Below are 123,238 nucleotides of genomic sequence, written 5' to 3' on the forward strand. Positions count from 1 at the left end.
TTTCCCTTGGATGAATTCCTAGAAGAGGATTTTAGTTTTTGAAGACAAGCTGTTTTGTTTTGAAAAGGTTTTGTTTAAAATGGTGTTGGGAAGATTGGACAGCCACATGCAGAAAAATGAAACTGACCATTTCCTTACATCACACACAAAAATAGACTCAAAATGGATGAGGGACCTCAGTGTGAAAAAGGAATCCATCAAAATCCTTGAGGAGAACACAGGCAGCAACCTCTTCGACCTCAGCCGCAGCAACATCTTCCTAGGAACATTGCCAAAGACAAGGGAAGCAAGGGCAAAAATGAACTATTGGGACTTCATCAAGATCAAAAGCTTTTGCACAGCAAAGGAAACAGTCAACAAAACCAAAAGACAACTGACAGAATGGGAGAAGATATTTGCAAATGACATATCCGATAAAGGGCTAATATCCAAAATCTATAAAGAGCTTATCAAACTCAACACCCAAAGAACAAATAATCCAATCAAGAAATAGGCAGAGGGGGGCGCCTGGGTGGCTCAGTGGGTTGGGCCTCTGCCTTTGGCTCAGGTCATGGTCTCAGGGTCTCAGGGTCCTGGGATCAAGCCCCGCATCGGGCTCTCCGCTCGGCAGGGAGCCTGCTTCCCCCCCCCCTCTCTGCCTGTCTCTCTGCCTACTTGTGATCTCTCTGTCAAATAAAAAATAATAATAATAATAATAAATTAAAAAAAGAAATTGAAATGGGCAGAGGACATGAACAGACATTTCTGCAAAGAAGACGTCCAAATGGCCAACAGACACATGAAGAAGTGTTCCACATCACTCAGCATCTGGGAAATACAAATAAAAACCACAGTGAAATACCACCTCATGCCAGTCAGAATGGCTAAAATTAACAAGTCAGGAAATGACAGATGCTGGCAACAATGCGGAGAAGGGGGTACACTCCTACACTATTGGTGGGAATGCAAGCTGGTGCAGCCACTCTGGAAAACAGCATGGAGGTTCCTCAAAAAGTTGAAAATAGAGCTACCCTATGACCCAGCAATTGTACTACTGGGTATTTACCCTAAAGATACAAATGTAGTGATCTGAAGGGGCACATGCACCCAAATGTTTATAGTAGCAATGTCCACAACAGCCAAACTATAGAAAGAACCTAGATGTCCATCAACAGATGAATGGATAAAGAAAATGTGGTGTATATATATACAATGGAATACTATGCTGCCATCAAAAGAAATGAAATCGTGCCATTTGCGACAACGTGGATGGAACTAGAGGGTATTATGCTTAGCGAAATAAGTCAGTCAGAGAAAGACAACTATCATAAGATCTCCCTGATATGAGGAAGTGGAGATGCAGTGTGGGGGGTTTGGGGGTGGATAGGAAAAGAATAAATGAAACAAGATGGGATCGGGAGGGAGACAAACCATAAGAGACTCTTAATCTCACAAAACAAACTGAGGGCTGCAGGAGGGAGGGGGGTAGGGAGAGGGTGGTGGGGTTATGGACTTGGGTGGGGTATGTGCTATGGTGAGTGCTGTGAAGTGTGTAAACCTGGTGATTCACAGACCTGTACCCCTGGGGCTAATAATACATTATATGTTTATAAAAAAATATAAAAATATGTTAAAAAAAAAAGGTTTTGTTTATTTTAGACAGAGAGGGAGTCAAGCGAGCTTTGATTACAGTGGAATTGACCATACCAGTATGTGCCAAAAACTCAACAAATGTTAGTTGTCATTCCTTTTGTGGTTTTAAAAAAGGTTTTAGCCATTTTTAGGCTATAAAGCAAAAATTCTATAAAGACTCATTTATTCAGCCATCCATTTGACAAACGTTTATTGAGAATCTGCTGGGGCCTGGGCACTGTGCTGGACGTGGAGTCCTGAGGGAAGGGGGTATATGGTGCTGAATGAGTCACCCCAGTAAACCTAAGGCGGCGGAAAGAACCAACAACTCAGGCAAGTCTCGGGAGCAGAAATACAGATGGCCTTTTGTTCTAGGCTATCTTTTCAGGGGTATTTATATGGTGAAGAGCCTTGAGAGGTAGAGATAGCGTCTCTCTCTCTCTGGGACAGAAGCAGATCTGGTTGCTGTCCAATGTAATAAAGATAATGTTTACCTCTGGGGGCAGGGTGGGTAGGTTTGCAGGTAGCCTCTTAAAAAGATCAGAGTTTCCTAAGATCAGCATTTCTCAGCAGGGACACAAGCCTACTGTGTCACAGAACCCATTTGTACCTGCCTCTTTTTTGCCTTTCTGGGACTTAGGGGTCAAGAGAAGCCAATGTGAACATGAAGTTCATGCTATCTGGTGTGTCTGGGGTAGTAAAGTCCTTTGTCTCTGACCCCGGAGTCTCCTGTCCTCTGCCAGAATCCATGACCCTGGGGTGGGCCCTTCACAGTTCTTGACATCAGGTAGGTTTAGCTTTTCAGCTCAGTGAATGGATTGTGGCGTGACGGTTGCTCACGACAGTCCAGGAGAGAAGCAAGAGGAAAGACAAAGCTGGGACTCTGGGCACCTGGGGGTCTCAGGCAGTAACCAAGCAGGAGGGCAGGTAAGGAAGCAGAGTTTTGTCTGGGGAATAGAAAAGGCTTCAGCCAAACCTGAGGCACTGTGAGGACCAGCCAGGGAGAGTGGGAGACGGAAGAGCTGCCGCAGGGAGAAGCAAGTTCGGGCAGGAATCCCTGAGACAACATGAAGGCTGGCCTCCTCCCAACAAGCAGGTGGAGGCTTTCTGGGGGCCTCATCAGAGCTTTCTGAGGTGGGTGGGAGGTGGGCACAAAACCAGAAAAAAAGGACCTGAACGTTTGAAGCATCTTTGGGCACCAGAGAGAAGCCAGAAGTCTCTGGCCAAAGCTATTCCTGCAGAAAGCCCCTTCCCAAGATGAGGACTTTCACATTCTGGCTCCTACCTACCTTCTCTCTCTCACTCCCCTCCATGGACTCAAAGTCCTCCATCCTGGGTAGGAAACAGAGAAACCCACCCCTACAGAACCTCTAAACACAAGCACCCCTTTGAACAAAGCACCCCCACCAACCTCCCAGCACAGCAAGACGGGTGCTGTTGCTTCTTACAAGGCAGGCCCTTGGGAGGCTCCGTCGGCCCCTCGGGCTCTTCTCAGCAATTTCCTCTTTCCTGGGGCTCCTCTACCCCAGGCAGTTATTCTGGATTCCAACCAGGTACCTACAGATACAGAAGGAACTGGGGTGAATCAGCCACTGGTACTTCTCGCATTGCTCATGGGGCCTCGAAGGTTGGCGACATTAAGCCACTAACAAGCTGAGGAAGAGGCTGGTTTATTCTTAACGTTTCCTCCACCTGCACACCAGTGTTGCAATCCCCAGGGGCTGGACTCCCCATCTGCCTCAATCAGAATGCCCATCCTCCTGTGTCCCAGACACCCTGGCCACAGCAGCCCTTTCCTGGCCTTGACCAGTCTGGCCTTGAACGGAGGCCTCAATGGGAGTTGTAAATTTGCTCCGTGTGCCCCTCCTGAGCCTCCCGTTTTCTTCTTGCCTTCCTCACGCCCTGTATTCAGATGAATACATAACATACCCTGAGAATGGTACAAGAAGTCAGTTTTTGTTTTTTGCTTTTTTTAAAAAAAGATTTTATTTATTTATTTGACAGATAGAGATCACAAGTAGGCAGAGAGGCAGGCAGAGAGAGAGGGGGAAGCAGGCTCCCTGCAGAGCAGAGAAGCCCGATGCGGGGCTCGATCCCAGGACCCTGGGATCATGACCTGAGCTGAAGGCAGAGGCTTTAACCCACTGAGCCACCCAGGCGCCCCAAAAGCCCCTGTTCTTTCCCCTGGAGCACTTACTCAGTCTTCTGGGGCTTGACCATAGTCCCTCTCACATCCCCCTTCCTTGGAAGGAAAGCCAGCTTATGACCCCTCTTGCAGGTTCGCCCCCCGGGACCTGGGATCTCACTGGCTAACACAGTCTCTAGACCCCAGAACCTCATGCTCATCTCAGAGCAAACCTCATCTTACAGTACTGCACCCCCACCTGCGACATGGGACACAGGCTTAGTGATCACTATCCTCCTGCCTCCTCCCCTCACCTGAGCCCCAGCTGTCCAGGACTCCAAGAAGTGTGGGCAGCAAATGAGGGTTGGGGGGAGACAACATTCTAGGCGCACCTGAAGAAGTAATGTCAAGAGGGCAGATCAAGGTGAGAAGTCACTTTTTTTCCCATGAAGGGAGAGTCTGGGATTGTGTGAGGAAAAGGGGGAAATGCTTAGGCTGTTCCCCACCCTTGGGGAGCAGGGAGGCGTCTGGTGTCGGGGGTGGGGAGTTGGCTGCCATACCAACTATGGGATTCCCCAGAGGACAGGATAAGTTTCATTTATGTTTTTTACTGTCCTCTCTCTCTCCCCTTGTCTACCCTTACTCTCCTCTCCGGATTGAGAAGGAAACCAGAAGTCTGAGGCCTTCACTCAGCTTCACTCCACCTTTGAAAGAGTGGGTTGAAATCATGGAGCATAGGCAGGGGTGGTCAGCTCCAGCTGGGCCCTGCCCTTGTTGTCTCCACCACTTCTTTCCAGCCCTCCTGGGCAGTGGGGGGTGGGCTCAGAACAGCCATAAGGAGGCAATGTTGGGAGCTCCTGGGTCTGCTGCCTGCCCAGCCTCCTACTCCTGGGAAGTTTGATCAAGGGATCAAGTACGAACATTTCCTTTGGTCACCCAGACTGGCTTGCTAGTTCAGCGGTGACAGAGGCAAGTGTTTGGGACTTCCAGAACCAGCGCAGGGTGATGGGGCCCACCTGCTCGGCCTCCCTGTAGAGGTCCTTCATTGTGATGACCCATACATTTACCCTCCCCAAACCTTCTTCAGAGGTTATGCTGGATTCCTTGTAAAATTCATGTCACCAAGAATCTCACTGTGACCTTATCTGGAGATTGACTTTTTTTTTTTTAAGATTTTATTTATTTATTTTTGTGAGAGAGAGAAGGTACACGAGCATGGGGGAGGGGCTGAGGAAGAAGCAGACTCCCCACTGAGCGGGGAACCCAACATGGGGCTCCATCCCAGGACCCTAGGATCACAACCTGAGCCAAAAGGAGATGCTCAGCAGAATGAGCCGCCTAGGCAGCCCTGGAGATGGTGTCTTCGCAGATATAATGAGTTACGATAAATGGAGAACATACTGGCTAAGCGTGGGCACTACTATTGCGGTGACTCATGTCCTTACAAGAAGAACGAACAGACGCAGACACATAGAAGTGAAGACAGTTGTATGAGGGGAGAAGCTGCCAGCCAAGGAAAACCAGAGCTGCCAGTGACCACCAGTTAGAAGAGGCAAGGAGAATCCCCTGGAGACTTTGGAAAAGCATGTTCCTATCAGTGCCTTGACTGAGGACTTCTGGCTTTCAGAACTGTGAGAGAATACACTCCTGTCGCTTTCAGGTACCCAGTCTGTCGTGCCTTGTTATGGGACTCCTAGGAAACTGATACTCAGATGCTCTCGGATTGCTGTCCGTGAGCTTCCTCCATTGCCCCACGAACCCCCGGAGCTCAGGGCCATGAACCCAGAGGGCCTGTCACTACACACCCCTCTGCCCACATCTAGATCTTTCTAGACTGTGGCCCTGTGAAGGCAGGCGCTATGGTCTGTTCATCCCAGCATCCCCCGTGTCAGACACAGTGCCTGGCACACAGGCTCACAGATTAACTCAGCTGCCGGAGTGCCAGGCTAATGGTCCATTGAAGTTCTGTTGCCTCCATTGTACACTGGGGAGCGGGGCTTGCTGGGGGTTCCCTGGCCCTGCTCCCCTTAGCTCCCCTTGGCCTTCCCTGCCAGCTGGTTCCTTTCTTTAGGGGAGCACTGGCCTCATTCAGCTAGAATTTTTGCAGGACCATTCCCACCTTCTTCTGCTCTAACTCCTTGGCTTAGTACCAACCTCCCTCCCCCCAACACCAACACACATTTCTCTTTCCAATTCATCCTGAATCACTTTCTCTAGACTATTTTCCTGGGCTATGTATCAAGCCTCAGGTATTCAAATGAGAAGACTGGTAATCGGTCATGGATCATGGCTGGGAAACCACCCACGAAGGCATCCTTAAGGGACTCTACCTGTTCCTCAACCCATCTGTAGTCCTTAATCCACCTGTCATTCTAAGCTTACCAGAGTATTTGTCTTGTTTTGTTGGTTTCACCTCTACCATTAGACTGGTAGCATTAGAGACTTCATGTACCCCAAGTGTCTAAGAATACACCCCACATCCTGTAGGCACAGCTAATTAATGCTAATTGACTTCCTGCTCTAGAAGGAAGGTCAGAGCAGTCTAGAAAAACACACAAGGCCTGATTCTAGCTTAAGGAAATGAGTTTAAATATGCAAGGAGCTTTAGGTACAAGACTCTCAACTCTTCATTACTTGTAGTAAGGACGACTGTAAATAACCGTGTCCAACATAATTAAACAAGATATAGCAGTCTAGTCAATGAAATTTTATGAAAACTATATGAATGAAGTGTTCACAGTGACAGGAAGAAATACTTGGGTTTAAAGTTACACGGTAGGGGCGCCTGGGTGGCTCAGTTGGTTAAGTATCTGCCTTTGGTTCAGGTCATGATCCCAGGGTCCTGGGATCGAGCCCCATGTCAGGTTCCCTGCTTAGCGGGAAGCCTGCTTCTTCCTCTCCCTCCTCCCCTGCTTGTGGTCCCTCTCTCTCTGTCAAATAAATAAATAAAATCTTTAAAGTTATACGGCAAATTCAGAATCCGAATTTTATCTATGACAGGATAGGTTAAAACTATGTATATGAGCTATTCATGGGGAAGAGTCTAGAAAACTATCAATGTACGAGGTTTTTCTTGGTGGTGAATCATTGGTGATGGTTTTCTTTTCTCTCTACTTTAAAATATTTTCCATAGTTGCTATAATGGGCATGTATTACTTTTATAATGGGAAAAAAAACAACTAGAAAGCCTTATTTTAAAAGACTATTTTAGGCCTGGTCTGGACTCTGTCAGCACGTGGAGTTGGAGATGTCTGTTTGTTGGCTGTCCAGGCTGAGGGGATGGTCTGCCATCATTCAGTCACCATAATGACAACATGTACTGAGGGCTGTCTGTAAACCTGGGTTTACACTAAGGGCAGGGGTTCCAGTGAGGGGCCAGGAATATTTGAGAACAACAGAATAAACATGGCAGGCAGGACAGCAATGCAGAATGAACCCTGGAGACATGGGGCCAATGCCCATATCTGCTGTCCACTGACTCCGTGAACTCAGACCCTCTCTCTGGGCTTGCACCTCTTCCCTGGTAGAACGGGGAGTGTGACTACACGATTGCCAAGTTCTCTTCCAGTTCCAAAGTTATGTTGCGTTTTCTTTCTCTTTCAGGATTTAGAAAGGGAAACCTAACCGTAGGACACAGAGAGCAAATTTGAGCCCCTGGGGGTGCGCGTTTGATTTAGCCCTGAGGCTAACTTCGTGGCCCCCGTTTCCTTCTCTTTAAATTTGAGTGAATGGGTAAATAGAGAATTCTGGGCCTCAAGTCAGTGCTTCCCTTCTGCCTCTTCGTACACACTTTGGATGGCTCCTCCTTCACCGGGACCCCAGGAAGGAAGGTGCTCTTTGGGTAAACATTATGCTCCCCTCTGCCTCAGAAGGAAAATGAGAAGGGAAGTGAGCTAATTGGTGTGAAAAGACTCGGCACTTTTAAAGACATGGGCTGAGAAACCCAATCTTGGGAGTATGATGGGGGCATTTATGGGTCCCAAGCCCCTGGACCCCCGCTTTCAAAGGGGTCTGGAAGCCAAAGCCTGGGAAGTAGAGTTTCCTTGTCATCACCTCGGTGACCTCCGTAGTGACCCAACACCCATTAGAGGAGTCCCGCAGGAGGGGTGGAAAGGGCTAGGACCTGCCCCACTGCATTGCTCAGAAGAACGTGAGGTAGGCTTGAAAGCTGGAACCTGCCCACTCGCCTCGCCCCGAGCAGCGGGGACAGCTGTCCTTTCTGAAAGGCATGTTTCCATGTCTGCCTGGGGGACTGAACAAACGGTTCGGCACTGAGTAAGCCCTGAGCCCGTGTTCGATCCCTTCTTTCACTCAGGAGGCAGGCCGCCCCAGGCTGGAGCTATAGCTTTGTGACTTCCTGTGTGCTCTGCGCCAGGTATGATCAGGGGCACGAACATTCTCCAGTTTCACCTGATCGCCCAACCTGGACCATGACTCAGTGATGACAGGAGGACGCACCTCTTCCTGAACCTGGGTCCCCACCCACGTGAGATAGGGGCTGATACCTACCTCACAGGGTAATGGGGTCATACACGGGGACTGACACTCTTTTTGTTCAGGACTTCATAAATCAGATTTAATAAATATCTGACTTTCTGCCCCATCTCAGTCCAGGTGCAATAAGTCTGATCAGAAGGAACTTTATTAGCAGCATGAGGGTCTATTAGGGCATGTATTATAAGGGTGTAAGCAATTTTAGCACCCCCCCCAAAAAAAACCTAGGACCTCCCATTCTGATTGGCTTAGAGAAATCTCCTTTTAGGATCTTGACTTCACTGCCCAGAACCCAAGCCAAGTCTGTATCTTCTTTCTTCCATGTGAAGATCTTATTCTTGCTCCAATTTACTTATACCCCAAATCCAGACTGAGGTCTCTAGGTGCCCCCGTAAAATATCAGCTTAAAGTTGGTTTCGACGGGGCACCTGGGTGGGTCAGTTGGTTAAGCATCTGCCTTCGGCTCAGGTCATGGTCCCCAGGTGCTGGGATCGAGCCCCGTATCAGGCTCTCTGCTCAATGGGGAGTCTGCTTCTCCCTCTGCCTCTAACCCTGGCTTGTGCTCTCCCTCTCAATCTCAAATAAATAAATAAAATCTTTAAAAAAAATAAATAAAAGTTAGTCTCAGGTTCCTCAGTGAGTAAACCCTATGGTCTACAGCCCAGGAGGTCTCCACCAGACAGGATGGAGAGACTCCACTCATTGCCTCCCCTCTTACCCACCCCTCTGTGTCCCCATCAGATGCCCTGGGAGGGGAGAAGGAAAGACAGACAGAGGCATCTGTTGCAGAGACAGTGCCAGAAAAAGAGCAGTTTGGGAAGGAGCCAGGCAGAAAGATTCTTTCTTGAGCTGAAACCAAGAGTCAGAGGCTAACCAGGAGGAGAACCGGAGGTAGCCAGGGTAAAAAATGAATGAGATGTGCACACACCAATGTCTAAAACCCTACGCGGACATAGCAAAGACCCTGGCATGCAGATAGATGGACCTGGAAATTCTCTTCCAAATTCCTCCTTGTCCCCCAGCTGCCCTCATTTGTTTATACCTTTAGGGATAATGTTAGGATGGAATAAAGAGCCAAGTACCTTTTCCATGTGTCCTAATATTTCTAAAGCACTTTAACATGTATGAGCTCACAACCTTTGAAGTGGGTGTACTTGACAAAGATTCTTGGCTTGATTAGATCTTAAGCTCCTGAACCTTCTAGGCCCATCTATGCACTTCCTTGTAAAATCCAGTTTTAGCAAGAACCCTGCTAATTCAGTTCAGCAAGGGTGCTCCTTCCTCAATATCCAATTCCCTCAATGTCTGGTCTGGTTCCTCATCCTCCGCTGCCCCCAGGAGATGTCTGACTGCCTGGCCCGTCTTCAGCAAGAGCCCAGTTAGGTTGGTTTATCCAGAACCCCACTTACCCCTGATGTTTTCTCTTCCCGGTTTTCCAACCACTGACCCCCTTCTGTGCCCTGCTCCTTGGCTGTAATTTCCCACTTGTCCATGCTGTATCTGGAGTTGAGCCTGGCTCTATCCTGAAGTTCTTACCCCTGCTCTAAGAGTCCTGAATAAAATCTGCTTTTACTGCTTTAACTACTGTCCAGCTCTCTATTTTCTTTGACATGTTACCCCTGTTTCACAGATGAGAAAAACATGATTCAGGAGGCCATGGTTTACCTTGGGTGGCAGAGCTGGGCTTCAAGCCCAGGCATCCTAATGCCCAGTGGAACCTTGGCCACCACATGGCCTCCAAAGAACATTCTGTGCCTCTGATCTTCCCTGCATCGGAAGGTGGGAGGTTATCTGGGAGGTCAGGTCAGTGATATGTCCAACTCTTACTTTGGTCTAACCTGTAATGATTTTTTCTACCCCGTAGATGGACAGTGTACTCCAGAGAGCATCACCAAACAAAACACTCAGCAAGTTAATGGGAAAACTTGTGGGCAAGACCTGGCCCAGAAAAGTGATGAAAAAGGCCAAGTTGGGCCCTGATGTTTACGAAAGTTCTCTTCAAAGCTATCCTCCTCCTAGTCTGTCTAGGTATTCTCTCCCTGAAATCCCCCTTTACCTTTATGAGTTTTCTGCTCCCAGGAGAGAATGGGATCAACTCATCCATACAGTGGTAGAAGACTGAGGGGGGAGACCAGGCTACTTTTCGGCAGTATCCAGGTCTGGCCTTTGTGCTCTGGCTGTAGGAATCTAGATTCAGCAGGCAAGAAACCAAAGGGGTGGTGAGGCCTTCATGGTCCTCTGAGGTGGCATTATGGCATTGGCCATCTGCTCCTCTTGGGATATGGCTCACTCTGCCTGGGGATGGGGACAGGCTCATTCTTCGTCTTGGCCTTTGCGGTGTCTGTGAGCCCGAGTTCCCTGCTTTGGGACCCATCACTCCATACATCCCCCACACTCAGGGAACCAGGTCCTGAGGAACCAGAAGCCCACGTTCATGCTGTGGCCATGGGTGGGGGAAGAACTCCACTGTTTTCTTTTGTGGAGCTACACCAAATATCTTCCCATCAGAACTGGGCTCAGCACACCCTGTCTGGGGTTCCTGCCCCTTCTTGGTGTGGACAAGTCCCAATAAATAAAAATGGGGTGACCTGAGTCCTAAGACATCCGGGAGAAGCTTACAGTTTCTTATGGGGTCACTATGACTTCTCCCCAGGTTCTACCCTCAACCCCACTACCCATCCCAGATCCCTGAAGCCTTGGGTTCTCTGGACTTTGGCTCTGTGCTCCCTTCTCTGGAAAGAAGACACCCACCGTTGAGGAGAGTCTACCATGTGCCTGGTGCTGAGCAGATATTCTGAGCCCAACACCCCTTTCCAAAAGTTGCACACAGGATCCTTCCTTCCTTTCTTCCTTTCCTCTCTCATCCTTCCTTCCTTCCCTCTCTCTCCCTCTCTTTCTTTCTTTCTTGATTTTATATATTTATTTATTTGAGAGAGAGAGAGAGAGAGAGAGCAAGTGTGGGGGAACCTAGGGGGAGGTAGAGAGAAAGGGAAAGAATCTCAAGCAGACTCTGTGCTGATCAGGCACAGGGTTCAAAGTGGGGCTTGATGTCAGACTTGATCTCATGACCTTGAGATCATAACCTGAGCTGAAACCCAGAGTCAGAGGCTAATTGTCAGAGGCACCTAGGTGCCCTATATACAGGGTATTTCTGACTCCTACCTCTCACCCCACTGTTCCCCCTTCTCCCTGTATTTCTTAGGGGCTTCTTAAATCTCACTCTTCTCCCATTCATGCATCCCCAAACCCCCTCCCTCTTGGTCCCTTTGTTCTCCATTCTCCCCTCCCCTGTCTCCTGAAACCACCCAGCTGCCTTCCACGGTGGCTGTCCAGAGCTCTGGCAGGACGGGGAAGCCCATGATTCCAGGCACAACAGTGAGCTGTGAATTATTTCTTTGGTTTGGGAATGAGTGGGCCATTCCCTGGCTTTTGACCCCCACATCCCCCTTCCACCCCTCCCCCTAACTGGCTCAGGCTGACCTCGGCAGAGCAATAGGTGTATCAGTATTTTCTTTTTTTTCCTGGTGGGGGAAAGAGGTGGAGATTGAGGAAAGAAAGGACGGGACAAGGATGATTGGCATGGCGCCCCGCCTTCTTTTGTCCTACTCCCTCGGTACTCTGGCCCCTCAGGGAAATACACCTGTCTCAGGCCAGCAGCCGGTGGGGACAAGTTCACCTCTCTTCCTTACACTGCAGCTTCTGTGCTGAGGAGCTTCCCCGGGGGAGCCTGAGGGACTCTTTCCGGAACCATGAGGGGGGCCCAATGGAGAAGGGTCCCCTGGGTGTTCCTGAGCTGCTTATGTTTCTGCCTCCTTTGGCCAATGATCCTGGGTAAGTGATGCACCTGGGACATGGAAAGGCTGAATTCAGGGAGCTGGGGCTGTCATGGAGAGAGGGTGAGAGAGATGGGGGGAAGGAAAGAGGGAGAGGGAGACAAGGAGGAAGGGAGAGGGACAAGAGAGAAGGGATGGGGCAAGGTGGGGGGAAGAGGGGGGAGAACACTAGAGAGAGAAGAGGAGACAGAGACAGTGCAAAGCAGAGAGGTGTGTAGGGGGCAGGAGTAGCCTGGTTTGGGGAAGCACATGGAGAGGAAACAGGGCTTTATTTTATGGGGAGAAAGAGACAGTCGGTGGAACTGTAGAAAGATGGAGAGAGAGTTGAGGAGAGAGGCTGATGGTTAAAACAGAAAAGCTGGGTGACAGGACCCGAGGGAAAACTGGCATAAAGATGCAGAGTCAGAGGAAAAGACAGGTGAGAAACAGATGCATCAAAGCAAGCGAGTGAGCGGGTGGGGGGTGGGGGATGGGGGAAGGGGAAAACCAGAGGAGACTCGAAGACCTGAAAGGTAGGGGCTGAGGAAGAGGACAGGCAGACTGGCTTAGAAACAGGAGAGGACCAGAGGGCACCCCAGGTGTCTGGCTATTGGCTTCTTGGCTCTGACCTGGGACTGAAAAGACTCCTCTTGGGCTAATGCCCTCAGGGCCAGGATCATAGGCCTGGTGTTGATCTTGGCCTTCTCCACACACCCCCACTTCCCTTCTCTGAATGGAACCGGTGTGGGGGGCGGAAGCAAGGTCTGTTGGGGAAGTCCGCTTGACATCCCGCAGTCCTCCGCCTTCCAAGCTGCCCCTCTCTGGCTCCAGGACCCGGTTTCATTCTGTGTTTCCATGTGTCTGTGTCTTCTGAGGGGATCTGGGGGCCAGGAAAGGATGAGGGGTCAGAATCCCAAACCAAAGAAATAATTCACAGCTCTTTCCCCTCTTTGACAGGCCTGGGGCAGCTTTCAGGCAAGGGATCATTTCTTGAGAGGAGGTCAGAAGGAATTTACTCTCTTAAGGTAGTAAGAGACCCAGAACTAGGAAGTGGAATGTTCTGCCTTCCTTGAAATGTGTAAAGGTTTGGCTAAGAGCAAATGAAACAACTACCATCTCCCCAGTGGTCCAACCCTCCCACTGCACACACCCCCTTCCCCTCCACCCAACCTACCCATCACATGGTAAGGAAACGGAGGCCAGAGGGAGCCTCCAGAGCCTCTGGTGGCCAGCCACTTAGGAGCAAAAGAGAGGGCTGTGGAAGAAGGAGTGTCTGTGGGAGTTATGACGGTGCAAATGGGGAGCAGGTGACTTGAATTTAGGGGACCCGGGGCCCAGTCTTGGCTTTGGCACTAACAGATCTGGTCACTATGTCCAGGTCCTGTTGTCTTCTCTCTCTCTCCAGGCCTTGGTTCCCCTATATAAAAAGTGGGGTGGTGGATGGCATGACCTCTGGATTCCCATGTTCTTAAGTTTTGTTATTCTGTGACATAAAGTCAACAGAAAAGGGTTCATTACCAACTCTGTCCTTCGCCCTGCCTTAGGGTTCTCTTGCTCAGGAGGAGTCAGGGAGTTGGTAGGAGAAGAGCCCAGAGGGCAAGAACTGGGGTGCGGGTGGCCAGGAAAAGCCATGGGGAGCCATGGGATATGAACAAGAGAAGGAACAAAGGACCATGAAGGTGAGGGCCTGGAAGAAGTACAGTGATGTCCTGGAGTGCTGGGGCCCGTGCACTGTTGAGGGGACAAGATGGAGACTGGCTTGGAAAGGAGGTGGGGGGGGTGGGAAGTGCTGCCCCCAGCATCTGACTGAGCATTTGGAGAACATGGAGGGAAAGAGAGTCTCACAGGACAGGTAGTTAACCCCCATCATGTGCCCCAGGGAGCTTCTGGGCGAGCAGAAACTGGTCGGTCCCACTCCCTTGGATCACTGAGGGTGACCCATCTGGCAGAATCTGGGGTCTGTTTCCATGCTTGCTGCAGGCACCCTCATCCAGGCAGAGCCCCTGCGCCGCTGGAGGGAAAGCCCTGGGGTTCCCATGAAGATGCTGCAGTGGTAAGGGCTTTCTTAGGGAAAGGCTCTGGCTGTCAAAAGTCAACGGGACAAAGGAAGGTGCACAGAGGTGGGCTGGACCGAGAGCCAATGGAAGTCAGAGGTATCCAGTGGCTTCAGGCAAGAATGACTCAGAAAGAAGCCTGGGACCCCTGATTCCACACCACATGGCAAGGAAACTGGGTCAAAATCAAACCCAGTCTCCAATCCTATCAGTGTCCCTGTAACTGAGGGACTGCTGCCTTGCCCAGGGCCACCACTGGGAGGTTACAGACTGCCACAAGTGCAGGCCAGAGGAGACCGCATCACAGAGGGCCCCATGGGGCTGGGTTTCCTGCTGTCCCTCTCTCAGAGAACCTCCAGTCTGTCTGGGGGAGGCCTACCCATCTTGCCACCAAGGCCACAGGGCATCTGCCCCCACCCTCACACTCCACCCCAGGAGACTGTCATTACGCTTGGAGACACCAAGGAGAGAGGCCCCGAACAAGAGGTCCTAATAAGAAAACAGGTCAAATTTACCTGGTGGCTCAGCCAAATGTACAGCAAAGAGCAGAAACTTCAAGTCAGAAAACCTTGAGTGAGTGTTGCCTCCTAGCCATCCCCAGGGACATGAGAAGAGTCCCTTTAGTTTGGTGTCTTTATTAGCAGAATGAGTTAAATGCCAAGCAACTATTTCATAGGGTTGTGGTGAGCATAAAATGACATCATCTCTGGTGTAAAGTAGAAGAACCATAAAATCTTGTTTGAGAGAAGGGACTGCTCCCTTTTAGAGCTGGGGAGATTGGGGGTGAGGAGGGTGAAGCCAGGAATGGAACGGACATCTCTACGGGCAAAGGTGTGTTCATTCATGCAGACATTCTCGAACCTCCAAAAGGCCACCCTTGTCCTTCCTGTGGGCTTGCAAGGGCTGGCTTGGCTTATTTAGAATGTGGCTTCTGGCCTGAGCTGCCCCTGAAGGCTGGCTCTGCTGTTGGGCAGCTCCCCCGCACCCCGCTAGAGCTGAGCCCATGGCTTCTCGGGGCGTTGCCCAGTGATCTCCTCCCCACCCCTGATTTCTGGGCTTGACTCTGGAGGCTGAGGCTGTCCTGGCAGTGTCTGACCAGAGAGTGATTTATGTCTTCGTGACCAGGAGAGGCCAAGAAGCAGTTGCATTTTTATGTGTTCCAACAAGTGCTTTTGCTGTCTATCCCCTGGTTTTGTGGCACTCCGAAATGCTGGCATCCTGAAATGCTTCAGATAGGTGCCTCCTGCTGCTCTTGGGGCCACTTCTTTGAAGGGCAAGATGGAAGACTTTATAGGCGTCTGTCCTCTTTCTTCCATATGTCCTCCTAGAACACTCGTCTCTGCTTCCACCGAGCTGAATTCATGGCAAGCAGACCCTTAGTTATCACTGTATACCTGTTCCCCAGCACAGCACTGAGATGTGGAGCCGAAACGAAGTCACCTTGTGCCCCAGGGAGCTTCTGGCACTTTGTAGAGGTCCAAATGCTCAGCATCTTCCTTGAGACCCTGAAGAGGCCCCAGGAACTGGGTGTGTGTGCTTGTGCCCGAGGCCTCCACCATCACGGCGCTGCTCCACTGGAGGGCGCTGGCTTCCGCTGCAGGCAGCTCGGTGTGCGGTTTTTTTTTTTTTTTTTTTTTTATTTGACAGAGAGAAATCACAAGTAGATGGAGAGGCAGGCAGAGAGAGAGAGGGAAGCAGGCTCCCTGCTGAGCAGAGAGCCCGATGCGGGACTCGATCCCAGGACTCTGAGATCATGACCTGAGCCGAAGGCAGCGGCTTAACCACTGAGCCACCCAGGCGCCCTCGGTGTGAGTTTTTAAGGTCTGCATAGACAATTACTCTCCTCGTAAATGCCCCCAATTACAATAGCAACTTGAGTCCCAAAAGGCCTGTTGGTGATGGGCTTTGAGCTTGGACTTCTTCATTCACTTTGTTGAACCTCTACTCATGCCAAGCCCTCTAGATACAAAGACGAATAAGTCGCGTGTGGTTCCTGCCTCCAAAGTTTTTAAAGGTCACACAGCCAGTAAGTAGGGCAGGTGGGACTACAGTCCAAATTTCCTGACTCCTCCTCGTTTCGTGGGTTTGCACTACATAATGAAACATTTTACAGAGGAATCTCCAGCCCAGCCCAGCCCACCACGAGGACAAACAGAAGCACTCACAACCCCTGCTGAGATATTCATTCGTTCGTTCATTTGTTCATCTGTTCATACATGGGCTAATTAGACAACTATTTAAGGAGTGCCTGACATTGTTCTAGGGCAGAACTGTGTGTACACTGTGAGAGATGGAACAGACAGGGCCCAACCTCCTGGAGCGAAGATCTAGTATGCAGAAAGAAAGAAAATAGTTACAGAAAAATTCCCAACCACAACTGTGGTATTAGTTGAACGAATGTTCTGATGAAAGCAAAGTAGGGAGACTTCATTTAGATTAGTTAAGTCCAGGAAGCCCTCTCTGACCAAGGGCTGCCCTCTGAGCTGAGACAAGAAGGCAGAGTATTAAGTCAGGGGATGCAGTGGTGGGAATGAGCACAAGCCAGGCAGGGGAAGACGGGCAGAGGCAGGAAAGAACTTGACTGGGAAGGACTTGAAAGAGGTAGGCCCGGTCTAGATCACACAGGGCCTGGTAAACTGTGGAATGGCTTATGGTTTTAAGGAACTAGAAGGGGCAGAGAGTGAGAGGTTTCAGGTAAAGGAGTGACATAGTCAGATTTGAATTTTGGAGTGATTCCTTGATACAGTGGAGGAAAATGGATTGGAAGTGGCCAAGGGTGAAATGGGAGACTGGTTAGCTTCTGGCTGTAGGAGTCCTGGAAGAAGACACTATGGCTGGCCCGACGGTAGCTGAGGAGATCAGAGAAGGGAACGGAAAAGTGAAAACAACAACAGGTTACAAGGGCAGCTGCCTTCACTGGGATCCCAGACGTTTGTAATGACCAAGATAATGGGCAGAACTAAGTGCCATTTATTGAACTGAAGTACTGAGCTAAGCACTTCATGCGCAGCACACGCACTGGTGTTACTGTTCTCTACCACCATCCCACTCTAGCTGCTAAGGACCTCGAAACTCAGAGAGGTCAAGTAACTTGTCCAACTCACACAGTGAATGTTGGTCACTTTGACTCTAGAACCCATGCTTTTAGCCACTCGGTGGCCATGTCAGATTCTGCTGTTCATTGTTCCTGTCAGGCTCAGAAAGGACCTAGTTAGGGGGGGGTCAGAAGCAACATGACTGTGAGGAATCACAGCTAAAACAACCAAGCAACCACTAAATCACAGTAGTGACTACAGTCTTGCTTTCTTGCTTCATATCTTTCTTCCCTAGTCAGAGACCAGCCAACTGTGTGCTGACGGAACTGAGGTATTGAAAAAGCCTCTTTCATAATTAGCTTCTTCAAACATCTCCTTCCTTTTCCTCATTAGTAAACGGAGCCACCTCCTTTAAGCTGATCTCAAACACTTAGGTAAGAAGCACTGTGAAAAAAAATTTAGACTGCCCTTCACAGTTGGCTCCAAGGCAAGAACTTTGTCTTTCTTTTCCAACTATACCCACTGAAGTCACAGCAGTTTGTGACTAGTGGATATGCCTATCCACTAGGTGTTTCTTCATCTTGCAGACTATCACAGGTCATTTGACTGAACCTCTTCAGCATTGGGGAGCAGCACCAACGTTACCCTGGTGAAAACCCCAGAAGCTCCAGAACCTAGTCAAGAAATGTCAAAATCCAGCTTCCACCACCTGTTCATAAGCTCCAACCTTCTTTTCCTCACCCCTTCCTCTCCTCAGAAGTTTGATCTCTAGCCTCCACCCTTTGGTTTTGGAACTCATCTCTCCCTGGCTCCCATCTGAGGCAGGCACACCCTCCTAGCCTATGGCTGCCTTCAGGAGTTTGGCTACCTTTTGCTGTAGTGGTCATCATACTTCCCAGGCAGCAGCCATTGAGTTGGCCTCCTCCTGGCCCCCAGGCCGCTGCAACAGTGACAGGAGAAACAGGTGCAACCTCACACTCTCTCCAAACCTCAGCTGAAGGAACCAAAGACCAAGGGATGGGGCCACATGTATTTGTTTATTCAACAGACATCCATGAAGAGATCCTTGTATGCCAGCCGCCATTCTAGGAGCTGAAGATATCTCAAGATCAGTAATCCCAAGGACATTCCAAGTTAGCAACTTTCCTCATCTTGAATTCTAAGAACAATGGAGGAAAAATACCCAATGGTCACAGTTCCTGTTTCCTCTAAGATGAAAGTAGAAACACAAACCATAGCTACCACCTCCATTGTTACCTGTCAGACCCTACAGCTGTGGCTCCAATAGCCATTGTAGCTATCATCTCACACCAAGAGAAGGTCCCTAAGGGGCATTTCTGGGAACTCGCCTGCTCCCAAACTCTGACCACTGAGGGGCGGCATCCTGAAATCACCCACAGCCCAGGAACAGCTCAGAAATCTCATTCCTTGGTCAAGAATTTCTGAGGGAATGGCAGTCTTCAATCCTGAGAAGCACCGACTCAGCTGTGTGTGAGCAACAGTTTCTATAACCTAGCTCTTCTTCTGTGAGAGGGGCTGAGGTAGCACCCAGAGCCCAGTTACCAACTATTAGGGTGAGAGCTGTGCCGATTCTGAGGCTGACACACACACAGATTGCCCTTAGCTCCCAAATAGGGAGGCAAGACAGGTTGTCCTGCCATCCGCTGCCAACTTCTATATAACTTCGAGGGCACCTGCTTCCCATCCATGAGTCCATTTTTTCTGCATGGCTATCTTCACAGGTGGGTGCTTCCTTAACTCTCTGCTGCCCCAGGCACAGCCTGGCAAAGAGCCCCACCAATCAGGAAATAGCATCAGAAAAGTAAAACTTTGTGGTGATTTGGCTCATGGGTTCCTCACCTCCAATTCCACGAATAACTCAAGACAAACAGACCAGGCACTAAGAATAAACCTCTGCCCACAATGCACACATGTAAGACGGAGGCTTTGTTTCTCCTCAAGGAGTGATTCACCAGCTGTGGGAATGTTATCTTCCCCCAGCATCACCACTGCGGCCACCACTCCTTCAACTGAGTCAACAATACACCCATCACCTCCTCATACCTGTGGAATCACCAGTGGGCTGCAAAAAAGAAACAATGCTTATCAACACCATCAACTTCTGTATCCTGTTGCCCTGAGAGGACCCATACAAGTGTTAGATACCGCCTAACAGATACAGTGTAGTAACTGCCTTGCTGAGTGCTCTCTCACTGCCATGGTAGCCAAGAAACCCATGGAGGGTTCTGGGACTCTGAAGGAGGAATGCCCCACCTCCTGGCCAGCCCTGGTGCCCTCACTAGCCCTTGATGGAAACTCCTCTGAGAAAACTTCTTTTAAGAAGTTTTCTTTTTTGTCACCCCAAAGAGTCAACTACCATTGTAACTCACTGGTATCATCACAGAAAAGGAGACACCAGGAAAATTGGCAGAAATAGCCTGGTATCACATCATTTGTCCCTGAAAATGTGCTGAACCGGGCTCAGAACACTCTGCTTGTGGCCGACTAAGAATTCAGGGAAGGTCAGTCTCCTTTTCTCCACCCTTCACTTCAGCTCTCCTGAGGAAGGACTGGAAGAGCCCAAACTGTGGAGAAGCCATGTCCTCCGTGACAGTCCCATAGCCAAGCAATACCTCACAGTTTTCAAGCCTTGATTCTTACTGTGAGCCCCCACCCTGTCACTTACAAGGCATGCGGGGTTGGGCAAGTTACTCAGCCTCTCCAAATCTCAGTTTCCTCTTCTGTGAAAAGGGGGCATTATTAATTAAAAGAAGCTATAAAGCCCTATACAAATACGCAGTATCAACATTTTTACTGTTTATAGAGTCAAAATGTATCTAGTGAGAGAAGTACAAAAGAAATCGCTATTCCCAGTTGCATTGACCAATTAACCACAAGTCAGCTGACATTCAAAAACTGAAAAAGGAGACAATGTGTGCAACAGAAACATCTTGGCAATGGGCATTCCTTACAGAAACTACTCTGCAGTACAGATAGACCTACGGACAAGACTACTGAACACTCTTCTCAACCACAGGCTCAGCCAGAACCAAATGGCCTCCCTCTAAGGACACATGTTTCAGGATCCTGATTTCCTTATCACAGTTGTAAGAGGATGACAGGAGCAATTCCAGTCACCCGTCTCCATGGCCCTGATAAGACAACTAGACCCATGCCCTTAGGATCCAAACAGCTGCCTTCCACAGAGGGCAATCCAGGCATTTTCTCAAAGATCCCTGCTAAGGAGATGATGAGACACTCTCCTTTGCAGTTCCAATAGCTAAAGATGAAGCCAGCAGTGGGTGGAGGCAGGGAGTAGGGCAACCAGGAGGAGCAGTTAGCGGCCGCTGTTCAGTATTGAGTAATGAGGCTCGTACAGCAAAGGGAACGAGAGACCATGATGGGAACAATAACTCGGAGGAATAATAGTTGGTGTCAAGCTGTGATGTCGGGGACAAGTAAAACAAAGGAATCGAAGAGGACTCAGGGGGCTTCTGTCCTGAGTACCTGGGGGGATCTGATGTTACAGTTAACATAGGAAGACAAAAGAAACAGTCTGAGGAAGTTTGGCTTGGACATGCTGCATTTGACAGGCCAGCCAGGTAATCACTGGAAAGGTGAGTCTGGATAAATGGGTGTGAAGCCAGGGTAGAATTATGGATTTGTAAGGTGTGAAAGTAGATGCAGTCTAGCCAGACAGAAGCTGTAGGAAGAAAGGCAAAAGCTGGAGATGACACCCAGAAGACTGACTTCCTCTGGAAGCTGAGAAGAGAAGAGAAATGGCCCAGAGAGCAGAAGGAATGAGGAGAGCACTGGATGAGCGGAGTCCTTCCATTTGAGGAGGCAGTGCTGTGCAGATTGTGAGGAGACACTGGGCTGAGGAGAATCTTGATGTGGGTGCTCAGTAAATCTTTTGTTGACAGGATGAATGGATGTTGGTGCTGGATTTCAGAGACTAATGGGAACTGAAGAAAATTGGTTTTGGTGATTAGGAAGGAGGGTTTTTATAACTTTTCAGGAATGTGTTTTTGGTGAGGTGACTGGGGTGGGGGGCAGAGTATAAGGAGTAGATAGACGGTATAAAAGAGGTGGAGAGTATAGACCTGACTTTCAGGATGCTCGTGGCTGAAACAAAAGATAAGAAGGGATAAGGATGGAGAAAAGACTTGGTTTAGGTCAAGAGAGACTGAAACGGGGGCTCCTGGGTAGCTCAGTGGGTTGAGACTCTGCCTTCGGCTCAGGTCATGATCTCAGGGTCCTGAGATCGAGCCCCGCATCGGGGAGCCGGCTTCCTCCTCTCTCTCTCTGCCTGCCTTTCTGCCTACTTGTGATCTCTGTCTGTCAAATAAATAAATAAAATCTTAGAGAGAGACAGACAGACAGACAGACTGAAATGCATTTGTAAGCAGAAGAGAAGGAGACTCTGAGAAAGAGAGAGGTGATGGGCTGAGCCACCCAAGGAGGGAAGAGGGGAGCAGACTGGGCACCGGGTCTGTCTGTGTGTGTCTCTCTGTGTGTAGTCTTTTGGTAGAGAGTTAGCCCATTTTGGGGGCCAGGATGAGGGATGAGGTGAAGGCAGAGACGTTTCCTGGTGGAGAGGATTCTGGGACATAGGAGATCAAGTTAGATGCTCTTTTCAGTGCTCATAGAGAAAGGAGGGAAAGGAGAAGAGAGGAAAAATGTTTCTCTCAAGTATCAACTCTTCACACTCAAATCCCTAGCTCTCTCCGGTGCCTGGGTGGCTCAGTGGGTTAAGCCGCTGCCTTTGGCTCAGGTCATGATCTCGGGGTCCTGGGATCGAGTCCCGCATCGGGCTCTCTGCTCAGCAGGGAGCCTGCTTCCTCCTCCTTCTCTCTCTGCCTGCCTCTCTGCCTACTTGTGATCTCTCTCTGTCAAATAAATAAATAAAATCTTTAAAAAAAATAGATTTCACTTAAAATCGATATCATCACAAAATTCTTTAAAAAAAAAAAAATCCCTAGCTCTCAGCTCTGCAAATACATTATGCATTTGGTCAGGTTGAGAACGACAGGTTTCAGTTGTCTAAAAATCTGATAGGAGCTGAAGAGTTGGGCTTGCATGCTGTTAAAAGATGAGGTCTATTCATTCCAGCAAAACTTGAGCACCAAGAATAAAGCTGGGAATATTCTTGAGAATCATGCTTGATCAAGCCCCCAGATTTCATTGCCTTATAACTTCATAAGGTGGTTTTAGCTTACAAAAAAAGCTTCTCCCTCCTCCTCCTCCTTCTTCTTCTTTTTACAATTTTATTTATTTATTTTCGAGAAAGAACACAAGCAGAGGGAAATGGCGGGGGATGGGGGAGCAGGTTCTAACTGACTAACTGAGCAGGGAGCCCAATGTGGGGTTTGATCCCAGGACCCTGGGATCATGACCTGAGCTGAAGGTGGACACTTAACCCACTGAGCCACGCAGGTGCCCCTTACCAAAAATTCTTAAGAGCAGATACTATTATTTTGTTTTAAGGACAGTGTTCCTTAAAATGTGGTCCATAGATCATGGGTATCAAAATCACCCTGCACATGTGTAAAGGGCAGATTCCTGGATCCCACTCCATATAGGGAATCAGATTCTGGTGGCGGGCCCCAGAATCCACTTCTACAAGTTACCCCAGGGATTTGGAGGCACCCTATCTTCTGAGAACCACTTTCTTACCAAGAAGAGCTCCTTTATGGCTCTCTCCCCTACCAGGATTTCTTGCGGAGTAATAACTTACTTGAGGTTAGCAAACTGTTTTCCTACATTGGTGACTAATCCATGGAAGGAGTTGCTTAAGACTTGTTTAAATGGTGGTGAAAGACAGATATGGTAGTGTAGTTTTGATATAACTAATGCCAATCTCTTCCTCCTAAAGACAAGCCCAACAGATTTAAAGACTTTTTAAGGCTGTGCCTTTTCCCCTACAGGAGAAAACAAGAGTTATCAACCCGAGGGGGCTCACTTGTTTTCTTATTCATTGGAGCAGGAGATTCTAGTCAACTCACCCAGGACAGGCATATCTTTTAAACAAAGGTTCAAAAGCAGGACACAGCCCTGTTGGACAAGATTTAGAACTGGTACTGCCAAGTACAAATGTTTTCCAAAGGGGGAGAGTAGGAACACCTGAGTGGCTCAGTTGGTTACTATCTGTCTTCGACTCAGGTCACGATCTCAGGGTCCTGGGATCGAGCCCCGCATTGCCCCTCCATTTCCCTCCCCCTATGCTCTCTCTCTCTCTCAAATAAATAAACAAAATCTTTTTAAAAAATCACAAAGGGAAAGAGTATTGAGAAATAGCTAATGGGGCTGTAAATCAGTATGACTTCTCTGTCAAGAAATTTGGTGGTATGAATTAATGACATGAAAGTTGTTAATGACAGCATTAACCAGTAAGTCTACTTACTGAAATTTCTGTTAAGGAAATGAGCTGAAATAATGAAAACAAAACATAATATTATACCCAAAGATAGTCATCAAAGATTTATTTATGATAGCAACACATTGGAAACAGCCTAAGCGTTCACCAGTAAGTTAAATAGGGGCTGTCCCTATGATGGAATATTATTTAATGTATAAAGGCAACATCCAATGTTCCATAGGGGCATGGACACACATGCACACACACACACACGCACACGCACACACTTATACAGACCTACTAGCAACACACGGAATAAGCATTAAATAAGGTTTATTAGGGAAAACCTTACAAGCAAAGCAAAGAATCAGTAGAGTATACATGGTTCTTGGCTCTCATTGTCTCCAGAGGGGTGGTTAGAGCTAACTAAGCACACGGAATTCAGTGTTCCAGGAGAGACACTTGCCCCTGTGCTGCACTGTTGCAGGGAAACGGAAATGGGAATGGTGGCAATGAAAGATTTCAGTGGAGGGAATGATTTTGTTGGGAAAAGGGGCCCCCAGAGCTTAGCAAGGGAACTTTGCATACAATACCCAAGATCTTGCTGTTGGGCTTAGTTGACCCAGTCCCTCCCTCCCGGTCTCCCCCACCCTGCCACGCTGGCCCCTGGCCAGCACTTCCTTGCCTCCAAAAGGGAGGAGAGAAGGAACTATACCACCCAAGGCATAAAAGATTTGTCTCCTCAGACTATGTTTAGAAAGAATAAATACACAGAGATGCTCATAATAGCAGATGAAGTTTTAAAAAATGGATGCAAAGTTATATATGTTGGCTAAGTTAAACTATATATATATATTATATAATATATTATATATATTAAATATAAACAAAAAATGCTGGAAGGACACAAATTAATGTGGTTTTCTATTTCTTAAATTCCACATATGAGTGAAATAATGGTAATTGTCTTTCTCTGATTGACTTATTTCACTTAGCATAATACCCTCTAGTTCCATTCACGTCGTTGCAAATGGCAAGATTTCATTTTTTTGATGGCGGAGTGATATTCTATTATATAACAGAGGATCATAGGGGAAGGGAGGGGAAAAATAAAATAAGATGAAATCAGAGAGGGGGACAAACTATAACAGACTCTTAACTATAGGAAACAGACTGAGGGTTGCTGGAGGGGTGGGGGTGGGGGGATGGAGTAACTGGGTGATGGGCGTTAAGGAGGGCACGTGATGTAATGAGCACTGGGTGTTGTATGCAACTAATGAATTACTAAATTCTACCCTGAAACTAATAATACACTCTATGTTAATTAATTGACTTTAAGTAAAAATAAAATAATGTGTTTGTCTGGGTAGTGACATTATGGGGTATGGATCTTTCAATTATCTCTCTTTTGCAATTTTAAAATAATGAATAGATCTTCTTTAATATATTGCAATGAAGTGATATAACTTTGTCCACAGAGATTAAGCACCTCTTTTGTTAGATTTAATCTTAGGTATTTTATATTTATCACTATCATAAACACTATCATTTAAAAATATTTCCTTTTGCTAATGTATGGAAATACAGTTATTTTTACATTTTTTAATCATATATGTAGAACTTTGCTAATAATTTGAAATTTGGGGGGCATTATATGTAAACAATTATCACATCTACAAATGATCACAGGGTGTTTCTTCCTTTCCATACCAAAAAGAACTTCTCTATTACTTCATATCCTTGTTTATTTTTATTTTTTTGTTTTATTGCATTAGCTAGACATTCAGCCTAAGGTCAAATAAGTAATTGACATGGGTTCATTCTAAATTTTAAAGAAAATGTTTCCAATATTTTATCTTCAATATTTTATTTTCAAGTATAATGTTTGCTAATGATTTTTTATTGACTTCATTTGTCAGATTAATAGTTCACCTTTTTTTTTTTTGTTTGCTTGGAGTTTTAACAGGAATGAGTATTGACTTTGGTCATATGCTTTTCCTTCAACTGTTGGGATGATTATGTTTTCCCTTCCATCCTGTTGATATTGTGACTTACATTAATAAAATTCCATATTTTTGCATTTCTGGCTTAAACCCAGCTTGATCATGATGAATTTTTTTTTTAATAAATCCAATGTTGAACTTGGTTTGCTAATATTTCATTTTGGACATTTCCATCTATATTATTGTTGAGATTTATTCATCTATAGTTTTCCTTTCTTCTTTTTAAAAAAGATTTTATTTATTTATTGGCCAGAGAGAGAGAGAGAGACAACAAGCAGTAGGAGTGGCAGGCAGAGGGAGAAGCCAAATGAGGGAGAATCAGGCTCCCCACTGAGCAAGGAGTCCCATGATGGGATCATGACCTGAGCTGAAAGCTCTATTAATGTGGTGTGGCTGAGCCACCCAGGCTAGTTTTCCTGTCTTATACTTTGGTTTTGGTATTAAAGTTATAATACTTTACAAAATTAGTTGTAGGGCATTCCCTCTTCTACTAAGCTCTGGAAGAGTTTATATAAAATTGGAATTATCTAATTGCCTATAATATCATCTTAACCTACCTTTTGTGGGTAGGTTTATTTTTTAACTATTGATTCAATTTAAAATATTTTCTATCAGATTTCTATTTTTTCCCAATTCGTCTTATTTTTAAATTATGGTAAAATACGGGGCGCCTGGGTGGCTTAGTGGGTTAAGCCGCTGCCTTCGGCTCAGGTCATGATCTCAGGGTCCTGGGATCGAGTCCCGCATCGGGCTCTCTGCTCAGCAGGGAGCCTGCTTCCTCCTCTCTCTCTCTCTCTGCCTGCCTCTCTGCCTACTTGTGATCTCTCTCTGTCAAATAAATAAATAAAATCTTAAAAAAAATTATGGTAAAATACACATACATGATATTTACCATCCTAACCATTTTTAAGTAACAATCCTATGACGTTAAATACATTCACAATGTTTTGCTACTGTCATCACCACACATTTCCAGAACTCTTCATCTGTGAAACTGAAACTTCATATCCATTAAAATAATAATTCCTTATTTCCCTTTTCCTCCCAGCTTCTGGCAATCACCATTGTACTTTCTGTCTCCATGATTTTGACTACTCTAAGTGATTCATTTAAGTGGAGGTTGTACAATGTTTGTCTTTTTGTGACTGGCTTATATCATTGGACATGATTTCCTCAATATTCATGCATGTTACAGCACATGTCTGAATTGCATTCCTTCTTTAAGGCTGTATCACATCCCATTGTATGTATTTCCCACATTTTGCTTATCCATTCAGGGGATACTTATCAAAGAACACTTGAGTTTCTTTTATGTTTTTAGTTATTACAAATCATGCTGCTCTGAACATCGGTATACAAACACCTCTTCAAGGGCCTGACTTCATTCTTTTGCAAGTGGATGTCCATTTTGGTTTGTTTGTTTGTTTTAAAGATTTTATTTATTTATTTGACAGCAAGAGAGAGAGATCACAAGCAGGCAGACAGGCAGGCAGAGAGAGGGAAGCAGGCCCCCCGCAGAGCAGAGAGCCTGATGAGGGGCTTGATCCCAGGACCCTGAGACCATGACCTGAGCTGAAGGCAGAGGCTTCAACCCACTGAGCCACCCAGGCACCCCATGGATATCCGGTTTTCTCAGCACTCTGTTTATTTAAAAACAAACTGTACTTTTCTCATTGAATAGTCTTGGTTTCCTTGTCAAAAATCATTTGACAATATATATGAGGGTTTATTTCTGGGTCTCTATTCTATTCTACTGGTCTGTAAGTCTGTCTTTATGTCAGTACTACAGTTTTGTTTACTATAGGTTTGTAGTAAGTTTTGAAATCAGAAGTGTGAACCCTCCAACTTTGCTCTTCTTTTTCATGATTGCTTGGGCTGTTCAGGGTCCTTTGAGATTCTACATAAATTTTAGGATAAGTTCTTCTGTTTCTGCAAAAAATGTCATTGGGATTTTGACAGGGATGGCAGCATTGAATTTGTAGGTCACATTGGATAGTACTGACATCCTAACAATATTAAGTCTATTAAACTTGGGGCTTATTTTTATTTATTTATGCCTTCTTTAATGACTTTCAGCAATATTTTATAATTTTTATTTTTATTTTTTTAAAGATCTTATTTATTTATTTGACAGAGAGATCACAAGTAGGCAGAGAGGCAGGTAGAGAGAGAGAAGCAGGCTCCCTGCTGAGCAGAGAGCCCGATGTGGGGCTTGATCCCAGGACTCTGAGATTATGACCTGAGCGGAAGGCAAAGGCTTAACCCACTGAGCCACCCAGGTGCCCTGTAATTTTTATTGTACGAGGCTTTCACCTTCTTAGTTAATTCCCAAATATTTTTTTTCTTTGATGCTATTATAAAGAGAATTGGTTTTTTTAATTTCCTTTTTGGATTGTTCATTATTAGTGTTTAGAAATACAACTGATTTTTGATTCAAGGTGTGTTGATCTTGAATCCTACTACTTTGCTGAATTCATTTATTATTTTTATAAGTTTTTAGTGCGGAACCTTTAGAGTTTTGTACATATAAGATCATATCATCTATAAACAGAGATAATTGTACTTTTTCCTTTCTAATTTGGATGCCTTTTTATTTCCTTTTTTTTCTTTTCCTTTTCCTTTTCTTTCTCCTTTTTTTTTTCTTCATAATTGATCTGGCTAGAACTTCCACTACTATGTTGAATACAAATAGTGAAAACAAGCTTCTTTGCTTTGTTTCTGATATTAAGAGAAACAGCTTTCAGTCTTTCACCTTGAGTATGATGTTCATGTTCATTGTGGGAATTCAATATATAATTTGCATTATATTGAAGTAGTTTCCTTCTGCTCCTAGTTTGGAGAGCATTTTTATCATGAAAGAGTGTTGAATTTTGTCAAATGTTTTTTCTATATCAATTGAGATGACCATGCCGTTTCCCACCTTCATTCTATTAATGTGGTGTATTGCATTGATCAAGTTTTGTATGTTGAATCATTCTTGCATTCCAGGAATAAATCTCATTTAGTCATGGTATATAATCCTTTTAATATGCTGCTAAATCCAGCTTGCTTCTATTTTGTGGAAGACTTTTGCATCCATGTTTGTAAGAAATACTGGTCCTAAGGGATGTATTTTTCCCCCTTGTAGTGTATTTGGGTTTGTTATCAGGGTAATGTTGGCCTAAAAGAATGAGTTAGGGTGGGGCACTTGGGTGGCTCAGTCAGTTGGGTGCCTACCTTCAGCTTGGGTTGTGATCCCAGGGTCCTGGGATCGAGCCCCACATCTGGCTCTCTGCTCAGTGGAGAATCTGCTTCTTCCTCTCTCTCTGCTCCTGCTTTCGCCCTCACTCCCTCTCTTTCAATAAATATAATTATATATTAATATAATAATAATAATATATTTAATATATATTTAATTATATATATAATTAATAATATATAATTAATATAATAATAATAATAAATAAAAATTATTTCTCTCAAATAAATAAATAAAATCTAAAAAGAAAAAAAAGAATGAGTTAGGGAGTGCTCCTTCCTCTTCAGTTTATTGGAAAAGTTTGAAAAGGATGGTGTTAGCTCTTCTTTCAGTGTTTGGTATAATTCCCCAGAAGCTATGAGGCCCAGGGCTTCTCTTTGTTGGGAGATTTTTGATCACTGATTCAGTCTCCTTACAAGTTATAGATCTATTCAGATTTTCTATTTTTTTATGATTTAGTCTTGACAGGTTTTGTGTTTCTCAGAAACACACTGATCATCTCGTGGAGGTTATCTGATTTGTTGGTATAGAACTGTTCACAGTGCTTGCTTATGATCTTTTCTTTCTGTAGAATTGGTGGTAATGTCCCCACTTTCATTCTCATGTCAGTAACTGGAATCTTCTCTCTTTTTTTCTTAGTCCACCTAGCTACAGTTTTATCCATTTCTCTGGTCTTCTCAAAGAAGCAACTTTTGGTTTTATCGATTTTCTCTATTTTTCTATTCTCTATTTCACATATCTCTGCTCTAATCTTTATTACTTTTTCCTTCTTCTGGCTTTGAGTTTAGTTTGTTCTTCTTTTTCTAGGTCCTTAGGATGCAAAATTAAGTTCATTCCTAATATTCTTCCTTTCTGTTATCTTCTTTTCTTTCTTTCTTTCTTTGTCTTAATTCACTTTGCCAGAAGTTTGTCTACTGTATCTTCAAAGAACCTACTTTCGGCTTTATTGATTCTATTTTCAATTGTTTCTGTTTCAGTATGTTCTATTCTTCTCTTAATATCCTCCATTCAGTTTTCTTTTCCTTTTTTCTTTCTGATTTTTTAAAAAAGGTTTTATTTATTTATTTGACAGACAGAGATCACAAGTACGCAGAGAGGCAGGCAGAGAGAGAGGAAGAAGAAGACTCCCCGCTGAGCAGATAGCCCGATGTGGGGCTCCATCCCAGGACCCTGAGACCATGACCTGAGCCGAAGGCAGAGGCTTAACCCCCTGAGCCACCTAAGCGCCCCTCTTTCTGAATTTTTTGCTCACCTTCTCTCTGAGGGTTCCAGATTTATGCCGGAGATATTCAGTTTACAGTGTCCTGATCTGAGAATGTGTCTCCTTTTCCCATGGAGCCTTTAAAACTCAACACTCTAGATCTCAAAGAGCTGCAGATCCTGTGGGAGACTGACTTACCATCTCAGGTTTCAGCTCTTTCACTCCTGAGTATTTCTTTCCTTTCTTCTGATCTCAGTCAGCTCTGCACTGAGCTCTGCTCTCTCCATTATCTGGCATTTACAGGTTTTGCCCTTAAAGGCTTATCTCTTCTTCCATATTGCTGGAAACAGAGTTGTACTACTGTTACAAACAAACAAAAATATTTATTTAAAAAAAATTGGGCTATGCTATCATGAAACTTTTGCTGCTGATATTGATTGTAACAGAGGTGATGCAGGTTCTGAAAATATACTAATTGCCAAGATTTTATAATAAATTTAGTAAGTCTGGCATGTCTGTAACTTCTGTCTGGTGACTCAAAGTCAGATAATAGAGCAATGCTCTTATTTACGTTCTTAGGAAAATGAAATAAAGTTGATAATAATTATGTAGGGAATGTTTTCTAATCTAAACTTTATCTGGACAAAACAAGTTCTGCAACCTTACTGAAGAGAGTTCAGGCATAAAATTGGAAGTCCTATAAGCAAATCTACTCATCATTCTGAATATAGGAAGTCTCCTTTTAAAGTTGAAGCGGACTCATTTGAGGGTTAAGAAGGGACCCAAGGACCTCCAAGCTCAGTCTGAAGCTCATTCCATGCATCTGTCCATGCCAGTTTAGAAGTATGTCACCTTTCCTTAACTACTATCAACAAAGCACAGGGGTGACTGTGTGGCTCAGTCAGTTAAGCACCTGCCTTTAGCTTGGGTCATGATCCTGGGGTCCTGGAATCGAGTCCTGTGTCGGACTCCCTGCTCAGCGGGGAGCTTAATTCTCCATCTCCCTACTGCCCCCTCTGTTTGTACTCTCTTTCTGTGTCAAATAAATAAATAAAGTCTTAAATTAAAACAAACAAACAAACAAACAAAAAAGGCACAGAAGCTGGCAAGTGAGTCACTTATTTTTTTTTAGTCACTTATATTTTAATAAATTAAAGCTGACTCATAATCATTCTCACTAACCTGAATGTCCAAATTGTTTTCTTCTTTTTTTTTTTTTTGAAGATTTTATTTATATATTTGACAGAGAGAGATCACAAGTAGGCAGAGAGGCAGGCGGGGGGGGGGGGAAGTAGGCTCCCTGCTGAGCAGAGAGCCTGATACAGGGCTTGCTCCCAGGACCCAGAGCCCTGAGTTCATGACCTGAGCCAAAGGCAGAGGCTTAACCCACTGAGCCACCCAGGCACCCCATCCAAATTGCTTTTTTAAGAAGAGAAAGTGGTAGAATTATAGTCAACTCCAGGAACTGCTTTTGAACCTTCTTCTCTGGGCATTTGTCTTTCTGTAAACTTCATCTGTTCGTTCATGACCCTCCTGTGAACTTCCCAGGTGTAATCTGAAACTGGCCCCTGTGCTCAGAGGGTCGAGAGAGACCCAAGAAAGAGGTGGGCCACTCCAGGTTGGTAGGTGACAGTTTTAATAATAGCAAAGGGAACTTAAGTACAGGCTTGTCTTGGGCAGCAACAAGCTGAATAGATCCTGGCACCTGCCTGCCAAATCTTACAAGGTTATAGAGAGGCCCTAACTGGGCTCAGTCACATATGTCCTGTAGGTGTTTCCAGCACTATATCACTAACTTTTTTTCTTTTTAAAAAATATTTATTTATTTATTTTCAGCATAACAGTATTCATTATTTTTGTACCACACCCAGTGCTCCATGCAATCCGTGCCCTCTATAATACCCACCACCTGGTACCCCAACATCCCACTCCCCGCCACTTCATACTCCTCAGATTGTTTTTCAGAGTCCATAGCCTCTCATGATTCACCTCCCCTTCCAATTTCCCCCAATTCCCTTCTCCTCCCTAACTCCCCATGTCCTCCATGCTATTTGTTATGCTCCACAAATAAGTGAAACCATATGATAATTGACTCTCTCTGATTGACTTATATGTCACTATCTTAAGGCAGTCCTTGGAACAGCCTCTGGGAGTAGGAAATGGACATGGAGCCCACATTTCCAGGATAAAGGGAGGGGCAAGGAGCCTGCAAGTGCCCGGGGGTCCAGCTCTTGGGTCAATGGTGGGTGGGGAGTGTGTCACATCTTTTTGACCATGTTCACCAACATCATCCCTCCAACTAGTTAGGAACACCGAGGTGAAAAATAAGTTTGAGTATAGCTAGGGAGCCAGTGAAAACAAAAAAGAATAATTTCCTAGAAGAAACAAAACAAAACAAAAAAACCTCACTGTTTCTTGGTTTCTTCTTTGCTCTAAAAGACCCAAGATTCTTAACAACAAAATTCAGGAGGATAGTTTGCCCTACTGGTTGACTGAGAATTTGTCTGTGACTAGTGGGAGCACAGTCAAATATTTTAAACCAAACAGGCTGGTATTTAAATATTCTGCCTAGCAAGTAAATTGGGAAAAAAAAAAAAAAGGCATGATCAGTTAAATTAACGTCGTGTTATAAAATGACCAAGGTAGAGTATGTACTTCTTAGGTTTCTGCTAGATTGGGAAAAATGTTAGAAATGAAGGGGGGAAGTAGACCTTTAATTTGTTTGTTTGTTTGTTTGTTTGTTTAAAAAAAATATTGTTCAGGTTGCAAGAGCTAACATTTTCTCCCACTGGGGTGTTTAAAACGTCTGGTAACCGTTCTAGTCTAACCTTGCCCTCCTTTTCATAAGGAAGACTGCTGTCGGTTGTTACAGCCCTGAGATAGTCACTCTATAGGAATCTTGCACCTGGACACTGAGTTCTTGTTGCAAAATTTTTCCTTTAAGTTTACCTGTAGGCATATCTAAATCTCCAAGCTGGAGCAGGTTTTATTGTCCCAACTCAATCTTGGGCTCATTTAGGCACAGTGCCAGCTAGTTAGTCAGGGATGCATACCGTGCTGTGTGACCGAATGCCTTCCTTCCATATAGATACTATTTATTGTCCATAGGGAAGGAACTTGTTTTCATCTCTTTGGACGTCTCAGGGCTGTCTTAAGGGAAGAAATATTTGGCAACTTCACCAAGAAAGACTGGCCACTTCAAATCAAATAAAAAAGATGAAAACTTAATTTTATTCCAACTTTCTTGAAAAAAATTGACGATGTCTTTTTCATTTAAAAGAGACATTCACATTATAGGGTTTTTAAAAAGTTAGCACATGTAGTTGACAAATTTACTCTTGGGGCCCTGACTATATATGTCAGAGCCCTCAACCATCTAGAGAAGCCCCTTCTTCTATTTATTTATTTAAAATTATTTTTGTTAACATACAATGTATTATTTGCCCCAGGGGTACAGGTCTGTGAATCATCAGGCTTACACATTTCACAGCACTCACCATAGCACATACTCTTCCAGTGTCTAACTCAACCACCCTCTCCCTACCCCCTTTCTTCTAAATATCAGTCTTATCAATCCTTTGAGTATTTTGAATTTGGCCAATCATGAAAAATCTCCTTCTTCCAGGTAAGTATATTGAAATTGGCTATTGACACCTTGGAGAAAAGAACTCTCTTCAAAGAAAGAGCAATATCTTGGTCTTGATGTTCATAATACTTAAGAGAACAACATCTCTTGGTACATGGAAAAGAGTTTTCAGGAAAGACCTAAATACTTCAAATTTGTTATAACTGGATTTGTTGTTGTATCTCAATAACTGCAAGGGGGGAAATGTTTTTCGGGGGAACCAAAGATGGTTTTTGGAGAAAAAAACCAATTTAAGTTACTGAACTAATGCAAAATATTAAATGAAATTAGATTGTCATAAATGAACTTCTACTATGCTGCCTATCTCTTTACCAATGGGTCCATGCTTTTGTTCAGGCGGCCTAGACAAAGGGTCATACAATGACTTTCATGGACCCTAGGCACTGTTTCCCTCCTGGGGTTCACACGTTGTTAAAAAAATTATTTTATAGCTGTGTTGGACTAAAGAAAAATGTGGCCAAGGATAGATTAATTATTATATATTCACTATTATGACATTGATTTTTTTCCCCTTCTGATTATAAAAAAAAGAACATAAAAACAGTTTTGTTGGTCTTAAAAGTAGTTAGGGGCACAGGTCATGGCCCATATGACAATTTAAGGTGGTTGTATCTTTAGAAAGAGCTTGCTGAGGTTTGTAGAAATGGGTGACCTGAGCTCAAGAACCCACATGGTTTTGAAAACCAAATAGAATTAATTCGACTTCTACTTAAAAAGAAAAGGTTAAGTAGGGAAGAAAAGTTCTGGATGGTAGAGAGAGGAATCACCCACAAGGAAGGTCCTCAGGAAGAGTGAAATGAAATAAATATAATTACCTGACTAGAAGACAGGATTCCCATCCCCATGACAGAAACCCACACTATTCCACAGAAGAAGGAGTCACTTCAAACTTGAGCCCTCACATTCTGCTGTATTACTGGGTGTACTTCCAAGTGCTTAACATGAATAAACAACTTGTTTAAGATAGTACAAGTGATTGACATGTTTGCTGTCAATAGGAAATGTATTTAGGCATGTCTGGGATTCAAACATACAAGATCACAACTATTTACCAATTCTTGCTCTCCAGAGAAGTTTCTGATAGGCCAGTAATTTTTTTGCATGGTTCAGATGGACTAATAGAAAGAAATGAAGGAGTAAAACAAGATCACAAGAATAACAGTAGGGGTTAAAACTGAAAAAGTTTTGATGGGATGAAGACACAAATTGGGAAGGAAACTGGAGAGATAAAAACTGGATTAAGGAGAATAAAGAGAGGCTGGGAAAAGAAGAGATGGCTATCTAACTCCTTTGTAGTGCTTGAGAAATACGAGTATAGGATGGGTGACAATTTGAAATTTGTTGAGTACATGAACCGTGGGTGTATTTTAAATAAAACATTCATCTGAAACTGAAGTACATGGGTGATGACTTATAACCCAGGTATGGGGAAAGTAGGAGGTCACCTCCACCATTTTCCATTACTATCTTCCAAACTAACTGCTAATGGACACAAATTACTACCACAAACATTCGTTACCATATAATTTAAGACTAATTGTTACTTATGTGAGTAAAAATATTAGCCATAGTTAAATAAATAAATCCTTACAGCCATTTAGTCCAGGGAATTATGATATGGATATGGACATGTACAAAAATAGTTAAAAACCCACAGTTACAAAGAAGTAGAATCCGATGTCTCATAAGACATTCATTCATATATGTAAAGTGGATAATACTCAACCCCCATTGACTGAACAGACGCTACGAAGAAGAACTCCTTGTGAAAATAGTACTGAAACGCCAACCACACAAATATAAAAATGTCAGAAAAGTGGAAGGCATCAGTTCAATAAATACCACTGTAAGAAACACAAAACACAAATTAGAACAGGACACAGGCAATTTTAATCCAATCACCTCAAAGTCTCAAAGACAAGAGAATAAGAAGTACCCTCAGCAGCACTGTGTTCCTTCTTCTATTCCAGGAACTTCATCAACTTCTCCGAATGACACAAGACAGAGTACGGAGACCAAAGGAGAACCTCACAACAGCACCACCTCCACAGTGTTCACATCAACTCCTTCATCCTCCACACGTAGATCCACTCCCACGGACAAGACTTCCCACGACATAGCCACCTCTGGGACAGCAGGCACGTCCCCTCCCTCCAGTGTCAGCGACAAGACTTCCACAGGGTCAGAAGTGCCCACAACATCAGCCGCTACAACTCACATTCCATCCTCTTCTACTGTTAGCAACACACCTGCCATGACCTCAGAGATCCCCACAACACCAGGGTCAACAGACACCCCGCGAGGAATCACAACACACAGGCCAATGACTGATCAGACAAGTGCAACTGCGGTCACATCAAGTGTCACAAGCACCAGTACAACTGGGGGAACCTCGGCACCACCCTCTTCCTTCAGTACTGCTCCAGACACAACAGCATCATCTCAGGGCCACACGAGTCAGACCACGGAGACTAGCAGAGAACCTCACACCAGCACCATCAACACAGTGTTCACATCAACTTCTCCATCCACCATACGTGGATCCACGCCCACGGACAAGACTTCGCACGACACAGCCACCCCCGGGACTGCAAGCATGTCCACTCGCTCCAGTGTAAGCGACAAGACTTCCACACGGTCAGAAGTGCCCACGTCATTAGCCACTACAACTCACATTCCATCCTCTTCTACTGTTAGCAACACACCTGCCATGACCTCAGAGACCCCCGCAAAACCAGGGTCAACAGACACCCCGCGAGGAATCACAACACACAGGCCAACGACTGATCAGACAAGTGCAACTCCGGTCACATCAAGTGTCACAAGCACCAGTGCAACTGGGAGAACCGCGGCACCACCCTCTTACATCAGTACCGCTCCAGACACAACACCATTGTCTCAGGACCACACGAGTCAGCCTACGGAGACCAGCAGAGAACCTCACACCACCACAATCTCCACAGTGTTCACATCAACTCCCTCCTCCTCCCTACGTGGATCCACTCCCACGGACAAGAATGCCCACGACACAGCCACCTCTGGGACGGAAGGCACGTCCCTTCCCTCCAGTGTCAGCGACAAGACTTCCAGAGAGTCAGAAGGGCCCACGTCATCAGCCACAACAGCTGACATTTCATCCTCTTCTACTGTTAGCAACACACCTGCCATGACCTCAGAGATCCCCACAACACCAGGGTCAACAGACACCCCACGAGGAATCACAACACACACGCCAACGACTGATCAGACATGTGCAACTCTGGTCACATCAAGTGTCAGTAGCACCCGTGCAACTGGGGGAACCACGGCATCACCCTCTTCCTTCAGTACTGCTCCAGACACAACAGCATCATCTCAGGGCCACACGAGTCAGACCACGGAGACCAGCAGAGAACCTCACACCACCACCATCTCCACAGTGTTCACATCAACTTCATCCACCATACTTGGATCCACGCCCACGGACAAGACTTCGCATGACACCGCCAGCCCCGGGACTGCAAGTACATCCACTCGCTCCAGTGTAAGCGACAAGACTTCCACACGGTCAGAAGTGCCCACGTCATCAGTCGCTACAAATCACATTCCATCCTCTTCTACTGTTAGCAACACACCTGCCATGACCTCAGAGATCCCCACAACACCAGGGTCAACAGACACCCCGCGAGGAATCACAACACACACGCCAACGACTGATCAGACAAGTGCAACTCCGGTCACCTCAAGTGTCACTAGCACCAGTGCAACTGGGGGAACCTCGGCACCACCCTCTTCCATCAGTACTGCTCCAGATACAACACCATCGTCTCAGGACCACATGAGTCAGACCACGGAGACCAGCAGAGAACCTCACACCACCACCATCTCCACAGTGTTCACATCAACTTCTCCATCCACCATACGTGGATCCACGCCCATGGACAAGACTTCCCATGACACAGCCACCTCTGGGACGGCAGGCACGTCCCCTCCATCCAGTATGAACGACAAGACTTCCACAAGGTCAGAAGTGCCCACGTCACAAGCCGCTTCAGCTGACTTTTCATCCTCTTCTATTGTTAGCAACACACCTGCCATGACCTCAGAGATCCCCACAACACCAGGGTCAACAGACACCCCGCGAGGAATCACAACACACACGCCAACGACTGATCAGACAAGTGCAACTGCGGTCACCTCAAGTGTCACAAGCACCAGTACAACTGGGGGAACCTCAGCACCACCCTCTTCCTTCCGTACTGCTCCAGACACAACAGCATCAACTCAGGGCCACACGAGTCAGACCACGGAGACTAGCAGAGAACATCACACCAGCACCATCAACACAGTGTTCACATCAACTTCTTCATCCACCATACTTGGATCCACGCCCACGGACAAGACTTCGCATGACACCGCCACCCCCGGGACTGCAAGCACGTCCACTCGCTCCAGTGTAAGCGACAAGACTTCCACAGAGTCAGAAGTACCCATGTCATCAGCCGCTTCAGCTGACATTTCATCCTCTTCTACTGTTAGCAATACACCTGCCATGACCTCAGAGATCCCCACAATACCACGGTCAACAGACACCCCGCGAGGAATCACAACACACACGCCAACGACTGATCAGACAAGTGCAACTGTGGTCACATCAAGTGTCACAAGCACCAGTGCAACTGGGGGAACCTTGGCACCACCCTCTTCCATCAGTACTGCTCCAGACACAACACCATTGTCTCAGGACCACACGAGTCAGCCTACGGAGACCAGCAGAGAACCTCACACCACCACCATCTCCACAGTGTTCACATCAACTCCCTCCTCCTCCCTACGTGGATCCACTCCCACGGACAAGAATGCCCACGACACAGCCACCTCTGGGACGGAAGGCACGTCCCTTCCCTCCAGTGTCAGCGACAAGACTTCCAGAGAGTCAGAAGGGCCCACGTCATCAGCCACAACAGCTGACATTTCATCCTCTTCTACTGTTAGCAACACACCTGCCATGACCTCAGAGATCCCCACAACACCAGGGTCAACAGACACCCCGGGAGGAATCAGAACACACACGCCAACGACTGATCAGACAAGTGCAACTCTGGTCACATCAAGTGTCAGTAGCACCCGTGCAACTGGGGTAACCTCGGCACCACCCTCTTCCTTCAGTACTGCTCCAGACGCAACAGCATCGTCTCAGGGCCATACGAGTCAGACCACGGAGACCAGCAGAGAACCTCACACCACCACCATCTCCACAGTGTTGACATCAACTTCTCCATCCACCATACGTGGATCCACGCCCACGGAAAAGACTTCCCACGACACAGACACGTCTGGGACATCAGGCACGTCTCCTCCATCCAGTGTCAGCGACAAGACTTCCACACGGTCAGAAGTACCCATGTCATCAGCCACTTCAGCTGACATTTCATCCTCTTCTACTGTTAGCAATACACCTGCCATGACCTCAGAGATCCCCACAACACCAGGGTCAACAGACACCCCGCGAGGAATCACAACACGCACGCCAACGACTGATCGGACAAGTGCAACAACGGACACATCAAGTGTCACAAGCACCAGTGCAACTGGGGGAACCTCGGCACCACCCTCTTCCATCAGTACTGCTCCAGACACAACACCATCGTCTCAGGACCACACGAGTCAGACCACGGAGACCAGCAGAGAACCTCACACCACCATCATCTCCACAGCATTCACATCAACTCCCTCCTCCTCCCTACGTGGATCCACACCCACGGACAAGCCTTCCCACAACACAGCCACCTCTGGGACAGCAGGCACGGCCCCTCCCTCCAGTGTCAGCGACAAGACCTCAACACGGTCAGAAGTGCCTACGACATCAGCCGCTACAACTCACATTCCATCCTCTTCTACTGTTAGCAACACACCTGCCATGACCTCAGAGACCCCCGCAAAACCAGGGTCAACAGACACCCCACGAGGAATCACAACACACACGCCAACGACTGATCAGACATGTGCAACTCTGGTCACATCAAGTGTCAGTAGCACCCGTGCAACTGGGGGAACCACGGCATCACCCTCTTCCTTCAGTACTGCTCCAGACACAACAGCATCATCTCAGGGCCACACGAGTCAGACCACGGAGACCAGAAGAGAACCTCACACCACCACCATCTCCACAGTGTTCACATCAACTCCCTCCTCCTCCCTACATGGATCCACGCCCACGGACAAGACTTCCCACGACACAGCCACCTCTGGAATGGCAGGCACGTCCCCTCCATCCAGTGTCAGCGACAAGACTTCCACAGGGTCAGAAGTACCCATGTCATCAGCCGCTTCAGCTGACATTTCATCCTCTTCTACTGTTAGCAACACACCTGCCATGACCTCAGAAATCCCCACAACACCAGGGTCAACAGACACCCCGCGAGGAATCACAACACACATGCCAACGACTGATCAGACAAGTGCAACTGTGGTCACCTCAAGTGTCACAAGCACCATTGCAACTGGGGGAACCGCGGCACCACCCTCTTCCTTCAGTACTGCTCCAGACACAACAGCATCATCTCAGCACCACACGAGTCAGACCACGGAGACCAGAAGAGAACCTCACACCACCACCATCTCCACAGTGTTCACATCAACTTCTCCATCCACCATACGTGGATCCACGCCCATGGACAAGACTTCCCATGACACAGCCACCTCTGGGACGGCAGGCACGTCCCCTCCATCCAGTATGAACGACAAGACTTCCACAAGGTCAGAAGTGCCCACGTCACAAGCCGCTTCAGCTGACTTTTCATCCTCTTCTATTGTTAGCAACACACCTGCCATGACCTCAGAGATCCCCACAACACCAGGGTCAACAGACACCCCGCGAGGAATCACAACACACACGCCAACGACTGATCAGACAAGTGCAACTGCGGTCACCTCAAGTGTCACAAGCACCAGTACAACTGGGGGAACCTCAGCACCACCCTCTTCCTTCCGTACTGCTCCAGACACAACAGCATCATCTCAGGGCCACACGAGTCAGACCACGGAGACTAGCAGAGAACATCACACCAGCACCATCAACACAGTGTTCACATCAACTTCTTCATCCACCATACTTGGATCCACGCCCACGGACAAGACTTCGCATGACACCGCCACCCCCGGGACTGCAAGCACGTCCACTCGCTCCAGTGTAAGCGACAAGACTTCCACAGAGTCAGAAGTACCCATGTCATCAGCCGCTTCAGCTGACATTTCATCCTCTTCTACTGTTAGCAATACACCTGCCATGACCTCAGAGATCCCCACAATACCACGGTCAACAGACACCCCGCGAGGAATCACAACACACACGCCAACGACTGATCAGACAAGTGCAACTGTGGTCACATCAAGTGTCACAAGCACCAGTGCAACTGGGGGAACCTTGGCACCACCCTCTTCCATCAGTACTGCTCCAGACACAACACCATTGTCTCAGGACCACACGAGTCCGACCACGGAGACCAGCAGAGGACCTCACACCACCACCATCTCCACAGTGTTCACATCAACTCCCTCCTCCTCCCTACGTGGATCCACTCCCACGGACAAGAATGCCCACGACACAGCCACCTCTGGGACGGAAGGCACGTCCCTTCCCTCCAGTGTCAGCGACAAGACTTCCAGAGAGTCAGAAGGGCCCACGTCATCAGCCACAACAGCTGACATTTCATCCTCTTCTACTGTTAGCAACACACCTGCCATGACCTCAGAGATCCCCACAACACCAGGGTCAACAGACACCCCGGGAGGAATCAGAACACACACGCCAATGACTGATCAGACAAGTGCAACTCTGGTCACATCAAGTGTCAGTAGCACCCGTGCAACTGGGGGAACCGCGGCACCACCCTCTTCCTTCAGTACTGCTCCAGACACAACAGCATCATCTCAGGGCCATACGAGTCAGACCACGGAGACCAGCAGAGAACCTCACACCAGCACCACCTCCACAGTGTTCACATCAACTCCTTCATCCTCCATACGTAGATCCACTCCCACGGACAAGACTTCCCACGACACAGCCACCTCTGGGACGGCAGGCACGTCCCCTACATCCGGTGTCAGCGACAAGACTTCCACAAGGTCAGAAGAGCCCACGTCATCAGCCGCTTCAGCTGACTTTTCATCCTCTTCTACTGTTAGCAACACACCTGCCATGACCTCAGAGATCTCCGCAACACCAGGGTCAACAGACACCCTGCGAGGAATCACAACACACACGCCAACGACTGATCAGACAAGTGCAACTCCGGTCACATCAAGTGACACAAGCACCAGTGCAACTGGGGGAAACGCGGCACCACCCTCTTCCTTCAGTACTGCTCCAGACACAACAGCATCATCTCAGGACTACACGAGTCAGACTACGGAGACCAGCAGAGAACCTCACACCACCACCATCTCCACAGTGTTCACATCAACTCCCTCCACCTCTCTACGTGGATCCACTCCCACGGACAAGACTTCCCACGACACAGCCAACTCTGGGAGGGCAGGCACATCCCTTCCCTCCAGTGTCAGCGACAAGACTTCCAGAGGGTCAGAAGGGCCCACGTCATCAGCCACGACAGCTGACATTTTATCCTCTTCTACTGTTAGCAACACACCTGCCATGACCTCAGAGATCCCCACAACACCAGGGTCAACAGACACCCCGCAAGGAATCACAACACACACGCCAACGACTGATCAGACATGTGCAACTCTGGTCACATCAAGCGTCAGTATCACCCATGCAACTGGGGTAACCTCGGCACCACCCTCTTCCTTCAGTACTGCTCCAGATGCAACAGCATCGTCTCAGGGCCATACGAGTCAGACCACGGAGACCAGCAGAGAACCTCACACCACCACCATCTCCACAGTGTTCACATCAACTTCATCCACCATACTTGGATCCACGCCCACGGACAAGACTTCGCATGACACCGCCAGCCCCGGGACTGCAAGTACATCCACTCGCTCCAGTGTAAGCGACAAGACTTCCACACGGTCAGAAGTGCCCACGTCATCAGTCGCTACAAATCACATTCCATCCTCTTCTACTGTTAGCAACACACCTGCCATGACCTCAGAGATCCCCACAACACCAGGGTCAACAGACACCCCGCGAGGAATCACAACACACACGCCAACGACTGATCAGACAAGTGCAACTCCGGTCACCTCAAGTGTCACTAGCACCAGTGCAACTGGGGGAACCTCGGCACCACCCTCTTCCATCAGTACTGCTCCAGATACAACACCATCGTCTCAGGACCACATGAGTCAGACCACGGAGACCAGCAGAGAACCTCACACCACCACCATCTCCACAGTGTTCACATCAACTTCTCCATCCACCATACGTGGATCCACGCCCATGGACAAGACTTCCCATGACACAGCCACCTCTGGGACGGCAGGCACGTCCCCTCCATCCAGTATGAATGACAAGACTTCCACACGGTCAGAAGTGCCCACATCATCAGCCACTACAACTCACATTCCATCCTCTTCTACTGTTAGCAACACACCTGCCATGACCACAGAGATCCCCACAACACCAGGGTCAACAGACACCCCACGAGGAATCACAACACACATGCCAACGACTGATCAGACAAGTGCAACTGTGGTCACCTCAAGTGTCACAAGCACCATTGCAACTGGGGGAACCGCGGCACCACCCTCTTCCTTCAGTACTGCTCCAGACACAACAGCATCATCTCAGCACCACACGAGTCAGACCACGGAGACCAGAAGAGAACCTCACACCACCACCATCTCCACAGTGTTCACATCAACTTCTCCATCCACCATACGTGGATCCACGCCCATGGACAAGACTTCCCATGACACAGCCACCTCTGGGACGGCAGGCACGTCCCCTCCATCCAGTATGAACGACAAGACTTCCACAAGGTCAGAAGTGCCCACGTCACAAGCCGCTTCAGCTGACTTTTCATCCTCTTCTATTGTTAGCAACACACCTGCCATGACCTCAGAGATCCCCACAACACCAGGGTCAACAGACACCCCGCGAGGAATCACAACACACACGCCAACGACTGATCAGACAAGTGCAACTGCGGTCACCTCAAGTGTCACAAGCACCAGTACAACTGGGGGATCCTCGGCACCACCCTCTTCCTTCCGTACTGCTCCAGACACAACAGCATCATCTCAGGGCCACACGAGTCAGACCATGGAGACTAGCAGAGAACATCACACCAGCACCATCAACACAGTGTTCACATCAACTTCTTCATCCACCATACTTGGATCCACGCCCACGGACAAGACTTTGCATGACACCGCCACCCCCGGGACTGCAAGCATGTCCACTCGCTCCAGTGTAAACGACAAGACTTCCACACGGTCAGAAGTGCCCACGTCATCAGTCGCTACAACTCACATTCCATCCTCTTCTACTGTTAGCAACACACCTGCCATGACCACAGAGATCCCCACAACACCAGGGTCAACAGACACCCCGCAAGGAATCACCACACACACGCCAACGACTGATCAGACAGTTGCAACTCTGGTCACCTCAAGTGTCACTAGCACCAGTGCAACTGGGGGAACCTCGGCACCACCCTCTTCCTTCAGTACTGCTCCAGACACAACAGCATCATCTCAGGACCACACGAGTCCGACCACGGAGACCAGCAGAGAACCTCACACCAGCCCCATTTCATCAGTGATCACATCAAATCCTTCTTCTTTCCTAAGTGAACACACTGGTAAAGAGGGCATTTCCCAAGACACAGGCACATCTGGGACAACAATATCTTCATTGCCTTCCAGTGTGAGCCAGAGACTTTCATCTTGGTCAGTTGTCACTCATCCATCCACCGACCGTGTTTTCTCGGAGTCTATTCCGTCTAGTGATATTGCCACAGCTCAGACCATATTCAATTTCTATAGTTCAACCAGTAATTCTTCATTCTCTCATTCAGCCCCTGGTTTTCCCATTACCTGGAGTTCCACCACCCCATTCACAGGTCCTTCTACTCCTCTGTCTTTTAGCAGCAGTTTTCCACCATCCACAGCATCGTCAAGCTCCACTGTGAGGACTCAGACATCCGGTAATTGGGGCCTCCAGGTTCTTGGTCTCTCAGGGTGGCTCAGTTGGCTCAAGTCAGCCTAGTTAAGTGCTTGTTAGAGGATGGTGAGATAGCATTACCAGGCTAGCATTGAGGGCACAGCCACAAATGAATTGAGCGGGAATATGGTGAGTGATGTGTCACCATTCCCTCTACCCCAGAAGACTTTTGCTTATGTGTAGGGATTAATTTGGGTGTGGGCAAAAGATAGAGGAGAGTTTCTTGCTGTCTCTCCCAGCCCAGGTCTGACTCACAGATCCTGAAGTGTATCACACTCTCTGACTCTGCTACTTTCTGACTGTAAGACCCACTGCAGTTTTCTGTCTCTGCATGCCCAGGAACCATCACCACCTCGGTGAGGATAGGCAGCCAGAGAAGGACAACACCATCACCACCCTCAACAACCTCCCAGACTCGTACAACCCTGTCTCCTAGAACATCCATAGGCACACACTCAACACCTGCTCCAGTCCCTGTCAAGCCCAAGAAAGGTTAGTGATTCTGTAGGTCTGGGGGCTCTCCATATTGCGATGGAGAGAATTGAGTTGGTGTGGGTGCTGAAGTTATGGCAACTTGTGAGATCTACCAGTGAGAGCCCTTTTGGGTAGCTGGGGGAGCTGGTTCCATGGAACTGCCTCCTCTGGGCCATGAGAAGTCCAGGTGCTCCCATATCCCCTTTAGAGGGGTGCTGTAACTCCACCTCAGGCTCCTTGCTCATAGACTGCTCTCTCGGATCACAGGCTCTCACAGGGGATTTTGAGACAGCACAACTGCTCAGTTGTGCTTCAGAACCACTGAAGGCTGGCTTTGTACATGGCACTGGGCTAGGATGGGGGGTTAAGAAATGATCAAGGTGCGGTTTAGTAGGAGACAGATCTCCTGCCTTGATAAGTGCAATTAGAGGAATAAATGTAGGGTGTTGGACATGCACAATGGAAGGTCCCTAGGGGATGTAGGGGTGTGCTCATGGTGAAGAGGAGGCTTTCTGGAAAGAATGAATAGGAGTTGGGGAAGAGGAAACATCCCAAGCAGGCAGGAGGGCTTGAAGAGCTGGAATAAAGATCTAGATATGAACAGTAGTCCCAATATTGCATGGGGAGGATATCCGCAAAGCACTTGGGGGTGCTGGAAACAAAGGGAAGAGTATTGAGAAATGAGGCTGTCATGTGAGCGAACCAGGGAGGACATGGTAGGGTCTGTGTTTATGAATGGTGCTATGGTGTTTGGGGTGTTGGATGAATTTGCAGGAGGCCAGGAGAGTTGTATACAGATACTGTGGCATTCCAAGCAAACCAGGGGAGGGCTGCCAGGAAAGAAAGGAGGAGACCCATTTGAGAAATATTTAGGATAACTTTTCTTGAACTGGAGCCCAAAGACTTCTAAGGAGTCCAAGGACAAATTCTCTCCACCTACTGTATCTAGAGAAATACCATCTTAGGAAACAAGTCTCTTTCTAAGAAATGGTTATTTCAATTACTGATCTTCACATTGGAGTTTTGTCTTTGAACCCTTGAAAGAATTATGAGAATCATAATAGATGCAGAATAACTTGATGGTGTTCTGACAGCAGGACCTGTTTTTCTTCAAAATGGTAAAGGATGAGAGTTCCCACTGAATGGGTAAAATGAAAAGATGGGTTAAATGCAAGCAGAGAGGGGGATAGAAGAGTCCTTGAGGACTCCGAGTTGGGTGTAGGGGCATCTTGGGGAAGCTCTCTGTCAGCCCTAAAGTAGTCAGGACCCATGAGAATTTCCTGCCCTTCTTTGTGCTGGCCCAGGTGTTCCCCTCTTCCCCTATGGGCCAAGTGTTGGAGATCGGGAGTTTGTCAAGAGGATCTCGGACTTCACCTCGCCACTCTTCAAGCCCCAGATTGGCTTCCCTCTTGGCTTCTCTCTCCGGGATTATCTCTATGTGAGTCCCCAGCTGCAGCCCAAAAGACAGGACCCGTGACCTGTGTTCCCCAGACTCTGCTTCTCTCTCCAGGACTTGGAGATGGCCCTGTGACCGTGACTGTAGTCCAGAGGAAGGAAGAATGCAACAAACAACACTTGTTAGACACCTCCTGTGTCCCTGCCTCTGGCACAGTTTGCATTTATACTCTTTAATGCCTGGTTGCTGACTGAGGAAGACTGAGCTAGTCAAGGCCGTCTCCCCTCATGGACAAAAGTGTCTTTACCTCAATAGAGAGGTCTGGGAATCCACTAAGCTCTCCACTGTTTTCAGAGCCTTTTTAATGAGTTAGAAGCTCTACTTGGGAAACCGCCTTTTAATGCTATTTACATTTTCTATGAATATTTCCTGACTCCTCAGTCCAAGGACACCATGTCTCCTGGAGAAGAGACGGAATGGTGGTTGTGGTACTTGCAGGCCTCAGGGGTGGGCATGGGGGCTGGGGCAGGACACACTAAGATAGGGCAACCCAGAGACGGGACTGAGTGTAGCAATCGTCTAGCCCACTCTGATGTGGATGGAGCCTCAGGATGGCTCTATGGGGACTCACCCAGAGGGCTCTGCTCTGTGATGGGCTTGTTTGTAGATGGGGTTGGCCATGGAAGCAGGGGAAAACCTACCATGTCAGGAGTGTCCTGCAGATGTAGAGTATTGTGTGAGAACTACGTAAAGGGGTCTCTCCCAGCAGGCAGGGAGATGAATGAAACGATCTTGTGGAAGTGGTTGACATCTCTGCAGTTTACACAGAGAGGTCCTTGGGGGTAACACTTCTGAGGAGCTGGCCCTGTGCTGGGATATTTTTGTCCCTTCCTCCTTCCTCCCTAAACACTAACCAGAAGAACTTTTGTGCCCAGTTCACAGATAATGGGCAGATCATCTTCCCGGAGTCAGAGTACCAGGTTTTCTCCTACCCCAATCCCCCTCGTAGAGGCTTCACAGGCCGGGACCCCGTGGCCCTGGTGGCTCCATTCTGGGACGATGCTGATTTTTCCACTGGCCAGGGAACCATATTTTATCAGGTGAGCCTTTCCAATCCCAGAATTCAGGATCCCCGAGCAGCCAGCAAAGAGAGACAAAGGGCTATGAGGCGGGGTGTGTGTGTGTGTGTGTGCACGTGTTACTGTTGTCTGAGCCTGGGCTCTGTGTGGGCAGGGGATGATGTTTAAATATGAGGGTGGGGGAGGAAACAGAGCAGGACTGTTACATAGACTTGGGAATACCCTTTCACAACCATGAACATACCTGCAGATAGGGCCCTCATTTCCTTGTCTTATCTGCTTTCCTTTCCTAGGAATATGAGACACTCTATAATGAACACAACCTGCTAGTCTGGCAGGTGGAGTCTTGGATTAAAAAGTTCACCTACACCTGGAACTACAAAGCAAGATGGACCCTAAAGGTCACGTGGGTCAAAGCCCCTGCCTATCCCGCCCGGTGGACCTACGGGGTGAGTGAAACAATGGACAGCTCCCTGTGAACCATCTGAAAGTCAGACATCCTAGAACCCTAGGCAGGGGCCGCTTTTCTAACATGTGCTCTGACTCAGGGACAGATCACCCCCACCCTGTTTGCTGAGCACTCACTTAGGACTTATTGGGTTGAAACATAGGAAATAGAATTTTTGTAAGTCAAAAATGGCTGACTATTGGCAATTGTATATATATGACTCAACCTGATATTATTATCTACATTTTAGAAGACGATGGTTAGAGAGGTTAAGCAATCTGCTCAAGGTCACCCAGCTGGCCAATGACAATGCCAGGCTTGGAAATGAGGCTTTCTGACTTCCAACTCTGGCTCTCAGTGGCAGAGCCATCCAAGGGCAATGATCAGCCTACACGGTGTCCTCAGTCTTCCCCCAGGGACTCAGCTCTTACAGCCCTTGTGTGGTCTAGTCTCTCACTTCTTTGGGTCAATGAGTTCGTTGGTTACCTACTTTGTTCAAGCAGTGCTTGGCATCTGCTTCCAGAGGACCTCTAGTATCTGGAGGACCTCTGTGGTCCATCCACAGTATTTAGGTTGAGGGGACATTTGAACAATGTGCTTAAAAATATCCCAGAGGAAGCTAAATAGGCCTCCCTTGGCTCTCTGGGGTGGTGGCTAACCTTTCTGAGTCCTGAAGCTTTTCTACACAAACTCTCTTCTCACTGGATCCTAAACCAGAGCCTTTTATCACCCCTCCCTGGAGAGAAGTCATGAAGAAGGCAAATGCACTACGATAGATAGGTGCTTTGATCCCCAGGGTGAAAGCTGTCCTGCACAATTCCAAACATTTTCTGGGGAGGCCAGGAAAAGATGATGTGTGTGCCAGGCAGGGTGGTGCGGAGGGTGATGGGACACCAGGGAGGAGACCCCAGATCTCTCACAGGCAATCCTATGTTTGTCTCCAACCGACCTCCAGACCAACACCTACCAGGCCATCCTTTCCACGGATGGGAGCAGGTCCTACGCCCTGTTTCTTTACCAAAATGGCGGCATGCAGTGGGATGTGACCCAACGCCCAGGCAACCCGGTCCTCATGGGCTTCTCCAGGTAGGATGGGGATGGGCAGTCAGCACTGAACAGATACAGGAAGTGGTCCAGGGCAGGATTTTGGCTGCATATCCACTCCTAATCCCCCCAGGACAGGCTGTGAATCCTTCTTGCTGATGTTTCTGACTCACACCAACTCCAGCTCCCACTTCTTGCTGTTTCAAATTAAAAGATGCCCATTCACCTGACATTCTCTTTCCCAACCCAATCCCCAGGCTTCATGATAATTCCCAGAGCTTTGACCTCTCTGATTTCTACTGACATTAGCCAACCCCTCTTGAGCTCTCAAGTATCATAGTAATACCAGCCAACATTTATTACACAAACTACTTAAGATGCATTATTTTATCTAATTATCACAACCCATGAAGGAGATACTCCTTACTACCCATTCTACAGGTAAGAAAACTGAGGTAAAAATAGATCAGTAATTTGTCCAAAGTCACAGAGATGGAAGTGACAAAGCAGGACCTTGCACCCAGATATTTGAGGCTGAAATCTGCCTTCCTGACTTCTGTTGGGCTGAGCATTAATCCCTCATCTAGGGGCACCAACAGCTTGTGCGGGGTCAGTGGGAAAGACAGAGGGTAGAGGGAGAAAGCCATGGACGGGGCCATGGATTCCTGTGTGTGAAGGTGACTCAGTCTCCGACAATAGTTCTCAACCACTCTTTCGAGATGCTGGTGTGTGCAATCAATTGTAAAGGTCACATAATGTGTTACTAGTCATTGATGCAAATTCTCTTAGACGGTGTTCAGGGTTGCCCCTATAATTCTATTGCTTTCCCTTGCTTTTTCATGTGCTGTGAAAGAGAAAGAAGTTGAATTATTCCACTAGCTAGGGATTGTCCACCCTCCTGAGTAGTCCACGGAGGGTGTCCCACCCATGTGCCTCACCTATCCTGTGGCAGAGAGGAGGAAAGTCAGGAGTCACTGCTCAGAGGCAGAGATTGGCTCTTAGCATCCCAACGTCCGGTCCCCTCCCCAGCCCTCTGTCCAATCCCCCCATTGAAGGGAAACTCATCAGAAGAAGGCCTGAACCCTGTTGTGTGCACACTTCTGCCTTGTGCACACTTCTTGCAGTCAGTGGTCAGCTATAGAATAAATCAGAGTCTTCCTTCCCTTTGCCCCCCCCATCTCTGCCCTCTCCTGCTTGTTGCTAGGAGTCAGAGATGCCGGCTGCCTGATGAGCTGACTGTGTAATGACTGGTATCTAATGACTACCCACACTGAGTGATGGTCTGTCCCACTGGTGGCATGAATGTACAACTAGTCGACCCAGAGGAAAGACCCCGTGTGTGACGGAGGCATGCGATTTTTTTCCCTTTGCCTGCAGTGGAGATGGGCATTTTGAAAACAGCCCACTGACATACCAGCCACTGTGGAAGAAGTATCTACCAGACCAATTCCTGAATTCCAACTCAGGTAAAAGTGCCACTTCTTCACACACAAGCTGGACTCCAATCCTCTCTGTCCTCAACTCCAGGAGTCATGAGAGTCCTAATGAGGCAGCCCTCTAGCATCTCCACCGCCCCAGGGCATCCCCCACACAATCTGACCCACAAGTACAATCAGGACTTGGCACTACCCAAATGCGTCTGGTACCTTCTGTGCCATCACACAGCACAGTCCCAGCCAGGGTTATGTTCCTCCCTGGGATGTGCCAAAGCCAGGTCTCTCAGTGGGGGACCAGATCCTGGAAGTAAGGACAGGGCTGTGCCAGGAGGTGGGGATATGAATGGGCCCTTAGGTCCAAGTGTCCTGTCCCAGGGCTGGAATAAGAACCCAGATGAGATCCCCGCAGGCAATCTGCTGGGGGGAGATCCAGAAGTCTGACATTCAGCCAGTAATCATTAACTGAGCACCTGCTGTGTGCTAAAATCCAGGAATAGGAAGGAGGCAGAGAAAAAAAGGAAAAAGACTGACTATGTTTGCTCTCAAGGAGCTCTCACTCTGTTAAGAAGGCCAGGGCTTCTGTATCAGGAGGCTCCATGGGACATGACTCAATCTGTTGTCCAGAGGTCCCAATGGGACAGAGATTACAGTTCCCAAAATGTGAGTTGAATGAAGGACAGTTTTGCATTGGAAATCAGCCATGTAGATTGTGAAGCATAAATCTACTTCTCTTTGCTCTGGGACAAGAGCTTTTGGTACACGGAAGCTATGTCAAATCGTGGGTGCCATCTTGTGGAGAGAACTGCCCTGTCAGATTCTGGGCCATTCTATCAAGATGCATCTTCTTGTGACCTAGAGGGCACAATATGATTGTGTGTGTGTGTTTTGGGGAAGAATATCTGATTTGTTTCCCATGATATCCAGCCATTGTAAAGAAGATAAAGTAAATATTTTTTCGAAACCTTAGCAAATTATAGTTATCTTGACAATTTCTTCTTTTGTGTGGGAACAGGGTCAAAATCTAATACATTATGTCCTGTTGTGTCTTATTGGGCTCTGGAGGCCCCTTTTCACTCCTGGCTTTTGGGATAGGCAGTATGTAACCTACGGTTAAAGCTTAAATTCAAACCAGGGTTTTTTCTCCAGTTACTTGTCCCTTCTGAGGATGGCTTCTGGGCCCAGAGGATGCTTCCTCAGCCTCATGGTGCTGGAGCAAGCCCCCAACTGGCTGTTGTCCTGTCTACTTTGGCAGTCTGTGCTGGGGGAGGGGGAGGGTCAGGGATGAAAGCCAAGGTAAAGATAAGGATGCATGAGGAAGGACTAGTTTGGGGAGATGGGAAGGCACTGGAGTTCAGAGGGCAGATGGGAGGGTTGGAGGATTGGTGGACGAAAGCTCAGGGCTGGGGTCTGGCTCTGAGTGCATGCAGGTGAGTCTGCTCTGTCCATCACTTGTCCCAGGGTTTCCCTCTAAGATCCAAGTTTTAAGGGCCTCTGGATGTCTCATAAAAGGGGCCAGTCTGAACTGGGTCCCTTCCCTGGAGTTGCTGTCCAGAGTCGGGGTGGGGGGGGTGGCATGCAGAATGTGCATTGATGAGTTAGGCTGCTAAAGCAGAGAGCTTGTGGCCAGAGGCCCTGGGATAACCCCTCCTTCCTTTGCTGCTCTAGGCATCCGGGGCCTGCAGGTCTATAGCCTACACGGGGAAGAAAGGCCCAACTACCGTCTCCGGTGCCTGCAGTGGTTGAAAGAGCCTCGGGGGCCCACATGGGGCTGGAACCAGATCTCCTGCCCTTGCTCCTGGCAGCAGGGACTATGGGATTTAAGATTCCAGCCCATCAGCATGGGTGACGCCCCCTTCCTGTTTCCTGGGTCATCCCTGCTGTGCCTCATAAGTCCACCCACCAACCCTCTGCTCGCACCTGACCTATCCCTTCCAGGACCCCTTCGCCCCGCCCACCCTTCTCCCTCCACCCCATACCCGCCCCTACCCCTCTCTCCAGACCTCTGGGCCTGAGCACGTCCGTCCTTGTCACAGGCTGGTGGGGCCTCGGCAGCAGGCAGCTGTGCAGCTTCTCTTCCTGGCGCGGGGGCGTATGCTGCAGCTACGGGCCCTGGGGCGAGCTCCTCCAGGGCTGGACAGTGCATGCTCCTTGGCAATTTGGTACGTGTGACTGCAGAGATCTCATCCCCGCCTTCTCTGAAGCTCTCTCTACTCTTCTCTGTCAGAGACCAGGCCTGGGCTCCCAGCCAAGCAGTGGGACCTGAAGAAAGAAGCCTTTTGTCCCCATTCCCTCCCAGCTGCCTCCCCTCTCTGGCCACTAATTTCCTGATCTTGTAACGTTGGGAAGATTCCAACATCCCTTCCAGCTGACCTCCCGGGGATTTATGATCCAGTACCTCTTGCCCCATCTTCACTTGGCCTCCTAGCCCCAGACAAGGGTGGAGACTTCTCTCCAGGGAAGGAGAGGGGACCAAATGCGACCCTGTCCCTCTGGGCCCAGATCAGCTGACTGTCACCTCCACAGAGGTGACAGAGACCCTCCAGAGGAGCTAGAGAGCACAGGGTTGGGGGACCAGGGTACTGTGGCTCCCCCCTCTGTCCCCAGCCACCCCGCTACCTCTGACAATCACAGCTGCCCCCATGGTTCCCCAGACCATCAGTCACAGCCTCCCAGGGGCACTCAGCCCCACCCTTCTGGAGAGAAAGCCCTTGGGACACAGCACCAAACCCCCTGGGTGCACCCCTGGGGCTCTGCTGCACACACAGCTCCAGCAAACCTACAAGGTCGAGATAGTGACGGTCAATGCTCCAAGGCCATGGAGCAGGGCAGGATCTGCTCCAAGTTGGCCCGACTCCCGTGTCATCCTGCCTCACCAAACCTTCCACCAGGCTCTGCAGGCCCTCTGTCTCCCTCCCACATGCCAATCTTTCCCCCAGACCAGGAACTGGAGCCATGGGACTGGTGCTGCCGCTGGAACGACAAGCCGTCCTTCTGTGCCCTGTACCACCAAAGGCGACCGCGTATCGGCTGTGCTGGGTACCGGCCCCTGCGGCCCGGTGAGGCTGCTGGGGCCCCACAGGGCTGAGGCCGGGCCACTGGGGAGGGACAGCAAGCTTCCTGGGGCAGGGCCATGGCCACCAAGTGGAGATGGTTTGGTGTGTGGCCAGAGGCAAACAGAGGCTTTGTACCTGGCGTTGGGGAAGGGGTTGGGGGGCAGGGATAATGATGTGAATTTGGGCAGGGGCACAAAAGTGCAAGAGGGCCTCTGGGGATGGTTCTCTACTCCCTGAATGTCTCCCAGGCTTGAGTCGGTCTGGAGGCAGTGGGGGAATCCCAGATCCTTCCCTGGCTGGTCGTGCCATCGTGGTCTCTTCCTTTCATCCAGCCTGGATGTTTGGGGACCCGCACATCAGCACCTTGGATGGTGCCAACTTCACCTTCAATGGGCTGGGGGACTTCCAGCTGGTCCGGGCCTGGGATGGAAACTCCTCGTTCCTGCTGCAGGGCCGCACCGCCCAGACCGGCTCTGCCCAGGCCACCAACTTCATCGCCTTTGCAGCTAAATATGACACCAGCCAACTGGGCCCCATCACAGTAAGTGAGGCAGGGGCCCCAAGAAGGAGAGGAAGAAGGAGGAAGGGGATGGGACAGCAGGGAGGGAGGACATGTCTGGCCAGTGCAGTGGTTCAAGAGTCAACCCTAGAGACAGTGGGATTCGGGTCAGAGCTCCGTCAGTCATGTGATCCTGAAGAAATGACGGAACTCCCAGTGACTCAGTTTTCTTGTAGCAAAATGGGGAGAGTAAAATTACCTTCCTCACAGGGCTCTTGTGAGATTTAAATGAGATCATCTGAGAAATGTTGGAGAGGGCTGTCACTGAGATGGTCACAGTCCCTTTAAAGGTAGCTGACACCAGGGAGCTCTAGCCCGGCCCCTGCTGAGCCCTCTAAGTCCTGAGCTAGCACAACCTCGTCATCCCTTTACCACCCTCTTCCTCCGGGGCTCAGGTCCAAACCCTGCAGCCTTCTTTCTCAGCCTCTGGGCCCACCTTTAGGTCAGTCTTAGATCCTCTCCAATTCCCCATCCAGGTCCGATGGCTCCTTGAGCCCAATGACACAATCCACGTGCAGGTCAATAACCAGACTGTGACATTTGAGACTAACCATGAAGACCCAGAAGGTAGGCTGGGAGCACACATCAGCCCCCTTCTGCTTCCCTGGGTCAAGCTTCCGTGGGGGCGCCCAGTGCCCGGGAGCAGCGCAGAGGCAGGGGCATGGGGCGGGGAGGGCAGGGAAGAGGTCAGCAACCCTGCTTCACGCCCTCTTCTTTCAGCAGCTGGACCTGGGTGGCTTCTTCACCTAGGAGCCAGACATTGGGCTTTCCTTCCTCACGTCTCTCCTTCCTCCAGGGCAGTGATAGCCTCGTGCCCATCTCTAGTCCCCAGGAAGGAGGGGGTGTCCTGTGAGTTTGGCTCTGGGCCACCAGAGAAGGTATCCCAAGGCCACCCCCAGAGCTGCTCTCGGAGTCTCCCCTCTGTACCTTGACCCTTCACTACTGCTAAGTCTTGGGCCCACAGGGTTCCAATGCTGGTTTCTTCCTCTTCTGCCTCCCCACCTTCCAGGCCCGGAGACGTTCAACACCACTGGCATCATCGTGACCCGCAATGGCTCGCTGGTGTCAGCCATCTTCGATGGGACCGTGACCATCTCAGTGATTGCCCTCTCCAACATCCTCCATGCCTCCTGCGGCCTCCCGGAGGAGTATCGAAACCGCACAGAAGGCCTCCTGGGTGAGAAGCAGGCAGGATTCTGAGTCTGAGGCAGCAGCAGCAGAAAGAGCGGGGGCCCCAGGCCACAGGCTTCTGCCAGTCCAGTTGGCCTGTGGGTGTCCCAGGCTGAGCTGCTCTTCCTCGGCCTCCTGGGAACAGAACCCTGAGGCTGTGCAGAGGTGGGGAGGGACGAGGGCTCTCTTCAGCTTGCTTTCAGCCTCACTTTTTGTCATCATGAATCTCCGGTTCCAGGACAGCTGAGGGGGCTTTGAGGATGGGCTCTGGGGAAGGTAGAGCCAACAGCTGCCCGTTCCCTGCCTCCAGTCCCACTTCCCCTCCCTTCTTCCTCCATTTCCCCCTCCTCCATCCCTGAGACAGAGGGGTGGGCTATGAGGTATGGTCTTGCCTGCCCCCCCTGAAAGGACCGAGCCGAGAACAAGCGCAACTGGAAGAGGCTTCCCAGGCCCCCTCACCCCAGTCATACCCTGAGGGTGCCCCACTGGATTCTCCCCAGAGAAGGGGAGAGCCACAGACCCACGGTGGCCGACCTCCTACTCTGACCCTCAGGAGTCTGGAATGACAATCCAGATGATGACTTCAGGATGCCCAACGGCTCCACCATTCCCCGCGATAGCACCGAGGAGTTGCTTTTTCAATATGGAATGACTTGTAAGTCTGGGCCTCAGAGTCCTCGGGGTAGATGAGGCCGAGCTGAGATGAAGGAAGCATTGCCTCCCTCAGCTTGTGTGAGCCAGACCTCCATCCTTTGTGAGGGAGAGGTGGAAAGGCCAGGAGGAGATGCTGAGGATTCTGGGACCCCCCAGATTTGTCCCCTCCAACCCCATCTCAGCTGCGTTTCTCTTCCTGGAAGAGAAGACAACGGCAGTGGTGGCCCTCACTCACTAGAGTAGGGATTTGCAGCCTCAAAAGCCAGAAGTCACTCCCTCCCTCTGCGTCTCCCTCCCTTTCCCCAAGGCGTGTAGAGTGAGAGTAAGGGGTAGATGCGGCCAAAATCATAACTGGAGACCCATCCCTGCTCCCCCCGCCATTGCCTCCATGTGTTATAGGGGAAATCAGTGACATAAGGCTCCTTGGCAAGAGAGATGACCACCTGCCTTCCAACTTCACCCCTGTCTTTTTTTCCCAATGGAGGGGAAATGAAACCTCTGGTAACAACCTGGTCTCCGAGTGCGACGGAGACAAACAGTGCATCTATGACAGCCTGGCCACAGGAAGCAGAAGCACTGGCCTGAACACAAAGATGCTCTTCAGAAGTTACCAGAAGATGAACACCACCCTCAGTAAGTGGCATGAAGCAAAGGGAGGTGTTGGCGGGGTCAGCTGACAGATGAGGAGCAACCCCCTCATGACATTCCTTCAAGTTGCACATTCAAAAAAATTAACAGATTCTTTCGCTTTGTTATTCCTCCCACGACTCCCCAGCTCACTCTGTGATGACTTTCAAAGCCCTTTCCAACATGACCCCAGTAGCAGTCAAACTTCTCCTCTACTTCCCCCCGCCCTGCTCCCACTACTTCAGCCCCACTGGCTTCTCTGTGTTCTTCAAACACACCAGGCTCACTCCTGACTCCAGACTCCACACACACTGTTCTCTGCCCAACCCCCTTCCTCCAGACCAGCCCCACACTCACCCCCACCCCCTTCAAGGCTCTACGCAAATCAAGTTGCCTTCTCAGCAATGCTTTTCTTGGCTAGCCTTCTAAAATTTCACATTTACCCATACTTCCTGTTCACCTTCCCTGCTTTGTTTTTCCTCCTTAGCACTTAAAACTATCTAGCATATTTTCTAATTTTCACAGGTATCTTTTTTTTAATTATTTGTTTCCTGCTGTGTCCTCACTACCTAGAACAGAGACAGCCATATAGTAGGTGCTCAATAAAGGTGTTAAGTGACTGACTGACTGAATGAATAATGACATGGAAATAGCATTTCCACTGTATTCCTCTATTTCCGGACCTCTGGAAATTAGCCCATCTGGAGATTAGCCTGACCATTTCCAGCCCTCTCCCAATAGGAAAACTCTGTGGTGGTCTGAATGACTCTAGTCTCTGATTCACATTATACCATACCCAGCATAGCACTCTGATTAGGAAGGAACTTGACCTGACCCCATCTTGGGGGTGGGGAAGATAAAGAGAAGCTAAATAGAACCCCGTCCCGTTCTACAGAGATCTGAAGGCAGGTACACGGAATAATTCCTGCTTGCAGAGGTGGATCAGAGCCCTGAGAACACCTCACACAAACCAGAAGACTAGACAAAGAGAGAGGAGGCCTGTGAGGCAAGAAAGTGTCTTGCCCCAAACCCCGAATCCCCTCTTTGTGTTTCAGATAAGTACCCACCCTCTATCAAGGGTCAGCAAGTGCTGGAAGCCTACATGGGGCAGACCACGCGGGTTCAGTACACCAGCCACTCTAAGAGTGTCACATTCACTTTGAGGAACAGCAGCACTGACTTCAGGATCTTTGGTAAGAGCGCTTGGCTGCTTACGAGGTCAGAGTCAAGCTGGAGGTAATTTGGCATCATTACACGCTGGGGAACTTTGTGGCACTTTTCCATTGGTATATCTAGGACCAACATTTCTGAGAACGAGCCCTCTGATTCAGATAGGTGTCCCCAGTGAATCACAGTGATGGCCTTCTGGCAATCTGCCCAGCTAGCTATGCTGCTTCAGGGCCCATACAAGTGATTCAAAGGTCATTTCACCTCAAATCCAATGACATGCAATCATCTTTAGCCAACTTTATGAAATCACCAAATTATTAGAATAAAGTCCAACAATTTAAAAAATACTAATCTACAGCATTTTCAAGTCTCTTAAAAGAAGGATATAAGGTGGAACAGGGTTTAAAGATACAAATACCTTCATCCGGTACATTTCTCATTATTTTTATGTTGGCCAACGATGTTTGCCTTGTGGCTTTTCCATGCTGGGACCAAGCAAAGCCTCATTCTCCCTGTCAGTAATGATGTGGTGATCCCCAGTCCTATAACCATGATCTGGGTCAAAAAGTCAAAGCCCACAGGACGCAACTTACCTTCTGTGGCCAGCACCAGTTATGCTACTGACTGATATTTGCTAAACCAAAGCCATCAGGGACCCTACTTGAAGCTCAGAGCACCCCTCTCTGCCTCATTTTCTTTCTGTGCATTAGAAGGACTTCTTTGTGTGCACCCTCCCCGGTGCTAACCAATGGCATCAGGAGATTTTCCTCCTCCCCTGGGCTCCTCTCCTGCAAAGGGACAGCCTGGAAGTTACTCTTGTCTGTCCCCTACTACCAACAACTCTCAAACCTCTGTGTTAAGGAGACTTGTTTATTTTCTTGGACACTGTAAGTAAGACAGGTTTGGATCAGAAGAGTCCTTGCTGATATGTAGCAAAGTTTTCACTGTAGTCTGGTGTCAAAGGTCTACAAAGTGAGATGGGTGGGCAAGAAATCAGGGCAAGGGATGGGGCTGCTGGGAAGGGGAAACCAGTTTCATGTGCAGTGTAGCTTGGAGCAGGGTCAGGAAGATCCTAGCTTTATGGCCTTGTTCTCTGTCCCTCCTGGATGTCCCAGTCTGAGGCAGGCACAGGCATGGTTGCCCTTTGGGGTCTCTTCAGGGGGCAAGTGTCTTCCTCTGTGTGGAGTCCCACCCTACAATCACTTAGTGGGGCTCATGCTACCTCCAGCTTGGTGCGTGACCGGGATCGTTCCAGGAACCCAGCCTAGCTCGAGGAAAAGCCTGGTGACATTTGAGGGGTGATCTGAGAGAGGTACAGGAGGGCCAACAGGAGCACTCGGGCTGTCAGATGCCAAGATGTGTCAAACCGCACAACAGCTCTCCATGGTCTTGTCTTTCCTGGGGCAGAGAATGGGACTCTGCTATGGACGCCAAAGTCGTTGGAACCATTTGCTCTGGAGATTCTAGCAAGAAATATCGAAGACAACTTGTCCTCTGTACTCCAGCCAAAGACAGTGGTCTGTGCCTGCAGGAAAGAGAGCCAGTGTGTATACAACCTGACCAGCTGGGTGGGCGGTTCCTCCCTGGAGGTGAGTGTTGGGAGGAGCGGGGGAGGGAGGTCTCCTTGTTGAGGGGAAAGGCAGTGGGAACTGAAGGGATGTCATACTTCAGTCCCACCATGGTAACGTGTGTGTTGGGAGCTGTGATAGGCGAGGAGTATCAACACCAATCTCGGGTTTTTAGCTCCTAGCTCCCATTCTGCTAGGTTTACAGGAAACATCTACCTCAGCATCCTTTAAAACTCCCCAGGGGTTCCCAGCTTCATAGTTCTAAAGACTCATTTATTTATTTGAGAGAGAGAGAAAGCAAGTTGGCAGAGGAGCAGAGGGACAGGAAAAGAATCTCAAGCAGACTCCCTGCTGAGCAGGGAGTCCAACCGGGACCTCGATCTCACGACCCTGAGATCATGACCTGAATCGAAATCAAGAGCTGGGTGCTTAACCGACTGAGTCACTCAGGCACTGCCCCTCCTCCCCCCACCCCAGACAGTTCCATGGTTCTAGAACAAGGCATGGGGAGGTAGAGGCAAAAAGGCATCATTGTGGTCCCTAGGCACGAGACTACACAGGTCACAGGTTCCATGTTCCCTCCTCTTTGGTCCCAGGGAGGTGCTCTCTGGCTTCTGTGCCCCACTCAGACACAGAAAACCCAAGTTCCCATCTGCCCAGAAGCACCACACAGCCATTTCTCTCTGGGGTCTCTTCATTATGGTGTTGGGAAGAGAGGGGCATGACGAGCCCAAACCCCTTTGTTTTCTCTTTTACTGTCTCCTTCCAGCTAAAAGAAGGATCTCTTCATTTTGGAGAAAATCTTTATTTATACAAGTCTTAACCAAGACAGCTGGCCTCAGTCAATGAGTCTTGCCCCCCCCCTTTTTTTTAAATTTTGTTTTCTTTTTCTTATTTTGTTTGGGTTGTAAAGCAGGAGCCATAAAGGAAAGTGTTTGGCTGGCAGTACCCCGCCACCCCCTTCAGCCCTTACACACAGCCTTCTCCTCAAGAATGAGCAAAGAATTCCTACTTGAATGGGGTAGAGGTAGAGGAGCCCGGGGGTAGAAGACGGGAATTAAGGTTCTAACTGTGAGAAACAGATTAAAATCAATATATTATTTTAGGTATCCCAAAATATCCAGTCTTGGAAGTAGAAAGTGTTGGGGTGTTGCATTTTAGGGAGATTTCTAGAGTCATCTCCGTAGGGGTGCCAGAATAGAGAGGCCAGGGGGCTGGACAAAGTCTGGGGACTCAGTAGCTGTCTGCACCATTTTTCCAGTTGCTGTGTGTTCTCACAGTGCTTAGCAGTTTGGCTCTGCCTTCTTGGTTGAGGAGTCAGCAAGGGAAGATGGAGCAGGAAACTGAGCTTCTGTAAGATCCAGTTTTCAAGGGATAGTAGAGTATTTATTTAGCCCCTGTCCTACTCTAAAAAGGGCTTCCAGCAAGGAGATATGGTGTGGCTGAGATCCCAGGGCTGGCACCAGGTGGAGGGGCCGGGGATAGGGGTGTGGAGGGAGGAAAGGCCTGGGGAGGCCCAGTGGGCTTGGCAAGGATATACAGGACCACAGCCTGGTCAAGAAGGTGCTCAGTAGATGCTGGCAGAATTAAGACAAGGACTCGAGGTCCATGGGTTCTCAGACCAGAAGAGTCAGTACAGAAACACCCAGAAGCCTTCAGTGGTCCAGCCTCCTGGCTACCCGGTAATCAGCACCCCGTTCCCAGGTGGCAGGCTGCAAGTGTGACGGGGACACCTTTGGCCACTACTGCGAACGCTCCAAGAACCTCTGTGAGGAGCCTTGCTTCGAGAGTGTGCAGTGCATTCCTGGGAAGGGCTGCGAGGCCTGCCCTCCACACCTGACTGGGGACGGGCGTCACTGTGCAGGTGAGCTGGGGGCAGGGCCCCGGCAGGAGGAGGCTCTGGGGACAGTGGAGGCCTGGAGGGCCTGGGGCATGGGGCAAACCATCTCTCTCCCTTTTCCAGCAAGCGTTTAGAATACTCAATACAGCTGGCTATGGTAAGAAGGTCAGGATGTCCAGGGAGGTGTGAGGCTGAAGGAGAAGAGATTGTGCACTCCCCGGGGGAGTGGCCGGGGGTGGGCAGGCTGAGGTCCTGATGGGGGAAACTCAGGGCAAGAGACTGAAGATGGCCTGGTGGGGGGCGGGGGAGGGCAAAGCAGACGTCCAGCAGCAGCCCGGGAGCCAGAGACAACCTGGGGCTCCCAGACTCCTCTCATGTATCTTCAGACACAAAGCTCAGCATCTCCACATCTCAGTTGGGACATCTTGGGGGGTTGCCATGGGCATCTGGTGGCAAGGGTGAGTCCTCTCTTTGAGTCTTCCTCCCATCCCCTGTTCCTCGACCTCTGAGCCACTGGAGTCCTGCTGAGGGTGATCACCGCAAGGCCTTCACTAAGCCCCCTACAGTGCTAGGAGGAATTCTAGAGGCCCCTGTGTCTTCTGAGAGGCCAGAGCAGGTAGACTATAAGGCAGAAGAAGGAATGGAAGTGCAGAAAGCAGATGTGCCATTCCCTCAGCAGAAGTGGGAGAATACCGATCTGGCAAAGGAACTTTCTGGAAAAGGGGGAAGGATAGTTTAGGGTTCAGAGCAACTCAGAAGCAGAATGTGGACTGAGTGAGCTTTGGGGAGAAAGAAACCAAGCCCATCCTAGAAGGAGCTTTCTGTGGGCTGGGGCCCCCCAACTGCTGTCTGACCTTGTCTGCTGACCCCACCCCCTGCTCCCTCCACAGCTCTGGAGACCTCTCCCCTCTGTCAGAACAAGTCCTGCCCTGCGAATTACTGTTACAATCAGGGACACTGCTATATCTCCCAGGCGCTGGACTGCCAGCCCGTTTGCACCTGCCCCCCGGCCTTCACAGACACCCGTTGCTTTGTGGCTGGGAACAACTTCACTCCAACCCTCCATCAAGGTAACTCTAGATGCCTTCTGCCTCCACAATTCTCTCACCCTGAGGGGAGACGAGGAACCTGGGTGGGGGAGCAGAGCTCAGTTTCTCCAGCTCACAGGGCAGAACCTCAGATCTCTCTCAGGTGGGCCGAAGTTTCTAGCTCTGGGAGCGGGTGGCAGTGGGAGGAGAGGGGGAGTTGGGAGGGGGGCAGCTGTCACAGCACGAATCCCAGCCCTCAGCAGTGCACTGAGGAAAGACTGGAGGTGGCCTCGTGGCCCAGAGAGTCAAGAGTCAGGAACCGTTGACCACAGTCGGAAGGGCCCTAAGGTGAGGGTCAGCAGACTCAGCCCTTTCTCCAGATTCCTCTGGTGACTTTCTGTCACTGTAGGATGGGTCGGTCTCCCTAACTTGGCCCAATGGCCTTTTCGGGTGAGTCTATGTAAACTGTGAGGTTATTGTGAATCTGCTTCTTTCATTTCCAGACCTTCCCTTAAGAATCATCCAGCTCTGGGTCAGTGAAGAAGAAAATGCCTCTGTGACAGATGTCAATGCCTCGGTCAGTGTGCAGGCCAGCTCTGGATGGGGGAGAGGGCTCTCGGCCAGTTGAGGGCAGAGTCTTAGCCCTCACTGATGTGTTCTGCAGCTAGCCATCCCTCTAGATTCAGTTGCCAGAGGAGGCCGGAACCTCCTGCCCTGGCAAAGCCTGGGGGTGAGGAAGGCAGGAAGCCCCAGGACAGAGATCTCCAAGAGGACTGGAATAACCAGACTAGGGTCTAGGGGGGCCAAGTCCCCCCAGCCTCTCCTTCTAAGTGTTCTTAGAGACCTGCACTGGGGTATCATATGATAGAAACACAAAAAGGCATTTCACTTCCAGGAAGCCTTCCCAGACTTCCCAGAGGGAACCAGCAGCTCTCTCTTCTTGGCTCCTAGGCCCTTGTCCATTCCTCAATCACAGGCAAAGTCACACAGTAGTTGAATTACTGAGGCTCTTGAATCCTACACACCCAAGGTTCAAATCCTTGCTCTACCATTCCCTAGAGCAGATGTAATCATGAGACAAATCATTTGCTGTCTCATCCACAAAGCAGAAATAATAATAGTACCTACGTCTGCGGGCTGTGTCAAGATTTAAATGATAATGTATGTAAAGAACTCACCACGGTGTCTAAAATACAAGTGTTCAAAAATTATAATAAGAAGTATTATTACTACTGCTACCGTCACAGCACTCTACACTCTGTGAGGTAAAGTCTGCTGTCACTCGCCTATTGACCCCGCCCCCCAGCTCCTGGCTGTCCCCGAGGTCTGGCTACACATAATCACTGCTTTTATCCATGTAGGGAGAGAATGAGTGGGTGAACCAGGGAACAGAGGCAAATGTAGGGACCATTCATCTCAGATTTTCCCCTTGTCATTGGACGCAGGAAGGTAGGCCAAGTCCTTCACTCACCAATAAACTCTGACTGAGCAGGGACCCATGCTGGTCAGCAGGCTGGGTTGTGGGGCTGCAGAACGGGATGAGAAGCATTCTACTGGTCCTGGTGCTCATGTACAAAGAAGGAGCCAGGCGGGGATAAATAACCACAGTACAGTGGAAGGGGTCTCCTCCTTGGACTGGGCCTCACTCCCGCTTCCCCACCCCCATCCTCTGCCCCAGGTGGCCTATAGACTGCGCAACCTGAATGTGCGGGCCTTTCTCCGGAACAGTGAAGTGGTACCTAGGTAAGTGGGACTGTCCCCACCGGGTCCCCAGGTCTCGTCCCTCCACTTCCACCCTTCGTGCCTCACTGTACCCCTCCCACACAGTGATTCTGAGACAGTGCTGGCGTCCGGAAGTTTACTCAGACGCTGGAGGGTCATCTCGGAGTTCCAGTACCTCCCTCAGGGTCCTGTCATCGACTTCCTCAACACCCAGCTGCTGGAGGCAGTGGTGGTGGCATTCTTACCCCAGGCCTCGTGGAGGCGGTGGAACAGAAGCAAGGAGCCCAGGACCGATGTGAACTTCCACCCCATCTCCAGAGAAGATGTGAAGAGTTTGTTAGCTTGTGAGTCACTGTCCTGGGGATGGTCACAGAGAGAACTGAAGGAGGAGGTACACGGGGAAGGCTATCCCAGATCTTCAGCCCATGCAACCCATGGTAGAATGGTTTTCAGAAAAGCCAGAAGGAAGTAATTTAGGTTTTCTGTTGGTGATTTTTGAGAGAGATTGTTAAACATTTGAGCCCACCAGCTTTCCAGGTTCAAGAGCAGGAGCACAAAATCCTGCTTGATGAATCCCCAGGGAGACAGTTTCACTGAGCTGTGACTCTAATGGCCACCTTCCTGACCATCGCTGCTGATGGCTTTCTTTCTTTTAATAAAATTATTAATGATTTTGTTAAAATACCACTGCACTTTATAAACATAAACAGGGACATCTCTTTTGCTTTTGCCCTCCAGCTAGAGGATATTAAGTAGAAGGCTGGAGACCTGGCCAAGGGACAGAGATTTCCCCTCCTTGAAAGATACAACCCTGGGCAAAAGTCATCCTCAGCCCAAGACTTAACACCCCCACATCTGGAAAATGAGATGGGATTTCTGAGGTCCCCTTTAGCTGGGATGGTCCCTGATTATCCTGGAACAAGAATGAGATCAGTAGGTAAGCACACCAGAGAAGGAAGGGAATAGACCACCCTATTTTGGGAGTGAGGCGGAGAACAGGTCAGTGACCACACCAAACCCAACAGAAGCCACTGTGTGACTGGAGAGTGGGACCAAGCAAGAATTTCTGCTCAGACCCAGGCTGTGCCTCCTCCCTCCTCGGGACAATCCTCCAACTACTTTGTGTATGTGTAGTAAGGCGTTAGGGGTGGGTTTAAGGGAACAACCAAGCCAGACCTGACTATGCCTTTTGTTAAAGAAAACAAACCAAAACCCCCCAATAATTTTTATTATATAAGCATAATGTGCTTCTTGTATAAACTTGAGGAAACACAAATTAACAAAAAGAAAAGAAAAAAATCACCTGTATTTCCAATCCCCAAAGGCAAGTCCATTTTTGCACATAGCCTTCTAAATGTTCTTCTATGCACAGGAATCTCCACACATACCAATATTTTTTGTAATGAAGGGATCAAGTAGGGCAACCCTCTTGGGTACCCTCCCTCTTCAGGAGCTTTGTACTAAGGCTCAACAAACTGCTTTGTTGCCCACCAAAAAAGGTGGGAGGGGATCAGTAGTACTTATTGTTTGATAACCTCATTACTTAAGCAATTGTGAACATATTATTTTTTGTATTGTGTATGTATTCCCATTTGATATATTATATTATTTTATCATACATTTTAATATAGTATGCTATATTTTATTTATTTTATTTTAAGATTATTTATTTTAGAAAGTGAGCAAGAGCAGGGAGCAACAGAGGGAGAGGGAGAGGGAGAGATCTCAAGCAGGTTGCACACTGAGCCTGATGAGGGGCTCAATCTCACGACCCTGAGATCATGACCTGAGCCAAAATTGAGAGTCGGATGCTTAGCTGACTGCATCACTCAGGCGCCCCTAGTGTGCTGTATTTTAAACAGAATGTTATACCCATTGTGACCGTGTATTGAGTGCTCATTGTGTTAAGCAATATAATGAGTATACTAGTATATATTCCGTCCTTTAGAATGCGCAGCAAGATAGGTCCTAAGATTATGATTTCCTTTTAAAGATAAGGAAACTGAAGCTGAAGGAGTTAAGGAATTTCCCCCAAAGCACGCAACTAGTTAGTAGGAGAGTTTGAATTTCAGCTTGGGTCTGGTTTACTTCAAAGCACATGCTCTTAACCAATGCATTTTCCACCCCATGGTGCTTACCGGTTGTAAAATATCCCTTATTTAACGCAATCCCGCGTATTAGACCCATTGCTACTACACACCGTGCTTCTCCGGACTTCCATGAACGCACGCATTGGTGTGCTTTTCCAGTGGCTCCTCAGGGTAAATGCCCGAGAACAGAAACCTTGATGGGAGAGGTATCGATTTGGGGTTACTGATTGCTCTGCCCGCTCACCCGTGTCTTTCCTGGCAGTGAACGTGAGCGTGCTGAAGAATTACTTCAACTGCAGTGGCTACAAGGACTATAAACTGGTCTACAGTCCCCAGAGTGGCCTCACCTGCGTGTCCCCATGCAGTGACGGCTACTGTGAGCATGGAGGCCAGTGCCAGCACCTGCCCCAAGGGCCCCGCTGCACGTGAGTTGGGGAGAGGGCAGGAGGAGCCGAGCTGGTGGACTCCAGCCGAGCAGAGATACTGCAAGGGGCCCCAAAATGACATGGTCTCAAAGTTAGGTGGGGTCTCAAAGTTAGGGCAGAGCTTCCTTTACAACAGAGAGAGCCGGGATCATGGAAAAAACAGGTGAGTGCTTACTCTGTGTGGAGAGTAAAGATGCTACATTATCTCTGAAACTCAAACTCAGCCACTGGGTAGGCATTAGTGCCATTTTAGAGAAAAAAACAGGTGAAGAACCCACCCCACATAGCTGGCAAGTTTGGTAGGGGGATGTGGGTTCCAAAGGCAAACTCTTCCACCCGATTTGGCTTCTGGGGTGAACATTCTGCCGTCTCCTTGTGGGAAAGGCACACACCACTTTGTGTCTGGCCTGGCCCTGCCCTTCGTTAGGAGCACCTGTCGGGGGAGGCCCTCTCAAACAGGTGTCTTAGGACCCGGTAATTTGTCAGCTGTCTGAGGGCCTCCTGTGAGGGGAGCGCACTGAGTCTACAGGCCAGCTAAGGAGAAGAAGGGTAGTGCTACCCTGGGGCCCTCGAGTCTTCCCTCGTGTCCACTACAACCCCAAACTCCCCAACCCCCCCAACAAGCCTTCTCCCCTCCCAGGTCCGAGGAGGACTGGGAGGAGCTGGAGGTCCTATCTGCACCTGCTCACCAGCAGCCGGCCCCACCCCGCCGGCCAGGTGCAGCTTCCCAGCCCCACTACCTGGTAGCCACCCTGCAGGCTCGCCACCTTCCCTACAGGGGAGCCTGGACTGTTGTGGGAAACCTCCTGGGGCCTCCCCACTGCCGCTGAGTCTCTGTCCCTGTCCGCAGCTGTGTGCCCTTCTCCATCTACACGCCCTGGGGAGAGCGCTGTGAGCACCTGGGCATGAAGCTCGGCGCCTTCTTCGGAATCCTCTTCGGAGCCCTGGGCTTCCTCCTGCTGCTGGGGGCCGGGGTGTTTGTGGTCCTGCGCTTCTGGTGCTATTGCGGGAACCACTACTCCTACCCTCTGGACTCAGAAAGTTGAGGCCTGGCCCCAGAGGGGCAGCAGCGGCCTAGGATACCTCAGGACGCACCCAGCCTCACCCCGACGCCTGCTGGCCACGCTGTTCCTTTGAGGAGACCAGAAAGAAAAAGGTGCTTGAAGGCGACTCAGGATTCTTCAAGGGGATGAATAATAATAAAGACAAGACCACACCTTGTCAGTAGACCCTGGGACAGACAGGAAGGGGTCATAAAGACCACCTAGTTAAAGGATGAATTGTCTCACAAATGTACCCACAAGAAGGACACTGATGCACAAACCCACACACATCAGAGTTAAGAATGGAAGTTAAAAACTACTTGTATTAAAAACAAACAAACAAACAAACAAAAACCCAACCCTCCAGTCTACTTCTAATTAAAGTCTATTATAGTAAAATCCTTCAGACTTTTTGTGTTCCCAAAGCCATGGGCGCCACTTGGGATTTTCCTCTGGTGGCTGAAGGGCTAGGCACGGGGAGTGGAGGAGCCAAGGTGGGTTCAACCCAGGCCCCTTCAGCCCACAGTTACTCTCTGTGGGGAGGCTTCTTGCTCCAACCCAGGCAGATCCTTGCTTCAGCCTCCACACATCATTTTTGTCCCCTTCCCAGGGAAAGAAACACAAGCCAAAGCCTGGCCTTCTGAGGCCCCCATATGGAGTAGCCTAGACTCACCCAGAAACCCTCGCTGCCTTGCTGGTCTCTGTCCCTCAGTTCCAAAAGGATAAATACACAGTGCCTTTACCAGTCTGGTTCTTGTCCCCACTGTGTGTGCTCCCCAGAGGAGGGATTAAACCATTCCAGCTTCTTTTCCAAGAACCAATCTGAGAAGCATGCCACCCACCCCTTCCTTTGATCTGGAGTACCCAATACCTAATATATTTTATCCTTTCCTGTCCTTTCCTGAACCCCTCTAGAGTCTTCTGAGCTTCTCTACCCCACAGTCCCTTGGCCCCACTCCGCCCATTCCCAGCAACCTGACCAGTTTCCACCTCATCTTCTCTCCTAGCCTACAGAACTTGACACCTCTCTGGTGTAACAAGTCCAACAAAAAACTGGTCCACAACTCCTGGGTCTAGAATACCTCAATTCCAACTCTATGCAGAAACTGGGTAGCTGGCTCTTGGTCCAACTGCCTGAAGGGGGACTCTGATTGGCCTAGCTATGTCAGCTGTTCATCACTGGTCCAAACAAGTGTGACCATAGGGTCAGAAAGCAGGTCCCATGATGTGAACCCAGCGCTCAGCCTCACTCTCGCAGGTGAGCAGGTGGTGTGGGAGGAAGCTCTGGAGAAACATGATCTCTGACCTGAGCAGAGACTCCTAACTGTCTGCATTTCAGAGAGAGTGACTACTCCCAGTAGACAAAGCCCCTCCCATATGTGTAAGGTTGTGGCTTTACCCTCAGCTGTCCCAAAGGAAAATCAAGTCTCCATAGAAAACCACGTTTATTTAGGGCTCCTGGCTGGCTCAGTTGGTAGAGCCTGCAACTCTTGATTATGGGTCATGAGTTCAAGCCCCATGTTGGGTGTGAAGACTACTTAAATCACACACACACACACACACACACACACACACACACATTTATTTAATCCTAGCATTCATTTTTTTAAAAGTTCTTCTTAAAGGTTATATTTATTTGTAAGAGAGAGAGCGAGGGAGCACAGGCAGGGGGAGGGGGCAGCAGGCAGAGAGAGAAGCAGACTCCCGCTGAGCAAGGAGCTCCATGCAGGACCCTGGGATGCTTAACTGACTGAGCCACCCAGGCATTCATAATCCTAGCATTCATTTAACAAGAATTAAGCATGCAGCCCAGATGGATTCACCGGTGAATTCTACCAAACATTTCAGGAAGAAATTCTACCAGTTCTCTGTAATCTCTTTCAGAAGACTAAAGCAGAGGGAATACCTCCTAACTCATTCTAGGAGGCCAGCATTACCCTAAAACTAAAACCAGAAAAAAAAATAAAGAAAAAATTATACAGCAAGATCTCTCATGAACATAGAGGCAAAAATCTTCAACAAAACATTAGCAAATAAAATCCGACAATGAATAAAAGGAATTACACACCATGGCCAAGTGGCATTTATTCCAGGTATGCAAGACTGATTCAACACTCAAAAATCAATTAATGTAATCTATCACATCAATAGAATAAAGAAGAAAAATCATATGATTATATCAATAGTTGCAGAAGAAACATTTGACAAATTCAAACACCCAAATTCTTAGAATAGATGGAAACTTCCTCAGCTTGATTTTTTAAAAAAAATCCTACAGCGGGTCTCCTGGGTGGCTCAGTCTGTTAAACACCGGACTCTTGATTTCAGCCTAGGTCATTATCTCAGGATCATGGGATCGAGCCCCACACTGAACTCCACGCTGGGTATGGAGTCTGTTTAGGATTCTCTCCCTCCCTCTCCCTCTGTCCGCCCCCTCTCTGACCATGCTTGCATGTGCACACACATAATCTCTCTCTCTCTCTAAAAATAAAATAAAATAAAATTAAAATTTAAAAACCTACAGCTATCACACACCAGAGGAAAGTGGTACCGAGGGGTGGGCAAAATTGTGAAGATGAAGAGGTAGAAACTTTAAGTTATAAAATAACTCAAGGGTTGTAATGTACAGCATAGGGAATATAGATAATAATATTATATTAACTATATGGTGACAGATGGTAACTAGACTTATTATGGTGATCATTTCATAATACGTATAAATGCCAAATCACTATGTTTTATACATGAAATTAATATAATGTTGTATGTCAACTATACTTCCCATTCAAAAGAAAAGAATGAATTCTAGTATAAACTGATGACTCTGGGTGATAATGATGTGTCAACGTGGGTTCATGGATTATAACAATGCACTCCAGTGGGGGATGCTAGTAGTGGGGGAGGTTGTAAGTGTGGGGAAGGAAGGGGAGAAATGGGAAGTTTGTACTTCTAATTCAGTTTTGCGAACACAAAAGTACTCCAAAAAATTAGGTTTATTAATTCAAAAGATTGTAAACACTTAAATAAAAAGAACTAAGCACATATGTCTGTAGAGAGAGAGGGATGGGCTGAAGGGCAGTGTCCAGCACTTAGAAAAAAGGAGGTATAAAATAAGGAAGGAGGGGCCACATAAGCATGGTGGACTGGTGAGACAGACTTTACTGGGACCACTGTAATCCCAAAATTAAGTTATGCAATCAGGACTTTGTAGTGTGGCTCCAGGTCAGGGAGAGGAAGGCTTGCTTTAAACATGAAGTCCAGGGACGCCTGGGTGGCGCAGTTGGTTAAACGACTGTCTCCGGCTCAGGGCGTGATCCTGGAGTCCCGGGATCGAGTCCCACATCAGGCTCCCAGCTCCATGGGGAGTCTGCTTCGCTCTCTGACCTTCTCCTCGCTCATTCTCTCTCTCACTGTCTCTCTCTCTCAAATAAATAAAATAAAATCTTAAAAAAATAATAAAAAATTAAAAAAAAAAAAGTAAGTTTAAAAAAAAAAATAAATAAATAAACATGAAGTCCAAAAATTACATCTCATCCTCAACCCAGTGAGGACTCTTGGCAAGGGATTGATCCATGCTGCAAGAAATGGTTGGTATAGATACTGTGTGTCCTCAAGCATGGGAAGAGGAAGCCTAAAAGAACAAAAGCAAGGTGGCAAATGGGGAGCAAGTCCACCCCAACCCAAAGTCCTTTCCCTCATCTGTCTTCAGTCATTAAGCTTCTTCTCCTCTCACTGGGCAATGGTGGAGGGGTGAAGGTGCGGGAGGACAGAAGTGTTGGAGGAAGAAAAAGCCGAAACCTAAGAGAGGCTCAGGGGCTTGCTACAGAGAAGGAAGCCCATGGACTAGGAAAAAGAGAAGTAGGGACACTTGTTGAAGAGGAGACCTTCCAAGTAAGGCTGTCGGATTTAGCAAATTTAGTTTTGGAATTTAGTTTCAGATTTAGCAAAATTAATTTCAGAAAAATCACAATGAATTTTTTAGTACAAGATGTCTCATAAAGTGTTTGGGACACCCATATGTTTTTAAAAGTATTCATTGTTTATCTAAAATTATCATTTAACTGTGTGTCCTATATTTTACGTGGCAACCTGGTCAAAATGGCTGAGACACTGAGCATGTAGAGAAAGGGTGTCATAAAAAAGGAAGGAGGCTGGAGAGCTTGGATGGCTCAGTCGGTTAGGCATCTGACTCTCAATTAAGCTCAGGTCATGATCTCAGGGTCATGAGGCTGGGCTCCATGTAGGACTCCCCACTCAGTGGGGCATCTGCTTCTCTTCCATTCCCTCTTTCTCTGCCCCTCTCCCTGTTCTCTCTCTAAAATAAATTTTAAAATATTTTTTTAAAAAAAGAAAAAGTAAGGTGGTGTCTGTGTAGCAAGAAAAGGTCACTTGATGAGTGGTGCAGTCAGATCAAGGACACAACACAAGTCTTCATCAGCCCACCTGCTGGATGTGTGTGATTTGGATTCGGTGACTTATACAACTGGAATAAAGAACTGATGGCAAAAAATAGATAACTGGCATGATATGCAAATGTACATTGATACCATAAAGTGATGTCCACTCATCTGAATTTGGGGTACACCCATGGAATCAGTTGCCATTCCCTGCTTTCCACTCACTGGTGGCCAGCCCCCCTACCGGAGCTGAAGGAAGGATTGGCTATGGCAGGAGCTTCAGCCCAAGTCTCTTCGGAATAGATCCCCCTCATGTTGTCCTCATCGCGGCCTGTGAGTCACCGGTGACTTTAGACAGGCTGTCTTGTTTGGGTCCACACCCACCTTTGTCTGCATGAAATATGTGGCATTTCCACCTCATAGACACACACATGTTTGAGTCTTAAATAACTGGAGAATTTTCCCCAGGCCTTCTGGTTCTTGCTGGTTTGGTAACATTACTTCTGCTAATTCTGGTCATCTCCAGTAATTCTCTCCTCTCTCTCTTTTTCACGCCCACCCCACACGCATGTGTGTGAGTGCACGCGTGCATACGTATTACACACTTTAATTCCCAAATGCTTCTAACTGGTGGAGCCTGTATTTTACATACTTTTTGGCTTCCAGGAACAGCCATCAGTTTTGAATGTACATGTATGTCCTTATATGCAGGTATTTAAGATGAATTATCCACTTTATCAGATATCTCTGATTCAAATAAATGCCAAGCAAGAAAAGAAAAGCTATTTAAGAATTGGAATTATGTAATGGGTGTTACATACTTACGCAAACTGCTCTCCACCCATGCCTGTTTATAGTGTGGCTTATTCATAATGATATCATTAGATTTATATTTTGTTTGACTTCAAAAAATTCCATTTTCCCGACTTTCAGAGCCCAGTGCCCGTATTTCCAGGTCAACAGCACCCGCAGCCACTCCTCTCTGTGGTTCGGCGGACAGTCAAGTGCCTTCTCCGTGCAGGGCTCTGTGCGAGGTTCTGTGGCCACAGCGATGACTCCCTTGCGGTACTTGTCCTGAAACATCTATGACTTAACAAGCTTGGAAGCAAATAAACCAGGATGTAGCATAGCATGTTAAGTGTTGTAACAGAAACATAAAGAGACTAAGAAACTAGATCCTCATTAGGGGATTTTCAGAGAGCCACTGAGTGAACTGGGCTTTGGAGCATGAATAGAAGTTTTCCAGATGAAGGCACCAGAGAGAGGGGGAAACTTCTGGGGGCAAGAATCATGATATGCAGACTCTCTGGATCAAAGGTGGCGTGACTGCAAAGTACTGAGAACTTTCCTGTGGAAGGAACATAGGACATAGGAGATGGGTCTGTAGGACACGGAGTTGAGAAGGTGGCCAAGGCCATATCACAAAGACCCTAATATACAAAGCTGGGAGTTTTATTCCTTTGGTAAGAACAGGACTAACTTTGAATTTGGAAAGGGAACCTCTAGAGACAGTGTGAAAAGTATTTTGGAGCAAACACACACACACACACACACACACACACACACCGTTATTATTAACCAAATGACTATACTGGGATATCCTGTGTTTTGTCTTGTCTTTTTCCTTTATTGGCTGTTATAAATGTAATGAATTTATGTACGCTGTAATGAACAGATTATTTATTGTCTTTGCACAGATTCTTAATTATTTCCTTAAGATAAACCGTTTGGGATGGAATTGCTCGGGGAAAGGGATGCACATTTTTAAGGCTTTAGAGAATCAAAATGCCCTCCAGAAAGGCTATACCAGTTTCATTCACACCAACAGTATTTTAGAGTGTTCTTTCCCCCCACACCCTCCTCATGGAAATTATAATTTTTATAAGTCCTTACCTATTAACACACAATTAGCAGTATCTCATTGTATGAATCCCTCCCCCCCCTTTTTTTTTGCTAGTGAAGTTTCTTTTTCATGGAAAACAGGCACTTATATTCCTGCTTCTGGGAGACATTTATACTCTGACTTTCATGCGGGCACGTTTGCCATTTTATTGCTTCATAAGAGCTCTTTGTATATTAAGGAGGTTCTGGTTTTGCCCAGAATATGGTGTAAATAAATTCTTTCAATTTGTAATTGTATACCTGTCTACCCTCCCCTACTAAGTTTAGCCTGTGGGGAAGAGATGGCTTTGCATCCCCCATGGCACACAACATGTCTCTCTTCTGTTGTGGGTGTTCAGCAAATATGTTGGGAAGAATATTTGCATTATTTTTGTTCAGCCTCTTTTATAAACCTGTTCTGCTTCCCTCTGCAAGAGGCAGGGGATCGGTTGAATACACATATTCCCCTTATTCATAGCAATTTTTGAAGTTGTCTTGTTTCCTCCCTTCAACAATATTTCCTGGACACTTTAACAAATTTTTTTATAAACATATAATGTATTATTAGCCCCAAGGGTACAAGTCTGTGAATCACCAGGTTTACTGACTTCATGGCACTCACCATAGCACATACCCTCCCCAATGTCCATAACCCTATTGGGCACTTTTTTTTCAGAATTTCTTTTTTTATTTAGTTATTTAATTGACAGTGAGAGAGGGAAGACAAGCAGGGAGAGTGGGAGATGGAGAAGCAGGCTTCTCACTGAGCAGGGAGCCCGATGCGGGACTCAGTCCCAGGATCCCGGGATCATGACCTGAGCCGAAGGCAGACGCTTAAGGATTAAGCCACCCAGGCGCTGCTACTGAGCCCATTTTATTGCCAGGCATTGTGCTAGATGCTAGGGATACGGGAGTGAGCGAAATCTTCCATTCTAGTTGAGGGAGACAGATGAAAGGATAAACCAATAAAGTGTGTATTATGTTAGGTTGTAACCAGCATTAAGAAGAAGATCCAAACAGAGGGGGTGGCCAGGGGGACCCACTGAGATGGTAAAAGAGGTGGAGGTGTTCCCGGCTGGATATCTGCAGGAGAAACCCTCTGAGCAAAGTGACCAACATGTGCAAAGGTCCCCAGGCAGGAGAATGCATGCAAAGCCTGATGGATTCCTGGAACAGCAAGAAGGTCAGCATTGCTGGAGCACAGGGAGCAAATTAACAAGGCTGGGGGAGGGGTGCAGGTTGCACACCTCTTTGCAGGCCCTTGTAGGGGCCTGTCTAAATGAGATGGGAGAGTTTGGAGCCAAGAAGTGGTGTTGTCTGACTTACACTGCAGAGCAACAGCCTTGGCTGGTGTGCTGGGACTACAGCGAAGTTGGGCGGTAAAGGTAGAAACAGAGAGAACTGCTCAGAGGGTCTGAGTAATCCTGGCGAGAGGCCATGGCGCCTTGCACCAGTTGATAGCAGCAGCAATGGTGAGGAAGCATCAGATTCCGGGCTTATTTTGACAAGAGTAGAGCAACAGCATTCTGCGGCGAGTTATACATAAAGGGAGTGCGAAGGAAATAGGGGAATAAAGACTGGTTTTGAGAATTTGGGCTTGAGCAACAGGAGGATGCAATTAACATGATGAAGTCGCAGGCAGAGCTGGTTTGGGGGAAAGATTAAGACTCTGACTTTGCGGGGTGCCTGGATGGCTCAGTGGGTTAAAGCCTCTGCCTTCAGCTCAGGTCATGATCCCAGGGTCCTGGGATCGAGCCTCGCATCATCCCCCACATCATCCCCCACATCATCCCCCGCATCACCCCCCCCCCCATCATCATCATCATAATCTTTGGGCTCTCTGCTCAGCAGGGAGCCTGCTTCCTCCTCTCTCTCTGCCTGCTTCTCTGCCTACTTGTGATCTTTGTCAAGTAAATAAATAAAATCTTAAAAAAAAAAAAGACTCTGACTTTGCAAATATTGAACGTAAAACATCTCGGACCAAGTAGAGAGGTTGACTGTAGACACTAACAATAGTTGTACATAAGAAGTGGGATTTTAGAGATGTTTTTCTTTCTTTACCACTCCTCTTGCTGTTTGTCTTCTTTTCTTGGTCCTTTTGAATTTTTCAAAATCACAAAATCATAAGCAAGGTTTTTTTGGTTTTGTTTTTTGTTTTTTGTTTTTTTAACAGTGGAAAAAAGATTAGCTACATGTAATATTTTTAGGGGTAGGGTAGGGGTAGAGGGATAGGAAGAGAGAGAGAGAATCTTTAGCAGGACTTGACCTCACAACTCTGAGATCATGACCTGGGCCCAAATCAAAAGTCACACACTTAACCGTCTAAGCCACCAGATGCCCCATAGCTGCATTTAATTTCTTAAAAATAATAGTAATAACTTGACTTAAGAGCTAGAGGGGAGGAATAATCGAGTACTGCAGACCTTCTTGTGATCTGCTTGTATCCAGAACTTGAAAGTCAAGGCAATCCAAAAAACATTCTCTGTGATCCTACTACAGACCAGGCACTCTGCTCAGGTTCAGGGGATGCTGAGATAAATATGCGCCCAGCTCTGAAGGAGCTCAGAGTTCAACAGGCTCTGGGGCCAGCCTCAGTAAGTGCTGTAATCGAGGTCCCAACCAAGAACCAGGGGATAAGGAGGGAGGGAAGGAGTAAGGAGGATGCATAAAATCTCCATATCATAAAAATATCAACACCAAAAAAATCCCATATTGATCAAATAGGTTGCCTCTGGGCCACACTGTGTGCAATTTTAATGGCTGATGGGAGCACCAAGAGGGTGGAAAGATGGGTGATCAGATCACTCTTTACTGAAACGTAACACAGGTGGCAAAGGAAGTCCAAGGATATCTTTGGAACAAGGGAAGCTCCACTCCCACCCCACCCCCACCATCACACACACACACATACACACACACACACACACACACACACACGCACTGAGGCATATGTGAGCCAGGGTCCCGCTGCCATGTCTGGGTAATGCCTTAGGTTAGTTGACCTCTTGGGAATCTTCCAGGTATATCTTAGCTCAGTAGCTCCAGTCTGTGTATGGGATGAGGGGGTATCCCAGGCCGCAGGCAGGCAGCACTAGCCCCTCTGGCACAGCAGATGTTCCTTAGCCCCTCCTGATGCGCAGCAGAGAGACGTGGATGGGAGGTCCATGGGTATGCAGTTCCTTGCAGAGCTGGAGGGCAAAAGAAGCAGGGATCCTTCCAGCCCAAATCTGGCCCATGAGCTCACCACAGGGCATGGACAGGAAGGGACAGTGGGACAGGATGTACGAGGAGGCCAGCAACCCTTCCCGAGCCGCCCACACACTGGGCATGGACTAGATGCTGCATGCACAGTATGTCATTGGACCTCCCAACAACCCTTATAAAGCAAGTAGTAGTAACTTCATTTTATAAGGGAGGAAAATAATACAGAATAGCTTACCCAAGGTCACACAGTTAGGAGCTGAAATTCACCCCTTGATCTATATGGTTCCAAAGTTTGTTCTTTGTCTGAGCCCAGAACTCTGTGTCTGTGCCCCATTCCCAACAAGAACTCATACCCAACACCAACATAGCCTGATTCCTGCCCCTCAGATCTGGACCTGCTCCTTTCTCCCAGGCCTCTTTCTCATCACGGAAATAGTTTCCAGTTTGGGAGCTCAGATCTGACACTATTCTGGGTTCCCTCCTTTTTTTTTGTTGTTTGTTTGTTTTTAAGATTTATTTATTTTATAGAGACAGAAAGAGGGCGGGAGGGGCAGAGGAAGAAGGGAGAGAGAGAGAATCTCCAGCCAACTCCACGCTGAGCACAGACCCCAATCGATCTCACAATGCTGAGATCGTAACCTGAGCTGAAACCAAGAGTCTTAACCAACTGAGCCACCCAGATGCCCCTCTGATTTCCCTCTTTGACTAGGATTCACACTTGCTACTTTGATTATCATGTGCTGTAGGCATTCGTCATTTCTCTGGCTGTCCCGTTTCAACCCTGCACCCACCCCAGGGAACTCATTATGGAGTCCTGATGGGCTCCTCTCAGCTAAGAGAACTTCAAGGGTCCAGATATTCCCTCTTCTTATCTCCTGGCATCAAGATGTGTGGGCACAAGAGCTAGGCTGAGCTGACCTAGTCTAACCTTCCAATGATTCGCACCATCCCCAAAAGCTCTGGCCCCAGAATTCCACCACTACAAGCTTTGCCCAGTGATCTGGGTCTTAGGGGAATTTTCCCAACTTATACAAAAATATCCCGGTCTTGGTCCCCATCTAGAATACACATCTTTGGGGTATTTTCTGCCTAGCATTCCTAGTTCCTCTAGGGCCTGTCCTTCTCATTCCATGTGGTTCAGTTTGAGCTGTCAGTTACAGTGGACCTTGCAGGACCATAAGACTAGTCTTTCCCTAGTATAATATGCAGGTATTGGGAGAGGAAAGTACCTGTGACTCTGGGGCTGTCACAGCCACCTTTCCTTACATATGGAGAGAGATTCTGAAGAACAAAATGCTAAGAGAAGCCGAGAAAGAAAATCTTGATGATCACATCTAAGCTGCTGGATCTAGCCATAACTGAAAATGGACAAGTCCCTTCTAGGTTTCTCAGTCAATACCTTGCCTTTTCTGTGTAAGCTCCAATGAGCTGGATCTCTGCTACTTGTAACCCGAAGTCCTGTCCATTCATATAATTGACCTTCCAAGGGCTAGAAGTCCTGGCCTTCCTACGGCCTGAGGAAATTAGGGGTGAGGGAAATCATTTTTTTTACATAACACAGAAGGGAATTCCCAACTCAGGAAAAATAGGCAGAAGCTAAGCCAAGAAGATTAGATTTAGTTCCTGTAACTCTCCTCTACTTTCCTGGCCCAGAAAGTTCCCACTCACCTGCTGCATCAGCCTCTCTGCTACTCTGGGGTCAGTGAGGTCTTCTGGGGAGGCCACTCTCAGCTGCAGGAGGAGAAAGCCTCCATCCCCACCTGAAAATTTAGAAAAGCAGGAGATGAACCTATCAGTAAGTCAGTTCAGGAATGGGGACATGACCTGTGCTCCCCAGCCTCTGTCCCCCACTCTGCACATCTGGGCTCACTCTCATGTGTAAATGTGTCCGTGCTCACAGGGGATCTTACATCTATTCACTGCAAAGAGAAAAAGGATTCCCTCTTTCCAATAACTAGGCTCCTTGTAGTGTCTTCCCAACAAGAATGAAGGAAAGGATGTCTAAAGACCCCATCCACATTTGGAGAAGTCAAAAGAATAGTGCAAAGAATGAGAAATGAAAGTGAAATCTAGAATGTTCTCAAGGCCTGGGAGTTCTGGATGAACTGTTGGGAAAGGATCCAGACAGGGAGAGCGCCAGTGAGAGGCCAGCTCTCAGAGGGGAAACCTCAGCCAATTTGTCCAGGTCTAAGTTGGCAGAAGCTTCAATCCAGTCTTCCCAATCTAGCCACTCTGGGGGCAAGTTCTGCCTTTGGTGGGGCCCTAATCCCCTTGCCTTCCCCAGCCACCGTGGAGTCATTTCTTCCTGCCAGAATACTGTTAGATTGCACTTCTATATTTACAGAGATAGAGATAGATACCAGTATTGATACTGTATCGATATCAATATATATCTCTTTTCCCCTTGTTTTGGCTGCCATATGCATATTTCATGGCTGGACTATTCACAAGAAAGTGACTCTGTCGGTCATGTGTATGAAGGTAGCTGGGGAGTTGGGGAACCGCAGTGGGACAGAAACATTTTATGCTGATCCCTTTTGTACCTACTGAATTTTAAATCATGTCAATATATCATCTAATTGACAAATAATAAAGAAGAGAATTTTATTTTATTTTTTAAAAGATTTTATTTATTTATTTGACAGAGAGCGAGAGATCACAAGTAGGCACAGAGGCAGGCAGAGAGAGAGGGGGAAGCAGTATCCCCGCTGAGCAGAGAGCTCGATTTGGGCCTTGATCCCAAGACTCTGGGATCATGACCTGAGCCGAAGGCAGAGGCTTTAGCCCACTGAGCCACCCAGGCACCCCGAAGAAAAGCATTTTAAAAGAAAAATACATTAATCAGTTGTGCTTTAAAAAAATAAAAGCACAGTAGGAGACTATGAGATGGAACCAGACTTCCATCTGGAGTCCCACTGCTGTCTTTTCACCATCTTTAAATCTGTTTCCTCACCCGTCAGGTGGGCTACTAACATCCACCTCAGAAGGTGGTTTTGAAGGTTTAACTAGAAGAGAGAACACACGCAAAGCTCTTAGTTCACTGCCTGACGTCAGTGAGAACATTCTGGGGCCAGCACTGCCTGGTGGGGCAATATGTTTCTATCACCTCTGCTGGAATACACATGATGTTTGGTAAGGGGGTCGTGATTAATATTTTTATTTCACCTCCCCACAAAGGCAGGGCAGGCTGAGGCCACCACGGGGGTGAGGCCATAAGGACAGTGTTAGGAAGACGAGGTGGAAGCTCCAGGCTGACCAGGAGCTGGGCTGACAGAGCAGCCTCTCACAAGCAGCTTTTTCCCTAAAAAGTATGTTTTCTTAGACATGAAGCTTTAAACCCCAAACCTTCACCCAATTTGTTTGTTTGTTTGTTTGTTTCAAGTCACTGTGGCTCCAACCCCAGCAGGCACAACCAGTAAGTCCCACTTTCATGGGGTCCCAGCTGTTCAGAGGGCCACAGATTGAGCCAGATGTTCACATGGTGCCCCTCTGTGTGTCTCTAGCTGTACCAGAAGCTTCAAGAGTATGAGGACTGTGGCTTTTGAATAAAATTTGGGGCCTCGCCTGGTGCATAGTAGTCACTCAACTATTAATATCATGGAAGGATAGAGCCGGAAAGGACCTTATTGTTCACCCATCACAACCCCATTTACTGGTGGAGAAACTGAGGCCAGAGAGCAGAGAGGGATAACCTCCAGAGAGAGAGTAGGTGATAGCCCCACAGTTTTCCCATACACCTCTCTAACTCTGCTATATTTCTGACTTTGGCAAGAATTGCTAGAAGATCATGAAGAGCTTCCATCAGGGACTGGACTCAGAATAGGCCCCAGAGCCTTCCTTCCTCCCTACCCCTTATTAAGCACACAGACACCCTGGAAACTCCAAACCCCACATCCCCCAGACCCTACCGTAGGAGCCTCTACCTGCAGTAGCTTCTGTGGTCCCCCCTGGCTGAGCAGTGGTGGGCAGAGCAGTTGGGGCCTTCCCTCCAGCCCTGCTGGTTGTCTTCAAGGTCTTGGCTAAGGTTGTGGTCTTGACTGAGGTGATGTTTGCTTCAAGGCTGCTATTCGCCATAATCAGGTGGGCAGAAGGAAAAGTGCTCCTGCTGATGGAGACAGACCCATCGATTGTGCTGTCTGTGGTACGAGGCTGTGAGGGGCTGGAGTTCTTGCTAGTGGCTCCGTGGCTGTGGCTGTCAGCCGCAGCAGGGGAAGCCACTTTACCTACCGTTGACCCTGTCTCTGTGGAGATCGTAATCACTCCTGAGACCTCGGTGTGGCTTGTCGTCTCCGTAGAGAGGACAGCAGTTTCTTTCCAGGGTCCAATGCTGACTGTCACCAAAGTTGTGCTGGGGGTCATGGGCTCAGCTGCTGTTGTTCCTCCTTCTATGGTGCTATTAGCAGGTAGCGGAGTCTCAGCTGGGGTATCAGGTGTGACTGGTTCTGTGGCACTGGCTGCTGACGAAATCTCTGTGGAGGTCATGGTCTTGGTGAGGTGTGGTTCTGCTTTGGTGGAATGAAACAAAGCTGACACATCAGGGGAAGATGGAGTCTTTCCTCCTGTGGGGTCGAGAGCTACGTTGGAGGTCCCAAGGCTGGTGGCAGTTGTTAGTATTTCTGTGATGCTGCAGTTGGTAATCTCCATGTCAGTGAGGCTGTAGGCAAGCCAGTCTTTAGCCGAAGCATTCTGGTCGGGTGCCAGGGCCTGTGAGACAGTGATGGCCAGAACTGAGTGGTCTGAGAAGGCGCTGCTGTCTGAGGCCAGGCCCTCGTCTTCTGCAGAGGTGTGAGCTGATGTCAAGACATCAATTATGAGCCTCTTCACCTCTTCTGAGCTGTCATCAGTACAAAGGGTGTCAAAGACAGCTTCCACAAGATCACTGCCTATGACAGTCTCCACTGTGGTCCTTCCAGTTGCCATGGGCCTGCCACTTATGGCTGATGCCTCCATAGGAGTGGTGATCATAACCGTGAACTTGGACAGTGTCATTTGTGTGAAGACCCTGGTCTCTGTTGCACGAAAAGTGGTCTTGGTTTTCCTGGTCTCTGCTTCTGAAATGGCACTGGCCAGGATTAAGTTCCTATCAAAGGTCTGGGTGCTCAGGGTTTGAGTTTCCAAAGGGCTATGGCTTGGCACAGAGGTCTCGACAAGGTCAGTGGTCTGGAAGTCTCTCTCTGAATTTGTCCCGATTCCCGGAGTCATGGCAGTCTCTTCTATGTGGTTTGTCATCACCAAAGGACCTGGTCTGCTGGTGCTGGGGCCTGTGTTAGGTAAGACCAACTTTGTAAGCCATGAGTCCCATTGGACTAATTTCACACATGTTCTTGTGTTTATGCCCTGAGTACCCTGGGAGGAGGGTAGGGAGGGGAAGTTGCTTTTATGGTCTTTTTCATCTATACATACAAGGAAGAAGGAGGTGGTATCATCAGGAAGACCAGTCCCATGTGTCAACCATGGAACTGGGGTTGCCTGTCTAATGTCTTCTTTTTTTTTTTTTTTTTAAAGATTTTATTTATTGATTTCACAGACAGAGATTACAAGTAGGCAGAGAGGCAGGCAGAGAGAGGAGGAAGCAGGCTCCCTGCTGAGCAGAGAGCCCGACGTGGGGCTGGATCCCAGGACCCTGGGATCATGTCCTGAGTTGAAGGCAGAGGCCTCAACCCACCGAGCCACGCAGGCACCCCAGCCTGTCTAATGTCTTCTGATGACCCTAAGTGCTTCTGAGGCAAGCAAGCCTCAGAATCTAGTTGATTATTGGTCTGAAGCCATCAGAGGGAGTGCATGGGGCCAGACTCCAGCTTCAAGGGGGAGCAAAGAAGGCAGAGGTCCAAGTGAGCCAAGAACTACAGAGCAGGGACCACAACTCTCAGAACCTTCTGAAAGAATCCTTGTGACTTTGCTATTGATACTTTTCCTCATCCAACAGATGTTTCCCCATGGGAGTAAAAACATTTCAAACCCAGAAAACAACTGTGGTTTTGTATTTAGAGGTACCTGGGAGGACGGGGGGAGAGGAACCTCCAGAGAGAGAGTAGGTGATGGTTTTGCAAAAGGGAAGGGAGCAGGCAGAGTCCTTTGGAAAGGGAGAAGCTTCCCATCCCCACTCATCTGACATGGTGGGGATGGGACCCCAGAACTACTGAAATGATGCACCATCCATGTTCCACAGGTAACAGGGAGCCAAGGGAGGAAAATTTCACCCTTAAAGAGATGCTGCTAGCGTTTCTCCACAGGCCAGAACATCTCTGGCCACTCGACAGACGCTTGGAGGTTGTGTGAGTGGTGGGTGGCACTCCTTTCCTGGGGAGGCTAGAGCAGGATCTTTTCATGCACCTACAAGCATGCCTCTCCCACCTACGGAGGGGGAAGGGCTCTCTCTGTAAGTGGGCTAAGGACCCTTTCAGGGGAGGGTTGCCAGATTTAACAAGTAAAAATACAGGATGCCTAATTAAATTCAAATTTGAAATTCAGATAAACAAGGAATAATTTTAATGACAAATTATGTCTTTAGTATGTGTATTTCTCATGTAATATTTGAGACATACAGAAAAAAAGCTTTGTTTCTTGAAATTCAAATGTAAGGGGATGCCCTGTGGTTTTCCAGTAATCCTACTCTTGGAAGGACAAGAACCCCCTTTTCAGGGTTCCAATGATTTGAGATGGTCTTTACTGAGGTCTGCTGACCTAAAAGTACCCAAGCACCCCATGGAATTACAGGACCATTTGGTCACCTCTACCCTGGCTGTCAGGACTGGGCCCCAGGTCCTCAGCTTGTCCTCTTGTGTCTCTCCCTGAATGATAAAAGAGCGCTGGGCCAGAAGAACAAAGACTGGGCTCCAGTCCTAGGCCTATTGCCTACTAGCTCTGGAATCCCATGATTGACTGGTTCAAATCCTGACTCTGCCTCCCACTAGCCAAGCCAGTCACTAGACCTCTCCAAGCCTCCCTTGGGAACGAGGGTTACCCTACCTGCCTTGCAGGTGATAGTGAGGACCAGAGGAGAAGAGGAATGGGAAAGTCTTATATACCAAAGCCTGCAAGGGTCACTAAGCATCCCTCCCCAGCCTTGTCCTCTCCAAGAGCCACTTGAGAGCACACAGCCTTCTTTAATGCGGTGAGAATGTCAGGCTGTCCCCATGCGCAGATTAGGAGAGTCATGACATATCCACTCTCCTTAGTTGTCCACAAGTCATGCTTTTACAGGAATATACTTTCTTCTCCCCACTTCAAAGCCCAAGATATTTCTCTGAGCTTCCTCGGTCTCTGCCCAGTGGAATCAAAGCCTTTCTGTGTCAACCCACGCAGTGGTCTTGGGGTCTGACCACTGACTTCCTCTGAAGTATTTTCTTCCTTTTCCAGGAGCCCCATGATATCATCCTGCTTTGAAACCTCCTTGTGCTTCCCAACCCACAGCCACTTCGTACCCACTGGGACCCTCACACCCCCCACCCAAGTCTCCGACCCACCACAGGTCTGCTCAAGCACAGCAAAGCTGACCCCGCCCTGTGCTCCTGTTGCTGCTTTCCTGGTCATGCCTCAAACTGGCAGAGAGGATGGTGTGTGTACTGGGACCCTGAGTTTGAGTCCCTCCTCTGCTTCTTACCAGCCAAGGGACCCTGATCAAGTCTCCGGGCTCCAAACCTGCATTTTCTCATCTGTAAAACGGAGCTAAGGGTACATATTTCATAGGTTGTAAAGATTAGATTAAATTAAAACGTAAAACGTGTAGCACAAGCCAGGCAGATCATGAAGCCGTACACGAGACAAAGTGGTCTAGAGGCTAGGTGCTTGCAGAATAAGGTGGCTTTGCAGGTGACATGCTGAATCCTGGGAAGCCTCAGTCCCATCACCTCTGTGGGCAGGGGTGAGTAGGAATAAGACTCGTGTTTCTCTCTCTCGGTCATTGTGAAGATTAAAAAGAGCACGGGGGCATATGGGACATAGCTGTACCTTCTTCTCAATTTTGCCATGAAACTAAAACTGCTTTAAAAAAATAATCTTTTTTTAAAAAGATAATGCAGAGGACTCCTGGGTGGCTCAGTCATTAAGTGTCTGCCTTCGGCTCAGGTCATGATTCCACGGTCCTGGGATCAAGACCTGATCAGGCTCCCTGCTCGGCAAGAAGCCTGCTTCTCCCTCTCCCACTTCTACTTGTGCTCCCTCTCTCACAGTGTCTCTCTCTGTCAGGTGAGTAAATAAAATCTTAAAAAAAAAAGATAATGCAAGATGCTGATAGAAGGGGAGTCCATGTCTAGTGGGTGTACAGAGGTGACATGGGAATCTCGGTATTTTCTGCTCAATTTTGCTGTGAAACCAAAACTGCTCTCCAATAAAAGACTATTTAAAAAAAAAAAAAAAAAGACAATGCATGCAACAAGCTTAGCAAGGTTCCTATTACACCTGTTCTCTTCTTCCATAACAGCCCTGGCCCCTCAGAATCCACCCTCCCCAAGCAGTCGGCGACAGACTTTTCACACACAAAAACTAGTTTTTAAAGGAAATCTGGGCTGGGAAATAAACTTGGAGGAGTTAGAACCTGGTCAAGCCACTTTCTTTGGCTTTAGTCAGATTTATCCCCTTCTACCACTCTGCTTCACTTGCCCCCCCAACTCCCACGCAGAAAAACAAACCCACAGTCACAGCACGAGGACGTCACTCATTCTATGGACTGCAGTGTCAGACGTGCGTCAGCTGACACCATGTTTATAAAGGAATACTTCAGATGCAACTTTATGGTTAATTGTAATTAACCCAAGAGGGCTGCTGGTACAGAAACTCACACCCAGAGCTCTCTTGGGAGAGAAGCCCCCACCTCCTTACCTGCAGAGCTCCTGGGGGCCCCAGCCTCCCAGCAGAAGAAAAGGGACAGAGCCAAGCCCCAGAGAAAGCCCATCCTCAGGGGAGTTCTGGCCACCATCGCCCAGCACGTCTGCCCACTGCCTCACGCTGCCACCTTTTCCTGCTTCCTCAATCTGGGGAGGAGGGCGGGTCACCTGCCTTGGTGTGGCTGGGTAGTTTCCAGAAGGCAGCCAGGTACTCACAAATGCCCCGGCGGAGAGCTAGCAGGGTGCATGTCACGGGCTGTCAGCAAGCTAACCCTCCCGCCCACTCCCGGCCCAGCGACCTCTCCTCTCTGGACACTTGGAGGAGTTTGATTGTGAGATGCGGAATCATTTCCACAGTGATATTCACCGCCTCAGTCCTGCAGCCAGGGAGGCCAGGGAAGATGGTGTTTCATGTTTCCCCCTTTTCTACAACCCTTCCTCCTCCCCCCACCCCTGTGCATGGGACTTAGTCTTTTAGTTCAGTAGACCTGGGCTTCATTTCGAATCCTAGCCTTTATTAGCTCCGTGATCTAGGGCAAATGAATGAAGCTTTCTGAGGCTCAACTTCCTGATCTATAAAATGGGCATCGTCCTTACCTTGCTGGGTTGTTTTGTGAGGATTACACGAAAAAGTAAAGTTCTTACACAGCTCCTGCTGCATACTTGTGGCTCATGGAGTACACCTGCACCAGAGCTGCTCAGTATGAGAGCTCTCGACGTAAGATAGAGCCCCATGTTGGGCTCTGCATTTAGCACCGTGTCTGCTTAGGACTGGCTCTCCCTCCCCGCCCCACTGAAAATAAAGTAAAATAAAATAAAATCTTAAAATAAGTAAATAAGTAAGAACTCTGGCATCTACCGTGATCCTCAAGCAACAGAGAGAACGGACAGCCCCCCAAGGTCTGCAGGGGGCAGGGCGGAGCGGGACTCTGACCTCTAATGTCTTTCCAATGACTCCTGTGATTCTGCATCCCTGTCAGAGTCAGGATCACGTCCAGAGCCAGACTGGAGTGTGGGATGGGGAAGGCTCACTAGCCGGGAGAAGGGAAAGCATAGGTGTGCAGGTCAGAGTACAGGGCCCCCGGAGGAGGGAAATGTAAGGGTGATGACTTAGGGAAGCTTATGGGATTTGGTCACAGGAAGGGGAGTGAGGCTGAAGAATATATTTCCAAATGCCCTAGAAAAGAATTTTAGCCCTTCCAGAGGCCAAGGAATGAGCTGTCATAGCCACTACCAGTGGCAGACAAAGTACCTTGGGGATTTCAGGATCAGAGTTTTGTGATGAAAACCACTCTAGAGTAGAGTGGCTCAGCATCAAGAAATCACAAAATCCCACTGCTGGAAGGAACTTCAAAGTGCAATCAGAAAACCTAAGTTCAGTTTCCGGCTCCATCCTTAACTGTGGCCCAAGAATTGTGTAATTTTGGACAAGTTATTTGCCTTCCCTGGGCTTCCATCAATAACATCCCCTTGGCCACGCAGTCTGAGGTTCTGCATTTGAGTGTGAGACGCTGTCTTCTAGAACTTCACCCTGCGCTGGGATTAAGAACTGAGGGGGTCCACCCAGGACACCGCCCAGCATGCAGAGTCTGAGATCTTGAAACCCAGTTCCAACTACACCATTGATCTGTAGAGCTCTCCTGACAGGCTGAGCCCTTCCACCCTCCCATTCAACCTAAATCCTTCACTTTATCAAATGGGAGGATGGATTTGCCCTTTGAGGGTTTCTGGTGAGGAGGGGAGGCCCTGGGGCCACAGCAATGACCTGAATTCTGTTTGGCCAGTCTAGTAGCATGCATGCGTGTGTGCAATCCAGTGTGGGGCTTCCCCCTAGAGAAGACGGAAGAAACTCCAACAAAAACAGAGAACTCTTAAATAAATACAGAAAACAATCCTGTGGTGGCCAGAGGAGAGGCAGATAGGGGCGTGGGTAAAGAAGGGAATAAAAAGAACACACCTCCAGTTACAAATAAATAACTCATTGGAACGAAGAAAGCAAGAGGAAGGAAGGAAGGGAAAAAAAAAGAAAAGAAGAAAAGAAAAAAGAAAGAATGCATAGCTCCTTTCTGCTACTTCCCTCCCCTCCTGGACAGGCTCTCTGCCCCACCCCGGCTGGGAGAAGGAGTTCCTCATTCCAGCAGCCAGTGGCTTAATCCACAGACTGAAGCACTCCAGGTGCTGTTCTCATGCCCATCACAGACTTCTCACCATTTCCTTTCTCTTGCTATCGTTTAAACCAACAACTCATCTCCAGCCCAGTTGCCTATGATGGGATCTAACCAGGAACCCACTGGCAGGGAAGCCCCGTTGAATACTTCCCTGAGTTTGCTGGATTTTGTCTGGTCCATCTTCCTCTATGTCTGGGGGGATTTCCAAACCTGAGCACATGACTACTGACCCTGGGGCCATAATAATCAAATCCTGAAAGTTTCTAGACCTTTTTGTTCTTCCCAGCCAAATTCAGCTCTCACCCTGAATGAGCATCAGAAGCTGATTTCATTAACTTAACAAACATATATGGGGCACCCACTATTTGCCAGCCACTATTTTAGGCATTTAGAATATGTCACGGAGTAAAACAGATCCCTGACCTCATGAAACCAACTTCCTAGTGGAAAGAGATGGCAAACAATAAACACGATAAATCAGTGAACCACATAGGAATGAATACTATGGGAAAAAGAAGAATCAGGTATTGGGGAGGCAGGGGGGAAGTGCAGTTTGCTGTGTTAAATAGCAAGATCTAAGATCTAAGTGAGATCTAAGTGATGATCTGAAATGGGTGAGACGGTTAGCCAGGTGGATACCTCAGAAAGAGCATTCCAAGCAGTGGGAGCCTAGGGAAAGGTCCAGAGGCCTAAGGCAGGATCAGGTCCAAGGAGCACCAAAGAGCCTTGGACTGGAGCCACGCTAGGGGGCAAAGTGGGGGTGAAGGGAAACAGAGTGATGGGGCGGGTAGATGAAAAAGGGCCTTGTCAGCCTTAGGGTTGATATTCTGAGTGAGGTGGGAACCACCCCCTGAGGAGTTTTTTAGCAGAGGAGTGATGGGATCTCAGTTTAGAAGGATCACTCTGGCAGCTGGGCTAAGAATGGGATGCTTTTTCCCTAGTCCAGGCAAGAGATGAGGGTGGCTCTAAGAGGACATGGTGGGAGTTGGTCAGATTCTGGATATATTTTGAGAATACTGTCCACATGATTTCCTGCCAGATTGATGTGGGATGTCAAAGAAACAGAAGTCAAGGATAAGTACAAACTTTTCAGGGTGCCTGGGTGGTTCAGTCGGTTAAGTGTCTGATTCTTGATCTCAGCTCAGGTCTTGAGATCAGGGTTGTGAGTTCAAGCCCCACACTGGGTGAGGAGCCTACTTTAAAAAAAGAAAGAAAGAGAGGGAGAAAGAGAGAAAGAAAAGAGAAAAAAGTACAAACTTTTCAGCTTGAACAACTGGAAGAATAGAGCTGTCAGTACCTTTTGGGTCTGGCTTTTTCATCAGAGTATTTAGAACCCCTCCCCCCACAATGAAACCAATGCATATTGTAGGGATGAATCTGTTTTAGGACAAGTGTTATCAAGTCAAGTCCTAAGCACCAGTCTGCCAAGAGTCTGATAAAAGAGTCAACTTGGCCAAATATCCTTGAAATATAAGGTTGTAAACCTGCTCGACCACTGAATTATAGGCCACAGCTAAGTTGTTCTGGATTTGTAGGGAGAAAAAGACTTTTGCTCCTCCAACTTGGGTCCAGTGATTGAGGACCCACCAATTAATTGAGAACAGGCAGATGAACAGGAGAAAAGACCAAGTTTATTGACATGGGCCCCAGGAAGTTGCTCAGTATTGAGTAACTCACTGAATAACTAGAGATCAAGATTTATATACCAAACGTAATGAAGGAGTAGGAGTGAAAGAGGTGGGGGAGGGGGTTTAGGGCTTCCCCAAGAAGTTATAGAAAGTTCTATTAGGCAGTCTGTCTCCATGGCAGCTGAATGGGCTAGGAAATCACTCAGAGGGAGATTAATGGCAGCTGTATTTTTGGAAAGTTCTGCTTTAGTCAATTAAGAGAAGCTCAAATAACATTTCTTTTTACATCTACTGAAGCTCCAATGTTTCAACTTTAAAGTATCTTTATATCAACTCTGGAGGTCCAAATGTGTTCCTACAAGTTCAAAACATGGAGTATGCATAGAGTGTTTAGATGAGATCCTGTCAGGCAGATTTACCACAGAAAGGGGGATGAGAATCATCTAAATTTGCAAGGACCTGAGAATGGGCCCACCACCCTAACCCCTATACCTTGGACTATCATACAGGAAACTCCAGGGGGCCCTCTGACCACTTGTTCATTTATCTCTTTATTCGGGAATAACCCACATGGTGTAGACTACATCTATCCTACAATTTAATGAACTTTTATATATGAATACACTCAGGAGGTATCCACCACTCAAACAGAGATAGAAGATATTTTCAGCATCTCAGTAGGTCCTCATGTTCCCTTCCAGTCAATATCCTCCCCCGCAAATCATTCTTACCTCTATCACCATGGATTAGTTCTGCCTATTTTTGAACTTCATACAAATGGAGTTATGAATACACACTCTTTTGTGTCTGTCTTCTTGTTCTTAACATTATGCCTGTGAAACTCAGCTGTGTTGTTTTGTGTAATAATAGTCCATTCTTGTTTGTTGTTAGATAGTATTCCATTGTATAAAGTATACCACAATTTATTTATTCACTTTCTACTGATGGACATTTGGATTGTTTCCAGTTTTTCACTATTCTTTTTTTTTTTTTTTTTAAGATTTTATTTATTTTTTTGAGAGAGAGAGAGAGAGAATGAGCGGGGGGAAGGGTAAAGGGAGAAGCAGACTAGCTGTTGAGCAGGGATCCCAAAGTGGCACTTGATCCCAGAACCTCAGGATCATGACCTGAGCCAAAGGCAGATGCTTAACAGACTGAGTCACCCAGGTACCCCAGTTTTCCACTATTCTGAAGAAAACTGCTGTCTTCATATGTTTTGGGTATACATACCTAGGAGTGGAATTGCTGAGTCATTGGACATACATTTGTTTAGATTTTGTGTATCGTATCCAACAGTTTTCCAAATCAAATTGTGCCAGCTTCCACTATACCAGCAACATGTGAGAGTTCCAATTGCCCCATACTCTCCTCAACACCTTGTAATTTTAGAAATTGTACAAGGAAAGAAGTTGTCCTTGTAATTTTAGAAACTCTTATGAATGTGGATGAATGTGGAATAAGAGTTGTAATTTTAAGCTGCATCACTAGCTCAGCTTGTAATGCAAGGCCTCCGTTTTCACAGGGCTTTTCCCAGATGATAGGCTGCTGCCAGGGAATTGACTTTCACAGGGAAGGTGTCTAGAAGACACAGGGAGGGAGGATGGAGGGCCAGATAGAAATGAAATACTCACACACATATGCGCACACACACACACACACACACACACACAATTAGAGCAAAATCTGTGCCAGGGTTAGAATATCTCAGAAACTGTCTCTTCAATTTGGTTAAACTTAACTATGGGCACCCTAGCTGGGATAAAGGGATGATATAGGAGCAACAAGAGGAGATGGAGTTTTTGAACCTTTGGAAGGAAAATAAGCACTGAGTGAAGAGAGGAGAAAGAGGAGAAAGAGCCCACAAAGCCCTCTTTGGGCTCTCTATGAGACCCACTGGATGATCCCAACGGATCCCACAGAACCTCACCAGAAAAGTACTTCCTAAGGAGGAAGAGAGATCCCAGGTTCTGGTTGTATGAGGTGCGTTCTTCAAACAGGGCCCAGGGACTGTCCCTTCACCCAGGCTCCTCTGTCCCTGGGCAGGAGTGAAAATCTGTGGTTGGAAGAGCTGGAGCAATAAAGCTTGTGTCCCCAAAAGCCAGGGGTGGAACACCTTTTGTGCACCATTCAAATCCTTTTGGCTTTGCTTCCTACTCCAGCCTCTGCTACAGTGACCAGCCTTCCCGAAGTGCCTTGCCACATTCCATTTGCTCTCTCCCAGGTTTTCCCTGGCGCCAAGTCTTGGGACGTTTCTGGGAGTTGCTCTGCTCTCACACACCAGCAAGAAAGAACCAAGAGAATTAGCACCCGGTGAAGCAACCTATAAACCATGAGAATGGGAGGTGATGGATAGACGTTTCCTATTTCATCTCCAGGACAATGGTTCTCCAAAAACTTTTCATAAGTATGTTTAGAAGTCCCCACAGGATCAAGCAGTCAGCCATGGCTGGGCCAACTGGATAATGCGTCTTTGTGCTGGCTCTCCCTTATTCTTTGTGTCACTTCCCATTTCCCTCACCCCTGCTCTTTGGAATTCTGTTCCCAAATAAATTATTCAGTTTCTGCTTTCAGAGAAACTAAGCTAAAACAGAATCATTGGTGGATAACTGGGCTCTGACAGGGCATCCTTTGCCATAAGCATTTACTTAGAAACCAGTGTAAAGAATGAGCAGGGGCACCTGGGTGGCTCAGTGGGTTAAGCCTCTGCCTTTGGCTCAGGTCAGGATCTCAGGGTCCTGGGATTGAGCCTCGCATCAGGCTCCCTGCTCAGAGGGGAGCCTGCTTCCCCCGTCTATCTCTGCCTGCCTCTCTGCCTACTTGCGATCTCTCTCTCTGTGTCAAATAAATAAATAAAATATTTAAAAAAATGAGCAAGGGCGCCTGGGTGGCTCAGTGGGTTAAGCCGCTGCCTTCGGCTCAGGTCATGATCTCAGGGTCCTGGGATCGAGTCCCGCATCGGGCTCTCTGCTCAGCAGGGAGCCTGCTTCCCTCTCTCTCTCTCTGCCTGCCTCTCTGCCTACTTGTGGTTTCTCTCTGTCAAATAAATAAATAAAATCTTAAAAAAAAAAAATTTTAAAAAAAAATAAAAAAAAAAAATAAAAAAATGAGCAAAAGCCTGGAGGGAGGCATGGACAAGGACAATGGGTCATTCCATTTAGTTGGAACATAGAATTGGGGAAGGGGACTAACAGGAGATAAAGCCAGAAATGTGCCTTGGGCCCCCCCTATGGAGGACTCTGCAGCCACGTGTGGGAGGCTAGCCTTTGTTCTGGAGACAATGGGAAGCCAGTGACGGTTGGCAACTCCAGAGCTCTTCTCTGAGCAGTACGATATGGGCAGAGACCAGTCAGGGGAGAACCCGGGGCAAGAGGACCAGTTAGGATGCTATGACCTTTGGCAGTGAGACTATAGAAGAAAAAGACATAAACTGTGTGAGAAGTAATAGAAAGACTTGGCCCCTTGCAGAAGGAGGCAGGGGCAGAGAGAATTAAAAGAAGATCCTGAGGCCTAGAGAGCAGGCAGCTGAAGTGTAGGGATCTATTCATGGAACAGGAGGAGGACGAGGTCTGAGAGAAGGCGAAGGGCTCAGCAGACCCCAAAGCCCCTGGTGTCACTTCACCCTCCTGGAGCTTTGAAATCCTCACACAAGGGAACTCCCGGGATGCCAGGGCCAACCCACTGAAGGAAGCTCCCCTTGCATCTCTTTTCACCCTGGGAAGACAAGTGGGTGTGCATGAGGCCACAGGGCACAGACCAGGCTATCTGGGGACTTAAAGGCAATGACACAGTGCCCGGGAAGGAATATTGAGGAAAGAGGCAGATATCACTTAGCCAAAGGAGTGCTAGTTTGTCATTTGCCACTTTCAAGAAATGTTTGCTATATTCATTGTAACCACCACAAACAATGAATTCCATGAGCCAAATTTATGTTTTATACTCTGTAGGGCTGATTTAAATGTGTTTATGACAATTGCAGATTTCTGTTTTCCTCTGGGTGAGCCAATGTGGAAACATGCAGGATAGAAGCCAAGCACACTGTGTCCAGTGATGAGGCCCCAGCAGGTCTGGCAGTGGGAAAGTTGGGTTGGGGGGGCTCGGGACAGGCTTCACAGGGGATTTCAGACTCTCTTCTTGATTCCCTTCACGGAGATGGAGAGAGGCATCCCTGGAAAGTTGGTTCGGAGAAGCTGTTGGACCTAAGTGAGCAGGAAAAAAAAGACCTATACCCTCTTCAGCTTCTTTGCATGGACCCAACTAACAGCTAATGTCTTGCTGTATATCGACCAAGGCCCTTTTGCAACAGCTCTACAAGGCAAGCTCCGGGACACAGATGAGGACAGGGTAGTGGGAAGGAGTTACTTCAGGTCACCCAGGTCCCAATTGGTGGAGACAGGGTTTGAACCTAGGTGTTTCTGGCTCTTGAGTCCATGCTCCTTCCATTGTACCATGCTGCCTTCCTTTCTGCCCAAGGCTCACAATATACTCCAGTGCTGGGGAGAAAGCTCTGGACAAGTCAGGGCTGAAGCCAGGGCAGAGAAGAAAAACAGAGAATGAAGGGTGATTTAGAGATGATGCTGAGGGCCGCCAACCATAATCCATAGGCCAAATCTGACTTACTACAGATTTTTTGGTTCAGATCACAAGTTAAGCATGTTTTTTACATTTTTAAGTGGTTGAAAAAAGTCAAAAGAATATTTCATGACACATGAAAATGATACGAAATTCATGTGTCAGCGTCCATGGTCAGGAACCATGGCTCCTAGCCCGAAAACCTTGGTTGCCATGGAGCTCTGCCCCAGCTCAGGTCTCTTTTCTCATTTGGTAGTTGGTGCTTGTCTTTGGGGCCTGGAGACCAGGGAGGCAGGAGCAGGCTGTCACCACTCCTTCTGGGAGAACCTCTAGGACACTCACTATGCTCTGCATCCTGTCTATATTGTGTCTTGTAGGGCGTGGGGGCTTCTCCATCCTCAGAACCAACTGCAGCGCCATCTTGGTAGTCCGAGAAGCTGAGAAACACAAGGTGAAAACTCCTGTCCTCATTCCTGACTCCCACACCCCCTCCTGCTGCCCAACATCCTTAGCTCCTCTCTGTAGACTCCTGTGTTGCCTCAAAAGTCTACATGGGTCAGGTCAAGAGGCATTTATATGGCATTTAGGTAGAACCCAATCACCCTACTCTCCACCCTGATCCCCAACCACCAACAGTTTAACCTCTCCCTGTGGGGATCTGGTAAAGTAGCTAAGAGGGGAGCAGCAGGTGGTGAGGAAGAGGAGGGAAACAAAGGTGGGAGGAATGTGTGGGCACTTTTGATATGAAATGGACAAAATACAACAATCTTAGGATTGTCAAGGACCTCTTTGGTCTTGGCCCAAGGTACACAGAGAGGGTTGCCTCCGCCCATCACAGCAGCCAGCTCCCCTGTGATGTGAGTTACCTGGGTTGCAGAGGGCATGGTGGTCTGGGCAGCAGTCTGATGCCACATGGCAGAAATCATCACAGTAGCAGCTTCCTCTCTTGCAGTGTTGGTCTGTTCCAAGGCAGCAGAGGGGCTGTGGTCGGGAGCAGCTGCCTATAGAAAAAGGGACTTTAAAAAGAGACCAATGTAAGGGCGCCCAGATGGCTCAGTCAGTTAGGTGCCTGACTCATGGTTTTAGCTCAGGTTATGATCTCAGGATCATGGGATCGACCCCCACACTGGGCTACTCACTGAGCAGGAAGTCTGCTTGAAGATTCTCTCTCCCCCTTGCCTCTGCCCCTCCACCTGCTCTCTTGCTCACTCTCACTCTCAAATAAATAAATAAACCTTTAAAAAAATTAATTCAAAATGGATCACAGATCTGAACATAAGAGTTAAAACTACAAAAGTCTTAGGGACAAACATACATGTATATCATCATGGCCTTGGACTAAGCAATTTCCCAGATATGACACCAAAAGCACAAGCAACAAAAGAAAAAATAAACTGGACTTGATTGAAATTTTAAAGTTTTGTGCTTCTAAGGATAGTATCAAGAAGGTGAAAAGACAATCCATGGAATGAGAGAAAATATCTACAAGTCACACACGTGATATGAGAATTTTATCCAGAATATGTAAAGAACTCTTACAACTCGACAAAAAAAAAGACAAATAATCCAATTTTAAATGGGCAAAGGATATATCCAAAGACAATACCAATGGCCAATAGGCACATGAAACTCATAACATTACTTAGCAAGAATATGCAAATTAAAACCCCAGTGAGATACTGCTTCACACCTATTAAGAAACAAGTGTTGGTGAGAATATTGAGAAATTGAACACCCTCTCCCCCAACCCTGACACTGCTGGTGAAATTGAAGAATGGTGCAACCACTCTGAAAAACAGAGAAAAGCAGTTTGGCAGTTCCTCAGAATGTTTAACATAGAGTGAAAACCATAAAATGCAGCAATCCCATTTCTGGATATATACTTAAGAGAATTGAAAATACATGTTTCCCTAAAAACCTGTACATGAATGTTCCTAGGAATATTATTTGTAAGAACTCCAAAGCGGAAACAAATAAAATGTCCATCAACTGATGAATGGATGAAACAAACTATGGTCCACCTACATGATGGGACAGTATTCAGCCATACACAGGAATCACGTACTGATACACACTACAACATGGAAGAAGTCAGTCACAAATGGCCACATATTGTATGACTCCATTGATGTGAAGTGTCTACAACAGGAAAGTCCATAGAGACAGGAAGTAGAATAATGGCTGCCCGGAGCCAGGCGGAATGGGGAACAGGGAGTGACGGCTGATGGGTACGGGGCCGTTTTGAAGAATGAAGAAATGTTCTGAAATTAGACAATGGTGTTGTTTGCACGACTCTGAATACACTAAAACCGCTGAAGTACACATTAAAAGGCTGAATTTTGTTACATTCATTATACCTCAGGAAAGCTGTTATTAAAAAGAGAGCCACAGGAATGAGACTGAGCTGAGAGAAAGAAGAACGAGAGAGAAGAGAGAGACAAGAGGAGGAGGTTGGCAGGGGTGGGGCATCAAGGAAGAAAGAGAAGCGATAGAGAAAACAACAGAAGAAGTGTGACCAGAGGGACAGAGGAAAACACCCCACAAAGCTGGAGGAAGGTCTCCAGGGTCCCTATTCACAAAACAGTTTCATCAAGCCTAATTCCATCCATTCTCTCAGATTGATCAATTCAATTACATCTGACCATTGCCTATCCATTACTAAGCGAGTGGCCTTATCTTCTTTAAGGGAAAGGGAAAGCAAGGCATTGGCAGGTAAGGACGTGACCCAGGTCATCTGCTGAGTCATCGGATCAGGTGGGAATGAGCCCCAGGAGTTCTCAATGGACTCAAAGGACTCTCAATGCTGTTCTCCCCCTATTTTACCTTGACCTACCCAATCACCTCCTGTTAGGTTAGTACCTACATGGGGCTTTGTTTAGGGATAAACTTGAAGGCCTTCCAAAGTTGACAAGATCAACATGGAGCAGGACCCTGAGAGGATGGGGGACTGGCTGTGGCCAACCCAGCCTGTTATGGAAACAGTCCCCAGCAGATGTCTGGTGAAAGGGGAACAGTGACCTGGGAGGTCAGACCTCTCAAGGTGATGGCAGGCTAGGCTGGGGTGGCAGCCTCCGAGAGTGGCCTGGCTTCTGCCTCTTGATGAGCTAGAAGCCTCCTATAAATGATTAGTTCCCCTTTTCACATCCCCTCTTTCCGAGTGCCTCGTTCAGTGTCAGGTTGTCACCAATATCAGGGGTGGTTCAAAAGGGCTAGAGGTGGAAAAAAGCCCCAGCAACTTTCCAAACAAGAGTTGTAGTCCATTTGTGAGTCAGAAATCAACTTAGTGGTCATGACCAGCATTAATTTTAATGAGATGGAATGGATTGGAATGGAATGGAATGAATAGAACAGAACAGATTAGAACAGAAGAGAAAATATCCACATACATTGTATATATAAGTGTAAGTTGTTTGAAGTTCTTTTTGAAAATTTTGTTAGTTTTTATATACATGTATGTATGTACTAAATCACCACATAAAATGTATTTATTAATGTAGATTGTGGCCACAGAAGTTTGAAAGCCACTGATCTAGAAATGGAAACTTTCCAAAGGTTACGCTTGGGTGGGTGACAGAGCTGGGGGTAGAACCAGGATTCCTGACTTCTTCCCTGCTTTTCCCACCACGCCAAGCTTTTCATTCAAAACGAACTTGCTAGCAATTTCTGCCCATTTCTAAACACACCGCACACCGCTGCTTTGGAGCCTGTGCTAAAGCTATTTCCTCTGCGTGAAATGCCCTTGCCTCCCATAGCCACTAAAAGAAAACATTCTTATCCTTCAAGGTCATGTTTAAATTCAGTCTTCCCTGGGTTGCTAAGGAACAAGCTCATTATTCTGAAAATGAGAAATGAAGAATTAAACATTTATCCAGCCTTTCCATACAAACCAAGGAGCTGACAAGGGAAAAGCATTTATAGAACTCCAGCTAACAATTGCAGGAGGAGTGATAGAATTAGAAAGCCAGCATGTGGCAACCCCTAATTTAAAAAAAAAAAATGAATCTATGCAACAATTGTCAGTGTCGTTAAAGCCATTAGAGAAAGGTTGAGGGGGAAGGTTTATAAGGGGCCTACACCAGATGCGTCTGGCTGATCAAGTTGAATACAGGAAAATGGGACCACTAAGCTTTGTGTGTCTCCTTCAGGATGCAAGAGGTAGTACATAGCCCCATATATGGTGTGTTCTTGACTGAAGAAATGAACCTTAATTACTAGATTTCAGGAAATGCAGGGGACAGAGGCACATCAATATGGGATCAATCATATAAACCCAGAATGTGGGACATTCTATAGGACAAATGACCTGGTTTCTTCAATTAAAAAACAGCATGAGAAAAAGAAAAAAGGGACAGAGAGATTTGAAGAGGCTTAAGAAATAGACCAGTTAAATGTAACCTTTGGGTCCTGATTGAATAAGCTGATTACAAGAAGGTCTTTTTGAGAATTGGAGAAATATTGGTATGAAGTGGGGTATCTGGGCGGCTCAGTGGGTTAAGCGGCTGCCTTCAGCTCAGGTCATGATCCTGGGGTCCCGCATCAGGCTCCCTGCTCAGTGGGTAGCCTGCTTCTCCCTTTCCCTCTGCTGTTCCCCCTGCTTGTGTTCATGCTCTCTCTCTCAAATAAATAAATAAAATCTTTTTAAAAATGGTAGTAAGTAATTACTTTATTTCAGTTTTCATATGGTATTGTGATTATATTTTTTAATATGGTGGATAAGAATTTGGTCAAAACATTGATAATTTTGAAACTAGCCAATAAGAACATTGGGTTCATTATACGATTCTCTCTCTTTTTGTTCTTATTTAAAAATTTCCATAATAAAAAATTTTTTAAAGAAATTTGATCTATTTCAAAAGACCTTCCTACATTCTCCCAACTGGGAGGGAAGGGATTAGTTACATTTATTGGGATTAACTTATTCCTTTTACTCTTAAAACCTATTGATTCTAGCTTTTTACACAGCATTAATCCCTGTCTGGTATTACAGACTTCTTTCTGAAGGTGTGTATCTGCCTTCCCTACCAGCTCATCCAAGGTAAGAAATGCATCACTATAGTGCTGATGTCAAATAATTTAAATTTAGTTTAATTTAAAAACTCTGAATTGAACTTGAGGTCAGGACACAGTGATAGCTTGTAACCAGTGCTGACTGGTTCTATCACAACAATGACAGTATAGGAAGAGACCAAGTACCCATTCATTCATTCATTCATTCATCCATTTTATTCTGTTGAGTGACTCTTAGCCAGGTACCATGGTGGATCACGGACATATATTCTAGTGCCCTGCCCCATGAATCCCTGCAAAAGATAACACCTCCCAGGATCTCAGTCTAGTGAACAGTGTCATCAAACTCTGAGTCACCAGAGCACTGCCATGCTGTACAATTTGTGCTCTACTCCAGGTAAGAGGAGAGAGACACAGGATTTGGTGGAGAGGCAGTGAGCCCATCAGGAAATGGCCTCCTAGTGAGGAGGCAGAAGTGCAAGTGGCTCTGCGACCATCCTATTGGCTTCAGACCAAGAAGCTAGTGAAAGTGACAAGGAATGGATGAAGATCCTAATAATTGAACCTGTGAAGAGTTCATGCCCTTCCAGAGCAACAATCCTGAAACATCTCTGACAATGTCATAGAGAAAAGAGCAAGTGTACTGGCAAAGGGTGTGGCCAGGGGACACTGGGCAGCCTCTTCCTCCCCTCTGCAGTTCCCAGTGATCCTGCTCCAGCCCCAAACTTACAAATCCCACTCAGCAAAACTGAAGGGTCCCCAGAAGTCCTTTCCACAAAGCAATTTAATAACCTACTGTTGTTACTACTTAGCATGCCCCTGGAGGCTCCCTTTCCCACAAAAAGTATTCCTACCAATGGCATTTAGTTTTCTCACAAGAGACCATCTAATGACTACAACTTTACCATCCCACCCCATTTCCAGGGATATTTTAGCCAAGCAAATAAGTTGGTGCCTGGCAGTCACTTCTTGAGTCTGCCTATTTCTAGACGTAGGCTTGTCACAATACCTTTCTGCCCATCTCCCCCACATTCTAGAGCCCCGTGCTGCCTCTGCTCACAGGAACCTCTTTTGGACACTCCTCTGGGCTCCCCAGCCAAAACAGACCTTCCCAAGCTAATCACCCAAGGACATCTTACACATATGAAGGTGGATGGATCCACAGAGAAGCCACATTAAGCCCAAGTAGGTACTGAGTAAATGAATTATTTAATTAATGAATTAGTGAACATTAGTCCCCTAGGAGATGAATCATGCCAGGAACAAAAACTATTGAATGAATGAATGAAAGAGACTAGAGGCCAGCTTCCTTTGCTCTCACCTGTCTCCTGGTTTGGGGCCACAGGGCTCAGCCACAGCAGGAGGAAGAGAATCAGACACATGGCCGCAGGCACTGAGGAGAGACAGAGTGTTCCAAGGACCAAGGCCTGGGCTTTTAATACTCACCCATCCCAGGAAGCTCATTTGGTGTCTGCATCCTGGGGAGGGGCCAGCTCACTGGACAGCCACTCTGCCTGGTCAGCCACTGGCAGAAGGCAGGCCTGTGGCACCAAGACAGTGGCACAGGCGTCCCAGCTGCCCAGACTAGTTTGTACAAGCAGAGGTAACACAGGTAAGAAAAAAAAAAAATTCTTCCCATCTCCTGGGGCTTCCAGACCTGTGGGAGGAGAAGAATCAGAGAAAACAATGATATTGCTCTCAAAGATGTTGGTGATCTGGGACGCCTGGGTGGCTCAGTTGGTTGGACGACTGCCTCCGGCTCAGGGCGTGATCCTGGAGTCCCAGGATCGAGTCCCACATCAGGCTCCCAGCTCCATGGGGAGTCTGCTTCGCTCTCTGACCTTCTCCTCGCTCATTCTCTCTCTCTCAAATAAATAAAAAAAAATAAAATAAATGAAATCTTAAAAAAAAAAAAAAAAAAGATGTTGGTGATCATCTAATCTGAATCACACACCCTCTGTCCCCATTTTATAGATAAGGATACTGAGGCCCAGAGAAGGCAAGAAACACCACAAGTTCACACAGCTCAACTTTCTTAGAGTTGAGATAAGAATCTTGACCTCCTGGCTCCGGCCGCAGTGTTCTTTCAACCAGACTATAGTGGAGGTATTCAGAGATGCCTGCCTGGAAGGACCCATCAGCCAGGAAATTCAGCTGAGCAGCCCTATTCCCCAGAGTCGGTATAAGCTGTCTACACCACAGAGCTACTAGAATGCTGACAGAACCAAAGGTTGGGGCTAAAATTCTAAATTTAAGTGGTGCCCAGGAGGCTCAGTCAGTTAAGTGGGTGACTCTTGATTTTGTCTCAGGTCATGATCCCAGGGTTGTGAGATGGGCTCTGTGTCAGGCTCCGGGCAAGTGAGCTCAGCACTGAGTCGTCTTGGGATTCTCTCTGTCCCTCTCTCTCGGCCCTTCCCCCCATTTGAGTACTCCCTCCCCTTCTCTCTCTCTCAAAAACAAAACAGAACAAAAAAGAACAGGAGAAGGTTGAGGGATAGACATTCACGGGGACTGTCTACCGCAGGAAGATGAGAAAAGTAAGGTGACCCAATAGGCCCGCTGGGAAGGCCTTACTGAAGTCTGGAACCTGTCACTATAGTTGGCCCAACCAGGCGTCTGTTGATTCCTTGCAAGTGGCCCAGATCTGCTGTAAGAGCCGGTGAGTGCCTAGGACGGACTCAGCAGCCATTCCTGACCACACCCTGTCTGTTCCTTCCACTGTAGGAACAGGAACATTTACATCTTGCTTTCCAAACCTCCCTTCCCTTGGTCATCAGTGATCTAGTTCTGGCCAGTAAGGCGTAGATGAAGATGGAAATATGCTGGAGAACTTCCGGAGCTCAGCCTTCTTACAAAAGGGACAAGGGAACTTGCTGGCGCTCCCCCTCTCGCTTCTGCCTGTCCCCAGTGTCATGTGAGGCCATTGCACAGTCATGAGACAACAGTTGCACCAGGATGAAAAGCAACATGTTGTGGATGGAAGAAGGCTGGGCCCCAAAGATAACCCTGAGCCAGAGTCAGGGCTTCTTGGTGTTTGAGGACGATAAACCTCCATTTGTTGGTCACTCTTAGCTGGGGTTTCTGTAACACGTAACTGAAAGCATAACCATGTAGCCATCATCTTTAGAAGTGCTCAGACCAGGCTGCAAGGGAAGGTCTGGTGGAGACTGGCCCTAGTAGGAGGCCAGATACAATTACTGGCAGAAGTTCCTTCCATCTTAGAGATTCTGGACCCTGGGAAATGGAGAACACCCCTTCCCTTTCTACCAGCCTCCAAATAGTTGCTGCAGGAGACACAGAAAGTCTCAAGAGTTCTCAGGACTCTAAATGCTTTCTGTCACTTTGTCATATTCTTAAAACTCATCAGGTGATTTAATAATACTGTTTAAACACCTATACTCTGCCGACGCTGAGGATCCAACAATGAACAAGATAGACATGGTTCTGCCTTCAAGAAGCTTCAGCGGCCTAGTGGTAAGAGACACATGAATGGGCAATTACAACACAACATTACCGTGAGAGGGAGAAGCAGAGGAGGGGGACCTACCAGGGGCCTGGGAAGTAGGGGTGGAAGGGAGGGTGCTGCAAAGACTTCCTTAGGATACTGCTTATCCCAAAACTCAGAAGACGAGTAGGATTTATCCAGGTGGAGCTCTGAACAGAAAGGGAGAACATTCTAAGCAGAGGGAATTACGTGTGTAGAAGAATTCATGCGATATAATTAATTCTTATTATTCATTTCAATTACTTTACAGAATGGCATTATGAGAGGAATGTAAAATAGTACAGCCATGGTACAAAACAGTACTGTGGTTTTTCAAAAAATAAAAATAGAATTACCATATGATGCAATTTCACTTTTAAGTCTATACCAAAATAATGGAAGGCAGAGACTCGAATAGATATTTGTACAATAATGCTCACAACAGCATCATTCACAATAGACAAATATTCATCAATAGTGACTGGATAAACAAAATGTGCTAGCTGCACACAGTGGATCAGTCTTAAAAATGATGGAAATTCTGTTTTTCTGAAAATAAATAAATTGGAAAAAAATGATGGAAATTCTGATACATACTACGACATGGATGGACCTTGAAAACATCACGCTATCAGGAAAGCACAAATCAAAACCACAGTGAGATACCACCTCACACCAGTCAGAACGGCTAAAATTAAGAAGTCGGGAAACGACAGATGTTGGCGAGGATGCTGAGAAGGGAATCCTTCTACACTGTTGCTGGGAATGCAAGCTGGTGCAGCCACTCTGGAAAAGAGTATGGAGGTTCCTCAAAAGTTGAAAATAGAGCTACCCTATGACCCAGCAATCACACTGCTGGGTATTTATCCTAAAGATACAAATGTAGTGATCCGAAGGAGCACGTGCATCTGAACATTTATAGCAGCAATGTCCACAATAGCCAAACTATGGGAAGAACCTAGATGCCCATCAACAGATGAATGGATAAAGATGGTGTGGTGTATATATACAATGGAATATTACTCAGCTATCAAAAAAAAGAAATCTCCCCATTTGCAATGACATAGATGAGACTAGGGAATATCACACTAAGCAAAATAAGTCAATCAGAGAAGACAATTTTATGATTTCACTCATGTATGGAATTTAAGAAACAAAACTGGATCAGAGAGGAAGAGAAGAAAAAAATAAAACAAGACAAAACCAGAGAGGGATACAAACCATAAGAGACTCTTAATTATAGAAAACAAACTGAGGGTTGCTGGGGGATCAGGGGGTAGAGGGATGGGGTAACTGAGTGATGGGCATTAAGGAGGGCAGGTGATATATAACAATACCAGGTGTTAGATGCAACTAATGAATCACTGAACTCTACTTCTGAAACTAATAACACACTATATGTTAATTACATGAATTTAAATAAAAAATAAAATAAAAGATATGATAACTAAAAGAAAAAGAAGACATGCTATGTGAAATAACCACAAACAAAAAAACAAATACTGTGTGACTCCACTTACATGAGGTACAAGGAATGGTCAAATTAATGAGAAAGAAAGCAGAGCCACAGTTATGAGGGGCTGGGGGACAAGGGAGCAGAGAGCTACCGTTTAATGGGTACAGGGTTTCAGTATGGTGTGATGACAAAGTTCCAGGAATGGATAGTGATGACAGTTTGTCTCTCTCAGGACCTGAATTCAGACTGGAACTTCCTTTAAACCCCTTTAAACTCCTTTAAACCCCGAGTGATGAAGGCTCCAGAACAACGTGAATATACTTAGCACAGGGAATATAGTCAAATGTGTTGAAGGCGACAGATGGTGACTAAACTTAATTGTGGTGAGCATTTTGTCATGTATATACATGTTGAATCATTATGTCGTAGGCTTGAAACCAATATGATATTGTATGCCAACATATTTCAATTAAAACATAATAAATAAAATGGAATTTTTTGTTATGTATATGTTATCACAATAAAATCTATTGCATTATGAGGGTATTTTTTTTCAAATATTTTATTTATTTTAGAGAGAGAGCGAGCAGGGGGAGGGGCAAAGTTAGATGGAGAGAGAGCATCTCCAGCAGACTCATGCCAAGCAAAGAGCCCAACACGGGACTTGATCTCATGAACCCATTCTCACGACCTCAGGCAAAACCAAGAGTCAGACACTTAACTGACTGAGCCACCCACATGACCCTTTATTATGAATTTTCAACATTTAGCCATTCTGTCATTGATAGATATTTGGTCTGGTTCCAGTTTTCCATAACTATAAGGAATGATGCTATAAATATTCCTAGACATTTCCCCTCCTCCACCATCTAGAAATGGAATTGTTCAGTCATAGAGGGTACACATCTTCAATACCTAAATGCGATCAAAGAACTTCCAAATGGTTACAGGGCTCTATCTCCCACAGGCAGTGCCAAAGGATTTCTTGTTGCTCTTCTCTGTATAGTCATCAACACTTGATAATCTCACTTCCCCTCCCTGCAATTCAATGGGTGTGACATCGCAACTAATTCTAGCCTTAATTTGCATTCCCATGACTACTACCAAGTTTGAGATTACTGACCATCAAGGTGTCTCTTCAAATTGTCTATCTGTAGCCTTTGCTCATTTCTATCACTTTGTTTTCATGAACGTATATAAGGTTATCTTTTTCTTACTGAGGATAAGAAACTTTTCTATAAATTCCAGTTACTAGCCCTCAGCAGGTTACAGGTCTTGTAAATATCTTCCTCCCTGTGTCTGGCTTGCCTTTTCCTCTTGTTTCTTTGCCATGCAGAAGCTTTATATTTTAATTGAAGGCCAATCTATCAGTCTTTTCTTTTGTGGCTTGTGCTTTCTGCAAGTTGTTTTAAGAAATCTTTGCCTTGAACCCTTTGGGTTCTCCATCAGGGGCAAGCGAGCAGAAGGCACCTTGGAGGCAAGAGTGGGGTGGTGCCTTGATCAAAGGCACCCTGTTTAAGCTATTCTGAGAGCCATTATGATGGTGAGGTAGACAAAAAGTTAAAGAGGAAAAAGCGAGTTCCAGAAAAACCTGTGAAGAAGCAAGAAATTGGTGAAACTTCAAGAACCCTGTCCTGAGCAGAGCAACAGCAATGGCGATGCCAGCATGCTTCCAGTTGGGGGAAATGAGGGACGTCAGCATTCGGGACTTTAGAGGGAGAGTCCTGATGGATAGGAGAGAATATTGGACGGATCCAGAAGGTGAAATGAAACCTGGAAGAACAGGTATTTCTTTAAACCCCGAGCAACAGAACCAGCTGAAGGAACAGACTTCTGACATTGATGATACAGTAGGAAAAATACAAAATCGGTTACATAAAACCTGCACGGTTTTAGTTGTTTCAATCCATCTTTTGACACTGGCTTTTGTTTTCTCAACGTTCTTTTCCAAGCTATTGTATTTTTGGAGTTCAGAAAATCTGTAAGATGAAGACTTTTACTTTTATGTGCATTATTAAAAGTGTTCTTAGTGAAAATAAAATCTTTCTTTACCTCTAATTTTTTTAAGTAAAACTGGGCTTTCTACTAAAGTATTTGTAGGGGTGCCTGGTTGGCTCAGTAATTTAAGTGTCTGCCTTTGGCTGGGGTCATACTCCCAGGGTCCTGGGATCGAGCTCCATGTCGGACTCCCTGCTCAGTGGGGAGCCTGCTTCTCCCTCTCCTCCCCCCTTGTGCTCTCTCTTGCTGTCTCTGTCACTACGTGTCTTTCTCTAACTCTCTCTCAAATAAATAGATAAATTTTTAAAAAAGAATATTTTAAATAAATAAACAAATAAAAGTATTTGTATTCATTACCTAAAGCTGCTGTAACAAATTACCACAAAGTTGGATGGCTGAGAACAAGAAAACTGTGTTCTCTCAGTTCTGGAAGTTCCAGTCTGAATTCAGGTCCTGAGAGAGACAAACTGTCTGAAGTTTCTAGGGAAAGATCCTTCTTTGCCTCTTCCTGATTGGTGGCCGTCCCTGGCCTTCCATGGTCTTTAGGTGCATCATTCCAGTTTCTGCTTCTGCTGTCACATGGGGTTCTCCTGGTGGGTCTCTGACTCTCATAAGTATACTTGTCATAATGGACTTAGGGCCCACTCCACTCTAGTGCAAACTCAATTGGACTGTATCTGCAAAGACCCTGTTCTCAAAAAGATCATATTCATAGATACCAGAGGTTAGGACTTGAGCTCAAATACCTTTCTGGGGGACACAGTTTAAGCCACACCAGTATTAAAATTTTATTTTCCAAATTTAGGTCTTTAATCTATCTAGAATTAACTTTTGTATTGATTTGAGGTGTGGATCTAAAATAATTTTTTTCATATGGGTAAGCAGCATGACACAGTCATGTACCAAATAATGCATCCCTTTCCCATTAATTTGTGATACCACCTTTGTCGTATATCAAATTTCCTTACATGTATGGATCCATTTATGAACTTTCCATTTTGTTTCATTGTTCTAATTTGTCTGTCTTTCTCTGTACAAGTGCCACACTATCTTAATTACAATAGGTTTTTTTTTTTTAAGATTTTGTTTATTTATTTGACAGAGAGAGATCACAAGTAGGCAGAGAGGCAGGCAGCAGGGGCAGGGAAGCAGACTCCCTGCTGAGCAGAGAGTTGGATGTGGGGCTTCACAACCTGAGCTGAAGGCAGAGGCTTTAATCCACTGAGCCACCCAGGCGCCCCATGATAGGTTTAGAATACATTTTGATATCTGTTACAGCAAACTTATTAGAATTTCCTTGGCTAATTTTGGTTCTTTACACTTGCATGTAAATTAATTTTGAATTCTCTTTCATATTGCTCTATTCTCCATAGCTGGGGTATGAATTTTCCCACTGCATCTGCTGGTTCTTTCTCATAGTCATTTATAATGTTAATTTTCTTCAATTAAATTTCTTATTTTGAGATTACTGTAGACGCACATGCAATTGTTAAGAAAGAATACAGAGACAGTCCACATACTTTTACCTAGTTGGATAACATCTCGTGAAAATTTAATACAATAGCACAAACAGGATATTAACTGAGCATTGCCATGGCAAAGATCCTGCATGTCCTATAATAGCCATGTTGACTTCCCTCCTACCCCCACCTCTCCTTAACCTCTGGCAACCACTAATCAGTTCTCCATTTCTATAATTTTGTCATTTTCAAGATTGTTATATAAATGGAATCCTGTAGAATGTAACCTTTGGAGATTGGCTTTTTTTCTCTTTTTCTTTATTTTATTTGAAAGATTTGATTTATTTCAGAAAGAAAGAGCATGCGTAAGGAGGCGGAGGGGCAGACGAATAGAGAGAATCCTTGAGCAGATTCATCCTTGAGGAGGAAGCCCCACGGGAGCTTGATCCCGGGACCCCAAGATCATGACCTGAGCTGAAATCAAGAGTTGGTTGTTCAACCAGCTGAGCCACCTAGGCGGTCCTGGGATTGGCTTTTTTCCCTCAGCATAATAATTCTCTGGAGATTCATCCAGTTGTTGTGTGTATCAGTAATGTATTCCTTTTAATTCTAAGTAGTATTCTGAAATATCGATAATAGTACAGTTTGTTTTACCATTCTGCTATAGAAGGAAGTCTGGGTTGTTTCCAGTTTTTGACTAATAATGTCACCATCAGCATTCACGCACATGTTTTTGGGTGAATATATGCTTTTGCTTCTTTGTGCAAGTTTGAAATTGGTGGGTTGTAAAAGAGTTGCACATTTAGTCTTACAAGAAACTGACTAAATGTTTTCCAGATTGGCTATACTATTTTATATTCCCACCAGCAATGAATGAGTGATAGTTTCTTTGCATCCTTGCCAATCTTTAGAATTTTTACTATTTTCTATTTTAGTGATTCTGATAGATATGCAGTGATATCTTGTAGCTTAAATTTTCATTTCCCTAATGATTAATTATACTGCTATCTTTCCATGTGCTTGTTTTTGTCATCTGTATACCTTTTCCAGTGAAATGTTTCTTCTTATCTTTTGTTTATATTCTAATTGGATTGTTTATTTTATTATGTTGAGTTTTTTCTTTAATTCTTTTACCATGGAGATGTAATGGACATACAACATTTATTGTGGAGTTTTGAGAGTACTTTCTAGATAGTAGCTCTTTGTCCGATGTGTGGTTGCAAATATTTTCTCCCGATTTGCAGCTTTGCTTTTCATCCTTTTTAACAAGGTCTTTTGCAGATCAAAAGTTTTTATTTTGATGAAGTCCAATTTATCAGTTTTTCCCTTTATAAATTGTGCTTTTGGTGTCAAATATAAGAATTCTGTGCCTAACCAGAGATCCTGAGATTTTTTTTTCCTAAAAGTTTTATAATTTTACATTTAAGTATGTGATGTATTTTGAATTAATTTTTGTATAGGTGTGAAGTCAAGGTTCATTTTTTTTTTTTTTTTTGCCTATGGATTTCCAATTGCTTCAGCACCATTTATGAAAAGACTATCTTTCTTCCATTGAATTGCTTTGGCATCTTTGTCAAAAATCTGGTAGGCAGAATTGTGTGGGTCTATTTCTGGGTTCTCTATTCTGTTCCATTAATCTATGTGTTTGTCCCTCCACCAAAACCACACAGTCCTTGATTACTATAGCTACAATAATAAGTCTTGAAATTGACAGACTGATTCCCACTTTATTCTTTTTCAAAATTATTTTAGTTATTCTTGTTTCTCTGTCTTTTCATATAAAATTTAGTATAATCTTGTTCATATAGACAAAAAATGTTGCTGGTGTTTTGATAGGAGTTGCCTCAAATATGTGTATAAATTTGGAGAGAATTGACATCTTCACAATGTTGAGTCTTCCAATCCACAAACATAATCTATCTTTCCATTCATTTAGATCTTTCTTTCATCAGCAATTTGTACTCGCAGCATAAAAATCCTGTATATATTTTTAAAGAGTTTATTTATCTGTAAACATTTATAGACACAGCGAGAGAGGGAACACAAGCATGAGGAGTGGGAGAGGGAACCCGATGTGGGGCTTGATCCTAGGACCCTGGGACCATGACCTGAGCCAAAGGCGGATGCTTAATGATTGAGCCACCCAGGCACCCCAATCCTGTACATATTTTGTACATAAGTGTTTTTTTTTTTTTTAGTGATTATAAATTTGTAATTTTCATGTTCATTGCTAGAATTTAGAAAGGCAATTGGGTTTTGTATGATTACTTTATATCCTGCAATATTGGTAAACTCACTTATTTCTACTTTTCTTTCTTTTATTTTTTTAAAATTTATTTGAGAAGGGGAGAGAGAGGGAGCAGACAAGAGCAGGGTGAGGGAGAAGCAGGGTCCTCGCTGAGCAGAAAGCCTAATGTGGGGCTCAATCCCAGGACCCTGAGAAGATGACCTGAGCCAAAGGCAGACACTTAACCAACTGAGCCATCCAGGGCCCCTAAACTAACTCACTTATTATTTCTAACAGGGTTTTAAAAATAGATTTCTTGGAATTTTCTACATAACACTAAAATATGTACACATGAAGTAATATGATGTCTGAGATTTGCTTCAAAATAACCTTGGTAGGAGTAGTGGTTAGGGATATAGATGAATTACAATTGTAACTTGACAATTGCTAAATCTGAATAACAGGTACACATGAGTTTAGTATACTGCTCTCAATATCTTTGTGCATGTTTGCAATTTTCTGTCATAAAAAAAGTTGTTGCTGTCACTCCCTATAAACGCTGCAGGGTAAAGTCCTAACAGTTTACAGGTCATTCAAGACCGCTGATGATATGACCCCCTCCCATCATTATCCAATTGTTCCCTGAACAATTAACAAAGGAACACCTCTCTCTACTTTCCTAGTTGTCTAAAGGCTATTTTTAGTCCCAGCTCTATATTTTTGCTCCTGCTGCACTGACTCCTCTCTTCCCCAAGAGGCTCTTCCCTCTCCTCTTAACATGAAATCCCACTCAGCCACTCAGCTGACTCCAGCTGGAGTCAGCTCCAGAACCAAGAAGTCCTCGAGGCCTCCCCTAGTCACTCTGGCCACATTCATCTCCCCTTTTCTGACCTTCCAGAACTCCATCATGGTCATTCATTGCAGCGTAAGGGAGTGGTGAAGAGTGGGGTTTATGAAGCCAGGCTGCCTGTATTTGGGCTCCTTCTCCACTGTTTGCTAACAGTGTCACTCTGAGCAGGTTACTTAAACTCTTTGTGCCTTGATTGCTTCTCCCAATGGAAACACTGATGGTGTTGACTTTATAGAGTTGTTGGGAGGATGAAATGGGTCATACATATAAAGAACTCAGCAGAGTTCTCAACACATAGTAAATATTTCATATCCAATGGTTTCATTTGTGCAGTGCTATTTTTTTTAAAAGATTTTATTTATTTAATTGACAGAGAGAGACAGCGAGAGAGGGAACATAAGCCTGGGGAGTGGGAGAGGGAGAAGTCGGCTTCCTGCTGAGCAGGACCCTGAGATCATGATTTGAGCTGAAGACAGATACTTATGGACTGAGCCAACCAGATGCCCCTCTGTAGTCCTATTTTGTAAAGAAACTTTATGTTCCTAAAGGACAGGAACAGTATCCAAGCACTGAGTTATAAATAAAGTAGATGAAAAGAATCATCTTGGGCGTCTGGGTGGCTCAGTGGGTTAAGCCGCTGCCTTCGGCTCAGGTCATGATCTCAGGGTCCTGGGATCGAGTCCCGCATCAGGGTCTCTGCTCAGCAGGGAGCCTGCTTCCTCCTCTCTCTCTCTGCCTGCCTCTGCCTACTTGTCATCTCTCTCTGTCAAATAAATAAATAAAATCTTTAAAAAAAAAAAAGAATCATCTTGAGGCATGATTTGTGACAGTTTATTGAGACCTTTCTTGTTTCTTGAGAAAGGCTTGTATTGCTATATATTTCCCTCTCAGGACTGCCTTTGCTGTGTCCCACAGATTTTGAACCGTTGTGTTTTCATTATCATTTGTTTCCATGAATTTTTTCAATTCTTCTTTAATTTCCTGGTTGACCCATTCATTCTTTAGAAGGATGCTCCTTAGTCTCCATATATTTGGGTTCTTTCCAAATTTCCTCTTGTGATTGAGTTCTAGCTTCAGAGCATTGTGGTCTGAAAATATGCCAGGAATGATCCCAACCTTTTGATACCAGTTGAGACCTGATTTATGACCCAGGATGTGATCTATTCTGGTAAATATTCCATGTGCACTAGAGAAGAATGAGTATTCTGTTGCTTTGGGATGGAATGTTCTGAATATATCTGTGATGTCCATCTGGTCCAGTGTGTCATTTAAGGCCTTTATTTCCTTGTTGATCTTTTGCTTGGATGATCTGTCCATTTCAGTGAGGGGAATGTTAAAGTCCCCTACTATTATTGTATTATTGTTGTTGTGTTTCTTTGATTTTGTTATTAATTGGTTTACATAGTTGGCTGCTCTCATGTTAGCGGCATAGATATTTAAAATTGTTTTATATTCTTGTTGGACGGACTCTTTGAGTATGATATAGTGTCCTTCCTCATCTCTTATTATAGTCTTTGGCTTAAAATCTAATTGATCTGATATAAGGACTGTCACCCCAGCTTTCTTCTGATATCCATTAGCATGGTAAATTGTTTTCCACACCCTCACTTTAAATATGGAGGTGTCTTCGGGTCTAAAATGAGTTTCTTGTAGGCAGCATGTTGATGGTTTTGGTTTTTTATCCATTCTGATACCCCGTGTCTTTTTTTTTTTTTTTAATTTATTTATTTGACAGAGAGAGATCACAAGTAGGCAGAGAGGCAGGCAGAGAGAGAGGGAGGAAAGCAGGCTGAGCAGAGAGCCCAATATGGGGCTCGATCCCAGGACCCTGAGATCATGACCGGAGCCGAAGGCAGAAGCTTAACACGCTGAGCCACCCAGGTGCCCCCTGATAACCTGTGTCTTTTGATTGGGGCATTTAGCCCATTTACATTCAGGTTAACTATTGAGAGATATGAATTTAATGCCATTGTATGAATTAAGGTGACTGTTACTGTATATTGTCTCTGTTCCTTTCTGGTCTACTACTTTTCGGGTCTCTCTTTACTTAGAGGACCCTGTAAGGGCCTATTCAGCCAGAGAGGCCCCACCCCGGTTGAACTGCCATTTTGTTGTAAAACTTAAATTGACCTTGCCCCCCCGCAACCTGGGGGAACTTACTTAAAAACAAGTCCCAGAAACCAGTCCCAGGTAACAAAGTCCAAGTACAAGGGTGGTCAGGCCAGGTGGAGGTATTCAATCAGTGGGGGTGCATACTGTGTCCTAGCTACCAAGGAGTATGGGCCCCCACCCTTTGGGAGCCTTTTGGCACCAATCCTAACCAAGGTGTGATGGGCTAAATCAAATGTCTACTAGGGTAAATTATAATTCACTTGGTCACCTAGCATGACTGTGCAGCTTTCTCTGTGTGTTACAATCTCATTGGCCACCTGTGCATGGCCAGGCCCAACCATATGGCCTTTGCTCTATAAAAATTAGTCTGGAAAGCAGAGAGGGGTCGTCCTCTCTGTAGGGGTGGCCCCGACCGGTCTGTCTGATGGTCAGTCTGATTCCTGATGCTTGGCGGGAAATAAAGTTTGCTTGACCTTCGCTTTGTATCAGTCTCACTCCTTTAATCACGGACCCATTATTGGGGTACCCAATTTTGGGGGACCCAACAGACCCCTTTCAATATTTCCTGTAGAGCTGGTTTGGTGTTTGCAAATTCTTTCAGTTTTTGTTTGCCCTGGAAGATTTTTATCTCTCCTTCTATTTTCAATGATAGCCTAGTTGGATATAGTATTCTTGGCTGCATGTTTTTCTCACTTAGTGCTCTGAATATATCATGCTAGTTCTTTCTGACCTGCCAGGTCTCTGTGAATAAGTCTGCTGCCAATCTAATATTTTTACCATTGTATGTTACAGACTTCTTTTCCCCAGCTGCTTTCAGGATTTTCTCCTTGTCGCTAAGACTTGTAAATTTTACTATTAGGTGATGGGGTGTGGACCTGTTCTTATTCATTTTGAGGGGGGTTTCTCTGCACCTCCTGGATTTTGATGCTTGTTCCCTTTGCCATATTAGGGAAATTCTCTACAATAATTCTCTCCAATATACCTTCTGTTCCCCTCTTTCTTCTTCTTCTGGAATCCCAATTATTCTAATGTTGTTTTGTTTTATGGTGTCACTTATCTCTCAAATTCTCCCCTCATGGTCCCGTATTTGTCTCTCTTTTGCTCAGCTTCTTTATTCTCTGTCATTTGGTCTTCTATATCACTAATTCTTTCTTCTGCCTCATTTATCCTAGCAGTAAGAGCCTCCATTTTTTATTGCACCTCATTAATAGCTTTTTTTATTTCAACTTGGTTAGATTTTGGTTCTTTTATTTCTCCATAAAGGGCTTTTATCTCTCTGGAGAGCATTTCTCTAATATCTTCCATGCCTTTTTCAAGCCTGGCTAGAACCTTGAGAATTGTCATTCTGAACTCTAGATCTGACATATTACCAATGTCTGTATTGATTAGATTCCTAGCCTTCGGTACTGCCTCTTGTTCTTTTTTTGTGTGTGTGTGGTGAGTTTTTCTGCCTTGTCATTTTGTCCAGATAAGAATATATGAAGGAGCAAATAAAATACTAAAAGGGTGGCAAAGACCCCAGGAAAATGTGCTTTATCCAAATCAGAAAAGATCCCAAATCATGGTGGGGAGAAAGGAGATAAAAGAAGTTCAGAAAAAAAAAATTAGAAAAAGAAAACAAATAAAGAAAAAATGTAAAAAGTAAAAAGTAAATATAAATATAAATGTAAATGTAAAATGTATATATAAATAATATATATTTACTTTTTACATTTTTTTCTTTATATATTTATATATTTTTATATTTTATATTATATATATATATAAGACTGGTGACTAAAACAGGGCCACCCACTTAATTTTGTGAGTATTTTGGTCTCTTAGAAGAAACTACCTCCTAAAATTTTAAAGAATGAAAAACATTTATAAGGGTAAACACAATGAAGGGATGGAATGTGCCTATAAAGATGAAAAAAAATTTTTTTTAATTTCTAAAAAAGGAGTTGATAAAGTAAGTTGGTTGAGAGAATAAAGAAAAAGAAAGTGGAGAGAATTTACTCAGGTTGGAGATTAGAACAAGCCCGGAGCTAGATTTAGGGTATATTTTGATCTATTAGAAGAAGTTGTACCCCAAATTTTTTAGAAGAAAAAAACCTATGTGTATACAAAAAATAAGGTTAGATACAATGAAGGATAAAATATGACTATAATAATGAAGGTTCAAAAAAGATTTTTTTATGAAAGATATTGTTAAACTAATGTTAAAAGAGGAAAGGGTAAAAGTTAAAAAAATAGCAGAAAAAAAATAATTAATTAACTGCAAGACTGAAGAATCATGGGGAGAAAGCCATGAATTCCATGCTTTGCTTTCTCCTCTTCTGGAATTCTGCTGTTCTCCTTGGTAAGTGAACTTGGTCTTGGCTGGATTTATTGTTGATCTTCTTGGGGAGGGGCCTGTTGTAGTGATTTTCAAGTGTCTTTGCTCACCCTTATCAGGGGCCGGGCTAAGCTTTCGGGAGTTTTTGTTCCCTGAACACTTTCCGTAGAGTTCCAGAGGATGGGAATGAAAATGGCGGCCTCCCAATCTCTGGCTTGTGGCCCCACTCTTCAGTGCGCCCTCAGAGAAAAGGGCTCAATCACTCCTGTCTCCCTGGCCTCCGGCCATGCTCCAAGCTCACCCAGCTTGTGACCATGCATCTCTGTCTCTGGCACATGGTCCCGCCTGGAGTCTCCAAACCCCACAGATCCCTGTGCTCTTCTAGGTCGGGGTCTCCCCGGGGCCTCCACTCACAGAGCAGTGGCCTATGCCATGGATTACAGCTCAAGGTACCCCCGAGTTGAGAGCTCACTCCTCGGCTCTGTCTCTGTAGCTGGCTTCCCCACTCTAATACCTGTGAGCTCTGCGACACTCAGACACCCCTGATCCTTCTGTGACCCCACGGGACCTGGGGCCACACTGACCCCACATAGGCTTCACCCCTGTTCAGCCTCTGGAGCAATGTCCCTCAGTGCAGCAGACTTTTAAAAGTTCTGATTTTGTTCTCCGTCGTTCTGCCACTTGCCAGGAGCCGCCCCCCCACCCACGGTCTATCTTCCCGTCACTTTGGATTCACTTCTCTGCCATTCCTACCTTTCAGAAAGTGGTTGATTTTCTGTTTCTAGAATTGTTGCTCTTCTTCTCTTCACTCTGCTGTTGGATTTGTAGGTGTTCTGAATGGTTTGATAAGCTGTCTAGCTGATCTCCTGCTACCTGATGTTGTCTCAGCCTGCTACTTCTCCACCATCTTCGATTTGGAACAGTTTAAATCAGACAAAGTCAGTATTTGATTGCATAATTTGTGGATTATTCCAATCATTGCCTTCTCTTTCACCTGTTCATTGACAATACCAGGATTCTTGGTCAGAAACAGAAGCCTATTCCTGCTAACTTAAGAAACAAAGAAATATACTAAAAAGATTTGTAGGGAAGGCTAAAGAACTAGACTCAGAACAGGATAAGAACCTGGCAGCCCCAGAATCTGAGAGGCAGGCAGTCTCATGGTCATAATAGACTGAATAAGTGCCCATCCATTTTTTTGGTCTTTGGTTAACTTGTTAAGGTTCATAGTCTAGGGAAAGCGTTCAGGCAATCCAGATTGATCCAGGTACCCACCCCTTGGACAGAGGGTTAAAAACAAAAATCTGGTAAGGTTTTTGTGGGGAAAGATATTAACTAAGGATTAAAAAGAAGCCTTGCTCTGTCTAGCTTTTCTCTGGGGCTTCTGAGTTGACTGGTATGTTGTGGAAAGAATGCAGACTGCATAAATATTTGTTTGACTAGTAAACTCTTCATCCTGAGTGTTAAGATTTTACTTCTGTTTGAGTCCAAAGGGGGCATGGTAAGGGCAAGTAAGTGCAAATGAAGGAGTAGTTTCTGCCCATATTAGTTTCTGCTTACGATGAGAGCCCCATGCCAGAGTCAAATAGTGCTGTTTGTAGTCTGAAATAGCTAGAATCTGAGAAGTCTGTGGAAAACTGGTTAGATGAAATTGCCTGGGCCTTCCACTCTAAAACTTGGCAGTAACGGGAACTTTTCTTGCATCACACTAGTCCTGTCTCTGCCTCTACCTCATCCTGTCCCAGCCTTCACAGGGACCACAATTAGTTGGAACGAACCCAGAAGCCAAAGTTCCTCCAGGATTAAGGTAATGATGGGGACCCTACAAACCATTAAGGATAGAAACCAAGATTTCTAAGTCTGGATATGCAAATCGTTTTTGGAAACTCCAAGGTGTCCTCTTTCTGGTGTGCTCTCGGGTCAGAAAGCCTAGAGAGACACCAGTTCTCAGAGGGGCTGGGCAAAAGACTGGAAGATCAAGAAGGGAGGAGGCCTGGATATTTTCTGGGCCAATTTGGGTCACCTTATCTTGTGCTAAAGAATGTTTAGGTAGTATTTTAAAGCAATAGCTGTCTTAACTGTCCTTTATTATCTATATACTTTTTGTACATTCTCTCTGCATTTCATAAAAGAATTGAATTGGTAAAGAATTTTTTTTCCTTAAAATCAAGCCAAACCAAACCAAAATAAGCTCTTTACATCCTAAAAAATAAAATGACCACTTTGCGAATATTTTAATATGTACATAAAGAGTGAAAAAAATTACTGCATAATCCCATCATTTCAATAGAGACTCATTTATTTTAGTATTTTTTAAATTTCTTTCCTTCTCTTCCTTTATGTATTTTTTCTTTCCAGGGATATTTTTTCATAGTTGTAATAATGATATATATATATTTAATTTTATTCAAATTCCAGTTAGTTAACATACAGTGTAATATTTGTTTCACATGTACAATTTAGTGATTCAATACTTCCATACAACACCTGCCTCATCACAAGTGCACTCCTTATATATATATTTTTTATATATGAATTTATTTTTGAATAATTTTAGACTTACAGAAAGGTTTCAAAGAAAAAAAAAAAGAAAGGTTTCAAAGATAGTGTGAGAGTTCTTGAAAATTTCTGTTTTCGTTAATGTTACCATCTTACATTTTTTAACACTAAGAAACCAACATTTTTACATTACATTTAATCAAACTTCAGATTTTACTCAGATTTAACAAGTTTTACTGCTAATGTCCTTTTCTTGTTCCAGGATCTAATTCAGGACAGAACACCGTATTTAATCATGTCTCATTAGGCTCTTCTGGTGTTCAGCAGTTTCTCAGTCTTGCTTTTCCTGACCTTGCCAGTTTTGAGGAGTACAGGTCAGCTATTTTGTAGAAAGTATTCAAATCGGCTTTGTCTTATGTTTCCCTCATAACTAGTTGAGGTTATGGGTTTTTGGAAAGAACATCATAGAAGTGATATGCCCTTCCCCTCACATTATAACCAGAATGCATAATATCCATATGATGTCACTGGTGGTATTAACTTCAATCACTTAATTAAGGTAGTATTGGCTAGGTTTCTCCATTGTAAACTAGCTCTTTTCTATTTCCATACTTTTTTTTTTTTTTTTTTTTTTTTTTTGAGAGAGAAAGAGAGTGTGAGTGGGGTTGGGGGTGGGTGGTGAGGGGCAGAGGGAAAGAAAGAGAGTCTCCAGCAGGCTCCACGTTCAGCATGATGGATGGATGGATGGATGGATGGTTGTTTGGTTGGTTGCTGGTCTGGTGTTCCCCCCACCTTTTAAACAGTGTTCTTGAACTTAGCCTATGCAGATCTCAAGTCTAAGTTAAATGTTGAGAAGAGAAGCTTGAGAACTTGCTGGGAATCAGGCTTTGACTTTGTGTGAACCACAACTACTTTGTAACAATAAACTATGCTTCTTAGAACAAGTAAGATTCTGTACTATAAGCTGTTTTTCTATCTCTAAATGGAAAATGTTTGGACATTTTAACAGCTTCAGTAGTTTTCCATGTGGCTTTATCATTCTCTCAGCTTACCGTGTAGACATTACGATTTTTAAATCCCTAGGGTGTTTTTAGGGCATCTAAATATCATCCTGTCTCCCAGTTTAGTCCCTGGCAAGGAAAGGCTGGCTGTTTAATAATACGGTGAGTAAAGGGCAGTTGGAATGTTACGTTCCCTGATAATGGCTGCTGGACAAAACAACACATGAACAGTTGCAAAGCAGCTGAGGGAAGAGAAGGGATAAGAGTGTATTTTTATCACTTTAAGATTTAGAAAAGTAACCACCGCAAAGATATGGTCCCAAGGAAAGAAATAAGAGAGCTAAGAGGGGTGGTAGTTGGAGGCAAAGTCAGAACATTCCTGTCCTTTGTCCCACAGTGTACTTCTGGCCATTCTTGTTCCCATGTAGAAGAGGCAGTTCCTTACATTCCGATGGCCACCTGGCCATTCATGCTTTCATCCCGTTCATTCACTTGTCCGTTGTGCTCTTAGAGAAGATGCTAAATGACAAGACCCCGTGAGAAGTGTTCTAACAGAGGCCCAGAGACAGTGCTAAGGGCTCTCGGAGGATGGGTCGAGAATAAATCAGAGAAAACCAGGATATAGCTGAATCAGCTCTTCAAAGGAAGAAGGATCAAGGCATAGTTGGGAAACTGCGAGTAGTTCAAGGAATGGCAGGAAGTGAAGTTAGGAAGTTAAAGTGTGGCCATGTTATGAAGATCCTGTATGTGCCAGGGTCAGGAACCAAACTTTATCTTGCAGATAGAAATAGTGGTGAGTTTTAGCCAAAGGAGTGTGACCTCACAGTAATGTTTTCCATCTCTCCCCTGCTCCATTCTCCTCATCCCCACTCTGGAGAGCAATTTGACAATATTTACCAAAATTACAAACGCACCTGTATTTTGTGCCAGTTGTTCCACTTTGGAGAATTTATCCTATAAATACCTGCACCCATATAAAATAATGTATGACCAGATTTTTCATTGCAGCATTGTTTGTAACAACAATAGATAGGAAACAACTTAAGTGCTCATCAATAGGTAACTGTTGAACCAAGTATTGTCCAAGCATACAATGGAAAATGTGCCGCTATAAAAAAGAATGAGGAAACTCTTCATGTACTAATACAGAAAATTATTTAAGATACTGTTTTAAAAAAAGCAAGGTACCTAAATGTATATATAATAGGCCATTTTTTTTTAAGGGTAAAGAATAAGGAGTATATAATTTGGGGGCCCTGGGGTGGCTCAGTCAGTTAAATGTCTGCCTTCAGCTCAGGCCATGATGTCAGGGTTCTAGGATCGAGCCCCAAGCCTAGATCCCTGCTCAGCCAGAAGTCGGCTTCTCCCTCTCCTTCTGCCCCCCCCCAACTCCACTCGTGCTCTCTCTCCCTCACTCTCTTTCTCTCAAATAAATAAAACTTTTTTAAAAAAAGTATATATTTGGGGGTTTTAAAAGATTTATTTATTGGGGGGAGGGGCAGAGGGAGAGAATCTTCAAGCAGACTCCCCACTGAGCACAGAGCCCAACATCATAACCTGAGCAGAAAACAAGAGTCGGATGCTTAACTAACTGAGCCACCCAGGAGCCCCAGAATAAAAAGAATATATTATTTGCTTATTTTTCCATAAAGAAACTCTCTAAGAATAGATGGAAAAGTAATGAGGGGCTACTAAAGGGGGTGAGGCAAAAACTGGGCACATGGATGGCTACAGACACAGGAGGCTTTTTACTGAATACTTTTTTGTGTACTTTAAGTATGTGAATATATTGGAAATTATCTAACTATTGAACAAACAAAGAGAAAGAGAGAGAAGCAGATCTCTTTCATTCCCTTTTCCTCTGTAGGCTCATTCCTGCTTTTCTCTGTGTCAGGACTTTCTTTTAGGTAGATCTGTAGTTGTGGGGCTTCCAGTGGTTAAGTCAGAGATTACAAATCTTTTAGTCCATGGCGCAGGGAGACCTATGACTGCCATCTAGGCTGAATTTCTTTCCTCAGATTTTAAGTGGCAAAGGCTAGGAGGTAAGGAGGGAAAGGAGAGAAAGAACCTTCTACTTGCTTGTCCCCCCACCCCCCTGCCACTTCTAGTGCTGAAGCCGTTGGGGGCTGGCTGTGGAAACAGGGGTTTGGGGGAGAAGCTGGGAGGCTAGCTTCTGTTCCTGCCATGGGCCAGTAGGGAGATAAAGCAAGTTGAGAACTACAAGCATCACTGTTTAAAAGGAAAACAAGTGAGATATTCCCAGGGCAGTGAGAAAGAATGACGGGATGTACCTACAGAGACAAAGTGGCCAAAAGATTCCAGGTCATCTGGGCTACACTGCTGGGTCACAGTCTTGCATCTTACTGGCCTACTGCAGCCTCTCAGAAGGCTGATTCCTAAAACTCCCACCTACCTAAGAACCCTCCCACCACTCAAGATTTATTTTAACCCACTAACCCTCACCTCGCTTGTCTGGTATGAAGACACGGTCATGATATTGGGATAAATGACAGAATCCATGGAAAATTAATGACTAAGTCTCTGATGTCCCTCCAAAGCCTCCAGAAGTAGTTCACAGAAAAGAAGGAGACAAGGGTAAATGTAAAACACAGCCTAATGCTCTCCATACTCCTAAAGGAGTAGTGCTAAGCAGATTCTCTTTCCTTGTTAATCACATTCATCTTTGATCCTGAGAACATCAAGCTTGCAATGGGTAAGCGTAGGCCATCTGGCAGCTGCTATCCCTAATATTTTAAGCAAGCAGTCGGATATCCTGGAGACTGAATATGGGAGAAGACTGTAGCTGACCAGGGCAGTCAGCAGGATGGGATGGGCAGAGTGATCCCTTTTCCCCATACTCTAAGCCAGAAGTTCATAGGAAAACGGAAGCAAGCTTGGGCCTCACTTTAACCAAGATGCTATAAAAACTATGCCTATTCTGTACCATTAGAGGATAGAGCAAATGTACACACTCCTGGGGCTACAGGGATTGATAACATAGTCAAGGCCCCAATGGACGACTCCCCAACTCATAGCTCCCCTTTCTTTGGGATGTGTGCTAATACTTGGGAGTGAGTCCCCAGCACAGTTGTTACCCTTCGGCCTGCCTCACTGGCAGCCAGGCTCAAGCGGTTTGCAAATCCTGCAGCGGAGGTTCCTAGGGTTGTCCTGGTCTCTGTGCTTTCTGACACTTAGTTGCTAATTTTCATGGGTTGTGTCATTTCTCCCAGTATCTTTCCAATCTCTTGATCCTCAGCCTTTCCTTCACTGATTTAAAATGCCCGAGTCATTGTAGAACATTTGGAATGCGTCTTGTTTTCAGAGGTCTGGGGTAATGAGTGGACAGTGATGACAATATTCCACACCCTCATCCAAATCAACATAATTCCTCTCTTGAGTCACTAGAGCCAACCCCCTAGAAGATCCCACTGCTTCTACTCTTGCTTTACTCTATTTATTCTCTGGAAAGTACACACTGACATTTTAACCAGCTGAGTCACTTCTCTGACTAGAACTCTTCGATGGATTTCCAGTGTTCTAAGAATAAAAGCTAAAATTTGCAGTTCGGTTCTTCCTGCAGTTCCTTGCCCAAACTCCTCCTGTGTCAGCACCAACACATATGACAGTCCCCATCTGGAGTCCTTTTCTCCCTACCCTGCCTCATCACGGGACTTACTGGTCTCCAATTTAAATTATGATGTTTTTTAATGTAGTAGCATCTACTTGTTTCCTTCACAGCTCTTATTGGAGCTTGCAATTACAATATTCATTTTATTTTATTTTAAAGATTTTATTTATTTATTTGACAGAGAGAGATCACAAGTAGGCAGAGAGGCAGGCAGAGAGAGAGAGGAGGAAGCAGGCTCCCCGCTGAGCAGAGAGCCTGATGCGGGACTCGATCCCAGGATCCTGAGATCATGACCTGAGCCGAAGGCAGCGGCTCAACCCACTGAGCCACCCAGGCGCCCTACAATATTCATTTTAGTGCCTCCCTTTTTCTCCTAGCAATAGCCATAGAGCCTAGTAGAGAAACTGGCAGAGAGCAGGTACCCAAATGTTTGACAGATGATTAAATAGGAAGAGATTGGCATGGCTAGAGATGGTTGAGATATAAGATAAGAACCTAAATTTGTGTGCTAATGATAGGAAAGGACAAGGTAGATTTATTTTCAAGAGAAAAATCAGCAGAACTTGATGACAGGTGGTAGGAAGGAGATAATGCTTTGTTAGATAAACATGCTAGCTAACTTGGAGAGGAAAGAGTTGAAGAAAACCAAATTTTCAAGCTGGGGTGACTATTGGTTAGATTAGGGGGAATACGATATTTATGTTGGGTTTGGACATATTAGTGGGAGATGACCAAGGGACATCAAAGCAGAATTGTTCAGAAAGTTGCAAAGGGGAAGCTGGAGCTCCAATGGGCCAAGAGCATAAGAGAGAAACTCAGAGCAAGTTGTTCACAGAAGTGAGAATCAGAGAAAGATTTACCTCACTTATTGTTAATTTTCTTTTAATAAAATTTGTTATTTTGAAATACCTTCTGCACCTTGAACCCACCACCCTGAGATCAAGAGTCGCATGCTCCACTGACTGAGGCAGCCAGGTGCCCCTACCTCATTTTAAAATAAGATATTCACAT

At 46.4% G+C, this 123,238-nt stretch overlaps 2 protein-coding genes across 3 annotated transcripts; one reads left to right on the top strand and one right to left on the bottom strand.

The window, feature by feature from the left end:
* The first annotated feature begins 11,979 nt into the window (after nt 1-11,979).
* MUC4 (mucin 4, cell surface associated) lies at nt 11,980-67,795 on the top strand. 2 transcript variants are annotated; one of them, XM_044255157.1, is made up of 24 exons: nt 11,980-12,061; nt 45,030-45,182; nt 46,469-46,602; nt 47,496-47,660; nt 47,933-48,088; nt 49,043-49,173; nt 50,509-50,597; nt 52,233-52,409; nt 52,601-52,726; nt 53,504-53,623; nt 53,953-54,161; nt 54,656-54,746; nt 55,189-55,356; nt 55,903-56,004; nt 56,403-56,636; nt 57,686-57,823; nt 59,208-59,389; nt 61,073-61,232; nt 62,099-62,278; nt 62,740-62,813; nt 63,915-63,979; nt 64,064-64,302; nt 66,311-66,473; nt 67,324-67,795. In XM_044255157.1, exons 1-24 carry the CDS (start codon nt 11,980-11,982, stop codon nt 67,517-67,519), a joined length of 3,534 nt encoding a protein of 1,177 aa, XP_044111092.1. In that variant the 3' UTR covers nt 67,520-67,795. The 2 variants fall into 2 exon arrangements, with proteins under 2 accessions (XP_044111092.1, XP_044111093.1); XM_044255158.1 differs by lacking the exon at nt 45,030-45,182.
* An 8,792-nt stretch (nt 67,796-76,587) lies between these two features.
* Nucleotides 76,588-86,024, bottom strand: MUC20 (mucin 20, cell surface associated). The gene is made up of 4 exons (XM_044255159.1): nt 85,819-86,024; nt 80,922-82,259; nt 78,667-78,758; nt 76,588-76,982 (listed from the first exon to the last, which is right to left on the bottom strand). The coding sequence occupies exons 1-4, from the start codon at nt 85,913-85,915 to the stop codon at nt 76,914-76,916; spliced, it is 1,596 nt and encodes a 531-aa protein (XP_044111094.1). The 5' UTR covers nt 85,916-86,024; the 3' UTR covers nt 76,588-76,913.
* Between the last annotated feature and the right edge of the window lie 37,214 nt (nt 86,025-123,238).

This window comes from Neovison vison, chromosome 6 (genome assembly GCF_020171115.1).
Source record: "Neovison vison isolate M4711 chromosome 6, ASM_NN_V1, whole genome shotgun sequence".
NCBI lineage: Eukaryota > Metazoa > Chordata > Mammalia > Carnivora > Mustelidae > Neogale > Neogale vison.

Bases quoted from the DNA above. Each gene is read 5' to 3' on its own strand.
- MUC4 (XM_044255157.1), top strand. From the start codon at position 11,980: ATGAGGGGGGCCCAATGGAGAAGGGTCCCCTGGGTGTTCCTGAGCTGC. The intron at 49,174-50,508 runs GTAGGATGGGGA...CTTTGCCTGCAG, and splicing joins GTCCTCATGGGCTTCTCCAG to TGGAGATGGGCATTTTGAAA. The intron at 64,303-66,310 runs GTGAGTCACTGT...CTTTCCTGGCAG, and splicing joins TGTGAAGAGTTTGTTAGCTT to TGAACGTGAGCGTGCTGAAG.
- MUC20 (XM_044255159.1), bottom strand. From the start codon at position 85,915: ATGGTGGCCAGAACTCCCCTGAGGATGGGCTTTCTCTGGGGCTTGGCT. The intron at 82,260-85,818 runs GTAAGGAGGTGG...TACCTAACACAG, and splicing joins GGCCCCCAGGAGCTCTGCAG to GCCCCAGCACCAGCAGACCA. The intron at 78,759-80,921 runs GTAGAGGCTCCT...CTAAATTTTCAG, and splicing joins GACCACAGAAGCTACTGCAG to GTGGGGATGGAGGCTTTCTC.